This window comes from Marmota flaviventris, chromosome 8, assembly GCF_047511675.1.
Source record: "Marmota flaviventris isolate mMarFla1 chromosome 8, mMarFla1.hap1, whole genome shotgun sequence".
NCBI classification, from domain to species: domain Eukaryota; kingdom Metazoa; phylum Chordata; class Mammalia; order Rodentia; family Sciuridae; genus Marmota; species Marmota flaviventris.
This window is the reverse complement of record NC_092505.1, coordinates 99,778,502-99,922,680: the sequence shown is the minus strand read 5'-3', so window position 1 is coordinate 99,922,680 and position 144,179 is coordinate 99,778,502.

Below are 144,179 nucleotides of genomic sequence, written 5' to 3'. Positions count from 1 at the left end.
CGTTAAGTATATTCTTCATTAAAAGCAACCAGAGTTCTTTAAGAAGTAGTGAATTAAGCCAAGGACACTTAAAAATGAGTATTGCCTGAAAAATCTTGCACTGCCAATTCACTAATTTGAAAGATCCAACTGTTTACCATATCATTTAATGTGCCTTTATTTGTACATAATTAAATATATCCAAATGTAATATATTTTTAGAATTAAAACTGTCTTTACAATGGCTGTAACATCCATATCCTTAACTTTATATTGGTTATGTCTCAGTTTGAATAGCTTAAAATCATTTAAGACATTTCTCAGTTTTGTCGTTTACTGTTTAAGCTTGAAATGATCCTTCCAAATGTATTACTTGCTGCTTGCTAACAGGAGAGTTTTATTTTCCAAGTTTATCAATTTTTTGTAAAACCTTGCTAGGTCAAGCAGGATGCAGTGGTGTAAGCCTATAATTCCACCAGCTCTGGAGGCTGAGTTAGGAAGATCAAAAGTTCAAAGCCAGCCTAACCAACTTAGTGAGGCCCTGGGCAACTTGATGATAAACCTTCTCAAAAATAAAAAATAAAAAGGACTGGGGTTGCGGTTTACTGGTTAAGCACCCAGAGTTCAATCCTTAATATGCAAAACAAATAAACAAACAAAAACAATGACAAAAAACTTGCTAGGTCAAGGTTTTTTGCTTTTTCAAAATTTTCTCAAGAACAAAAATTAATTACATATAGTTTATATCTTATACATATTTATAGGCAAAATTTGTGCTGAATGAATCTTTTACTCTATCATGTGTAAAATTTTTGCCAAAAATGCTATGCCTAGTATATTATGGATTGTATCTTTCCAAATTTCATTGTTTTGTTGGTTGGATTGATTTTTGCCTGCCTGTTGTCTGCATCCTAAGTCAAAGAGACATGTTTTTGGTAATAATCTATTCAAGACCCTAAAATATCAGTGCTGTAAAACAGCAAAGTTCTCTTTCTCTTGTACTTCAATGGGGGTTCCTTGCTTATTGATGTAAGAATTAAAACCATATTAGAGATAAAGGTCCTAGGAGTATTTTTTTTATTGCTAGAATATGTCCCAAAGAATCAAAGTTTAGGCAGGAAGGAAATTGAATCCCCAGTGGTTTCAAAAAGGGGTGAAAAAATCACTGAGAAAACTGGTGACTAAATGGAACACCCCTATTCCTTATGTGAAGATTATTTCCTTCAGCTAGTAATTTGTGAAGAATCCTGAAATATTGCTGATTTAGTCAATATAACAATTCACTGAGCAATTGCATTCCATCTTCTATGAACCTTGCTTAAGCTTGATAATTCAAATTGCTGACATGAATAGAGAGATTCCAAGTGCAAAATGTGTATTCCAAATGGCATCATCAGTTTCCATTAAACATTGTTCATAAATGTTTTTACTACTAGGGTTTTTGAATCTCATTATTTAAAATCTAGTTATTCTTCCAAATTCTTCAAACTGTCTGCATTGTGCCAAGTAATATTCTGGATCCATTAAAGGTTAGTGAAGAAATTTATTGCCTCATATCTTATATTGCTGGTTAAAAACATGTAATTCTAATGAAAACATAAAGTGAAGAATATTCTAGTGTTTAAAGGTCAAAAGTTGATAAAAATGATGTACGTTTTTATTGTTAAGGAGATTTATATAAGCTAACAACATGGCAATGCTAGTCTGTTTTATTTCAGTCTTCTCTTGGTTCATATTTACTGAGAACTTACTAGGTGTAAAGTATTTTACATTTGTAAAGTTTTACACATACATATGCGTATATATTTCAAAATGTATTAGTTCCTTGGGCCCAGTGAGAGGTGAGTATATAAATATAGTATTCTAGGATCAGTAATTCATCACTATTGGAAATTTATATGAGTGTATATATAGCTCATATATATATATATATCATACATATTATACACACACACACATAATATATTACTAATTAAGATCCAGTAGAGGAGAATTTATAAACGTATGCACATGTGTCCCTCCAGTGAATCTTCACTGCGTAAAGCTCAAGTCATAGCATTCTGGTAACAGTTATCATACCTTTGGCAGCACCTTGTGAAATGCCCCCAACTTGTGATCCTGCAGTATTTTTCTCATGATTAGTCTAGAGCTATAAGTTTTCAGTAAGAACAAAACAAAAGTAAAACAACAAAAGTAAATCACCTTTCTCATCACCTTATAAACATTCTCAAATGACTCTTTATTTCTGAAAGTTCAAGTTCTAACATTTTGGTACAAGTGTCATGACAAAAATCATACTGAGCACTCATATTTTTATTCCTGTTTTTGACTTAGCTTTAGTTTACCCAGTATACTTAATGACTAGTAATTTCCAAAATAAAACATTCTCTAAGATGTCTCTTTGCTTTTGGTCATAACATTGCCTTTGCCAGTAATTTCTTGTCTTGAATATTTTAATGGCATGAAAATTAACCAAATATATCATAGCATGGTAAATGGTTAGACAATGTTGCACTGCATATATGTTCTAGTGTGTTAGAATTGCTGACAGTTCCTGGAACAATATTTTAAAAGATGTATATTAAGCTGGGCATGGTATCGCATGACTGTAATCCCAGCAGCTCGGGAGGCAGGAGGATCATGAGTTCAAAGTCAGCCTCAGAAACTTAGTGAGGCCTTAAGCAACTCAGCAAGACCTTATTTCTAAATAAAATATAAAAATTAAAAAGGGCTGGAGATGTTGCTCAGTGGTTAAGTGACCTTGGGTTCAATCCCCTATACAAAAAAAAAAAAAAATGTATGTTAACATAATGTCCATATTTGGGCAATATCAATTTTTATATGTTTGTGTTTAATATTCTACAATGTAAATATTTTATGTATAGTTAGGAAAATATTTTTATTTTCAATATTACAAAAAATAAAAATACTTCACTTGTGCAACTGGAGCAAACTCCTACTATTAATGTCTTAGCCTCAAACCCAAAACCACTTTCTTTCTGCAAGAAAATTTTCTTTCTCCTACACTCTGTCTATATCGTGCTTCATAAATATCTCACATTATCCGTCATCTATCCTGTTATATAATGTTTCTTGCCTACTCTTATATTAACCTATATAACCCTTGAGGTCAGATATCATGATATTTAAAATTCTTTTTATGTCCAACACCTAGTATATTAAGTATATTTGTGGAAATAATATGCAAATTAGTTAGAAATCAAGACTGAATTAAATGACTCAAGTCATGAGAAACAAGCAATTGCAATGAAATGAAAATATTTTAGTCTGACAAATGTAATCTAAGATGTAAATAATAAACTTGGCTTTTGAAAATCATTCTCTTAAAACATTTGCCAGATCGTGTTACTCGTCTCTTAAGAAACTTTAAAACACTCCCCTCTTTTATTTAAAAGAATATCAAATATTTCACTATCCCTTTAAATTTTTCTACAGTTTTGTCAAAATAATTAAAGAAACTATGTTATAGAAATATTAATATAGACTAATTTTTCTAAAAATGTGCTTTTTATTTTATAATAGTTGTAGATATATAGAAAAGTTGTATGGATTGTATGCAAAGTTTTCATATAATCTGTACACAGTTATGGCTATCATCCTACTTCATTATGACATATTTGCCACAACTAATCTTCTAATGTTGACATGCTGTTATTAAATGCACTCCATCTTGATTCAGATTATGTCAGTTTACCTTAATGTCTGCTTTTGTCTCCACAGTTCATCCAGGATATCACATTACCTTTAGCATTACATCTCTTTAGCCTCCCTAGGCTTTAAGAATTTTTCAGAATTTCCTTGTTCTTACTGTCTGATAATTCTAATGAATACTAGCCATATACCTTTGAGAGAGTCTCCAACTTGTGCTTGTCTAATATTTTTTCTCATGATTAGTTTAGGGATGTGAGTTTTTGGTGGGAAGACAATAAAAGTAAAATCTCATCCTTATCACCTCTTAATATGTCACTGTATTACAGGGCTAAGGTAGTACTTGCTAGATGTATCTACTCTTAAGTAACTTCCTTACTACCTTATTTGGAAAATTTTCACACAGTACAGCTCACTCTAAATGAATGGGAGTTAAATGGCCTCTTTCAAGGGAAAGTATCTACATATTCCCCTTAAGCAGAATCCTTCTGCATGGAGATTTGTCAACTCTCCCATGTATTAATTTATATCAATGTAGGATCTTAAAGATTTGCTTTATATTCTGTTTTTAAATCTTTCTCTTTCTTTCTCTCCTTCCTTTCTTCCTTCTGTCCTTCTTTCCCTCTCTTGCTTTCTTCCAATTCTGATCAGTGAGAGTATTTTCATGTTGGTTCAGTGCCCATTTGATGCACACTTAATCATTTCTTGACACTTTGTTTTTTCAGTGCAGCATATGAATTTTCTCATGGATTTAAAAATGTTAGAGTATTCCAGTATGTGCCAAAGGAAAACTTTCATAGGCAAGCAAATCCTTATTGTATTGGAGTCTATCATAGATGGAGCATAAAGAGAATTGGGGGTTATAGAGAAAGACTAATCTGGAAATGAAGATGGTAAAAATTTTAAATGCTAGACTTTTTAAATTTATTATAAAAATGGTGAGAGCACTTCATCGGGAAAATGAGAAAAATAACTTTACTTTTGAAAAACATTCTGTCACAGAAATTTACTTTAAACTGTACTTTTTAACTGTACTTTACAGTTAGAATAGGAAAAATTCAGAGGCAGGAGAAATTATATGTTTTAAATTTTTTGCAACTATCCTAACCTATAGCTGTGCTGACAAAGGCTAAAGAAAATTGCTAAAGCAAAATTGATTAAAGAAAATGCTAAGCAAAATTTCTTTCCTTCTTATTTATGTTCAATCACAAATAAATAGGAGAGATTAATAAACCTTGAATCTTGGTTTATCTTTTCTCTTGATCTAAGATTATTAATGACATATTAAATTAAGTATATGCCCATTCATTTGCTTCTGGAAATGCTGATAAATTTCTTCAAATTAACCCTATTAAAAGAAGTAATAGTATCTAAGTTACATTAGTTGCAAAGCATTGTATATCAGCTAAGAAGGAAATGTTGTGGAGATTCTAGATCTATGATTTGAAAGAGAATTGTAAAGTAAAAAGATAACCATAACATTTGACCCTCTTTTTTTCCCTCTATTCACTCTCAATTCTTAAGCAGCTACTGAGAGCATGAGGAGCTAAACCTGCTCTTGAGAGGGCTAAGGAGTTTGGGATTGGAGGCAAAACAGGAATTAGAGGATGCTTAAACTCCAGGCTTTGAAAATCCCTAGGAAGCACTAAACACTACTTGTCATGGTGAACTGGGTAAAATAAGCTTATGGAGACTAAAGCTTCAAATGTTCTGACTCTTGGTAGGATAGTTGTGTTTAGAATTGATCATGGCATTACATCAGATGGCTGCAAAAGCAAGTGTTAATTCTATCTAGGGAAAACAAGCATCAATATAAACCTTAAATTGTCATTAAGTCATCATTGCACTTTATGTAATGACTGTCTGACACTTACTAAACATGAGAAGATAATAAACAAATAGAATGTATGCTTAATAGAAATAAAAATTATAGACCTATATTGTGGAATGACCACATATGAACTTTAAAATATCCACAGTTTGTTATTACAAGTAATTTTACTAGAAACAGGTATCCATATAAGAATTAAAAAAAATTAGCAACAAAAGTAACAATTTGACACAATGAAAGTATAAGATGCAAATAGTCACAATTACAAAGATTTTCTTACACTTCTCTCAGTAGTTGATATAATGAACAGACAATAATTCATTTGACAACAACTGTAGAATAGATTTGTTTTAATGTACAAATAAACATGGTAGTGGGATGAAATTCAAAATTTAAAAATCAAAACAATTTTATAATGGTCCTATATTTCAAAAGTAATCTACACATTTCTAAAAGACTTATGGATAACATCAGAAATGTCAAAGACCCAAACAGAAAACAGAGAAGAATTAAAATATGATGTACCAAGATTTGTGTGGAACATACATGAAACTCTGCATACAAAAAGAAATATAAACCTAAGTGTATACATGAGGAATATACCCCCAGTGACTTAATGTTTCCAATTATGACATCTAATTTCATTTCCAGCATCTCCCAATAGTATTACCAGTTGGGGAACCAAGCTATACAAGGCTTTTGGGAACATTCCAGTTCAAATTACAAAATAAATAGATAGAGAAATAAAGTACAATAGAACATCAAAGCTGGCATACTTATACTATTAGATGTCAAAAATTACTTAGACTCTGCATAAATTGAAGCCAGTACTTTCACAAAAATAGAAAAATGCTAAAAGAATAGAATAAAATGCCTAGAAACTCCTCACGCAGGAATGCTGATTTTGCAAACTTAGAACTGCACATCAGTAGACAAAGATAAATAAATTTTTAAACTAATGACCCTATAATAATGCAAATTACTGTAGTTGTATTCCCACCCCAGAATGTATAGGAAAGTCAATTTCAATTTAGTTAAAAAGTGAATTCAGCAAGGCCATAAAATTCAAGGTCAACATTGAAAGTCAGTTTTCTTTCTTTCTTTTTTTAAGTTTTATTGATTTTATTTTTTAAATACATGACAGCAGAATGCATTACAATTATTATTACAAACATAGAGTACAATTTTTCATATCTTTGAATATAGAGTATATTCACACCAATTCATGCCTTTATACATGCACTTTGTTTTCTTCTCTTTTTTTGCATTACAATTTTTATTTTATTTCTACATACTAGTAATGGGGAATGGAATTTAAAAAAAATACTTACAAAAGAATCAAAATTACAATCATGTGAGCTCTGACATGGGGGTGGGGGCCATCTCAATGATCAAGTGCAGTGGGTTAAAAAGAAAGTAAGGATTTAAGGAAAATAAAGTGATGGGTGGGAATCTGGGTAGTTCAGGAGACACTAAGTTGAGGTATCTATGATCAAGGATGAGCCCAACCAGGAAGGATCCAAACATGGCTTTTCATAGCAGCAAGCACATGCCTTCTTCTTTTTTTTAATTAGTTGTGCATGACAATACCATGATCTTGACATATCATACATTTGAATCAAATGAGGTATAATTTCTCATTTTTCCAAGTGTACAGGTTGCAGAATCACATTGGTTATAAAGAGACATATATACATATAGCAATACTAGTGTCTATTTTATTTTGCTGCCCTTCCTATCTATCCCCCCTTCCTCTCCCCTCCCCTCCCATCTCTTCTCTCTACCCAATCTAATGTGACATATTTCTTTTTATTTTTCAACACATGCCTTCTTTTGCAGACTTTTGCTTGCAAGAAATCTTACAAACTTTTGAAACTGAGTTTAACTTAAAATAAAAGACTAAAACAACTGATGTTTGATGAATATCATTAACAAATGCTAATTGTAGCCTTACCTTGGTGTCCTCTGTTAAATTTTTTAGCATTTTTGAAATGACACTAATGATGACAAGTGCTATCAGATAATAATGTGAGCTCTTCGCTGGTGCATTATGCTGGTTATTCTATGTAGCTACCTAAGTAGCCCAGTTTTTCCAGCCACAAAAGTCTAAAAGAAAATGAAACTGAAAGTAAATAATGGGTTACTCCATTCACTATCTGAAATGTGGAAATGTCCCTAATGCCCTCAATTTGATAGTAAGAAAACCAATGTTAGTAATATAAATATACAAATATATATGTAATATGTAGAATCACTTAAATCAGATATACACATTTTTCTAAACTCACATTTCAAATAAATTCAAGTATAAATCTTGTTCAAGTTATATTAATACTGAGAAGTAATGCATTATATATAACTGGAAAATAAAGAATTTAAAAATACTGATTTGCATATTCTAAAATTCCTGGTTTTTATAATGCACAAATATCTGCTGTGCAAACAAAATTATTCTCTGTAAAGTAATGGACTCAGCATGACTTTTCATGACAACATTGTTTATTTTCTGAAATATAAAAGTTGCAATGAGAATACTGTCCTTTAATTAAATGGGACTTTTTGCAAGTTTCTTTCTAACCAACCTTTTAATTTTTATCAGAACGAAACTGATTATACAATTCTGTAATTAAAGTGTAGAAATGCATACCAATGATGGAAGTTGACTCTTCTGGGATTCATTGCCACTTCATAATTTCAAAACTTCAAGAAGTGAAATCAAGCATTTATAAAAAATATTAGGTTTGGATACCAGATTTGATGTGAGTTGTAAATTTCGAAAAAAGAAAACTAAAGATAAAACTTTAAAGAAACTAAGACTTTTTATAGAGAAATAAATTTCTGTTTCATTTAGGAGATATCTTAAATATAAAGTTATTAAAATGCTGAAAATTAAAAAAACTATATGAATTATGCCAACATTACCAAAAATATTGGCATAGATATGCTAATATGCTAAAATGCTTAATTAGATCAGTGTTCTTTTGATTAACAGCAGGGACAAGCTCTTGTCCAGTTTTCCTGTAGTCCAGCATGTACTTTCATGGGCTGTGGGTTTTGCTGATGGAAGCAATGTTAGTAATTACTGGCTCTGTTCTCTGATACACTCCCTTTCTTCCATACCTGTTTCATCAGCATCTGCGTTCTGCATCTCTCCTCCCTAAGGATTCTGCCTCATTGAGGAGTCATAGTAACCATCCAGAGAGTTAGAATTGTATACAAATATGGAGCCTGGGATAATAAAAGTGAGTCAAGTGTTTTCAAAATTAACTGTATAAATAGGGAAGGAAGGCCTTTAAAATTATTTGGACCTATTTTAAGCAGCTTCATAATATTAAATCAGGAAACTTCTTTTCCTGCCCTCTTTTCAGAACCCATGCAGCTTACAACACAACATTACAGATATGCTTACAGTAAATTTTCTTTAGTTCCAAGAGCTATTTTCAAATCTGGTTTCAATTAATTCAGTATTTCCTTATTAAGCATATTGAACTCTGTGTTTGTAATGATGCCAGGTTCAATGGCTAAGACTGCATATGATTTTTTTTTTTTTTTTTTTTGAAGAGGAGGATCTTTGACAGGCTGTTTGGAATACAGGCTAGTAATCTGACAGTTATAGAACAGTGTTGTGAGTGGTATATAGATTTACCCAACTGTATTAAAGAGGCTAGGGTAATAATGTTCTAATATTTTCAAAGGGTTTAGTCACCTGCACAACAAATAGAATGTCCACATTTGGGATCAGTTTAGCATATGGGCTGAGAGAAAAAGTACTGTGATTTCCTTTCCTCAAATTCCTGTTCTACAAAGAAAGAATAGATTATTGGATGAAGTTGGCCTCCAAGGCATATAATCTTGAGAAGTTTCTTTGGATTCTAACAGAGCCAAATCCAGAGACCCAGGAAATTTCTTCCCTTAAAACACATAATTATTGAAGTTAAAGACAGTGAATTTTGCCACATGGTTTTATGTAAGGTAAGTAAATGTTTTTAAAGAACTACACCAATGAGTAGAAGTTCAGAAGTTATGTTTCCAACTGAAAACTACAAGCCTGTGTTTTATGATCCTATAGCTTTCTTGGCAATTCTCTAAATTATACATTGAAATTGTCTGACTACAGAGTTTTTCTACCCATTGTACTATCAACTCAATAACGACTAGGACTATATATCTTATGTTCCTTGTGACTTCGAACCCAGTTATTAGTACATGGAGAATGAAGCAGAATCTTAATGCTTTAAATTGAAGTGAATTGCTGAAGGAAAAAAGCAAAACATTAAAAATGAATAAAAGCACATACAAACAGTCCAACTCATATTTGAAAGAAACACAATGTAGAAAATAATGTCAAATAATTTTATAGTATAACTACATTATTCAAATTAAGCAGATTATTATCTGTTATTTACCTTCTCTTATACATAAAGATTTGCTCAATGATTATATGTGAATGTATTTTAATTTATTTCAAAAGTCTTTGATGAGACATAGTTTGACTATGCAATCTATAACAAAAAGAAGGCTTCTTGGATGAAATTTGTTCTTAAAGATGCAAGCACAACCACTTCTATCATCATATTTGAGACACTTTTAGATTTCTTATCACATCTGAAGTATAATATGTGCTTTTATATTTTAATTGTAATATTGTGATCTAATTTTGTATTTATATACCATATGCTAGTTTCCGGGAGCTGTGGTGATATTTGTAATCAGAAGATTTGCATGCTCTTCTTAGATATAGCAATTCATTCTGACTAATGGTAAGCCAGTTTATTATTTTGAAACACAATTTATCTTCTTACAAAACACAAGCAAAACTATATCGCATGTTAAAGCCCTTTGAAAGTTTTCATTGTTTGAAATGAAGTATATTAAACTATACTTGGTTCTCAAATTAAATTATCATGCTGAATAGGTGGGGTAGATTTCCTCTCTGTTATCAGAAAGCACCTTATGAAGGATGGAATGCTAGGTAATTTTAAAAGTAGAGCAATCACATATACTTGTTGAAATTAAATATCTGATAAAACCAATCGTCTCTACCAACCAAAAAGTCTAATAAAATAAATATAGGCATTGGTAGATAAAATTTCATTTAGAGACATGAGAGAAAAAAACAATAACAAAATTACTACACAAAGGTATATGAATTTCATTCATGACCATATATACCTCAAGGCATTTTATTTTATTTTGATTTGTTTTGTTTGTAGTAGACTTTGCCACAAGGCTTTAGCACCCTCTTCTGGATTCAACTTTTCCCAGAAGTGGCTTCTTTTGTTCATTTATGTGTCCCATGAGTGACAATAAGCAATCATTCTGTAGCTACAGAACTAACAGCAATTCTAAGCTCTCTTATAAATAATAAAAAAACATTGAAAATATACCGAGGTTAGTTAAAAAAAACAAATCAATGCTGTAAAGGGATTCAGCAACAAAGTGATACTTATCACCAAGAAATATTCTTGATATCAAATAAAGAAGAAGGTGTTTAAGTTTGTAGAAAAAGCATTTACTACCCAGAATTAAATCAGTTTTATAACATGCGAGCTCCTTTAATGTGTCACAGGAAGAAAGAATAATGATTATATATTATAGGTAGGTAAATGTGGGGTTTTTAAAAATAATTATTTGAGTAAGGGTGAACCTAAGAACATGAAATTGTCTCCTGACCTATCACATCCATTATCTTTGGAATACGAGTCCAAGACAGTTATATGGCATAATAATAAATAGCCTCTTAAGTTAACAAATTTAAAAGTGTATTTTTCATCATCAAGATCACTAACGAGCAGTTATTGAACATTTAGTGGAAGCTTGGCTCTAATAGGTATTGACCTTGTAATGAATTCAATTTAAATACAGAATGCTTTTCCATAAGATAGACACTGTTTCCAGTCATGTAAAATGGAGTAGTTTTGTCTCACACTGTTGTTCTGTATAAAGTAGGATAAAAAAGTGTTTTAATTTTCAATCATTATATGTCTAAAGTGTATATAATCTGAGACATACTTATAAAAATAACATAGGAAACATCAAATCATACATATCTGAGGCAAGATAGAGAATTATACATATTGAAAAAAATGTAAGGATAAGGAATAAAGATAAGAATTTTATACAACAGTTCAGCAATTTATAAAATATTAAGGTCAGAATCATGAAATCACTTCAGATCTCAATCATAGCTGACCCAAAACTACACATCTAGGCACTTACATCATTGCATGGACCACCTGCATCTGGGAAATGCATACATGATTTTCCTGTTTCTATAACAAGATCACTTCTTCATGAACATCAGTGGCAGGACACACTTATTCAGGTTACCCTTACCATGTCTAACTATGATAACATCATGCATGTTGAAGAAGGTTCTGTTGTAGAGAAAATGTTCATCCTTGTCTTAGCTGTTCTATGAGCCACAGGGATGTCTTCAATTAAGTTAGTTGTTCATGCCATGATCACACACTGTGTTCAACCATCTACACAGCATACTAAAGACTAAAATAAGCAGGGGCAACATCTGTTGAATATTAGGTGCCAAGAACTGTGTTATAATTGTTAACTAGCATTTGCTGATTGAATAATGTAAATGTTCCGATTAGGTGGCATTTTTCACACTTTTTAAAAATTAGAGCGTGAGATAAAGAAAGTGAAAGATTCTTGCCAAAGGAAGTAAATAGTAGAATCTATAAATTCAGAATGCAAATTCAAGCTTTAGGATTCTCAATCTAGTATTGTTAAAGTCTCATAGAGTTTCAACTAATTTTGCAGTAATATTGAAATCACAGTGTCCCTGAATTTTATCTTCATTGTGACAAATCACCAGGACCTTTGTAGGTTGTAAAATTTGTTAACATTTTACATGTAATTATCATTGAGGCACTTTCGGAGATATAAAAATACATGCAAATGTCCTCAAGGACAATTTCTTAATCAATGTGTCCACAATCATATCTTTTATATGTTTCTTTTAAGTATTTGCCTATTCATTGTTTATTTGTTATTTTTGCTGAAATAATTTGTTCTATTTTGACCAAAATCTAATATTATTCACTTCTCTCTCATCATTTCACAGATAAAATTTGCAGCTTTACAAGATATCTATTATTAAAGAATTCAGATTAGGTTAAAGGTGTTATGTCTAGCAGTAAATAGACTATTGATGATCCATGATAGGGCAGAGGGGTGGGAGGGGAAGGGATGGAGCATGGTGTAATTAATGATGGTTGAATGTGATCATCATTATTATCCAAAGTACATGTATGAAGACACAAATTGGTGTGAATATACTAAGTATACAATCAGAGATATGAAAAATTGTGCTCTATATATGTAATAAGAATTATAATGCATTCCACTGTTATTTATAAATATTTTTTTAAAAAGGAATATACAAAATATCTACAGGTTTTACTCCTAATCAACTACTTATTAGAAGCAAGGAGCTGACTAATTCCATATATGACATGCTTGAAACTTTTTTTAAAAATAATGACTATAATAATGATAGCTATTTTCTTCAAATGTTACTAAAGTTGTGCAAGTAATAGATAACCTAAGTATTCAAATTTTCTGTTCAAGCACAGCAGAACTAACCTAGGAGACACAAGTGTGCCTTGGAGAGAGAAATTTATCACCTCTAACTCCAAGGTTAAAACTGCTAAAAATTAAAGGTAAAATCTCATCCTATAATTGACCGAATCACAATGAAAATAAAGCTTCCAGCTTTACTTTGTGTCCATTGTTCAAGTAAGAGGATTGTCTGGGAAAGTATAAGATCTTTTAAGTTCACAATATGATAAATGGAAAGACAGACCCAAATGAAACTTAGGAACTTGAGCACCTAAATTCTGAAGAGTTTTCTATACCCATAAAAGTAGTCTCCCAACTTTTAGAAGAAGTAGCATCCCACCTCCCAGTAGTATTGGTGTCTCCATACACAGTGCTATTGACCTTTCTGTCTCTAGCTGAAGCAAAAACCTAAGGAGATAATGAGATTACCTCTTCATCCATCAAGGAAACTGTAATGACTTTCTTTAAGGCAGTTCCCCATGCAATAAAATGCTGATTCTTTTTAAAGCCCTCAAAGCCCATCACCATCATCTCTCTTTGATTTTAGAGATAAGTAAACTCTATAAAGATATAATCAAGTTCAAGCAACCCCTTAAAGATTATATAAAATGTGTGATCCATAAAGAGGTGCTTCAAACCCCCAAACAAATTCTTGAGTCATTTTATGAATATAGAAGAAGTCCTGAAGACACAGATATGTAGGAATGAATACTGAAGGTGTGGAAGAAGCCTAAGTTTGGATCAGGGTGAATTTATTGACATAAGCTCACTAGCAGAGATTTTGTGTTTAGTGCTACAGTTTGAGGAGATTGAAAGAGTTCTGATGGTTTGTTTGATTGGTTGACTGAAAGATGAATTAAAATGGTGGCCCTATTTGAGCATGTCAGAAATGTTGAATATAACTTTGTTTAAAGGAGAAGGGGCTGGAGTTGTAGCTCAGTGGTAGAGCAGTTGCCTAGCATGCGTGAGGCACTGGGTTCAATCCTTAGCACAATATAAAAATAAATATATAAAAATAAAGATATTGTGTCCATCTATAGCTAAAAAATGTTTTTAAAAAATAAAGGAGAAGAAAAGATTCAAAGACTTAAATATAGTGGGTTGCTAGAATGGAGTGTTTCACTTAACGCCAAATCACCCAATATGGATTTTTTTCACTTAATATTTGTGCAATCTGATTTTTACATATTTCAATAATATGTAAAGAAATCAACTTTATGAGGGCAGCCCTGGCATCCTTTAGGAGCTCTGTGATCACTTCTATCTATGGGCCAGAACTTAGAAGTAGGAACTTCAGATACTGAATTGGGAAATGTAAATGCAATGGAAGGAAATAGTTCCTACAGTTTCAGGGACCAATTGGAAGCATTAAGTCACCAAAGACCAGATGAGTATGGTCTTTCAAAGGGAAGAATGTTGTGTCCTCAGAAGACAAAAGGGATAAAAAGGAAAGAAAGAACTTTCTGCAATCTTGAGCCTTTTTTTTTAATTGGTATTGTTCCCTTTCCTGAAGACTCAGCCCTCAAGATTTAATTACCTCCCAAAGACCACACCTTTCAATTTTGCTGTTATTGAGAATTAAGTTCTGATATGAATGTTAAAGGGATTACTATTATTGAAACAATAGCAAAAGTGGAAACTAGTTTCTTTTGAGAAAGATGCCAGTATACTACTGACAATTATATAGTTACTCTTTCTCCTAAGTTTTCTTAAAGAGACCTATGGCTGTATAACATTTTGGAGAACAAAACAAAACAGATCTTTCTAAGAATACAATAATCCAGTTTTAACTGACACTAATTATAGGATGCCAAAACATCATTGAAACCCAACAGTCAGACTAGTCAGACTAGTGGCTCCTTGAGGTCCATCTCTCTGGGTCTACTAGGTTTTGTAAACTCCTAATAATAAAAGGGATAATTATGAAATTACTTTTCTAGTTTAGAATGCATCATTGGAATAGATAACACTTATCAGCTGGAAGAATCACCATGTTGTTTTCATACTTCTGGGATAAGGACTATTGCATTGGAAAGGCCAAGTGAGGGCCAGTAAAACTGTCCTTTTATATCCAGGCAAAAAGTAAGTGAAAAATTATATGTAATCCCTGAAAGGATTTCAGAGATTAGAGCCACCTTTAAGTGTGAGGACAAGTGCATGGAGTACTGCATACATAGCATATATTAAGGGTGTCTGAGTGGCAGGCCATTTCCCTTGTGCTAGGCACGTGAGCAGCAGGTCGCTTATCCAGTAGCCCTGGGTGTGAGGCCATGTGTTGCAGTTCCTGTGTTTGCTCCATGGCCCACTCCTCGATTGGCGGCTGCCTGTAATCTGCTTAGCTACTGCCCAAGTATATATACATGGTAACTGCGCAATAAAATCAGACCTCCTTCCTGCTTGGTCTCCAGAGGTCTTGAATAGCGACTCCGCAGCCACACTCCCTTCTATCCTGTTCTGTGGACCTCCTCGCTGGACGATAGAGATCCCACATATTTAAGGACTTGAAAAAAGGAAGGGATGGCAATTTCCACAACATCCCCATTCAGCTCACCCATTTAAACTGTGTAAGAGAAAAATTTGTCTTGGAGAATGACCATGTATTATTATAAGCATAACCAGGTGATAATTCCAATTGCACCTGCTCTACCAGATGTATTTTTGTTACTTCAGTAAATTAACATATTCCCTGGTAAATGGTATGCAACTATATATTTATTAAGTGTCCTTTTCTCCATACCTGTCTGAAGGCCTTCAGTTTTCTTTCTGGAAAGACCAGTAATACACCTGCACCATCCTGTCTCAGGAGGATAGCAGTTTTCTAATGAGACATAATATGTACACAATGAACTTCATTACCTTTTTCTTCACCAAAATAGTATCCTTGTTCATTTCTTTGATGCTATTATGCTAGTTGAAGATAACTAATAGAAAACATTAACTACTCCAGACTTATTGGTTAGACATTTGTCTGTCAAGGGTTATAAATAAATCTGACTAAAATTAGAGTTTCTATTTCGCAAAATCTCTAAAGGCCCAGTTGTGTGGGCCATATGAAGGTACTTTATCCAAGATGAAGAATAATTTGTTGAAGGTCAACAGTAATAATAGTGATGATACTGATGATGATGATGATGGCAATAAAAATAGCAATAATCTTATTTTTAAGTGATTAAATGGTCTTATACATTTCTCAAAAGAAGATACACAAATATCCAACCAGCATATGAAAAAATGACTCAATATTACTGATTATCAGTAACATGCAAATCAAAACCAAAATGAGATATAACCTCACCTCAATTAAAGTAAGTACAATAAATAAAATTTGCAAGGATTCAGAGAAAGGGGATATCTCATGCCCTTTTGGTAAAAATGTAGATTAGTTCAGACATTATGAGAAACAGATTGAGGTTTTCTCAAACAACTAAAAGAACTACCATATTATCCAGCTACCTCATTACTGGCTACATATCCAAAGGAAATACAATCACTAAACCAAAGATATAACTTCACTTCCATTTATTGCAACAGTATTAACAATGGCCAGTCTGAAGAATAAACTGAGCTCTCCATGAGGAATGAGTGAATTAAGAAAATTTAATATGTATGCACACAAGATAATACTATTCAGTCATTAAAAAGAAAGAAATCCTGTCATTTGATTTATGAAAATGTGGTATTTGTCTTTCTTTAATTGATCTAGTTCACTTATAATATATATATATATATATATATATATATATATATATATATATATATATATGACATTAATTTTGTAGAAGTAGAGATTATAATAGTAGTCTCTAGATGTTAGGAAAGGTAGGTGATTAGTTGAATTATAGGGACCAAAATATACTTAATAAGAATAAGTTCTAGTGTTTTACAATGCAGTAGGGTGAATAGTTTACAACAACATGGTATATGTTTCATAAAGAACTAGAAGAGAAGCATTCAAAATTTTACAATACTAAGAAAATAAATGTGTAAGGAGATGAAATGTTAATTACCCTTATTTGGTCATTATACATTATATACATGTATCAAATTATGACAATGTACCCCAAAATAAGTAGGGTTATACAGCACTTAAAATAGAAATTAAAGAAATGAAAATTTGCAAAAAAAATGACATTTTACATTAGACCCCCTCCTACTAGAAAGAAAGTCATGTAACACCTAGTTATGTGATCCATGAAACCATAAGATTGGACATACATACCACCACTTTATTGTTAAATAGAAGAGATACATATTTGATTGGACCAGGAAGACACTGCGGGCATAAGCAAGCATAATAAAGAAGGGACCTGAATGCTCATGGTGCTCACTGCTACTGTAAATGAGTCCTAATAATGAAATTAATAGTTTTTCTCTTGTAAGAGGCTTGGACCATTCTCCTTTCCTAGTTAATTTTTTTTTAAATGGACCACATTTATTCTTTCCTCTGGTCAATCTGACTAAATTCCCATTTCCCATTCCTAAAACTATCCATAGCTAAATTTGTTATCTTGGTCACACAGATTTACAACCCACCAGGTATCCACTAGCACCAAGAACTGTAAAAACCTTGATTTTTGTTACAACTTGTGAAACTACAAACCCAGGACTCTCCCTTCTGAACCCTATCATGTAACCCATGATCATGCTTGCTGTGATAAGACATATTTGAAGCATATCCTCTGCCTTCTTGGTCAGTAACTTCTCAATTAAACTTTCTTCACCCCAAGTACTGTTGGGGTGTTTGTGGCACATCAGGCCCACAAATCTGATTTTGGAGTTTAGTGACACTACTAAACTCTCTTCTCCATTCATACTCTGCATATAGAGATTTATGGGATTTTCCTACAATAATTGCATAGAAGGAGACTTGGGTCTGTTCATAGATGATTCTACAAAATATACTGCCCAAAACCCACGTGGTCAGGTGGAGCACCTTTCTAAGTATCCTTAGGCACATAAAGGACAGTGCTGAAGATACATTCTGCTGTTGGGCGAGCCTCAAGCAGTGTACCTGGTCATTCTTTTGCTTGAAAGGAAAAAAGGGTCAAAGTCATGACTATATACTCATCCATGGGTTGTGGACAATAGTTTTGCTGGATGGTCAGGGACTAGAAGGAAACATTATTGGAAAATTGGTAATAAAGAAATGTAGAAGTACATAGCTAAGCCTCTATAATGGATAAAAATTTTATAGATACTTGTATTCCATATGAATGCTCACCAAATGATGAGTTCAACAGAGAATTTCTACAATTAAATGGATGGAGTAACACATTCTGAGAATTGTAGTCAACCTCTCTGCATACACTCTTGTCTTTTCCCAGTGGACTCATGGAAATGGTTGCAGGTCGGCAGGGATATAAATGATACAGGGACTCCTCAAGAAGAGCTTACACTTAACAAAAGTGACCTGCATTTGGCCTATATCAAGTGCCCAAACTGCCAGCAGCAGAGATCAATACTTTGACTTTGATATGGCAGTATTCCCAGGGATGATCAGATAGCTGTCTGGTGGTGGGTTGATGACATTGAGACCATGTCTATAATTGAAAGGATATTTTCTTGTTGTTATTTTTCTTACTGAAAGAGATACATACTATGGATATGTATTTGTCTCCGCTGCATGTAATTCTTCTAAAATGACCATCATTGGACTTAAAAACCCCTTATATACCATTGTGCTTGTGATAAATCATCATTAAGCTTTTATTTATTTATTTATTTATTACAACATTGCTTCTGATAAAATAACTCACTCTATAGGAAAAAAAAAGATGTGGTCATATTTATGGAATTTGCTTATTTTACTGTTTCCCACCATTCTGGAGCAGCTGAGTTAATAAAATGTAAAATGACTTTTAAGATTCAGTTCTTTCAAGGCTTGGGAAAGTTATTATGTATGAGATACAGAATATCCATTATGGCACTTCTTAAAATTGCCATGTCCTGTAAAGATCCAAGAGGAATTGCAACCCAATCCTGGCAGTTCTACTAATGGCTCAGAATGTTCAGGAATTCAGACATGTTCTAATTGTTCTGCCATGATTGAATACTATAGACTGCATAGTTATCACAGTTCCAGAAGCTGGGAGGTTCAGGATCAAAATATCAGCATCTGGCAAAGGCCTTCTTCTTGTACCCTCCCTTGGCAGAAGGAAGGAAGGTAAAAAAGCAATGAACATATTTCACATGGCAGAGGTACATAAGAGAGGAAACCCATTGGCCCAAGTCCTTTCTACAGGGGCATTAGCTATTCACTAGGGAACCAAGCACTTCTCATTACTCCCCACTTTCAACAATGTTGCATTAGAGATTAAATTTCCAACACATTAATTTTGGGTAAAACATTTATATCACAGCAGAAAGGTTTGTATCACCTCACCAGTTAAAATACTTCACCATGCTGAAATAAAGGAAATAGAAAATAAGTAGTAGAGGGAAGTAGTTATGTATACTTACTATGATCACATGCCTAATAACAAAAACTAGACTTGTCGTGAGCATTTCTTCCTTATTTTTTTAATCAATTTGTGCATATATATATATATATATATATATATATATATATATATCAATGTACCAATCTGTTCTCTCTCTCTCATATATATATATATATATATATATATATATATATATATATATATGCATTTGGCCTATATCAAGTGCCCAAACTGCCAGCAGCAGTTTTATATATATATATATATATATATATATATATATATATATATATATATATAAAATTATAAGTGTATAATTTAAATTATAAATATATAATTTAAAAATTATGAAAATAATTTTTAAATTATATATATATGCATATATATAAAGATAACAGATTGGTACATTGATATTTTTGTTCCTCTTATTTTTATAAATTGGATAAAATGAGATGTACTGCTTTTAATCATAGTATTTAAGCATTCTTAATTTTACATCACTTTGTTTACATAACCAGATAAAAAGGAAAATAGTAAACATAACTCAATGATGTTTAACTCTCTTCTGGGAAAGGAATCAGTTCATTTTCAGAATTATGCAAGATGATTATATCATACTAAGTGGAATTATGACTATGTTATTATCATTATTTTCATGTTTATTTCATTTTAGATTAAGAAGATGAATTTGGGTGTTAGGTTGATAAGGGGTGTACTTTCAATGATTAATTTTATGTGTCAAATTAACTGAGCCATGAACTGCACAAATTAAACCTTCTTATTGGATTATGTCTGTGAGGGTGTTACCAGATAAGACTAGCATTTGAATCAGTGGACTTAGCAAAATAGATTGGCCTTTGCCTTGTGGATATGCATCATTGAATTCATTAAGGGTCTGAATAGAATAAAAGATTGAGGAGGCAGAAGTTGCCCCCTGTTTCCTGCCTCACTGCTTGATCAGTGGCTTCTCAACTCCTCTTCTCCTACTCTTAGACTGGGATAATACTATTGGCTCTCCTTGTTCTTATGCCTTCATTCTTCAACTAAATTACCTGAGACTCCATCTTGCAGATGTTAATATTCTGAGATGTCTTAGCCTTCAAAATATGATGAGCCAATTTCTCATGATATATCTCCCTTGATGATAGATAGATAACTTCTGATTAAATGTGTTTTTCTGTAGATCCCTAACTAGGGCACTGCTAAAACAAACAACTATACATTTATTTACCCAGAACAACAAAGACTTATTACCTTAAGTTTTGGAGGTTAGATGTCTAAAATCAGTTTCACCAGGATTAAGTCAAGGCTGATTTTTCTTGAGACTCTATGAGCAGTATCTGTGTGGTGTCTCACGTTTTTCAAGTCTAGATGCTGTTCTCTTTATTTGGTTATTGACAACTTCTCTCTTCCTCTGCTTCCATTAATGGCCTTCTCCTCTCTTTAACCTTTTGCTTCTCTTTTAAATGAAACTTGCAATTACATTAGGCTCACATGAATGTATAAGATAACCTTGCTTATTCAAAGTATTTACCTTAATTACACAAGCAAAGTCTTTTTCACAAAATAAGGAAAAATTTTCATATTTTCCAGAGATTGGGACATAGCCATACTTGGTAGGTAATTATTCTATTACTAAAATAACATATATGAAAATAATTTTTAAATTATTAAGCGTAATACAAATTTTAAGTTTTATTATTTTTGTGTCAAGTGAACAAAAAAGAGCCTCTAATAATACCCATTAAAATGTAATTTATAGAGTTTTTTAGCCAAATATTATATGCATTTTTATGTGAACTTCATATAAATCTTATTAACATGTGTAAGACAATACTGTGATTTCAACAGAAAAAGGAAGACAAAGTAAGGTACTGTATGTTTTAATTAGAGAAATATTTAGGGCAAAAACTGAAATTACTAAACCCTAGTAAAATCTCTTCTTTATTGTTATGCAAATATTTATTCCTTTTAGGAAAAAATATTGCAAAAACAAAAACACTGAGAATTCTTTATTATACAACATCACAAGTTGTTCATACTGGGATACATTCATTTTTGCATACATGAGGGTAAATACAGAGACTGAAACATATAAGGGTTAATGAAACTGTGATAGGGAATAATAATGGACTGAGAATTATATTAAGCACATAAGCTTATTTGTAATTTTCTATATGTGTTTGGTTTATTTACTACTGATACATAATGTTTAGTGCAACTTAAAAATTAATATAAAAGAGAAATATTAATTCCTACTCATTAATAGTTTATTTTGTATTTCTGGCTGGGAATCTCCCTATATATTTATTTCCTGCTGGCAGCAAAATATAAAAAGTCAAAGTTAGAGTAAAACCTAGAGCAAGAAATAATTTATCCTTACTGGATATTCAGAGTCTAGCTGAGATTCTGTAGCATTAGTTGCCCCCTGCCCAGACAGTTATGAGGATTGGTTCCTTCAAAGATTCTCTGTATTCACTTGGGGTAATTGATTTATGTTGAAAATCAGACCAATGCAAATCTTAGCACTTTTATCACAGAACAAAATGTTCAGTGAACAAATTTCTCCACTTTACTTGTGATTTTCTCTGCAGGCAACAAAGAGCTATTTAAGGGTATGTTACATATTTCTTTCATGAATTTTTCTCTCCAATCTGCTGTATATCATATGGCTTTGTTTCCAGCAGTCCTCCTGTTCTAAGCACCTTTGGCATCTCCTCTTGTCATAGTTTAGTGTACCTTCTTATCTCTCTGATTTGGGACTTGAACATGAGACTTGCTTTGGCCAGTGGATTGTGAGTGTTTGTGGAATCCATGAGGGCCTTAAATGGGCTTTCATAGTTTGGTTTGCCCCTTATACTTTTCCTATTCTAGAAGTTAGCATGTGTGGGTAGCCTCTAATCAAAGAAGACAAAAGATGTAGTACATAAATTTGGGATCAAACTGAAGAATGGGTCCAAGATGAGTCTAATAACTGCTTAAAGCGAGCTATCTCTCCAAGCCCAAATGAGATTACCCTAGTCTCTCCTATCCATAAATCAGTGAATATGTAAATAAATCTTTGTTTTGACCACTGAATTTTGGATGATTTTTACACAGAAGGTTTTTTCTTCCTAAACTGACCGATAAAGGGCCTTGTCCAAATTAAACTCAAATTTCACCCAGACTGGATTAGCTGATTCCAATTTACATCACTTCTCCTCTTCCCACAGCCTTTGACCCTACATTGTGTTACAGGAAAGCTACATCTCCTTTGCTTTTAAGGTTCTCTTCCAAATGTAGATGAAAAGAGTTGACATTTAGAATTAATTTGCATGTTAACTATATTGAAAGAACTATTATTTAAATTATTTTTAACTTTCCATGAAAATCTGAAAATTACCTAAGTTGTTAATTAATTTGCAGTGTATAACTGCTTGGCATGCAATTTCTTGCCAAATATATTACTTTTCTATTATTGGTTGCTAAGTAAAGAGCACACTTTTAATTTAAAATGTCTTTTTTCCCTTAATCTTTTAAATTTTCTAAAGTTTATTTTCCTACTCCAAGAATTAGACAAGGGACAAATGATACACATTGATTGAACATGGATATGCCACACATTTATTTTACTATCTGTTAATACTTCTTCAGACTGTACATAGTGTAGAAAAGAGTTAATTTTGAAGTATCCAAACCATTTAAAGCCATACATTATTTTATTATATTGATTACAGATTTATAATGATTATCACAAGGCACTAGTTTTGAATCCCTTCACTTTTTAAAGTTCACAGATTATAATTGTCGACTATTTTTCTGCAAAGTGTTTTTTCTAATTGCTAGAGCAGAATACACCTGTGTTATGATGGGAGCTAGCAAACTAGCTAGCAGTCATATGCAAACCATCTGAAGCTGCATTTGTATTTTTGTCATGAAAAAAATAAGTTAACTCCCTCCGCCTATTGTAGCTATGAATTAGCCCTGTATTCTGAATATCTATATCTATATTCTGTATTTAATATCTGTCAAATGTTAATTTTAAGGCCATCAATCCTTAACTTTATTATTCATAGGAAGAATTCTCTAGACTACTTTGTTAAATTGTAATTACATAATTCATTCTCCTACTTGATTTCAGAAGATTCCAGGTAAAGGTATGGTCTAATGTTTAATTGTTCATTTCGGGTTTCACACAAAATCTCTGTGAAATGGTTGGATTATCACCTACCTAAAATCCCTCCCTCTAATCAAGCATGAGAAGCCAAAAACTATACACTGCACAGATGGGCAGTTAATTTCTTTCCCATTGAGCATGCAATGTGCTCCATGATGTTGCAGCAGCTGTGATGAGAATGGTGGATGTCCCCAATCTAAGCTTCATTTAGCTTCAGGAATTCTAAAAAGTTGCACTGTGTAGGAAATACAAAAAGAGTACTTTAAGCAATGGAGCTTAGCATCCTGAAGCAGTACTTCATTTTCAGCAACAGAAATTTTAGCAGTAATGTTGGTACTTGTGTATTTCTTTCTTTTGACAACTTTACCATCAACTTAGATTGTATTTCATCACTAAATATATACTGTCGACCTAGTCCTAGACACCATATGAAAATCAATATGATCTTGATGCAGGGAAAGTGAGAATTGTGCAGTAAATATTGTGCTTCAATTGTTCACCACTCAAGTTTTATTTTTACAGATACTGATAATACAACATTATAGTTGTATGGGACTTTTTATATTCAAAAGGATTTTCCTGTCAAATGTGAATAAAAATGTTTGTCCTACCTTCTTCACAGAGCTGATGATGTGATTACCTGACATAAAAGAAATAAAAATGCTTTCTAAAGTAAAGAGTGCTATAAGATATATGGAATTACCATTTCCATCATGTCTGAGAAGAAATTTAGTCAGTAAAATGTGCAGAGGTTTTGAAGTCAGACCTGGATTACAATTTTGCTTCCATTATTTACAATGCATGTAAAACTCCGGAATTTCCTTTCATTACATTGCATCTTAAGCTTTCCATATATAAAATCTGAATCATTATTTATTGGCCTAGAGGGGTAAAAATTTGTGTGTGTGTGTGTGTGTGCGCGCGCATACTTGAAAATTACAGGCATTTGTACATGGAAAATTCAGTGTTGTGTTAATATATAATAAAATTTTTAAAATATTAAGCATAAAAGCCATTCTTAAAAGTATTAATTATGTATATACTTATATGTTTAACATTTTGACAGTAGATTTTGAAATGTCATAATATATTTAATTACGAAGCAGAAATATAAAAACTAAAGAGTTTCACCACTCATTTGTCTTCCATCTCTAAGTGATTTGGCATTTTTGTCCAGGCAAAATGACCTCATGTTTGTTTCTAGAGGAATGAGAGCTGCTAGATTATGTGTCATAGACAATAATTCTTAATAAATCTCTTTAATGTTTTAGAGTATAGTATTCAAGAATGTGTCATGTTTTCCATCCTCAGGGAGAAAGAAAGTTATTTAGGTTTTAGGATAGCAAAATGTTGGAGCTGCCATCATAGTAGGTAATGTTGACATGCTGGGCTAAAATCTGGAATATGTGTCATTATGTTCCTTTTTGAGGTTTCCTTCAACATAGCCAGATTGCTAAGGAGCAATGCCTTTCATTTAATTTTTTGTTAGAACTCTTTTGCATTTTTCTTTCCATGTAATAGCATTATGGACTGGAAATAAAGTAATATTAAAGTTCATTTTGTAATGAAAGATGGTGATTAAGTTCTTGGCTTTCCTGACTTAGATTTAATGCCTTTTCTTACTTGCTCATTTCCATAACTCTCAAGAAAACATAGATTCAAGCTATCTCCGCTTTGAAGAAAATGCTACCATTTTTTAAATTTATTCTCTCTACCATACTTAATATTTTATTTTTTTATTACTCTCTTCTCCTTTTCCTGATGTTCCAGAATTAAAGGTTGATGAGCTAAACTCTGATGTGTAGAACATGTTAAGAACAATCATCACATTTCCTTCTTCCCTATTTTCTTAATAATTCAAGCTTTACATTTTGTTACTTCCTTTCTATATCGTGTAACTTATCTTTCACTTGAGTCTGTGTTTAATGCCTACTTCTTTTCCTGCCCCACTAGAATGTAAGTAACATGCCGTAGTGCTTTTATTTTTATTTTTCCTACTTCTCAATGCTGACAAATGACAGGTGCATAAAGATATATAATGTAAATATATCAGAAATAAAATACAAAACTTTGTTTTGCGATTTTTTGAAAACACTTTTAACTCAGATTTTGAACTTTGCATGCTTGTTTATAAGCTAAGCATAGTAAGCACCAGTATGGGACTAAGCCAAAATGCAGCTACTAATAAAATGCTTCAAAACCTTTGAGATTATTTCTTTGAGGATGCTCACAGCATATGCTGGCTAAGGGTAATTGGGCAAGATATCAGGATAATATGACATTGATATCTCTGCCTACTGTACATCAACCCATTATTTTAAACCAAAAGAAACCACTTGCTCTTTATCATAAAAGGAATTATCATTTTGTAAAACAAAAATTTAGAAAACCATGAAAAAAGTACACATGATTCTAAGACGAGAAAGAAAACACAGTAAAAAAACAAACAAACAAACAAAAAAAAAACAGTGATTGGCTCAAGTGGAGCAAGAAGGTGGCTGAGGTCCTCTGGAACTCTCTCCCCAGAGACACAGCAAGTTGAACAACTATTAGTACACCAGACTATGAACACAAGAGCGAAAGAAATCAGATGAGAAATCATAGTGACTGCTTTTAGTATAAGAAAATAAAAAGGCATATTAAAGAAGGAAGGAAACAGTTATCAGCATTACTGCTCTCTCCAAACTCCAAGCAACCTGGCATGGAGATGAGCCTCCTGCTTGGGGGAAGAGATAGAATTAAATCCATGCCTCAAATGCTCTGCTGGGCAGAGCCCCATGACCCCTACTGCAAGTTCAATATCTCTAGACTGAACCACTTCATCTGCTTTAGGCCAGGTGTTAAAGAGATATCCTCCATGCTGCCTCCTCCAACTTTAGGTGGCAGAGTGGGATCAAGACAGCATGCACCGGGGAACAAGGCATAAAATGTAACATATGACCTTATCTCAGAGCCAAGTATCAGATATGCTTCAGGGAGGCCAAGCATAAAAAGTGAACACCCTCTGCTAAGGGGCGGGGGGCGGGAAGCTAGACCATTTTTGGCAATAGTCAGAGACCTATGCATCTAAAATATTTACCCAAGTTTCAGTCACTTCAATTCCAGTCCTGGAGTTAGCCTGGAGAAATACCTGCCCTAAACCCCAAATTATGGAGATCCCTATGGCTGAGAATCAGGTGTGATCCAAATCAGTACTAGTATTAGTGGCCAAGAAATGGTCCTTATCACCCATCCTCCCAATTCAAGAATCACCATACTAGTGTTTACTGACTGGCCTCTACAATTGCCCCAGCACCAGGCACAGACCTGAATCACAGATGATGTCACATATTAATAAAAATCAAGAACGTTTAGGAGATCATGATTTTACCTAGTACTCAAAGTAAATGCTAGAAACTGAGAAAAAAGTGATAGGAAAACTCTCAGAGAATTAAAATAACTGTTTTACAAAATGTGGTGATCACTAAGAAAATGCCAAGAACTATTTCAATATTCTAACAGAGAATCTTAACAGAGATAGATACACAATAAAAACAAAGAAATTTTTCAACTGAAAAATACACTAAGCAAAATTAAAAATCTTATAGAAAATATACACTTGGAGGACAAAATAGAATGAAGAGGATTGGTAAAAGCCTATGGGAATTTTGAAATAACCTTAAAAGAACAAATATTTGCATTTTGGTTGTTCAAGAAGGACTTGGGGATGTCAAAGGGATATAAAGATTACTCAAAGAAATAACATCTCAATTCTACAGAAAGATTGAAATATTAAGGAACAGAAATGTCAAAGGTCACAAGTCAAATTTAACTCTACCTGAAGACATCTTATAATCAATCTTTTGAAAATTAAAGATAAAGAGAAGATTCTCCAGGCTTCAAGACAAAGGATACAAGTGATATATAAAGGAACACCAATTTTTCTGATAGCTCATATCTGAGCAAGTACATTATAAGCCAGGAGAGAATACATCAGCTGTTACAGTACTCAAGGGAAAGAAAGTATCAACCAAGAATACTATGCTTGAAAAGCTATCTTTTAGAAATGAAGGAGTGAAAAAGATTTTTTTTTCAAACAAACAAATGCTGGGAGAATATATCCAGACTTTTCTATAAGAAATGCTAAAGGAAGTTCGTTAAACTAAAAAAAAAGAGTTGTTAATGAAAAATAAAACAGGCAGTTAGAACATTTTCTGGTAAGATAATTATATGAACAAACTCAGAAGGCTATAATATTGTAAACATGGTGCATAAACCATTTATTCCTTTATTATGAAGATTTAAAAAACCAATTAAAATAATAGCTACATTAACAGATAAAACAATAGGCTATGTAGAAAGATGTAAAATAGGATATGAACACTTCAAATTTTGGGAAGGAATAGAATGCAACTGGAGTTTGCTTTTGAGAACATTTTCTCTTGTTCTTTCTTGTTCTTTTATTTGTATTTGTTATCATCCTTATGGTCATGTTATGTTGCTATCATTTCAGACTAGCTTTGTATAATTAAAAGATGTTTGTTGTAAGCCTCATGGTAATCACAACACACACAAAAAATCTATGATAGCAAACCAAAAATAATAAGCAAGAAATCAAAACACACTACTAGAATAATTTACCTAAACACCAAGGAATATTATGAGAGGAAGAAAGAAAGGAACTATCACAAAACTAGGAAACAAATTATATAACAGCTATAATAAAACTTTATATATCAATAATTACCTTGAATGTGAATGGATAAAATTCTCCAACATTGACTGAGACTGAGGATTTGACTCATTGATAGAGTGCTTTCCTATGATGTTCCAGACAGACCGTAGTTTAAATCCCTAGTAATATACATGCACACACACAAACACATACACACACACATGCACATGCAAGGTGCATTGAGTGACTGAATGGATTAAAATTTAAGGCTGAACTATATGGGGCTGACAAAAACTTCACTTCACCTCTAAAGACACATATATACAGAAAATTAAGGAATTGAATAAATATTGTATGGAAATGAAAGCCAAAAAATAGCAGTAGTAGCCATACTAATATTGAATAAGTAGACTTTATCTCAAAAGACATAAAAGGAAACAAGGTAGATCACTATAATTGATAAAGTGGCCATTATATAGTAATTAAACAAAAGCAAATAACAATTCTAAACATATGTGCACCCAATATTGGAGTATCTAACTATATGAAGTAAGTATTCATATTCCTATAGGGATAAATGAACTGGACAATAATATTTGAGGACTTAACACCCCATTTCTATCAGTAGACAGATCATCCAGATAGAAATTCAGAAAAAAAATCACAGTTAAATTGTACCCTAGACCAAATGGACCTAACAGATATCTATAGACCATTCATTCCATCCAACAGCTACAAATATACATTTTTCATTAGAAGTTGGAATATTTTCTCCAGAGTAAATCATTGGTAGTACACAAAACAAACCTCAGTATTTTTTTTTTAGTTGTTGATATACCTTTATTTATATGTGGTGCTGAAAATCAAACCCAGTGCCTCACACATGCCAGGCAAGTGTGCTACCACTGAGCCACACCACAGCCAAAATCTCAGTATATTTTAAAAAAATTAAAATCATATTGAAAAAAATCATATTGAATATGTTTTCTGACCAAAATGCACTAAAGCCAGAAATCAATACAAAGAAAACATTGGAAATTGTGAAAGGTGGAGATTAAACAATTTACTTTTGAAAAATCAATCAAGAAAAAAAATCAAGAAGAATTACAATTTCATAGGACAAGTTAACATAAATAAACAATATATGCCAAACTTTGGAATACAGAAAAAGGAGTGATAAGAGGAAAGTTTATAACAGTGAATTCCTACAAAAAGAAAGTAGAAGTATCTCTTTAAAGAACCCATCACAGCATCTGATGCGACTTGAGAAACAAGAAAAAAACTAAGACCAAAAGTATTAGACAGAAATAATAAACATCAGAGCAGAAATGAATGAAATGGACACTAAAAATCAGAGATGAAAACAGAAACATTACAGCAAACACCATGGAAATTCCAATGATAATTAAAGACTATTATGATAACTGTATAAAAGAATTTCACAATCTAGAGAAAATGAAAAAATTCCTAGATACATACATCTTACAAAGATTGAGTCATGATGAAAGAGAAAAACCTGAGTAGATCCATAACAAGTAATGGGACTGAATTAGAAATAAAGTCTTCTCTTTAAAAAAAGGCCAGGACCATCTGGCTTCACTGCTATTTTTATAAAATATTTTAAAATATAAGTAACACATATTTTCTAAATTATTTAAAAAGAAGAAAAAGCATAAAGGGGGTAGGAGAAAGAAGAGTGGGAAGAGGAATAAATTATTCCAAATACCTCCTATAAGAACCATATAACCCTGATGCTAAACCCAGATAAGGAAAAAAAAAAACAACAACAGAAAACAAAGAAAATCAAAATGAAAACCACTGAACAATATTGTAGATATCCTAGATGAATGCAGAATGCAAAAATAATCCACAAAATACTAGCAAACTGAATATAACAGCATATTAAAAGATTACTCAACGTGAGTAATTTACCTCAGCAATTTATTGAAGGCTTGCAAGGATGTTTCAGTATAGGCAAATCAATGAAAAATATATACCATATCAACAGAATAAAGGGAAAATACAAATTATCTTTTCACCTGATGCAGAAAGGGAATTAAATAAAATTCAACATTGTTTCATAACAAAAATTCAGAACAAATTAGGTATGCCAGAAACATTTCTCAAAACAATAAAAGATACTTATTTCAAGCCAACAGATAACATCATTAAATGGGGAAAAGTTGAAAGCTTTCCAAGATCTATGAAAAGCCAAAGATGCCAACTTTCACCACTTTTATTCAACCTAGTGCTGGAAGTCCTAGCCAACTATATTAAGCATTAGAAAGAAATAAATGGCATCCAAATTGGAAAAGAAGTCAAAATGTCACTAATTCCAAATTAAATTATCATATACATATAGAAAACACCAAAAGCACCACCAAAAATCTATTAGAAGTGATAAATAAATTCAGCAAAGTTTCAGGATGCAAGATCAACATACAAAAATGAGTAGCATTGTTATATGCTGAGATAATTATCTGAAATAGAAACCAAGAAAGCAATCCCATTTATACCTAAAAATAGTAGCAATAATAACATACCTAGGGAAAAATACCAAACAAAGTACTTCTATTATGAACATTATAAAATATTGATTAAACAAACTGAAGAAGACACACAAGTGGAAAGACATCTTTTGTTCATAGATTAGAAAAATCAATATTATTAATATTCATACTTAATGAAATGATTTACTGATTCAATGCAATTTCTAATAAAATACCAATGGTATTCATCACAGAACTACAAAAAATTCTGAATATGGAATAACAAAAAAATTAAATGGTAAATGCCATTTTAAGTAAAAGAAACAAAGCAGGAAGTATTATATTTTATGTATACAATATATACTAAAAAGCTGTAATAATGAAAACACCACGTTATTGGAATAAAAAGACACATAGATCAATGGAAGATAATACAGATACTAGAAGCGATCCCATGTGTCTACAGCAAGCAATTGTTGGAACAGATGTGCAATGAAGAAAGAGTCTCTTTAAAGCTGTTAAGAAAATTGGATATCAAAGACCTAAGAATTAGACCAGAAACCCTGCACGTATTAGAAAAAATGTAGGCCCAACGCTCCAACAAGTCAGCCAGGAAAATGATTTCCTCAAAAAGAATTCTAAGGTACAACAAGGAAAACCAAAAATCAATAAATGGTATGGCATCAAACTAGAAAGCTTCTTCACAGCGAAGGAAACAATCAAGAGCATGAAAAGAGAGCATGTTTCTAACAGCACATTTCACAATAGCTCAGCTATGGAGCCAACCTAGGTGACCTTCAACAGATGAAATAAAGAAATTGTGATATATATATACACAATAGAGTATTACTCGAACATAAAGAAGAATGACTTTTGATATTTGCCAGTAAATGGATATTCTGGAGATTATCATGGTAAATGAAATAAGCCAATACCTAAAAAAAAAAAAAAAAAAGGTAGACTGTTTTGCCTGATATGTGGAAGCTAACCCACAATAAAGGGTGGGGAGAATAGAAATTCAGTGGATTAGACAAAGGGAAATGAAGGAAAGGGAGGAAGGATAGGAAAAACAAAGACAGTGGAATGAATCTGACATAACTTTTCTGTGTTCATATATGAATACACTACAGTGAATTTCACCAACCTGTACATCCACAAGACTGGGATCCTAATTAGAATAAGATATATTCCATGCTTGCTTAATTATATCAAAATGGACTTTACTATCATGTATAACTAAAAAGAACCAATAAAATAAAAAAGAAGAAAACAAAATTGTATATTCAAACGGAAAAAGTTGCAGTTAGATCCTTACCTTCTTCCAATTACAAAGGCCAACTCAAAATGTTAATGCCTTAAGTAAAAGACCACAAACTAAGAAATACTAGAGGAAAACATGGGAAGAATTCTTTAGGATTTTAGTATGGGCATGGATTTTTTTTGGGCAAGACCCCCAAAGCATAGGAAACAAAAGAAAAAAAAATAGATTACTAAATTACATTAAACCAAATAACTTCTACACAGTGAAGGAATCAATAAGTATAGAGACAATCTTCAGAATGGTAGAAAATATTTGCAATGTTTACATCTGATAGGAAGAAAAAAGGAACAGGAAAAAACTCAATTGAAAAAATCAAACAAACAGAAAACAACAAAAACAAGTAATCCAATTTAAAATGGACAATATGGACGGGTGCAGTAGAACACACTTATATAATCTCAGTGGCTAGGGAGGAAGGGAGGATAAGGCAGGAGGATCGGAAGTTCAAAGCCAGCCTCAGCAAAAGCAAAGTGCTAAGCAAATCAGTGTGACTGTGTCTCTAAATAAAATAAAAAATAGGGCTGGGGATGTGACTCAGTGGTTGAGTGTCCCCGAGTTCAATCCCCAGTACCAAAAAAGAAGGAGTAAATGGGCTGGTGATGGGGCTCAGTTGAAGAGCACTTTAACAGCATATGCAAGGTCCTGTGTTCAACTGCCAGGACCACTAAAAATAAATAAATAACCAAAGGAGACATCACTTCACACTAGTAAGAATGGCTATGAATCAAAAAGACTAAAGACAACAAGTACTAGCAAGGATGTGGAGAAAAGTGAATCCTTTTACACTGTGGGAATGTAAATTAGTATGGACATTATGGAAAACAGTGCAGAGATTACTTAAAAGAATAGAATGACCTCATAACCGAGCAATCCCACTCCTTGTACTATATCTAAAGGAAATGAAAGCAATATATGGAAAAGACATCTACACTTCCAGATTCATTCACTATTTATAATAGGCAAGAAATGAAATCAACCTAAGCTTCAATCAACAGATGAATGGATAAAGAATATGTGGTACATGTCCAAATGGAATAATTTTTTTACCATAAAAATAGAAAGTTCTGTCTTTTGCAGCAATGTGGGATAGGAGACATAAAGTTAAGTTAAATAACTAAGGCCCGGAAAGACAAATACTGCATGATTTCATCACATGAAATCTAAAATGTGTTGATACAACAGAAGCTGAGGGTAGAACAGTAGTACCAGAAAAGACTGGAGAACAATGTACAGTTCAAAAACCTACAAGAAAGAAATATTAAAGTTTTCTTACAAAGAAAGGCTAAATGTTTAAAGAGATATGTTTAACATGGTTTAGATGCTATTTAATGTATACACATATTGAAAGTGACATGGAAACCCATGTCATCTGTAAAACTTTTACTTTTTTGTGTATCATTTAAAAATTAAGCAAAACATAGCAATATTTTGAAGTATTTTACCTAATTACATCTATATTTGCATTTATCAATATAGATTTATAATCTTTGCTAACGTAATTATTTATGTCAAAACTTGATGAACATTGTCTCCGTTTTTGACATATGTCATATGAATTATAAAGTTGTATAAAGTACCAGGTTGTCAAAATATTACATTTAGTCAATTCTCTAAAGTTGGTAATTTTTTTCCTGTAATTTCTCTTCTAATTTTCATAGTTTGTGCTCAATGCTTCTTAGAAATTATCTAATAAAAGCCCTTTGATCTTAAAGAAAAAGTAGTTCAACAAAGATTTAAATTAGCTAACTAAGCATCATATTTTAAGAATTTGAGCTCGAGTCTTTTTTTATTCCAGTTTTCTTATGAAATGTACATGGTCATGGAAAAAGTTTCATTAGTTATTTTCAGCCTTAAGTTATACTCTGGATTTCTGATGCTTAAAACAAACAAATAAACTAAAAGAATAGGTAGAATAATCAAAGAAACTTCTTAGCCACACATTCTTTCCAGTAAGAGCTAATTTTAATGCAGATGTATTAAAATGTATAAAATTAATTAGACATAAAATAGTTCAATTAAAAGAGACTACCATATTTTTAATACCTATTCTTTTTTAATATCTTTATTTTTATTTATTTATTTTTATGTGGTGTTGAGAATGGAACCCAGGGCCTCACACATATGAGGCACTGCATAATCATCACCAACACATAATCACCACATTGTTTCTTCAGTACAAAGCTGGTTTGTAACTTTTCATTGTGTAATGGTATAATTCTGTTCCACAAATCACTTAAAAGGTAAACAGAGAAGCTGTGCATTTACCAGTGACATATGGATGTGCATTTGTCTTCTTGCACACTATAAGTGAGTCCAGAATTCTTACCCCCTGTGTTTCAGAGTGCATTTCCAAAAACTTGTGTGGTTTGATCAGGGTATTGCAGTGCTAATGGTGAACACTTACATGAGAGACACTGAGGATAGGTGCATCAGATAACAAAACTAATAATAGTGCATGGAATGTTCAGACACAGAAGACTAAATATTGTTAAGTATATAGTTTGCAACACTGTAGTAAATTTTGTCATGTGTAATATATTGACTATAATGCACAAACTAATAGCAACGAATGAATTAACTTCTTTTCTTCAAACTGAAGGGCATAGGGGTAGAAAAGATGGTGGAATGCGATGGTCATCATTACCCTAAGTACATGTAAGAAGACACAAAGGATGTGACTCTAGTTTAGGTACAAACCAGAGATATGAAATATTGTGCTCTATATGTATAATATGAATTTTAATGCATTCTGTTGTCACATATAACAAATCAAAATTAACACAAAAGAATTATCATATTAAAGTAAGTTCAAAAGAAAGAAAGAAGGAAGGAAGGAAAGAAAAAAAGAGAAAGAAAGAAAGAGAGAGAGAGAGAGAGAGAAAGAGAGAGAAAGAAAGAAAGAAAGAAAGAAAGAAAGAAAGAAAGAAAGAAAGAAAGAAAGAAAGGAAGGAAGAAAGAAAGGAAGAAAGAAAGAAAGAAAGGTTAGACTGTCATGAAGAAATGATGTATTTTGGTTTGGACTATTCAATTATAACAAATATTCATGAATACTCATTTAATGCATCCTGATCTTGCACCAAAAATAGTTTAGTAATAAATGCTATTTAAGCAATAGCACAATTTTTAAAAATATATTTGACATAATGATCACAAACCACTTTTTTTTTGCAAAACAAATCGCATAACATCTACAATAAAATGTGATGTAGTACAGTACTCAGAAATAGTAGAGGGCTGGCTTCTGCACAGCTAAGTGAATTTGGCATCTGGAAATGAAAAGGAGTCACCATTGTAGGAGGAGTTAGGAGAATTGTGACCCTTGCATTCATCCTTTTTTATACTTTCTCTGTTTATTTTATCTAACAATGGTTTCAGTGTGACAGTAGAATGTTATTTGGAATTAATTAAAAACAATAGGGTGGGAAAAATGACCACTGTATTTTTAAATGGCTGCAGTTTTCCGTTTCAATATCAATATTAATAATAACATATATATATATATATATACATATATATATATATATATATATATATATATATATATATATATTTTAGTAAGGCATTGTGTGTGTGTTTATGTGAGTATCACAATTCGGTATGCATGTCTTTAAGTATATTACTGAAAACAACTCATACAGGTTTAAAATTGCTGATTTAGTTTTTAAAAAAAGTATTTTTCTTATTATCATAATTATATTTTAGTTTGCCAGATATTACTAGATAAGATTTAAAGGGAAGTGACACTAAAGTGTGATATTCAAGATAATATATTAAATAATAATAAAAAACAGTAGGTACCAAAGGTCTCCTATGTTTGTTATGTATGAAAATGCTTACAGTTTAACCCTAGTAGTTTTCTTAAATTTATAAAGAAAACCCCATAAATATGTTTATGATATGCCTTGATTTTTATGAGATTCCCCAAAAAACTTTCTTCTTCTTTTTCCTCTCTAGACCCTTGACCTTTTGAATTTGGCTCATTTCATTTAATGTAATCCAACCTTATCTGTGGAAGAGACTCTTCTTTCTCAGTTGAATTATCTTGACATTCTGACAGGGCTTTTTAAGTCAAACAGCTGTTGTGATGAATATCTGAATTTCACTGAAATTCAATGAGTCTTGAAAACCAATTAAATATTGGAAAATGAACTTTCCCCATTATGAGAACTTCATAATGGATTTTTTTTTAAATGGATCTAAAGTAGGACTAAGTCGTCTCTAAAAAAGAAAAGAGCCATATACTTAACTGGTTATTTTATTTATGCATTTGCCACAGATTCCACTTGACTTATTTGAACAGAATTAATATGCATCATAAATAATTGTGAAAAGTTCACATAATTTGTATGTTCAGAGAAATAAAGCAGTCTCATATGAAATGAAAGCAAGAGAGACCTATTTAGATTTTATACAAATCTTGGTACAATTTAAGTCAATCAGATTATTGCTTGCTGTTTTCACTTTGCCATCACTTTCTCAATTCACTTATTCTGCAAGGTCCTGTCAGAGAGTACAATATAAAAAGGAAACAAAAATGTATTTGAATAAAACCTCAGTTCATCAACAGTGTAGTGTGACACTTCATGTAAGCATGTACTTGAGGACTTCTGCCAATCTCTCAGTATCTTTTCATTGTAGTTGAGTATTTGAGTGGATTTTAAGTTCTTCTTTGGAAAAGGCATAAGTTTAAAATTTTTCCACATCTTAAATATGGTGTCTTATTTGGTCTGTTTAGCAAAATTCAATTATACAATTACTCTGCTCACTGAGTAGAGAACAAGGGCTAGCAAAAGCAAATACAAGGATTGTTAAAAGTGAGACAGAGGTGTTTTAACCTGCTTACAACTAAAAACAGTAGTAATTAACAAGTAAATAGGAATACCTCATACCACAAATCCTATCAACCCACTTTCCAAATACCTATTTTATGTGTTCCTTTCTTTTCATCTACTACCATGGATGCTTCTAGAATATATCATTTTCTATTTTCACTAAAAGTCTAGTCTTCTACTTATCTTCCATTTTTACCTATAACTGTCTATATACAATGTATACATTGTGTGTGCATGTGCTCGCATGTGTGCCTGTATTTCAGATCATATGCAACATTAGGCAAAGTGATTGACTTCACAGCAAGAAAAAAAGCAGAACCTATAGTGAATTCTATGATTTTGCCCCTGGAATACGTGAAATACTGCTAAGCAATAACATATAAATAACTGTTCTATAAAGCAATGTATTTGAACTATATCCACTTATATGCCATGTGACAAAGTTCAGTTTTTAAGTTATATATTTCTTGCTTTTTATGTACATCATATTCTGGAAAAGCCAATAATACAATGACCAAAAGTAAGATTTCATTATTTGCTAGAAGTGAAAGTCAAGAAGATGGTATCATTTAAAGAAGCTGCCTATGGGAGAATTTGAAGATTTGGGAATTAGTCTGTGTTCTGATTGTTTTGGTTGCTAAACATGTTTAAACTGTATGTAAAGGTTTGGGTAATGTAGCTCAATTGTAGAGTAGTTGCCTAGTCAGGGACCTGAGTTTGATTCCCAAAACAACAAATGAAAACCAAACAAAACTGTGCTTCTGAATTGCATATCAATAAACATTTATATTTTGTATTTGTTGATTTTTTAAAAATAATAGTAATTAATGCCAGATTTTCATTTGAACCAATACAATTTTATATTATCTTGTATACTTTAACTAGAATTAGAGTTGCTTCATAATTGAATGAGAAAAATACTATCATTTTTAAAGGACTGTCACCCTCTAAAATGTAAAGTGTCTTATATTTTATCCTTTTTTTGTATTTTCTTAATAATTTAGCAAATGAAGGGAGATTTGTTATTTATATTTATCAGAAAAGATTCAATTGATCTACTTGTTTCCATAAATACCTTCTTATTGTTAGGCATTCAATTTTGTTGGCATTCTCAAAGATTTTATGTAGCAGGCTGAGTGATTTGCAAATGATATATTCAAATTAGAATTTAAAGTAATTGCTAAATTGCTTTCTAATATAAATATAATGATCAAAAATTAAAATATCCTAATTGAGCGTTTCAAGTAAGCAATTCTAAAATAAGTCAAGGAGCTGTCTGAAAATTTGAAAGGATGTCTGAATAATGCTTTCCTAATTCAAGTATAATAAAATGTCCCATTTTAAAAAATATTGATGGTGCTCACATAATGCCTCTTTCCTGAACAATGATCCTCAGGTGTCACACATCTGAATTTAGATAGATATCTGACATGTTTATTCAGCCTTCTTGCAATCACAAGGAATCATGTGGCTTTTACTGATTTAATATGAAGGGAGTAGAATATCTCTGCAGTGAAGGGTGATTATTATATTTCTTTCATGGGCATGAAAGTCTCATAACTCATAGGCATCACAAAGCGTTTATGGAGTTTGTGAGTTATTAAGGTCAGTCATGGGAAAAAAGAAGATAATCACTTTTTACTAGAGAAATATTCAATTTATGTTATGAGAAAACTTTTTTATTGATTATCCATTCCAGAATGGAAAGTAGAAAAACACCACCTGGAAGTTTCTGTCCACCTGTCCATCACTCCCACCTGTCAGACCATACTCTGATGGTTTTAGTGACCAGTGATACACATAAACAAAATAGAGAGGAATAAAAATTCATTTTAATGTGTGTATGCTTTCTGATATTTAAATGTGAAAACTAAATGTTGTTTGCTTTATTTTCAGGGAATGAAACAAAACTACTGGCTGATGTGGTCCTCAACAGGGTGAAATAGATAATTTCTGCAATTTCTGAAAAGAAAGAAAGCAAAACAAATAATAACCAAATGTGGCAAAGGGATTCTTGACTGGAGGATATAAATGGCATATGTAATATATGCAATTGTAATATGTTTATGATTGGGCTGTAAGAAAATGTCAAAAAGGAGAGTTTCACAGGCACAAAAGGACGAACCACAAAATGTTAAATGCAGAACAGTGGTCATTTTACAGAAAAGCAGTGTTATTTAAGAAGACTGTTGTTTTTTTTTTTTTTTTTTAAAAAAAAAAAACATTTTAATCATTTTCATTTAAGATGATCTGTTTCTTTTATAAATAGCCTGAGAAATTCAGTGTGTTCTAATATGAAATTTATTTTGAGATTTTTTATTTATAGATTTACCAAACAAAATTCAGAAACTGTCAATTCAATCTAAAAGTCAAATAGGATGAAAGAATAAAAGAATATTAAATTATCTGAATATCAAAGATTGATCAATTGTATTAAGTTACCTTTTGTAAACAGCAAGAAATCTGTGTGGGCTATGGTATTGTAGGGCAACTACAGAAAACAAAATATACTAGATATTTCAAAAAACTAGAAGAAAGGATGTTGAAACTTTTCTCCCTGGAAAAAATGGTAAATGCTTGAAGAGATAGATATATAACCTGTTTTGAAAATTATGTAATGTGTACATATCGCAAAATAGACATTTTCCCATTAATCTATATTTTTATGTTCCAGCTAAAAATAAAATTTAAGATAAAATAAAATATGTGGTGTATGTGAGAGGGGGTGTGTAAATGTGAGTGTGTGTGTGTGTGTGTGTGTGTGTGAGTGAGTGTGTATGTGCACCCTCCACCCACTTACAATGTTAAGAACTATTAAAAATTATAATAGGAAACCATGATATAGGAAAATATTTAAGTAATCTCAGAAGTCACTGTCCATCACAACTTCTCTTGCAATTATTCAAAACAATCATTATCTTTGAAGACGATTATTTGTTCTTTACTTTTATTCAGTTGTTGATTGTTGATTTATTCAGCTTTTATTTCTTCATTTCTGAGAAAGATTGTCATTGGGAAAACACCTCTCACTTAACTTATTCCCTGAAAGTAGTTTTATTCTTTATTAACATATCAGTAACACTAATTGTATTTCCTTAAATAGTTGAATACAAAGATCATTTCTTCATGTTTTCCTTTCTGCAGTAAAAAGACACAAGGTCAAGATTTTCTTATTTTACTTATTTTGAAGTCCTCTCACCATTCTGGTTTCTCTACTTGTCATGTAATTCAGTTTTACTTATGATGTTATTTTAAAATTGAGGTTTCTGTATGGCATGGACATAAAATAGATGTGAAATTCAAAGCAATGTTTCAAATTGCAATATACAGATTGTCAAAAGAAATTGTTAAGTTTATTTTAGGACTCTTGAAGACTTTTAAATACATGACATCATGTGTAAAACATTAAAACTCAAGACTAATAGGAGCAGTTTGTGAAGACTTAATTTGTTGAAAGTAGATGAATTTGTTTTAATTCTGCACCCTGTGGCTGCATGGACAGGGAGAAAGGAAGTTAGTGCATGAATCTTGAACTAAACCAAGGAAAGTCGTGCAACTGAAAAAAAATAAAAACACAATCTCATGAAACAAGAAATCCCTTTACCAAGTAAAAAGAACAGTTGGTAAGAATTGCTCAGTTTAGGGAATCTGTATATTAAGAAGTTCATGACCTTTGAATAAATGAAAAGTAAAACTTGGATATATCATAATACAGAAGAATGAAAATAGACCCTTATCTTTTAGCAGTAACAAAAGTAAACTGAAGATTGATTAAAGACTTAAGACTAAAAAATATTATACTCCTAGAAGATAACAGGAAAATACATTAAGACCCTGAAATGAGCAAGGACTTTTTGGACAAGACCATAAAATCACAGGAAACAAAGCAAGAATAGATAAATGGAATTACATCAAACTGAAAAGCTTCTACACTGCAAAGGAAACAATCAACAGAATGAAGGAACAAGTGACAGAATGGGTAAAAACATTTCCAAATCATACATCTTACAAGAAGACAATATTAAGGATAAAGAACTATAGAAATTCAAGAGCAAAAATGTTGATGATGTAAATAATAACAGTACACCAATTAAAAATTGGCACTACACCTAAACAGACATTTCTCAGAAGAAGATATATAAATGACCAAAAGAAATTTGAAAGAAATCCTCAATATCATAAATAAACAAAGCAATACATATCAAAAGACTAAAAATAACAAATGCTGGTAAGAATGTGAAGAAGAATGCCCTTGCACATTGATATTCAGGAGGTTGAGGCAGGAGGATTGAGAGTTCAAAACCAGCCTCAGCAAAAGTGAGGCAATAAGCAACTCAGTGAGGCCTTGTTTTTAAATAAAATATAAAATAGGGCTGGGGATGTAACTCAAAGGTCAAGTATCCCCAAATTCAATCCCCGGTTCCCCCCCCAAAAAAAAGAATGTAAGTTAGTATACCTATTATAGAAAATGGTATGAAGCTGCCTCAAAAACTTGAAAATAAAACTGTCACATGATTCATCAACTCTACTACTGGGTATACAGCCAAAGAAAATGAAATTAGTTTTTGAATTGACATCCTATGTTCATTGAAGCACTATTCACAATAGCCAAGAAATGTGAACAGCTTGAGTGCCTATCAACTGATGAAATGCTGGTAAAAATGTGAAGAAGAGATGGATAAAGTAAAGGTGATGCATTTATACAATAAAATACTATGAAGAAATTTTTTTAAAAAAATTATTTTTTTTAAAAAGAAAATTTTAAAAATGAAATCCCATCTTTTTCCATAAGAAATTGAAGACAATTGTGTTAAGTAAAATAACTCAGGCATAAAAAGACAAATGCCGGGATAATCTCATGTTCATGTGCAATTTAAAGAAGTTTCTCATCAAAGTTGAGAGTAAAATAGTGGTTATCAGAGGCTGGGGATAACATAAGAGGGAAAGATCAGAAAATTTTCATCAATGAGTCCCAAGTTATAGTTAGGTAGAAACAAGAAGTTCTGCATGTTTTGCACAGGAAGGTAACAATAGGAAACAATAATGTACTGGACATTTCAAAAACCTAGAAAACAGATTTTGAAAGTTTTCAGTATAGCTACACTATAATTCTTTGAGGAGATAGATATGTTTAACTGGATTTAAACATTATGTACACTTGTATTGAAATGTAATATTGTACTCCATTAATAAGCACAACATTTTTATTTATGATTCATATAAAAATAAATTATAACCAAGAATAGTGGCTATGCCTGACTCCCAGTGGCACAGGAGGATGAGGCAAGAGGATTGCAATTTCAAAGCCAGCCTTAGCAGCTTAGTGAGGCCCTAAGCAACTCAGCAAGACACTGTCTCAAAATAAAATAGATTTTTGAAAAAAATGGCTGGGGATGTGGCTCAGAGGTGAGTGCCCCTAGGTTCAATCTCTGGTACCAAAAATAATAAATAAATAAATAATTTAAAAATTAATATTTGGGGAGACAGATATGTTAAGTGATTTAAGTTTTATATGATGTAAACATGCATAAGACATTACCACATTCATATGTATGAATTTTATATTTTTATGTATCAGTTAAAACTAAATTTAGAGACCCAAGCCAGAGTTCCCAGCACAGGACTGTTCCCGCCAACCTGCGCAGCTTCCTAGGTCAAGGTTAGAGCCAGGTCCTCCCTGAAGACAGGCAGATCCATGCCAGAGATCAGGCCTAGCCCACCTCCATCTTGGAACACTGCAGCCATTGCCATAACCCATAACCCCACACAGTAGCCTCCACCTTGGGACAACAGATAGGGCCTGGAAGCAGGTGCATTGCTGAACAGGCAACTACCTTTCCAGCCCCATCTTCAAAAGTGGATGCAGTCATCTTGGGACACTACCACTGCTACCTTGAGTTACCTCTGCTATTGCCACCACCACCTTTAGTTGTAGTAGCATTGATTGTGGGACACCAGCAGGGAACTAGAAGCCTAACACCAAGGTGAGGTAGAGGTAATCTTCGGGGGCAGTACAAGATTATAGGGTAAAAATTGTAATACCTCAAATCTGCACTGCAAGAAAGAAAAACACATAGAAAACATGAAAAAAAAAAAAACAAGGAAGAAAAGTGCCCTAAACAAACCAAAATACTGCAATAATAGAATCCATGAACAGCACAGTTAATGAAATGTCAGAGAAGGAGTTCAGAATGTACATAAATGAAATAAAATATAAATTAAAGAATGACCTAAGTGAGCAATTACAGGCAATAGTTGATCACACCAACAAAGAGATATGGGAGCAAATACAGGTAGCAAAATATTACTTCAAGAAAAAGACAGAGATTCTAAAAATAAAAAGAAAAGAAATCCTTGAAATTAAGGAAACAATAACTGAAATTAAAAAAAAAAACTTAATAGAAAGCATCACCAACAGACTAGATCACTTGGAAGACAGAATGTTAGATAATGAAAACAAAGTATATAGTTTTGAAAATAAAGTTGACCACACAGTGAAGATGGGGGTAAGAAACCATAAACAGAACATCTAAGTATTATGGGATAGCATCAGAAGAGCAAATCAAAGATTTACTGGGATAGAGGAAGGCACAGAGATTCAAACCAAAGAAATGCACAGTCTCTTAAATGAAATAATAACAGGAAATTTCCCAAACATGAAGAATGAAATGAAAAATCAAATCCAAGAGGCTTATAGGATACCAAATATACAAATTAACAACAGACCTACACCAAGTCACATTAAAATAAAAATGCCTAGCACACAGATTAAGGATAGAATATTAAAGGCCAAGAGAGATAAATCAGATAACATATAGGGGGAGGCCAATTTAGATTTCAGCAGATTTTTTTAACCCAGACCTTCAAAGCCAGGAGATACTGGAGCACATATACCAAGCTCTGAAAGAAAATAGATGCCAACCAAAAATCATATCCAGCAAGATTAAGTTTCATATTTGATGACAAAATAAAATACTTTCATAATAAACAAATGTTAAAAGAATTTACAGTGAGAAAGCCTGCACTACAGAACATTTTCTGCAAAATATTTTGGAAGGAAGAAATGAAAATCAATAAAATAAGCAAATGGAGGAACTACACTAAAAGAAAAGCCAATCAAAAGAGAAACCAAGTTAAGTTAAATACCAAAAATAAATCAAAATTTCCAGTAATACAAATCATATTTCAATAATAATCCTGAATGTGAATGGCCTAAACTCATCAATTAAAAGATGTAGACAAACAGATTGGATTTAAAAAAAAAAAAAAAAAAGACCCAACGGTATGCTGTGTTCAAGAGACTCACTCACAGGAAAAGGCATCCACAGATTGAAGGTTAAAGAGTGGGAAACAATGTACCACTCCCATGGACCACATAAACAAGCAAGGGTTTCCATTCTCATATTAGATAAGGTGGACTTCAAATTGAAGCTACTGAAAAGGGATAAAGAAGAACATTTCATACTGCTTAAGGGATTCATACATCAACAAGACTTAATCATAAATATCTATGCCCCAAACAATGGGGCATGTAGGGATGTAAAAGAAACCCTTCTCATATACAAGAACCAAATAGACACAACATAATAATACTGGGTGACTTTAATACACTTCTCCCACCACTGGATAGATCTTCCAAACAAAAACTAAACAAAAAAACTATAGAACTCAATAATTTAATTAATAATAATTCTATATATGTCTGTTAAGTTAAACTTAACAGACATATATAGAATATTCCATCCAGCAATGAATGAATATACTATCTTCTTAGAATCACATGGATCCTTTTCCCAAATGGACCATTATGCCGCAAAGCTAGCCTTAGGAAAAAAAAAATTAGAGATGCTATCCTGCATTTTATCAGACCATAATAAAATTAAATTAGAAATCAATGATAAAATAAAAAAATAGAAGCTACTCCAACACCTAGAGACAAAACAATACACTATCGAATGACCCATGGATAAGAGAAGACATGAGGGATGAGATAAAATAAAATTCTTGGAGGTAAATGAAAAATCCAATACAGCTTACCAAAATCTGTGAAATACTATGAAGGCAGTGCTAACAGGAAAGTTCATTCCACGGAGTTAATTCATTAATAGAAGAAAAATTCAACAAATAAATAACCTGACATTTCAGCTGAAAGCCCTAGAAAAAGAGAAACAAAAAAACACCAAAAGTAGTAGAAGATAGGAAATAATTAAAATCAGGGCAGAAATCAATAAAATTGATACAAAAGAAACAATTCAGGGGCTGGGGATGTGGCTCAAGGGGTAGCACGCTCGCCTGGCATGCGTGCAACCCGGGTTCAATCCTCAGCACCACATACAAAGATGTTGTGTCCGCCGAAAACTAAAAAATAAATATTAAAAAATTCTCTCTCTCTCTCTCTCTCTCTCTCTCTCTCTCTCTCTCTCTCTCTCTCTCTTAAAAAAAAAAGCAAAAAAAAAAAAAAAAAGAGAAACAATTCAAAAAATTGACAAAACGAAAAACTGGTTCTTTGAAAAGAATAAATAAAGTTGACAAATCCTTATCCACTAAATAAAAAGAAGGAAAGGGAAAACTCAAATTACTAAAATTTGTGATGAAAAAGGAAATATTATGACAGATTCTATTGAAATACAGAAGACCATTAGAAAATATTTTGAAAATTTATACTCCACTAAAATAGAAAATCTCAAGGACATCATCCAATTCTAGAGGCATATGATCAACCCAAACTGAGCCAAGATGACATATACAACTTAAGCAGATCAATTTCAAGCAAGGAAATAGAAGAGACAATCAAAAGCCTACCAACCAAGAAAAGCCTGGGACTAAAGGATTCATAGCTGAGTTGTACATTACCTACAAGGAAGAATTAATACCAATATTCCTCAAAATTTTCCATGAAATAGAAAAGGAGGGAACCCTTCCAAACTCATTCTATGAAGCTACTATCATCCTGATACCAAAACCAAGCAGAGCCACATCAAGGAAAGAAAATTTTAGATCAATATCCCTGAAGAACACTGAAGCACAAGTTCTCAATAAAATTCTGGCAAATAGTATACAAAAACATATTTTAAAAAAATGTGCACCATGATCAAGTGGGATTCATTCCAGGGATGTAATTTTGGTTCAACATGCAGAAATCAATAAATATAATTCATCACATCAATAGACTTAAAGATAAGAAATATATGATTGTATGATTGTATGAACTGATGCAGAGAAAGCACTTGACAAAATGCAGCACACTTTCATGTTCAAAACACTAGAAAAACTCGAGATAGGAGAAATATAGCTCAGTATTGTAAAAGCTATCTATGCTAAACCCAAGGCCAACATTATAATACATGGCAAAACAAATTGGAAGCATTCTCTCTGAAAACTGGAACAAGACAAGGATGCCCTCTTTCACTACTTCTATTCAACATAGTCCTTGAAACTCTAGCCAAAGCAATTTTACAGACAAAAGACATTAAAGGGATACCAATAGGAAAAGAAGAACTCAAACTATAATTATTTGCTGACAACATGATTCTATACTTAGAAGATCCAAAAAATCCTCCAGAAAATATCTAGAATTAATAAATGAATTCAGCAAAGTAGCAGGATATAAAATCAATACCCATAAATCAAATGCTTTTCTATCCATCAGTAATGAATCCTCTGAAAGATAAATTAGGAAAACTACTCTATGCAAAATAGCCTCAAAAAAAAAAAAGAACTTCGGAATCAACTTAACAAAAGAGGTGAAAGACCTCTACAATGAAGACTACCGAGAACTAAAGAAAGAAATTAAAGAAGATCTTAAAAGTTGAAAAGATCTCTCATGCTCTTGGGTAGGCAAAATTAATATTGTAAAAATGGCCATACTACCTAAACTGCTATGCAGATTTAATGAGATTCCAATTACAATCTTAACATCACCTTATAGAAATAGAAAAAGCAATCATGAAATTCATTAGAGATAAGAGACCCAGAATAGCCAAAGCAATCTTAAGCAAGAAGAATGAAACAGGAGGCATTACAATACCAGAACTTAATCTACACTTCAAAGCTATAGTAACAAAAAATGGCATGGATTGGCACCAAAATAGACATAAAAACCAATCATATAGAATAGAAGGTAAAAGAGAAACTCACATAAATACAGTTATCTCCTGCTAGACAAAAGCTCTGAAAACATACATTGAAGAAAAGATAGCCTCTTCAACAAATGGTGCTGAAAGAACTGGAAATCTATATGCAGCAAAATGAAACTAAACCCCTATTTCTCACCATGCATAAAACTCAACTCAAAGTGCATCAAGGACCTAGGAATTAGACCAGAGACCCTGTGCCTAATACAGGAAAAAGTAGGCCCATATCTTCATCACGTCGGATTAGGCCCTAACTTTCTTAACAAGACTCCTAAAGCACAGGAAATAAAATCAAGAATAAATAAAAGGGATGGATTCAAACTAAAAAGTTTCTTCCCAGCAAAAGAAATAGTCGATGAGGTGAAGAGAGAGCCTACATTTGGGGAGCAAATTTTTGTCACAAGCACATCAGATAGAGCACTAATCTCCAGGATATATAAAAAACTCAAAAAACTTAACACCAAAAAAAACAAACAACCCCATCAACAAATAGGCTATGGTGCCGGAGTCCAGCTGGGCTGCCTAAGTCCGGCTGGGCAAAATAACTGAGAGGTGACAAGCAACTTGAAGGTTGAAGCAGCAACTACTTTATTGCGCGTGAACTCAGCAGGAACTGAGAACTCAAAGTAGCTGGCACCCAAGGTAGCAGGAGCCGCCTCTCTGCCGGACCACAGAAGTATATATACCCAACTAATTATACACAGCTTAACTTAATTAACATTAACTAGATACAGCAGTCAACCAATAAGGAATCCTCATCATCTTAATGGCTCTCTGGCGTTGCTTCACAAACCACTCCTTCAGGCAAAGTGCCAGGCGTCATCTTGACTTGGTTGTGGCCCTCAACACTAAGGAGCTGAGCAGACACTTTTCTGTGGATGATATATAATTGATCAACAAATATTTGAAAATATATTCAACATTTCCAGTAATCAGAGAAATGCAATTCGAATCTACTCTATGATTTTTATCTCATGCCGGTCAGAATGGCAGTTATCAAGAATACAAATAACAATAAGTGTTGGCGAGGATGTGGGGAAAGGGCACACTTGTACATTCCTGGTGGGACTGCAAATTGGTGCAACCACACTGGAAAGCAGCATGGAGATTCCTTAGAAATCTTGGAATGGAACCACCATTTGTCCCAGCAATTACATTCCTTGGTCCTTACTCCAAGGACTTAAAATCAGCATAGTATAGTAATGCAGCCACATCAATGTTTACAGCATCTAAATTCACAATAGCTAAACCATGGATGCAACATAGATGCTCTTCAATAGATGAGTGGATAAAGAAACTGTGATATACATACACAATGGAATATTGTTCAGCATTAAAAGAGAATTAAATTATAGCATTTCCAGGTAAATGAATGGAGGTGGAGAATATCATGCTAAGAGAAACCAATCCCAAAACACCAAAGGCTGAATGCTCTCTCTGATAAGTGTATGCTGATCCATAATTGGGGGCAGGGTATGGGAGAAATGGGGGAACTTTTATTGGGAAAAGGGAGGAAGTGAAGGGGAGGGAGTATGGGGGCAGGAAAGATGATGGAATTTGATGGACATTATTACCCTAGGTACATGTATGACTGCATATACGGTGTGAGGCTAGATCATGTACAGTCAGAGAAATGAAAAGTTGTGTAGCAATTGTGTACAATGAATCATAATGCATTCTGCTGTCATATATACCTAATTAATATAAATAAGTAAATTCATAAAAAACTTTATCATAAGCCATCTACCTTAGATTCACCAGTTTTTTTCTTACCCTGCCTCATTTGACAAATTTGATCAAGAATCTATTTTTTTCTTAATATGCATTCATAAGTATTTTTCCATTTTGTTTCCTGTTTATTTATTTTTGTATCATATAGTTTAAAACTTAGTTTCTTAAAGGATTGATATCTCAATTTACTTATAAACTTTTGTATTCTAAATAAAAAACAATAAAAATTTGTTTTAATAGACCCTAAGAATCCCATTAAGGAATACCACTAAAGACAATTTAAGCATCTGACTTTCTGCACACACGAGCCCAATTCTGAAGATACTAGGTTAACCAATTATTTTGCCTTTTTTTTTTTAAATTTTTTATTTTTGGCTGTTCAAAACATTACATAGTTCTTGATATATCATATTTCACAATTTGATTCAAGTGGGTTATGAGCTCCCATTTTTACCCCATATACAGATTGCAGAATCACATCAGTTGCACATCCATTGATTTACATATTGCCATACTAGTGTCTGTTGTATTCTGCTGCCTTTCCTATCCTCTACTATCCCCCCTCCCCTCCCCTCCCCTCCCCTCCCCTCCCCTCTTCTCTCTCTGCCCCCTCTACTGACATTCGTTTGTCCCCCTTGTATTATTTTTCCCCTTCCCCTCACTTCCTCTTGTATGTACTTTTGTATAACTCTGAGGGTCTCCTTCCATTTCCATGCATTTTCCCTTCTCTCTCCCTTTCCCTCCCACCTCTCATCCCTGTTTAATGTTAATCTTCTTCTCCTGCTCTTCGACCCTGCTCTGTTCTTAGTTACTCTCCTTATATCAAAGAAGACATTTGGCATTTGTTTTTTAGGGATTGGCTAGCTTCACTTAGCATAATCTGCTCTAATGCCATCCATTTCCCTGTAAATTCTATGATTTTGTCATTTTTTAATGCAGAGTAATACTCCATTGTGTATAAATGCCACATTTTTTTTATCCATTCATCCATTGAAGGGCATCTAGGTTGGTTCCACAGTCTAGCTATTGTGAATTGTGCTGCTATGAACATGGATGTAGCAGTGTCCCTGTAGCATGCTCTTTTTAGGTCTTTAGGGAATAGACTGAGAAGGGGAATATCTGGGTCAAATGGTGGCTCCATTCCCAGCTTTCCAAGAAATCTCCATACTGCTTTCCAACTTGGCTGCACCAATTTGCAGTCCCACCAGCAATGTACAAGTGTACCCTTTTCCCCACATCCTCGCCAGCACTTGTTGTTGTTTGACTTCATAATGGCTGCCAATCTAACTGGAGTGAGATGGTATCTTAGGGTGGTTTTGATTTGCATTTCTCTGACTGCTAGAGATGGTGAGCATTTTTTCATGTACTTGTTGATTGATTGTATGTCCTCCTCTGAGAAGTGTCTGTTCAGGTCCTTGGCCCATTTGTTGATTGGGTTGTTTGTTCTCTTATTGTCTAATTTTTTGAGTTCTTTGTATACTCTGGATATTAGGGCTCTATCTGAAGTGTGAGGAGTAAAGATTTGTTCCCAGGATGTAGGCTCTCTATTTACCTCTCTTATTGTATCTTTTGCTGAGAAAAAACTTTTTAGTTTGAGTAAGTCCCATTTGTTGATTCTAGTTATTAACTTTTGTGCTATGGGTGTCCTATTGAGGAATTTGGAGCCCGACCCCACAGTATGTAGATTGTAGCCAACTTTTTCTTCTATCAGACGGCGTGTCTCTGATTTGATATCAAGCTCCTTGATCCATTTTGAATTAACTTTTGTGCATGGCAAGAGAAAGGGATTCAGTTTCATTTTGTTGCATATGGATTTCCAGTTTTCCCAGCACCATTTGTTGAAGATGCTATCCTTCCTCCATTGCATGCTTTTAGCCCCTTTATCAAATATAAGGTAGTTGTAGTTTTGTGGATTGGTTTCTGTGTCCTCTATTCTGTACCATTGGTCCACCCGCCTGTTTTGGTACCAGTACCATGCTGTTTTTGTTACTATTGCTCTGTAGTATAGTTTGAAGTCTGGTATCTCTATACCGCCTGATTCACACTTCCTGCTTAGCATTGTTTTTGCTATTCTGGGTCGTTTATTTTTCCATATGAATTTCATGATTGCTTTCTCTATTTCTACAAGAAATGCCGTTGGGATTTTGATTGGCATTGCATTAAACCTATAGAGAACTTTTGGTAATATCGCCATTTTGATGATGTTGGTTCTGCCTATCCATGAACAGGGTATATTTTTCCATCTTCTAAGATCTTCTTCTATTTCTCTCTTTAGGGTTCTGTAGTTTTCATTGTATAAGTCTTTCACCTCTTTTGTTAGGTTGATTCCCAAGTATTTTATTTTTTTTGAAGATATTGTGAATGGAGTGGTTGTCCTCATTTCCATTTCAGAGGATTTGTCGCTGATATACAGGAATGCCTTTGATTTATGTGTGTTGATTTTATATCCTGCCACTTTGCTGAATTCATTTATTAGCTCTAATAGTTTCTTTGTAGACCCTTTTGGGTCTGCTAGGTATAGAATCATGTCATCTGCAAATAGTGATAATTTAAGTTCTTCTTTTCCTATTTTGATGCCTTTAATTTCTTTCGTCTGTCTAATTGCTCTGGCCAGTGTTTCGAGAACTATGTTGAACAGAAGTGGTGAGAGAGGGCATCCCTGTCTTGTTCCAGATTTTAGAGGGAATGCCTTCAATTTTTCTCCATTCAGAATGATGCTAGCCTGAGGCTTAGCATAGATTGCTTTTACAATATTGAGGTATGTTCCTGTTATCCCTAGTTTTTCTAGAGTTTTGAACATAAAGGGATGCTGTACTTTGTCGAATGCTTTTTCCGCATCTATCGAGATGATCATATGGTTCTTATTTTTAAGTCTATTGATGTGGTGAATAACATTTATTGATTTCCGTATATTGAACCAGCCTTGCATCCCAGGGATGAATCCTACTTGATCATGGTGCACAATTTTTTGGATATGTTTTTGTATCCGAGTGGCCAGAATTTTATTGAGGATTTTTGCACCTAGGTTCATTAGAGATATTGGTCTGTAGTTTTCTTTCTTTGAAGTGTCTTTGTCTGGTTTAGGTATCAGGGTGATGTTGGCCTCGTAGAATGAATTTGGAAGTTCTCCCTCTTTTTCTATTTCCCGAAGTAGCTTGAAAAGTATTGGTATTAGTTCCTCTTTAAAGGTTTTGTAAAACTCTGCTGTATACCCATCCGGTCCTGGGCTTTTCTTAGTTGGTAGTCTTTTGATGGTTTCTTCTATTTCCTCAATTGATATTGGTCTGTTTAGGTTGTCTATATCCTCCTGACTCAATCTGGGCAGATCATATGACTTAAGAAATTTATCGATGCCTTCACTATCTTGTAATTTATTGGAGTATAAGGATTCAAAATAATTTTTGACTATCTTCTGTATTTCTGAAGTGTCTGTTGTGATATTGCCTCTTTCATCCCGTATGTTAGTAATTTGAGTTCTCTCTCTTCTTCTCTTCGCTAGCATGGCTAAGGGTCTGTTGATTTTGTTTATTTTTTCAAAGAACCAACTTTTAGTTTTGTCAATTTTTTCAATTGTTTCTTTTGTTTCGATTTCATTAATTTCAGCTCTGATTTTAATTATTTCTTGCCTTCTACTTATTTTGCTGTTGTTTTGCTCTTCTTTTTCTAGGATTTTGAGATGAAGTATGAGATCATTTATTTGTTGTTTTTTTCTTTTTTTAAGGAATGAACTCCAAGCAATGAATTTTCCTCTTAGAACTGCTTTCAATGTGTCCCATAGATTCCGATATGTTGTGTCTGTGTTTTCATTAATCTCTAAGAATTTTTTAATTTCCTCCTTGATGTCTTCTATAACCCATTGATCATTCAGTAACCTATTGTTCATTCTCCAAGTGATGTATTCTTTTTCCTTCCTTCTTTTATCGTTGATTTTCAGTTCCATTCCATTATGATCAGATAGGATGCATGGTATTATCTCTACTCCTTTATATTGTCTAAGAGTTTCCCGGTGACATAATATATGATCTATTTTTGAGAAGGATCCATGTGCTGCTGAGAAAAAAGTGTAACTGCTTGATGTTGGGTGGTATATTCTATATATGTCAATTAAGTCTAGGTTATTAATTGTGTTATTGAGTTCTATAGTTTCCTTATTCAACTTTTGTTTGGAAGATCTTTCCAGTGGCGAGAGAGGTGTGTTGAAGTCTCCCATGATTATTGTATGGTGGTCTATTAGACTCTTGAACTTGAGAAGGGTTTGTTTGATGAACATAGCTGCACCATTGTTTGGGGCATATATATTTATGATTGTTATGTCTTGTTGGTGTATGGTTCCCTTAAGCAGTATGTAGTGTCCCTCTTTATCCCTTTTGATTAACTTTGGCTTGAAATCTATTTTATTTGATATGAGTATGGACACTCCTGCTTGTTTCCGAAGTCCATATGAGTGATATGATTTTTCCCAACCTTTCACCTTCAGCCTATGTATGTCTTTTCCTATCAAATGCATCTCCTGTAGGCAGCATATTGTTGGGTCTTGTTTTGTGATCCATTCTACTAGCCTGTGTCTCTTGATTGGTGAGTTTAAACCATTAACATTTAGGGTTATTATTGAGATATGGGTTGTTCTTCCAGCCATATTTGTTTATTTCTGTTACTAAACATGGTTTGTTTTCCTCTTTGATTATCTTTCCCCCCTTTACTGTCCTACCTCCCACTGTTGGTTTTCATTGTTATTTTCCATTTCCTCTTCCTGTAATGTTTTGCCAAGGATGTTTTGAAGAGATGGTTTTCTAGCTGCAAATTCTTTTAACTTTTGTTTATCGTGGAAGGTTTTAATTTCATCTTCCATCCTGAAGCTTAATTTCGCTGGAAACACAATTCTTGGTTGGAACCCATTTTCCTTCAGTGTTTGAAATATGTTATTCCAGGATCTTCTAGCTTTCAGAGTCTGTGTTGAAAGATCAGCTGTTATCCTGATTGGCTTACCCCTAAATGTGATCTGCTTCCTTTCTCTTGTAGCTTTTAAAATTCTCTCCTTATTCTGTATGTTGGGCATCTTCATTATAATGTGTCTAGGTGTGGGTCTCTTATGATTTTGCACATTCGGCGTCCTGTAGGCTTCTAGGATTTGGGGTTCTGTCTCATTCTTCAAGTCTGGGAAGTTTTCTCGTATTATTTCATTGAATAGATTGCTCATTCCTTTGGTTTGAAACTCTGTCCCTTCCTGTATCCCAATGACTCTTAAATTTGGTCTCTTGATGTTATCCCATATTTCTTGGATGTTCTGCTCATGGTTTCTTAACAGTCTTGCTGAGCTGTCTATGTTCTTTTCAAGTTGAAATACTTTATCTTCATTGTCTGATGTTCTGTCTTCTAAGTGTTCTACTCTGCTGGTAGTATTCTCAATTGAGTTTTTAAGTTGGCTGATTGCTTCCTGCATTTCTAGGATTTCTGTTTGTTTGTTTTTTATAACCTCTATTTCCCTGTATAGTTGATCTTTTGCTTCTTGGATTTGTTTATGTAATTCATTGTTGAAGTGATCTTTCATTGTCTGATTTTGCTGTCTGATGTCTTCCTTGAGACTCCAGATCATCTGAATCATGTATATCCTGAATTCTTTATCTGACATTCCATCTGCTGCAGCTATTACCTCTTCTAACGTTGAGTTGACCTGCATTGCTTGTGGTCCTTTCTTTCCTTGTCTCTTCATACTGTTCGTGTTCCTTTCTACTTGGTGAAACTCTTGTGCTATTGAATTTTCCCCCTATATATTTATATTGGTCTTGTACAGTTGCAAAGTCTGCCTCGCAGGCGCAGGCGGCAGCTCTGCCCCTCCTCCAATTGGGGCAATGTGCCTACCACGCCGGGAGGCCGCTGGGCCTGCTCTGCCGGTCGGTAGCAGGTCCGCCGACCTTGCAGGCGCAGGCGGCGGCTCTGTCCCTCTGCGGGCCGCTAGGCTTGTTCTGTCGGTGGTCGCAGTTCTGCCTACTTTGCAGGGGCAGGCAGCAGCACTGTCCCTCTGCAGGCCTCTGGGGCTATACTGCCAGTGGGTCGCAGGTCTGCCTACCTTGCAGGCGCGGGGGGGGGGGGCGGCTCTACCCTTCCTCAGGCCACTGGGCCTGTTCTGTCTGTCGGTTGCAGGTCTGGCCTGTTCTGATGGTGGTCACAGTTCCGTCTACCTGGCAGGCGCGGGGAGTGGGGGGCGGCTCTGCCCCTCAGCAGGCCGCTGGGCCTGCTCTGTGCGTGGTCACAGTTCCCTCTACCTTGCTGGCGCAGGGGGAGGGGGCGGCTCTGCCTCTCAGCAGGCCACTGCTCCTCTTCTGCTGGTGGGTCACAGGCCCGCCTACCTTGCAGGAATGATTGGAAGCTCTGTCCCGCCTTGGGCCACTGGGCCTTTTCTGTTGGTGGTCACCGTTCCACCTACCTGGCAGGCGCGGGGGGTGGGGGGCGGCTCTGCCCCTCAGCAGGCCGCTGGGCCTGCTCTGTGTGTGGTCACCGTTCCCTCTACCTTGCCGGTGCAGGGGGAGGGGGCAGCTCTGCCTCTCAGCAGGCCGCTGCTCCTCTTCTGCCAGTGGGTCGCAGGCCCGCCTACCTTGAAGGAGTGATTGGAATCTCTGTCTCGCCGCAGGCCACTTGGCCTTTTCTGTCGGTGGTCACAGTTCCCCTACCTGGCAGGCGCGGGGGGTGCGGGGCGGCTCTGCCCCTCAGCAGGCCGCTGGGCCTGCTCTGTGGGTGGTCACAGTTCCCTCTACTTTGCCGGCGCAGTGGGAGGGGGCGGCTCAGCCTCTCAGCAGGCCGCTGCTCCTCTTCTGCCGGTGGGTCGCAGGCCCGCCTACCTTGCAGGAGTGATTGGAAGCTCTGTCCCGCCGCGTGCCACTGGGCCTTTTCTGTCGGTGGTCACCGTTCCACCTACCTGGCAGGCGCGGGGGGTGTGGGGCGGCTCTGCCCCTCAGCAGGCCGCTGGGCCTGCTCTGTGCTTGGTCACAGTTCCCTCTACCTTGCCGGTGCAGGGGGAGGGGGCGGCTCTGCCTCTCAGCAGGCCGCTGCTCCTCTTCTACTGGTGGGTCGCAGGCCCGCCTACTTTGCAGGAGTGATTGGAAGCTCTGTCCCGCCTCGGGCCACTGGGCCTTTTCTGTCGGTGGTCACAGTTCCCCTACCTGGCAGGCGCGGGGGGTGGGGGCCGGCTCTGCCCCTCAGCAGGCCGCTGGGCCTGCTCTGTGGGTGGTCACAGTTCCCTGTACTTTGCCAGCGCAGGGGGAGGGGGCGGCTCAGCCTCTCAGCAGGCCGCTGCTCCTCTTCTGCCAGTGGGTCGCAGGCCCGCCTACCTTGCAGGAGTGATTGGAAGCTCTGTCCCGCCGCGGGCCACTGGGCCTTTTCTGTTTGTGGTCACCGTTCCACCTACCTGGCAGGCGCGGGGAGTGGGGGGCGGCTCTGCCCCTCAGCAGGCCGCTGGGCCTGCTCTGTGCGTGGTCACAGTTCCCTCTACCTTGCTGGCGCAGGGGGAGGGGGCGGCTCTGCCTCTCAGCAGGCCACTGCTCCTCTTCTGCTGGTGGGTCACAGGCCCGCCTACCTTGCAGGAATGATTGGAAGCTCTGTCCCGCCTTGGGCCACTGGGCCTTTTCTGTTGGTGGTCACCGTTCCACCTACCTGGCAGGCGCGGGGGGTGGGGGGCGGCTCTGCCCCTCAGCAGGCCGCTGGGCCTGCTCTGTGCGTGGTCACAGTTCCCTCTACCTTCTTATTTTGCCTTTTTAATTTCTTTTTATGTGTATTAAATTGCAAAGTGAAGCAGACCCATACTCCATACTCATTTCTAAGGTATATTTTAAGTTCATTTATCTGAATGGCTTTGAAGACTGAAAATTTATAGCTATTAACAGGTATTTATTATTTGCTACTATGGCCCCAATAGAAAGGTATTTGCATTAAGTATCTATGTATTTGAGCTTACATTGGCCACTGTCCAAAGTTTTGTAAGTGGCATTAAAATGAATTATGTACCAGTACAAGAATTGCTATGTATCCTATCACAATATGTCTAGGACAGTGGCTGAATTGTGACAAGACCTAGAATAGCTAGAAGCAGATTTACCTCATGGTTATCAAAGAAGTGCTGATCATCATGTAAGAAAACACATTCCATACTGTCCAAAATGGAATTCCCAAAAGTTAAAAATTTCTAATGTCTAAACTTCTACAAGTCCCAGTTTAAAACATTAAAATCAGGATTATTGTATAGGGGTGCCAATATGAACTTGAAACTCAGATATGTGAGTTTGTAGGTAGGTCTGTGTAAATCTATGTGAGCCTAGCAAGCACTTAAGTGACCCTAACTAACCCATGGAAAATTAAAAACTGAGAGCATTTAGCCCAGTAGAAAACAAACTGTAGAGGCTAGAGAGGACCAGGTCTAGAACAAATCAGCCTGCCTAGGCCCCACCACCACCCCAGACCTCAGTGCCCCAAACCTCTAGACCTTACACTAGCCCATTGCTCACCTAATGTATCTGAGGCTTTACCACAGGCATGCAGCCCAGCTTGCCAGGCCTCCACTTTGCCAATAGGCCTGCCTGGCCCTGACCATAGCTTTATCACCAGTCTGCAAGTCCCATGGCCTGACCATGACCCACCTGGCTCAGGAGAGCTAGGCCCACCAGACATAACCAGCCACTCCACCAACCAGCTGCAGCCCAACCTACCTGGTCCACCAATTTACCACCGGGCCTACCTGACTCAGTCCATAGCTTCCTTAACAGTCTGTAAGGCCCATTACCTGGTCCTAGCCTCAAACAGCTAGGTCCATCAGACATAACCAGTCACTTCACTACCCAGCCATAGCATGGCTTGTCTGGGACACTGCTTTGCAACATGGCCCACCTGTCCTGGGCCATCTAGGCTTGCCTGACAAGCTGCTACACCACCTGGTCCAGTCAGAGGCTTTTTTGCTCAGCTGCAGCCCAGCTTTCCTGATATGCCCCAGCCAGCAGCTTTACCACTTGGCCTGCAGCCCAGCCTACCCAAACCAATCACCCAAGAAGGGAAGTTAGGAAGCCTTAAATCCCAAACTTCAATTTGGTGAGCCACACAATAAAAAGGAAGGACTCTACGGACCACAGCCCATACTTTAGCACTCAGTGCATATCTCAAAAAGAAATAAAAAGATAATCACTTAGAGATAGACAGTGAATACATATGTTCACTGAATGTTTTATTGACCATAGTGGAAATGACTCCTTAATTTATTAACTTTTCACCAAGATTTTAACTGTTTTTTTTTTCCTGTTGTTGTTTCATTTTGCTTTGCTTTTAGTTTTCAGTTTTTTATATTTGGTTTTTGTTTTATTTGAATAGGTACTGATTGATTCAAGGACTCCAATAGATAAACACATACACATTTATTTTTCCTCATTTCTAGCCTTTTTTTAAGGTGTTATTTTTCCTTGCTTTCGAAAATTAGGGGTTTTGATTAGCATATTTTGAACTTGTTTTGTGTAGGATTATTGTTGTTTTATTTCCCTTGTCTCCTTCTCTTTTTATTCTATGGCTCAGAGACAAATTCAATTTTCCTTCTCTATATTCTTTTATTTTTTCTTCCTCTTTCTTTTTTTATTTATTTAAAAAATGACAGTGGAATGCATTACAATTCTTATTACATGTATACAGCACAATTTTTCATACCTCTGGTTTATATAAAGTATGTTGACACCAATTCGTGTCTTCATACATGTACTTTGGATGATGATGTCGATCACCTTCCACTATCCTTGCTAGTCACCTGCCCCCCATTTCCCTCCCCACCCCTCTGCAGATTTAATGCAATTCTGATCAAAATCCCAATGGCATTCCTCATACAAATAGAAAAAGAAATCATGAAATTCATCTGGAAAAATAAGAGACATAGAATAGCTAAAGCAAACCTTAGCAGGAAGAGTGAAGCAAGTGGCATCACTATACCAGAACTTAAAGTATAATACAGAACAATAGTAACAAAAATAGCATTGTATTGGCACCAAAACAGATTGGTAGACCAATGGTACAAAACAGAGGCCACAGAGACTAACCCACAAAATTACAATGATCTTTTTATTAGACAAAGGTGCCAAAAACATGCATTGGAGAAAAAATAGCCTCTTCAACAAATGGTTCTGGGAAAACTGGAAATCCATATGCAACAAAATGAAATTAAACCTCTATCTCTCACCATTCACAAAACTCAACTAAAGTGGATCAAGGACCCAGGAATTAAACCAGAGACTCTGCATCTAATAGAAGAAAAAGTAGGCCCTAATCTTCATCATATGGGATCAGACCTCAACTTCCTTAATAAAATTCATATAGTGCAAAAATTAAAACCAAGAATAAATAAATGGGATGGACTCAAACTAAAAAGTTTCTTCTCAGCAAAAGAAATAATCTGTGAGATGAACAGAGAACCTACATCCTGGGAGCAAATTTTTTTGCCTCTCACACATCACATAGAACACTAAACTCTAGGGTATATAAAGAACACAAAAATCTAAACCCCAAAAAAACAAATAACCCAATCAATAAATGGGCCAGAGACCTGAACAGACACTTCTCAGAAGAGGATACACAACAATCAACAAATATATGAAAAAATGCTCATCATCTCTAGCAAATTAGAGAAATGCAAATTAAAACTACTCTAAGATTTCATCTCACTCCAGTCAGAATGGCAAGTATTATGAAAACAAACAACAATAAGTATTGGTGAGAATGTGGGGGAAAAGGTACACTCATACATTGCTGGAAGGATTGCAAATTGGAGCAGCCAACATGGAAAGCAGTATGGAGATTCTGTGGAAATCTGGGAACGAAACCACCATTTGACTCAGCTATCTCTCTCCTCAGTTTACACTCAAAAGATTTAAAAATAGCATACTACAGGGACACAGCCACTTCAATGTTTATAGCAGCACAATTCCCAAAAGCTAAACTAGTGCACTTTCTTTTTAACAGCATATACTGAGGTACCACTGTATCTGCCCCATTCACCTTTCAAAATTACAAACACTTTTCTACCATTCTAACTGTTCTTCCTTTCACATACTTAACTATACCCTTAACACATCTTAATAATAATTGATGTATATAATATCTACCCCTAGCACCAATGTTACAGCAATAATTAATATGGAGGAAGTCATAGACAACACTTCTTGTTTGATTTTTATGCCAGACATAGTTCATAATTATATACTCTTTTTATTGATAAAAATTGCTGATCTTACTATTTCTGCATATTGTATCAAACAAATGCTGTAGACATCAAAATAGGAACTAAGAACCTAGTCTACCTACTGAGATTTATTTTTGCATAGATTGTTTCTATCATAGTTCCCCTCAATCTATGAGGTAGTGGCATAGAAGAACACTAAAAAATTGTGAGATAGAAACTCTACAGTTTCATATCCATCCAGATAGATGGATAGACAAACAAACAGTATGAAAAAGCAAATAAACAAACTGTCAAAAACAGAATAGTTTAACAACAAAATTCACTAACACCACAGTGGATCAGTGGATGAAACCTCAAAATGAAATTCATAAAGTTCATTGTTAAACAGATCTATGAGGTAAAAGATAACAGAGAAATAAAATCACATAAAAATATAAGAACTGAAAGACAACTTCAATAAGGAGATAGAGATCCTGAGGAATAATCAGTCATAAGTACTCTAAATGAAATCAAATTAAAAATTCAATGGAAAATATAACCAACAGACTAGACCACTTGGAATAGTTTCACAAAATGAAGACAAATATATATAATCTCAAAAATAAATTGACCACAGAGAAAAGATGTTAAGTTACCATGAACAGAACTTCCAAAAATATAGAATAACATATAAAGACCAAACATGAGATTTATTGGGATACATGCTCAGAGATACAAAGCAAAGGAATGAACAATCTTTTCAATAAAAGAATATCTGAAAATTTCCAAAACCTTAAGAATAAAATGGAAAATATAATAGAGGATTCATACAGGACAGAAAATATTCAAAATTACAACAGAACCACACCACATCACATAATTTTGAAAACTTTACAAGGGTAGTATTTTAAAGGTTGTCAGACAAAAATTACCAGTCACATTTAGAAGGAAAACAATCAAAACTTCAGTTGATTTCTCAACTCAGACACTCAAAGCTAGGAGTTCTTGGAATAATATACAATAAGCTCTAAAAGAAAATGGATGTCAATCAAGAATACTATACCCAGCAAAACTGAGCTTCTGAATTGGCAATGAAATTAAAATTTTCCATGATAAATAAATACTAAAAGAATTCACAATCAGAAATTTGGCACTATAAGACAAACTCAGTAACATATTTTGTCAAAGAAATAAAAAACAAAAATGAAGACTAGGAAAGGGAGAAACTACACTAGAAGAATGGTCAATCAAAGGGGAAACTAATCCAACTTAAAATCCAGAAATAAATCAAAATGACAGAGACTAAAAATCATTTAGCAATAATAACACTTAATGTAAATGGCCTAAACTCATCAAAATACATAGATTGTGTTTTTGATTAAAAAAGAAAACCAACAATATACTGTCTCCAAGGTACTCACCTCATACGCAAAGACATTCACATACTGAAGGTAAAAGGATTGTAAATACTTATAATTCACATGGATCTCCTAAACAAGCAGAGATTCTATCCTTATTCTGATAAAGTGAACTTCAAGTCAAAATCATAAGGAACAAAGAAGGCTATCTTGAACTGACTGAAGCAACTGTACATCAACAAGACATAACAATCCTAAATATTTATGCTCCAAGCAATGGAGCATCTAGGTACATCAAACAAACCCTTCACAATTTTAAGAATAAAATAGATTACAATATAATAATACTGAGTGGCATTAACATGTCTCTGTTACCACTTGATAGATCTTCCAAATAAAAACTAAATAATGAAACTATAGAACTATAAAATAAAATTAAAAATTTAGACTTAACAGACATATAGAATATTCCATCCATCAATGACTTAATACCCTTTCTTCTCAGGAGCACATGGATTCTTCTCTAAAATAGACCATATCTTAGGCCAAAAAACAACCCTGAGCAAAATAAAAATGGAGGTAATACCTTTTATTCCATCAGATCCTAATGGAATAAAATTAGAAATCAGTAATAAAATAAAAAAATAAAAGCTACTTTAACACCTGGAGACTAAATAATATGCTATCAAATGAACAATGGAAAGCTGAAAAAAAAATCAGGGATGAAATTAAAAAAAAAATACTTAGAGGTAAATGAAAATAATGGCTCAACACATTAAAACATATCAAAATCTCTGGGACACTCTGAAGGCAGTTTTAAAGGAAAATTTATTGCATTGAGCTCATTCACTAAAAGAATAGAAAGTCACCAAATGAATAACATCACATTACATTTCAAAGCCCTAGAAAAAGAAGAACAAATCAACACCAAAAGCAGTAGAAGACAGGACATAATTAAAATCAGAGTACAAATCAATGAAATTGAAACAACAACAAACAATTCAAAAAAATCAATGAAACAAAAAGTTGGTTTGTTGAAAATAAATAAAATTGATAAACCCCTAACCAAACTAATGAAGAGGAAGTAAGAAAACTCAAATTACTAAAATTTTTGATGAACAAGAGAATATCATGAAGTACTTTGGATTAGACAAAGGGTAATGAAAGGAAATGACAGATAATGGGAATAGAAAATATAAAAGAATGAATTGGATATTATTTTCCTATGATCATGTATAAATACACAACCATCATAATGCCATATCATGTACAATCAGAAGAATGGAGAGTTGTACTCCATGTATATAAAATATATCAAAATACATTCTACTGTCATGTATTACTAAAAATAACAAAAAAAGAATAAGGAATTATCACAATAGACACTACTGAAATACAGACAATAATCAGAAATAACTTTGAAGATCTATACTTCAGTAAAATAGAAAATAATGAATAAATCAACAAATTTCTAGAGACTTATGATCTCCCCAATTGAATAAGAAAGATATAGAAAAATTAAATAGATCAATTTCAAACAAAAAATAGAAGATGCCTTCAAAACCATACCAACAATGAAAAGCCCAGGACCAGACATACATTTAGCTGAGTTTTTCCAAACCTTCAAAGAATAACTTGTATCAATCCTTCAGAAGTTATTACATGAAACAGAAGAGGGAACCCTTCCAAACACATTCTTTGAAACTAGTACCACCCTGATACCAAAACTAGACAAAGACACACAAAAATCTTCAGATTCCTGACTGTGATGAACACAGATGCAAAAATTTTTGATAAAATACCATCAAATCAAATATAAAAAAATACTTTAAAAGTATAGTTGCACAATGGTGAAGTGTGGCTTATCCCAGGAATCCAAGTTTGGTTCAACATATAGAAATCAATAAATGTAATTCATCCCATCAAGAGACTTAAAGATTAGAATCACATGATTATCTCAATAGATGCAGAAAATACAATTGACAAAATTCATCAGCATTCATGCTCAAACACTACAAAAACTAGCTATAATAGAAACATTCCTTAACATTGTAAAAGCTATTTATACAAGTCAAAGGCCAGCATAATTCTAAGTGGAGAAAAATTGAAAGCATTCCCTTTAAAAACTGGAACAAGAAAAGAATGGCCTCTTTCACCTCTTCTATTGAATCTAGTCCTTGAAATTTTAGCCAAGGCAATTAGACAAAAGACAGAATTTAAAGTGATAGGAAGAGGAAAAGAAGAACTTAAACTACCACTATTTTCCAATGACATAATTCTATATTTAGAAGATCCAAAAAACTCTTCCAGAAAGCTTCTAAAATTCATAAACAAATTCAGCCAAGTAGCAGGATATAAAATTAATATCCACAAATGCATTTCTATACATCAGTGCTGAATCAACTAAAAGAGAAATTAGAAAAACTATCCCACTTACAATACTGTATGGGCTCTCTCTCGTCCAGCAAGGAGGTCCACGGAACAGTGTAGAGCAGAGTGTGGCTGCAGAGTCACTATTCAAGGCCTCTGGAGACCAAGCAAGAAGCAGGTCTGATTTTATTGTGCAGTTATCATGTATATATATATTAAGGCAGTAGCTAAACAGATTACAGGAAGCCACCAATTCAATTTCTGGCAAACTGTCCTTGCAGTGACCAATCAAGAAGAGGGCTGTGGAGCAAGCATAAGGACAGCAACACATGGCCTCATGCCCAGGGCTGTGCCTACAGGGTAAGCGGTTTGCAACTCACACACCTAGCATGTGTAGGGGGGAGTGGTTTGCCACTCAGATACCCTTAACGTATATCCTGTATGCAGTACTCCATGCACTTGACTTGTCCCCACACAATACCTTAAAAAAAAAAAAAAAAAAAAAAAACTACTGGGGTTTCAATCTAATGCAAGAGGTGAAAATCATCTACAATAAAAACTACAGAACACTAAGGAAAGAAATTGAAGAAAACCTTAGAAGATGGAAATATCTCCCAAGTTCTTGAATAGGCAGAATTATATCATCAAGATGGCCAAACTACTAAAAGCTCTATGCATGTTTATTTCAATTCCTATTAAAATTCCAATGACATTCTTCATAGAAATATAAAGCAGTCAAGAAAATCATTTGGAAAAATAAGAGGCCCAGAATAGCGAAAGTAATCCTTAGTGAGAAAAATGAAGCAGGAGGCATCCCAACACCAGGCCTTAAATTATTTTACAGAGCTGTAGTATCAAAAATGTCATGGTATTGGCAGAAAAAGACACGAAGATGAATGTAACAAAACAAAAGACACAGAGATAAACCCACATAAATGCAGTTATCTCATACTAGGAAAGTCCCCATAAGCACACATTGGAGAAAATACAAGCCTCTTCAAAAAGTGGTGCCGGGAAAACTGGAAGTTTATAGCAGAATAATATTGACCCCTGTCTCTCCCCCTACACAAAACTCAACTCAAAGTAGATCAAGGACCTAGGAATTAGACCAGAAACCTGTGCCTACTAGAAGATCACATAAGCCCAACTCTTCATCATTTTGAGTTAGAAAACAATTTCCTTAATAAGTGTTCTAAAGCACAAGAAGTAAAATCAAGAATCAATAAATGGGGTGGTACCAAATTAAGAAGCTTCTTCACAGCAAAGGAAACAATCAAGAATGTAAACAGACATCCTACAGATTGGGAGGAAATCTTTGCCACCTGTACCTCATATGTAAATAGAGCATAAATCTTTAGGATATAGAAAGAGCTTGAAAAACTTAATACCAAAAAAGCCCAAATAACCCAATCAACAAATGGGCAAAGGAACCTAAAAAGCACTTCACAGAAGAAATACAAATGGTCAACAAATATATAAAAAAAAAAAAGTTCAACATCTCTAGCAATTAGAGAAATTTAAATTAAAACGACACTGATATTTCATCTTAGTCCAGTAGAATGGCAATTATCAAGAATACAAGTAACAAAACATGTTGGCAAGGATGTGGGGAATATGGCACACTCATACTTTGCTTTAAGAACTGCAAATTGGTGCACCCACTATAGAAAGCAGTATGGAAATTCCTCAGACAACTTGAAATAGAACCACCATTTGATACAGTTATCCCACTCCTCAGTATATACTTTAAGGATTTAAAATCAGCATACTACAGTGATGCAGCCACACCATTGTTTCTAGCAGCTCAATCACAATAGCCAAGCTATGGAACTAACCTAGGTGTCCTTCAACAGAGAACTGGATGAAGAAAATGTGGTACTTACACAAAATGTAATATTACTTAGCCATAAAGAAGAATGAAATTATCCATTTTCTGGTAAATGGATGGAACTGGAGACTATTGTGCTATGTGATATAAGCCAGCCCTCCAAAATCAAAGGTAGAATGTTCCCTTTGATAGGTAGATGCTAACACATAATAAAGGGGGGTGTGCAGGAAGAATAGAAGTTCATTGGATTAGATGAAGAGAAATAAAGGAAAGGGAAAGATGGGAATAGAAAAGACGGTAGACTGAATCGGACATGCATTTCTATGTTCATATATTAATGCACAACTAATGAAACTCCACATCATGTACAATTGAAACAATGAGAAGTTACACTCCATGCATGTATAAAATGTCAAAATACACTCTACTGTCATACATATCTAAAAAGAACTAATTAAAAAAAAGAATAAAAACCACAATTGGAGGAAATAGTATTCTTCCCACAACGTAGCCCCAAATTCTGACACAGACTGTGTAGGAAGGTAAATAATATCCTACCAATGGAACTTCGCTCTAGCTTCTCTTTTCAAGAAGCAAACTTTCTACTTTATTCTTTATATACGAATTATTTCCAGATTATTCTCACTAGGGGAAATAGAGAGAATTTTGAGCAGTTCTTCTTCCATCTCAGACAGATATTTAAGATAAGTAGAGGCAGATAGACAAAAAGCCCACAAACAAGATTCTTAAATTATGACTATGCTCCTGTGACAGGTATGTTCTCTGATGAAACATATCATTCCATATGCATTATTTAAATACAAAATGTAGTCACATTCAACTCATTTATTTTTTATTCAGTTTATGCAGTTGTTTTGTTTTTGTAGTTTAATCTATACCTATCCACTAATTTGAATGAGAGTCATTTTACTTAAAATTCTTTTCTTTATTGCTTATACCCTATCTTTAAAATAATAGAGAGTAAGTTGCTTTTTAATGACTATAAAATATTACCAATTTTAACGTTTTTCAAGACCCTTCTACATATTTCAATTATGGTATTACACAATCATAATCTAACCTTATGTGGATACTGCAAATAAACATTGGTGTCTTTTATTTATTTATTTCATTTTTTTTTGCCTTTGGTGTAGTTAGAAAATGATAGTATTATTTAAATAATTTTAACACATTTTCCAGTTTATTCTCCAGATTTCAACACTATTTAAACAATATTATGTACCTAATAATTACAATTATACCATATGAGAAATATAAATATGTTTGTGCCAATTTTCACATCAGGAATATGGAGAATAGCTTAGAGAGCATAAAAATAAGGTATGAGCTACCAGCATTAGATTATAATTTCAACAATTCTAAGAAAAAATGAAAATAATCTCATTTACATGAATAGCAATTAGAAGGGTAAAGAGGTCAATAACCTTCCAAGTAAACATCATCTCCTTGTCTTAAAGAGCAATTTACACTTTAGACTCAGTGGTACATTTTACGTGTTGTAAGTGTTGGTTCACTTCTTTAAAAAATACTTCTATTTAACCTAAATTTAAAATATTTTGAACAGTATTTTTTAATCTATAAAAGTATGCTGCTAAGAGATAACTGCTGCAGTGCTTCCATTTATGAGTTAAGAAGCAAAATTTCTGAAATGTGGTCTTCATAGAATGGAAACCACATTTGAAGATGTGTGAAGTGCAGAAGGAAAGTAAAGGAGAAGGAGCCAATTGGAGAGCAAAATCCAGGAGGAGGATGAAAAAATTACCATCTTTATTTCTTCTCACCACAAGGACTGCAGTTGTGAATTCTTTGCAAAAACATTGCCAAACCGGTTGGGAAGAAAAGTTTGAGCAGGACATTCCCAAAGAGAAAATAGTATGTTAACAAAGCACTTAATTTCTTTGAGATATTTACATAGAATATTAAAGTCTTCTCCTAACAGGGAAAGAGGGATGGAGCCAAGTATTTGTAAAGGTCTCTAATTGAAAAATCCTAAAATAATCTTGAACTAAATCTTATGGTGCTAAATATTCCCTTCAGAGCTATAATTGTAGAGGAGTATTTCCAAGTGAGTTCTTTATACTTGGCTTAGACCAAAGTTACATTTAGCCATGATTTATAGCACTTAGATTTGGTACTAGAAAGAGAACGAGGCATTTGTATTGTATTAAATTATTCTTGATCATGTATTTGTTCATAAAAATGTATGTAAAGTCAGTGATTAGTAATTATCATTTCTACTAATTAAATATGTTTATTGGGAAATAAATAAAAATGCATCATGTTAAATATTCTGTCTTTTCCTTTCATACTAGCAGAAAAACTTAATATTTGACCCAGTAATGTTTTTTTCACTTTATTTCCCTTAATTCTAGATGTCCAAAAGGACTCAAAGCTAATTAAAAATAAATGTTATGAATGAACCATCTACAAGAAAAAACTTAAAATAATGATAAATTTCACAAAGTGAAGATAATAATGAAAAAATAACCAACAGAAAATTAACATAAATATTATAGATTTTTAAACATTCTCAAGTCCATGATAACCAAACGGTGTCCTTTATGCTTTTAAATCCCAGAAGTCTTAAGAAAACATCTCACATTTAACTAAACTGTGACTCATTTTTCTTATCTTAAACACTGGTAGAAGAGTGAGACCTATATATATTGCACTGTATTATGCATGAGTATGTTAGATATAGCATTATATATGTTATTATATATAGCATTTTATATGTTAGATAATATGTTATATCTAATATACTTTTTGTGTGTAAACTTTATATATATATAAAGCACTTAGAACAGATTGCCACAAAACAAATTACTGAAAAATGTATGGAACATCAGAGGTGTTGACTGCTATATCTGATCCTTAATATATTTATTTTTGTATAAATGTGCATAGTGGAATATTTTCCAGTGAAATAAATATCCCCTTAGAATTAATAAAATTAATGCAACTAACAATATCAACACTATCTTTAACAGAACTAATAAAATAAAACAAACCCAAGGAAAGCACTGGAATCCAGAAACAAAGAAAAAAACTTATAATTACATATGAAGAATCACAGGAGAACCAAACATTATTTTCTGAGATATAATCTTTTAAATTTCCTAAATGCACAAAAGTATGATCTCTCACATTAGAAACAGGCAAAATAGATGCCTTTTCAGTACTTGTGAATTTTCTGATGAAATATGTGGTTTCAATACTCAAATTACTACTATATAAGGTGATAGTCACAATTTACCATACAAAGTAGTATTTGCTAATCACAAGTTCAGTTTCATAGACAACCCACATTAAATTTACATGTGCTCTGTTAAATGCAGGACTTGAATGAGAGTAAGATTTCTGCTAATTAAAATGCCATTTGTTTTCTTGAATAACCTTTCTTTCTTTTTTTAAATTTAATTTATGTTCTTTGACTTTTAAAACTGTGTTTGTCCATTAAAAAAGGACTTTCAGGAGCTGTTCATATTTACATTTCAGGAGCTCTGTATAGATGACATTTCCTAAGTAATTTAGCTTCTATTTTGATCCATGTTCTCGTCTCCTGAATCTTAATGGCATTCATTTTCCAAAATTTGGTTCTTGGGATATTCTCTTCCCTCCTTTCCAAAATTACTCATTCCCACTATCTAAGCAATTATCTTCACATTGATGCTTCCAGAGTTTAAATCTACACCTTTTGTTCCAAATGATTCATCAACTGCATTACTTGGCTTTCTTCTTGGTGATAAAATCATCACTTAAATCTAAATATGTTAGAATCAAAAATTATTTCTCAAATAAAACTTCTATTCCCTGTTTCTATTTCTGTTGATTGCATACTCTTTCTCCCAATTACCTCACTTTGAAAGTACAAAATTATTTTTTCTCATTTTTCTTTGCTTGACAAAATCTGAAAAATATATCATGCATCCCTTTTGCTTTCTTCATGTTCACCTCTTGTTTTACCTTGAAATTTTTTTCTCCCCTTTTAGAAAATCTTTCTGCCCCAAAGTATTTTTTTCCTATGCTCAGTTCTTATCAATACATCCTATTTGGTATTTCCAGAATATTGTTGCTAAACTATCTATTTAATTTTAACTGGTTCCTCAAAACTGCTCCTTCTTATAAATGCTAAAACCTCACAGTATTTGGATGATGCCTTCTATATTCTCTCCATCACAGTCTTAGTTGGACTCACTCACTCCTGATCATGTGTCCACAGGGGTATTGTTGACTTAGATTGGAATTAGTGTTCAATATCTGCCTTCTAATACCTTCTCTTTAGTACTTAACACTTGTTGGCTATATGGAATAGTTTGTCTCTAACCTGTACTTGTGATTTGTTCACTGTTGCATAGTATGTTGAAAATAGAGTATTGAGTTAGGAAAACACTTTGACAAAAATCAGTATGGACATTTTACTTTGCAGATATGAATCCTGGACTTTTCTCATTCAACTTTTGAAAGATTCTTGAAAGAAAGATAAGTGTTGTCTCTTCTCCATATTCTGTCCCTAACTCCTCACACACACCTAGTTCAGTGCTGAGAATCAACTCTGAAATCCAAGCAAATGTCATGGCCTGCTAAATTCTATCTGAACAATTAAGTCATAAACTTCCTGATGGCATAACTTTTCTGCTTTCATAATTACTCTATATATTTGAATATATACATTTGAATATTAAGACTATATTAGGTACTAATTTCTTCTTGACTTCATGCAATTAATTCTTGTATTTATACAAACAAATATATATATGTGTGTATATATATATATATATATATATATATATATATATATATTGTATCTATGATGAACATAAATACTGTCGCATGTAGTGATGTGTAACTAGATCATCTACATGGCCAATAAGTGGTGAAGCCATATTTTTATTATTGTTCAGACACTAGAGTTACCCAACTGATTTCCATGTTGTACCTCCTCTTATGTGTGGCTAAATAATAGCCATACTTCAGCTAAGTTGACCATGTAGCAGTATTCATTTGTCACTCCCAAAATAATTTCCTTGGACAAATTCCATGATGGAATCAATTCTCATGTGAATTTCAAGACATAAAGCATTTATTGAGCAAATATTTTAAGTGCCTTCCCTGAGCCAGACACTGAGCTGGCACTAAGAAATGAAAGGATTCTCTGATGTTGGTTTTCCAGGCATGTTGGCACTTTTCCTTCTCTAATACAAGGCACAAGAGGAGAATTGACAGCTTGTTTCTTGAAGTCAGGTACATTCACCAAGCAGATTCTGACACAAAAGCGTTGTAAGCATATACAACTATATCAGCAGAATTTTAATGCAAGTAGGTAAGCCCATATGCTTGGAAAACATAAGGATCCTTCTCTACTAAAAAAATAAAAGATTTTTTTCATTTTTGATGACATAAATTTTAATAAGACACTCATACATTGTTTTATGGCTTAATTTTAATGTGCAAAACTTCTGGTATAATTTGCATATTAATTTGTATCAGTCATTGCATCTGCTACCTGGTTCATTTCCACAGTTTTTATGAATGTCAGTATAGTATCCTCTTTGATGTATGTAGTCTGCTTGACTAGATTGCACTGATTGAGAGATTAGAATATGTCAGTGTTGCTACTTCTTTTCTTTTTTGATGTTTTACTCAAATCCCATACCAAGTACCAACAAGGTACACTAGTAATTTAAAATAATAGCCATCAGTTACATGGTGTTTACTCTGTGCCAAGTATTGTTCTATAAAATCCAAACCTATAACTTTTTTAAATGGCATGAAATCCTATGAAACGTGCTATATTACTTCTAATTTATAGATGGGATTAAATAGTTGGTGCAAGATCACACAGCTAGGATATAGTAGTGCTAATGTTTGAACATGATCACCCATGTAGTGCTCCATCTTAAGCGTATGTCAAAAGTGAGACTAGGTATATTTTGTCTCTTCATGTTTTTTTCTACAGCATGACTTTTGAAATCCATCCTAAATATACTGAGATGAAATGGCTCGCTGAAGTTTGTGTTTTCATCATGGAAAAACAAATATGTAAATTCTTTAAAATGAACTAGAAGAAGGATCTCAATTATCAATGAGTGTCATAGTAAAGATTTAGTGTGAATATATTTCTAAAAACAGGTTTTGTAACATTGCATTGTGAAGATAGGGAGACTGAGGGAAATCTGAGCATACATAGGCATATTTGTCTTCTTAGCACTTTTTCTTATGGTCAGTTTGGCTTCTCTAATCATATTCATTGCTAAATTTCTTATCTAGTTCTATACATTTTCTCATGCAAAGACTCTGTTTGCCCTCTGTTAACTGCAAAAGATATATTGCTGATTTATTTTTTAACATAAAAGACACAGTTGAGCATTAAGTCAGAAATTAGAATTCATATTTTCAGTGAGCAAATGTTTAACCTAAAACATAAAATATAATAGGATTTTCTAGATGAAAGTACAGTGAAAAGAGTGGTAGGCATTTCCAGGTGGGGAAACAGAATGTTTGAATATACACAGATGAGAAATAAGTTCTTATATTTGGAGGGTGCAGTTTGAAGGGGAAGTGGAAATACATGAAACTGAAAACATTGGCATGAACACTGGATCCTGTAAGTTTCTTTTTGGGGTTTGGAACATAACTCTAAATACAATGAGAAGCTATTGAAGGTATTCAAAAGGAGAGCAATGCAGGCATGTATACTATAATGATTATTCCAGACTCATCTTTGGAAATGTGAATTTAAAAGATTGATATGGAGGATCTTCTAGAAATTTGCATTAAATGATGATGAGCTATTTGGAGTGAAGAGTGATGGAAAAATTTTAGAGAATGCCAGAAGACAGTAAAACTTGGTGATACATTATATCTGTAAGGGAGAGGAAGAAGTCATAGCATTTCAATGTGGTAACTGAGGATAACGGCAACATTCATGAAGCAGAAAATTCTGAATGGAATGTAAAATGATTTTTTTTTAATCCAAGGTGCTTGTGGAGATGTCCATTAGATGATGTGGTAAGCTGTGATGGAAAGTGGTGGGTAGAGCTATAAATTTCTGAATACTTCCTGTATGTATTGCTAGTAAATATCACTACCAGTGAAGAGTGTGAAAGACAGTGTGAAAACCCCGAAGAAAAGTTTCAAAACAAAAGAAAATAAATGGGGTGTTTTCGAAAATAGTGGAAAAGAAGCAGCCACAGGATGTATTAAAGAACACATGTCCAGAAGAATAGCAAACAAGGAAAGTGTCTTAGAAATCAAGCACATTTCCCTTAGAGAAAATGAAAACTAAGAAACTTGATCGATTTAGTAAGGTAATCAGATTTGTTTTTTCTAGTTCATATCAACTTACATAGGAGGAATCCAAATGAATTCTTGGTCATGTTTTTTAAAAAGAAGACATGAGAGTGTGGTTGGGTTTCATTCAGTTGGCTACTGTTTTGTGACTTGCTGTAGTAACAACAAAATCAACTCTAGCGCCCCTTTACAAATGAAGATATGTTTTCAGTACAACTGTGAAACATGCACCAAAATTCTGGTGAACTAACTGAGAAAATAGTTATGAAGAATATCTAAAGAAGTTAATTTTCCTCTTTTCTTTGGATGTGTCAATGTGTATACTTTCTTCCAAACATGGGCTCAAAGATTGCACTTCATTGGCTGAGCATCACCACTTAAAAGAAGCTTTCCTTGAACTCCGGAGCTTGTCTAAACTTCCAACTTAAAACCTCCCAAGAACTGTTTCTATACTCCTTTAAAACTATCTCCATCTTTTTCTTTGAGCTTTTAACTTAAAAGTCATGGAGCCTCAATAAATGTGGAACTCAATTATCATTATAGGGATTCTAAAATTCAGACTGGATATTTCTTTCTTCTACTTTATATGGAGTAAAAATTATTTGTTTTTCTGAATAGAAATTTTCTATGAACAACAACCACAAAGCAGAAACAAAATTGAAAAAAAATGAGAACTTTCTTCACATGCAGGATTAAGGGGCAAAAAAAGACAGACCACATAGGCACTGTCTGGTGCTTGACTGGTGCTCCTTAGTGTAGTGAGGAATCTTTGGAGAATTGCTCCTCTTGGAGCTGAAATTATTCCCCTATCTGCAACTCATGAATTTTCTCCCTTTGATTCAAGAGTTCAGAATTATTCTTGTGAATTTCTCCTCAGAGAAGGATCTGACAGCTCTAAGAGTTATTTATCTCTTGCTTTTCTGTGTAAAAGATTTTCTTTGTAGTTGAAAGTTGTCAGAGCTCCAAGATAGAGATGACTACTGTTATCTTCCTACATTCCTATAGTGTCCCTGTCTTTTTTCTAAAACACTCACTTGTTCGTTCATTTAATTTTTTAAATAACTGTCCTATGAATCTTTTATTTCTAATAAGGAGAAAAAAATAAGAATTTTAGTTAAAGTTTCAGAGATTACAATTTTTTTATTATTAATAAACTCTAATTAATATAATAGAGTAATATATATTGCCAATCTTACAAATCAAAAGACCATTGCTACTCTGCAACAGATAGCCATTGCTTGTTATATTCTTAGCTTTTGGCCACAGTAGGGAAATTACTTAATTAGAACCTCATTTGAAATGTATATAATTTTAGCTTGGCCTACTGGCACATGCCTGTAATCACAGTGGCTTAGGAGGCTGAGGCAGGAGGATCACAATTTCAAAGCCAGCCTCAGCAACTTAGCAAGGCCCTAAACAACTTAGTGAGACCCTGTCTCTAAATGGAAAAATTAAAAATAAGGGCTAGGGATATGGCTCAGTTGTTAAGTACCCCTAGGTTTAATCCCTAGTACCAAAAAAAAATCTATAATTTTAGAATTATATCACTCAATAGTATTTATATTGATACTGAGGTCTCAATAATAAATACATACCAATTTAAAGTTATAATAATAAAATTTTTTTCAGTAAAACTTGACTCATATTTACCCAGGGGGACCTAATACCAGGAAACCTATCTAGAGGAGTTGGGAAAAAATAACTGAAACTAATTTGTATTTTTAATATTAAGATTATAAGTCTTTTTTTTAACTATCAATTTTTTCTATTTTTAAAATTTGTTCTTTTTTTGTTATACATGGTAGTAGAATCTATTTTGATATATTTTTGCAAGCAAGCATTGAATTCATCTTATTCCAATTAGGATTCCAGTCTTTTTGAGATAATTTTAGTTTCATGTACAACCATAAGAATCAAATCAGAGATACCAAAACCCAGTCTTCCCAACTCTAGCTTCCACAATGATAACCTCTTGTACAACAATAAAACAATATCATAGTCAAGAAATTGACTTTGATGCAGCCCTATCAAATTTACTCAATTACACCAGGTTTATGTGCTTTCATTCTAGTGTTTATTTTTATGTTGCACACATATAATTCTGTGTAATTTCTGAGTAATTTTTCATGTTTATAAACTCATGGAATCAGTACCACCATTAGATACACCATAATTCTATCACAGGTTCCTTAAACCACCCTTTTGCGGAAACCGTCACCTATCTTGTTCCTGATGTTTCTAGCCAGCTCTCAAATGGATTTGATTCCAAATTCTCCTGCTTCTATCTCCCCTTTTTTTCTTTTTTATTTCTTTTTCATTTTATCTCCCCTCCTTCCATCCCTCCCTCCCTCCTTCATTCTAAAATTAAAAGGCTATATTAATATTAGTTATGAAGGAATAAAGACTATTGTTTTGCCTGTGTGTCCCATTTTAGCTCTTTGTTTTTATCCACAATCGTCTTGATGAATGCCTGATATTTACAATTCATATTTCATTGAACTACGTTGAAATTATGAATACAGAATTAGGAATAGTGTCATATTCTGTTTTAACACTTGAGGAAATCTTCATTTCTTCTATCATATCCCAAAATGAAGGTAGGAGAGAGTTGCTGATTAGGAAGTTAGGAACTATCCTAAGGCAGTAAAGAAACAAAATCATAGATGCCACAATGAAATAAGTACTCATAGACATTTCTTATGATAGAATATTAATTTAAACACTTCAGAAAACATTCTGGTCATACCTGTTTAAAGATTATAATTTGCTTCACTATTTTCAATTTGAAAAGTATGAGAAAATTTGAAAAAAATGAAGTATGATTACATATTTTTCCTGTCATTTCCAAATATGATTGACATGTGGAAACTAACTCCTAAGGGGAAGCAAATAGGTAAATTATGGAATGTGTATTTGAAGCAAGTATATAATAATAAAGCAGTGTTAGTTTAGAATTTGTAATAATAAAACAGTTTAGTTTTTAATATAATGTGAAAAAATAAGTGATCAAATTTTTCTGTATTTCAAAATTACATACACAGAGTATGGAAAAAATAGAAGATTATATTAGAAACTTGAGTAATGTTTGTTTTTCCTGTCCAAAAAGTTTAAACTAGTTTTCTCTTTAATTAATGTTTACCAAGATGGCACACAATTAAGGAACACAGCAAATTGTGCTAAAAAAATATAAGAACTAACAAAATAAATAAATAAATAAGCAATCTCCTATATGTGATTCTCTGCTTTCCATCAGCATACCATACCTTAGAAGAAATCAGCTTTAACTATTATACTTCTAGGATTTCCTAATGTTTCTACTAAGAATGTACACAAATTGAGCCAATTCATCAACTTTAGATCAATGTCGAATTATAGTAGATGATAATTTTTACTCCTTTACATCACTTCTTCTAGAAATTGTATTAATACTTGTTATAGGTTCATTGTAAATATTGTATATGTTATGACTTTATTTTTGCCTAGATGTTCAATGCTGTCTTTTTAAAAAATATGGTACTACTACATATTTTTTTTTATTTTTGGCAGTACTGGGGATTAAACACAGGGTATCACCTATGGTAAGCAAGTGCTCTACCACTGAGCTATTGCCCCACTTCTTTTTGTTTTTCTTTGGAAACAGTCTTGCTAAATTGCCTACGTGGACCTTGAACTTGAGATCCTTTTTCCTCAGCCTCTTGAATAGCCGGGAACACAGGTGTGTGACACTGGGTCTGGTTATTTTATGTTCTTATAAATAATTTATCACTGACAATTCAAGCATACCACAATTAAATTTTCTTTCTTGTTTAACTTTTTATTGCCTTTGTCACTAATAATTCTCTTAATTTTCTTTAAATTCATAAATACAGTATTTCTTAATATCTAATAACATGGCAAAATCTGCCATAATATCTAATTTCATTTATTCAAAGTTATTTAGAAAATTTGTCCATCACGTTGGCTATTTTATCAAACACTGGACCCTTTTGAATTTGTTGCAATTTGGAATGTGTTCTACATGGTTGTGTTTTTCTGTTATTCTGATACTTCCTTTGAAAATCTGTTTAATTTTCTAATTTTATTTGATAACTTTTTTTCTGATTTCTTTTCATTACAGCATTTAAATAATCTACTATAAATATTGTGTATGTATGTATTTCTCATTCTCTTCTATATATCTCTGTACTGTCCTTTTCTTCTATCCTTATTTCTTATGAAATTAATAATGCCCCTTTGGAGTTGCATTTTCTCTCTTTGTAAGTCTTCAAGTTTGGGCTTTTTGCCCTTCATTAGGTAAGCTGTTCACAAGTATCTGGTGATTCTTCTTATGAATTATATTGGAATGAAGCCCTTAAGAGCTGATGGAAAGTCTTCATGGAAGCTTTTACTCAACCAACCCTCATCTGCCAAAGACACTGTAAACTTAATGGCTTGTTTATATTGCTGAGCCAAATCAGCATAATTGCTTCAAAATAAACGTGAGTTTTCAAAACATTGGCAGGAGAAGGAGTCTGGACAGGAATTAAGCTGTGTGATTGCTTCTCCTATCCACTTTTCTTTTCCTGGAAGGCCAACTACAGTAGATGCCATAATAGTAATCTAAAATTGAATTTGTGATCTTAATTTCTAAAGCACTGTGAATGGATTTGTGAATACTTAGGTTTTAAGATGTTTCAATAATAGGGTTCTATAATCAAGAAGGATTATGGTCTTTCTCTGGAACAAGTAATATCTCTAGGTCAATTAAGCATTTCCAGAGAGTGATTCACAATCAAATGCCTGTGGAATAAGCACAGGACACCTATGGTCTGGACTATGTGGAGATACATAATAGTATGGGATAAAATATAGATACAGCCTTTTTCTGGAGCAGGATTCTCAATTCTACTGACTAGATAAAATGGTGTTTTGATTCCAATTTCTATTTAAATGAATACTCATCTAATTTTCCTATTTTTTTTTTTTGCCTTCTTCTCTGCGTGACTTTTCTTACTTGACTTTCCACTTTCTAAGACTCTGAAGAGCTACATGACTTTTTCCTCCAAGTTTACCTCTCATTTCTACAAAACCACTTGCTATTCTTTCAGTTACTTTGAGTCTTCATAAGTGGTAATGTAGGCTTCCAACTTTCCTATTTTCATCAAAGTTTCTACTTGTGGTTCTTTATAGTTTAGTGGCTTTTTAACCAGACATTATTATGCTAGTGTATATACGATTACATGACAGCTGTCACTCTATATCATGGACAACCAGAAGAATGAGAAGATATACTCAATTTATGTATGATGTGTCAAAATGCATCCCACTGTCATGTATAAATAATTAGAACAAATTTTAGAAAAGAAGATGGAGTATTATGTACTGTCATCAATATCATAATATAGGAATTTATTTTAAAATCAATTTGAAATCTTTGGAAGAATTGTAGACTGTTAATTCTAAGATATAAAGAAGTTTAGGCCATTGGAATAGTCAAAACTGCTTCTTCCAAGAGTCCAAAATTATAAGAAGGAATGTTCAACTGAGAGGACTAGAGAGGGGAACCAAAAATGATATTAAAAAAACAAAGATCAAAGGAAAATATAGATCAGAGGGCCTATGGATCCAATATAAGAACTCTTTTACTTTTGATACTAATATCTGTATTGGAAGTAGTGGAGATCTGACGGAAATCTAAGGAGTATTTCTCTGTTTATTCAGATATAAAAGGAAAAGAATATATGCACACAAAGAATTATAAAGTTTATATGCTTAGGTGACTATAATGGTTAATCTTGTGTATCAAGTGGCTCTGTCATGGTACAGAGCTTTAGGTCAAACTCCAGTGTAGATATTGCTGGGTATGAATTCTTTAGTTGAGATTAACACTTAAATCAGTAAATTTAATTGATTACCCTTAATAATATGTGTGTACCTCATCTAATCACTTGAAGGCCTTAAGAGAAAAGACCAAGGTCACATGAAGAAAAAGAAATCCTGCCTTCAGGCTGCAATCTGAACACTTACCTGGGTCTCCAGCCTGCTAGGCTGTCCTGAGTTTCCAGCACCCACAATTATCTGGGACAAATGGTAAAATGAACCTTTCTGATTATAATATGTACATGTTAGTTTCTCTGGAGAAATGAAACAAGTACAGCAACTATTGCCTCATTTATAAGAGGCTTCCAAACATTTTTCACTAAATTAGGGAAACCAGGGTTTCTGTGGAAATCAGTCTTCTACTCCAGATCCTGTTGTGGTTTCAGTAGAAGTTAATGTAAATGGATAACTGCCCTTGCATTCTCTCCAGATCCCTAGACCTTTAGAGAGCACAGACTGACAAAGGCACACAAACTGCAGTGTCTGTTTCTGGGCTGACAGGGCCCAGATGGTTCTGATGTTGGAGTTTGTCACTTGGTAACAGGAACTGACCAAAATGCAAAGGAATAAATGTCAATTCAAATCAATGGGAATTGGCTTGGAAAGGGGAAGAAGTGTGCGTGTGAGATCAAAAACAAGACAGAGGATAAATTCTTCTCTACTACGACCTCTTTCTCCATAGGCTATTCTCAGCCACAATCTTTACTGGGGTCACTTTGAAGATGTCCTTTGAGACTGAGCAGTTAACTGAGCTTGTTTGGACACTGGGATCTATTCAGAAGAACATCCCTTTGCACTTGTTTTTCTTCCTTCCCCAATTCATTTCTCTTCAACTGATTTCAGCTTCCTTGGAATTTTACTACTCCAAAAATTGTTAGGACATATACTTTTGTCTTGGAGAAACTCACAATTTTGCCTTTTATTAAGAAATAAGATATAACTGTGCCACATCAGGAGAAATGTGAAACATTAAATGTATAAACTTAAAGTACAGCAGGTGGTCGTGCTTGAATAAATATAAGTTCAATAATAAATTGAGTCTCATTTATTATTATGAAATGTTAAACAAAGAACTTGTATGAGCTATAATTTTGTTGAACTGAAAATATCAATTAATGTGTACATTTGGGGTGGTAATAAACTATAAAGTTATTCAAAACTGAACAGATTTCAACAGTTTTCTTTTACATGTTATGCTGTATTTTGGTATTCTACTAGAGAGTTAAGTATGAAAGTGCTGGGCTGAGGAGGTGGCTCAAGCGGTAATGCGCTCGCCTGGCATGCGCGGGGTGCTGGGTTCAATCTTCAGAACCACATAAAAATAAAATAAAGATGTTGTGTCCACCGAAAACTAAAAAATAAATATTAAAAAATTCTCTCTCTCTCTCTCTCTCTCTTAAAAAAATATGAAAGTGCAGTTCAAACTTCATTGTCTTTCTCATTCTGAAAAATATAGATTTTTTTTTTGTATTTTTCCCATGAGTGTTAATATTTAAAAAAAATGTTTTTAACTTACTGGCATTCACAATATTAGAAGCTAACTAATTTGGTGCTTTTTTTTTCAAGATACAGAATAATAGTCATTTGATGTGTAAAGTAATTTCAGTTTTCAGATCCATGCTCATAAATACATGAATAAGTATTATTTAGATTAGTGTAAGATTATGTGGAAAAAAAATTTCATTTTATTGATTAGTCAGTTTGAGTCTTAAACCTCTGATTGTATATTGTATGGGTATTCCCAAACTTAACCCATCACCAGATTATCCCTTTAGATTCCAAAAGTCATGGTATCCACTTATCTAAACTGCTTTTCAAAATCATCTTGAATCTGTTATAGTTTTACAAAGTCCTTTTTCTAAGACCTCTTTTTTTCTATCTTTAATCCAAATTGAAGTTCCCTCCATTAGTTTTTATGTTCAATTCTTCCCTGTTTATAAGCAAAAATGTCCCTATTTTAAAACGCACTTGCTGAGCACACGGGGGAAGTGGACAGAGAGGGATTAAAAATGAAACTGGGATCTGATTTTGGAATTTGAGGACCAGGAGGAAATCTTAGGACTGTGAGATATTTTACTCTAACGTAATTATGTATCATATGCCAAAACAAAATTATTCTATATCCATATTTGTTATGGAAAGATAATTTTATATTAAATATAATTAGCATTCACTCTTCTAGCTCCTCACTCTTTCTTATTTTTATGGGTCTTTTTGTTTTTATTTGTTGTTTGTCTGAACGATGTGCTGCCTTAATGTGATCCTTTTTGTTCAATAAAAAATATTTCCAAAGACTTCATTAAAAATATAATTATGCAGAATGTCTTTTGAGTTTTGGAAAAGCAATATGTTATCAAGTACAGAAAGAGAAAAGACATTGTCAGAGTTTCATTCCAGACAATGTTGACTAACAGGTAGAAACCTTTGATTTTTTTTCCCTGTAAATAGTAGAAGTAGGCACACTTTAGGTTTTGAGAATAATGTAATATAATTAGATCTGAATTTGGGAATACTAAGCTAATATCTGTTCAGTGGACTACAGTCCACAGCATGGTGATGGCCTGACCAAATGAGAAGTTAAAGAAAAAATCCAGGAAGTAGGAGTAGAAGTAGAAGCAAGAGATAGGTAGGTCCTATAAGACATGACAATCCACTTCCTTTGTGTGGAAATCAGTACAGTGTTTGGAGAACCAGTCTACTCCCATGGCTGTGTTTATTAACAAAAATTATAAAATTGATGCTGTTTGGTTTTGGGGTTTTCTATGGGACTGACAATGGTTTCTTGGTACTTTGGTGATAAGATCTCTTATTTCTCCCCAATACTGACCTTTTGACACATATGCTAAACTCAGTCCAAAACGAAGAGAAAATCACATTTGTTGTGTTTTATTTGACATGTCTGTGCAATTTATTAAGTACTAATAATGAGTTTCTCATGAACTGCAGGGCTCTTAGGCATCCTCTTATAGGTAAAGTGATTTTAGAGAATACAAGGAGCCCTTAATATTTCCCCTTAAAATCAAATTACATTGGTGACTGCCTATCATAACTATGTCTATCACCAGGAATACAAAAAAAGCAATAAAATGGAAAATAAGAAATCTCGAGTTTCAAGACATTAAAAATTGAAATTGAATTTTGGGAAGTTCGATTCACTTCTTTAGGCCTAAATAGTCCTGATCAGAAAAATATGTATCCTTAATTTCTTACTACTTTGAAATTATACATTTAGATCCCTTTTTGCTTTTAAAAGTTTAAATTTTGAAAAATGGGTGCATGCTAGCAGTCCCAGGTACTCAAGAAGATAAGACCAAATTTAAGGCTAGCCTGGGCAGCTTAGCAAGACCCTATCTCTAAACAGATTTTTTTTTAAAAAAAGAAGAAAGGCTAGAAGAAAGAAATTACTTCCAAGAGTTGGGACTGTAATCCAAGAATTAGGAATGTAGACCGCAAAGTAAAAAGAAGTATTGATACCAAGAACACAAATATAAATTGTGTGTTAAAAGGGAGAAACTTGACATTTTACAAAATTAAGAGCAGCCAGTTTCATTGACCCAACTCCAGGGCAGGATTAGAACTTTACATATGATTTAATTAATATTTGAACAAAAAATTTAAAGTACAGACAATGTCAATTTTCATACCCTAGGGGTCATTTTTCATCATGCTACCTTTTACCTAGCAATAAAATAGTTACTTGGGAAATAATGAATCCTACTTAAAAATATATTGCAGATTACCCATTTATTTATTTGTAACCTGCTCCTTCTTGTTGTACTGTGAGTTCCATAAAATGAGAGGAGTACTCTCTGGTTTCCTTTCTACCAATGGTGCCCAGACCACAATCTGGAACTTGGGTAGCACTTGATATTTGCTGTTGACTATCACAGAAATGGACACATGGTAATATACATTCAAATGGTTTAATTATTTAAAGCTCGTAACTTTTGGGAAATCGTTATTGCAGATATATCAGCTATTTGTAAATTTAAAGTGGAATGCTTATTTTAATTGAACTATTAAAATATAAAACTTATATTCATTGTAAGGTACAACTACTAAAATAAAATGAGAGGATACCTGCAGTGTTCACAGAGGACTAAGGTATATTCATAAATAAAACCAGAATGATTTTTTAAGAGTTTCTGTTGATGTGCATCATGGAAGGTAGGAAGATTGTATTCCTACAACATGCTGGCTACTTGTGTTACAAAAGCTGTAATGTGAGGATCTCTTACATTCAGTTATTTTTTTTAAAGTTTGGATTTAAAAATCCTATTTTGCCTAACTCCTAGAGATTGTAATACGTCATTGTTTCAATATGACATGACAGAAAGGTAGAAAAGCAATACAATATGTAATTGAAACTTTTCACTTTAAAATGAGATGGAAGAATTTTATTCAAATATTCATTAGCAAAAATAATTTGTAAATGTTAAGTCTAATGAAGATAATATCTATAGATGGTGGGGGGTGCTGAAAGCACTTGATTCAATGGTAACTTCAAAGGATTATTTTGCAGCTGAACTTGGTATTTGTACTTTCAGACAAATTTCTCCTTGACTTTACAGTGAAATTTAGAAAGCATTTTATTTCATTCATGTTTATCAACCAAAGTACAGATTTATTTAATAAAAAGGAGCATATAAAACAATGTCATTTCTACTAAAATTCTTTTGAACTTTTTCTTATTATTGACAGATAAACAAGGTAGAACACGCCCTTGGAATGCTTTGGTGAGGTTACTATCATGCTCAATTCATTGTTCTTTAGAATTATGATGCTTTTTCCATTTATTTCTACAAATGTTCCAAATCTTTTGGGAAAAAACATATTTAAAAGAATAAAACTAGGGCTGGGGCTGTGGCTCAAGTGGTAGCGCGCTCGCCTGTCATGCGTGCGGCCCGGGTTCGATACTCAGCACCACATACAAACAAAGATGTTGTGTCCGCCGAGAACTAAAAAAATAAATAAATATTTAAAAAAAAAAAAAAAAAGAATAAAACTAAGTGAGTAAGTTCCCCAGATATTTTTTTTTTTTACTTTCCTCCTTCTCTCTACCATTTCAGTTTGTTTATTTTTTTATGTGTTATTTAGGATTAAACTCAGGTTCTCCTGGGTGCTAGGCAAATGCTATACCACTGAGCCACACCTAGACAACAAAAGCCAAAAGTTAAAACAATCAAAATACATGTTATTAAAGGGTAGCAACAGTTTACATGTTTTAATCATATTGAATATTAGAAAAGTTACTTATATCTTTCCAGAATCCTAGAATTGTAGATTTTACTTTGTTTAAAGAACAGCTTTCCCTCAGCATACAAGAAAATAGATTAAAATTATGAAATGGTTAATATAATTTAACATAAAATGTTTTTATGATTTTTATTACATATATTTCCAAACTAACAAAAATTACATTTATACTTAGCATATAATCTATAACTGTGACTGGTGCATAATTAGGAATGAATTATCCTTCTAATTGATGGTCTACTAAGTGAACAAATCTTAGATCACGGTAGCTAAATTCATAAAATTTTCTTGATTCTCAAGTAACAATTTGAGAATCTTTAACTTCTACATTCTACAATATATTTCTATTAAATATTATATATAATTTGCATCATCTGAACTCTACAGTACTTTCTGAAAATACAATAAATGTTTAGTGTAACAACTGGCATAAAAAGAAAAATATTAAACAATTTCTTCATATACAGCTCATAATTGCTTGAAACAAATTCCATTTAAATCATATCATTATTATACAATCTAAATATACAAACCAACTGAGATTCTATTTATTTTTAGTGACATTCAAAAGAATACAAAGGTAAAAATATCCACAAGCACTTTTTTTTAAAGAGTGTGCTTTATGGATTTATAGCTGTATACATAAGAAAATAAGAATAACTGTAAATTCTAACAGTATCTTCAATGCTAGCTCTATTTAGTGAGTCAAGTGGAGGAAGCCATGAGAAAGTGGAAATGATTAATAAAAAAACAAAGATAAGGTGTTTGAGATATAAACTCAGGATTAAAGGCTTCAATACTGAAAATTTTGGCTAATTTGACTCAGTGTAGCAAAGATGTGTGTGCAACATTTCAAGTGAATATACTATGATTCTTCTCTATAGAATATCTTTTGAATTAGTTTTTTAAGCTAAACATGCCAGAATCTGAGAGATAGTATTGTTTGTACCCAGATTAATAAAATAATTGTAGGAATTTAGTGCAGTGGTTATTATAGGTAAAATGCCTTTTACTAGCACACATAAGACACTGATAACTTTGAATCATCAAACATTTATTAAGCATCATCAAATTCCAGGGTAGAAATTTGAATAATGCATAGCCTCTGCCCTTGAGGATATCACAGTCTCCAGAAAACTTGGTCTTGTAAACTTAATCAGAGCAACAGTATATGTGTTATTAAAATAAAGGATGTGTCACCTTAGAAGATGGAAAGACTTTTTAAATATAAGATCTAAAACATAAGGTAAGATATTGATAACATATTGATAAATTTTATCAAGTTGTCTTTAAAATTGTATGGGTTATTAAATGATAATATTTAAAGTGAAAAAATGTAGCCAATGACTTGGAGAAAATGCATAGAATAACAAATATTTTAGTAAAAGAAAGATTTTTTAATATTTTATAAATATTAAGGAAAAAGGGGAGAATCCAGTTTTAAAAGAAAACAAGGAAAAAACTAACGGGAAAATTACAGAACAAACAATACCAATAGCCAAAAACATATGAAAAGATGCTTAATCACATTAAAATTAAGAGGAAAATAAATTAAGAGCATAATGGAATACCATGTCACATTCATTAGGTTAGGGGCAAAAAACACAAAGGATTTAGCAATACTAAATGATGAAAAAAGTGTATTGATACAGGAATTTTTATGCAGTAATTATTGGGTATCTTTGGTATACTACCTTGGAAAATAATTTGACAATATTTAACAATTATGGTAAACATATACATGTCCTAAATTTTAGCAATTGCACTTCTGGGTATTTAAAATAACAACAGTATGTATCACAATTAGAATATTAGATGTATCAAAAGTTTTGTCACTTTAAAAAATATAGAAATTATATATATATATCTATATATATCTATATATATCTATATCTATATATATATATATATATATATATATATATATATCAGAATAATGAACACACTGTGCATATTCCATGTAAGGATACCAAAAGTTTCCTCATGAATATACACCACAAATATGTTGAACCATCCTTCCAAAAGAGCCTGTTGTAGAAAAAATGACACATAAAGACACACACACACACACAGTGTATACATTTATATGTACATATGTAATGCATGTATACATATAATAATATATAAGTGTATATGTGTGCATGAGTACACATACGTAACAGAAATAATATTACAGTTGATCTTTAAAACATGTACATCATACATATCATTCCATTATTTATAAATTGTTAGGGATTCACAAATACAGTAAAGGTATAAAGGTAAAAAATATAAAAATAAATACCAATATTAATGTAGTGGCCACCCTGATAATGATTTCAATTGTATTGCTAATATTTTGTTTTGTCAATGGTTAGCTCATTATTTAGACATTTTGATATCAGAAATAATGCACTTTACATGGTAACACAGGGAAATATAAAATAAATTTGAAAAAGCAACAGAAGGCATCACACACTGTGATTGGGATACATATTTTAAAGAATAAGCAACAATTTTTATTTTATAGAGTGAAAGGAAAGGGATAGAAAGCATTGAAAAAATGAGGGGAGAGAATAGTACTAAGATGAAGAAGTATTAAAGAATATAAAATGATTATAAATTAATGATTAAAAACTTCATTGTGTCATTTACGTAAAGGACCTAGAGAGGCAACAATTGCTAACAGAACCTGAAGAAGAATGTTGAAACATATTGACAAGGGTACTAGGTTGAAGGCTTAACCCCTAGTGGATTAAAATCTTTAAAGTTTCATAGAATATAGTCCCAGGATTATATTTGCTATTTGATCTGTCTGAAGAATAACATCTAGTGGAGACCTGATAGGAAAGGTAACTCAGCAAGAAAATTACAAAGACATGTTTTTTATATGAGATCATATGGGAAAATGAAAGCTAATATTTTAAGATTAGTTCCAGGATGCTTACAAACTCTATATAAAGGAGACTATAAATTTGATGGCACAATTGGCAGCAATTCTTGTCATCCACTTAATGTACAGGGACAACATAATTTAGCAATTAACATAACAGCTCTGAAGCCAGAATTCCTGAGATTGAATTCCATCTTCGCAGATTACTATGAAAAAAATCAGAAGCACATTATTTCTGTGTTCTGATTCATTTATCTATATAACTGGGTGATAGCATTATCTACAATTTTATGAGAATTAAATGAATTAATGCATGTAAAGTGTCTAATTAGCCATAATCTACATGTCTGTTTTTATTTTAATATCTGTAGGAGACATAGTTTCATAGATATTCTTTTCAGACCTCAGAAAGATTATTCTATTTTTGTTTCTTGCTAGGATGATGAATATCAAAAGCCCTTGCCTACAGAATCTATAGAATAAGATTTTCCTACACTCAAGTAGAAGCCTTTTACATCTGGGCTGTTAAAATATATATATATATATATATATATATATATATATATATATATATATATATATATGAGTTCCTTTAGTGAATGGGAAGAAGACTTAAGAGAGATAGGGAAAAAGGGAGGGCAAGATAGAGTAGTAGAGAGGGTGGCTATGATGAATGCAGGACACATGCTTATATGGAAAGGTGACAGTCAAACCCATTAATTTCTGTGATATTTTAATAATAATTAAAAAGTGACCTACAGGAAAGAGATAGACCTTTCAGTGTGATGTTTTTCTTCTTACACTTTTGTTTTGCATTCTTATTAAGCAATTATTTTGAGTATGTGTATACCATTTGATTTATCATTTCAAATGTATGTATTGTTTTTTTTTTTTTTTTTGGAAATGCTGGGGATTAACCCAGGGCCTTGTGTATGCTAGGCAAATGCTCACCACTGAGTTATACCCCCAGACCTTCCCATGTATGTTTTAAGAAACTTGCTATTTTACAACAATTTGTACAAGAATTAAAATTGTCCACCCAATTGTATATTTATAAAAACTTTACAGAAAAGTACATATGTAGCTTCCTTGAATTTTATTAGCCTATATTATCATCATACCATTGTCAAAACTGTGAATTGTTAACTACACTCAAGACTTTCTTTGAATTTCAGTAGGTTTTTTATATATGTCTTCTTTCTACACTAGCTTTCCATCCAGCTTATTATATTGCATTGAGTTGTCACATGACTCCTCTTTGGTAATTAATCAGTCTTTTCTTGCTGTGACCTTGAACGTTTTGAGGACTCATGGAATATATTTACTTTTGTGTCTGGCTTATTTTATTTAGCACAGTGTTTTCAAGGTTCATCCATATTGTATGTGTGTTGGAATCTCATCCCTTCTTTTGCACAATAGTATTTCATTGTGTATATATAACACCATATACAGCTGATCTGCATGTATCGTGTTGTTTATCTGTTGATGGGAACTTGGATTATTTCCAAATCTTGGGTTATTATGAAGAATTCTGAAATGAATATTGGTATTCACATATCTGATCTTTTTATTTTCAATATCTTCATTCTTTATTTAAGAGTTGAAATTCTGGGTCATACGGTAATCCTGTGCTTAGAATTTCCAATTGTTTTCAAAATAGGTGGCTATACAATTTTTCATTCCTGCAGCAAAGTACACAGGTTCCAATTTATTCACATCCTTGCCAACACTTGCTCTTTTAAATTGTTCTGATATTTTTACTAAACCAGTGTTTTGTTTGTTCACACTCTATTCTACTAAATTAAAGCTTGTAATTACTTTAAAACATTTTTTATTCACTGTATTTGCTTGATTTTTCCAGAGAAACAGAACCAATTGGAAACTATTTATTTAATTATTAATACATAAATACCATATGCACATTCACAAAAAGAGAGAGAGAGGGAGATGAGGAGAAGGAGGAGGAGGGGGGAGAGAGAGAGAGAGAGAGAAAGAGAGAGAGAGTGGGTGTGATTGATTGAATATAAGGAATTGGCTCCCATGATTGTGAAAGCTGGCAAGTCCTAAATCTGTAAAATGGATAGTAGAATGGAGATCAAGGGAAAAATTGATGTTGCCATTAGACTTTGAAGACAGTTTGCAATCAGAATTCTCTTTTCTTGGGAGACAGAGGTCTTCTTTCTATTAAGGTCTTTAAGTTATTGGATGAAGTGCACTTACATAATAGAATTTTTTTTCTTTATTCAAAGTCAGCTACTTTAAATCTCAATCTCACATAAAAGAATGATCCTACTGAAACATATAGAATAATGCTTGGTTAATATCTGTATCTCACAGACTAGCCAAGATGACACATAAAATTAACCATCACATTTACTAGTTCAATTTTTGGACTATGTAATTATAACTTAACCTACGTAAATTTCTTTATTGGGATAATATATAGTCAGTTGCTCTTATGTTTTTCAAAAAATAAAAATGTGGTTCTTAGCTGGGATTGACTTTGAAACCAAATATAGATTTTTATTGGAGTGTTTTAATCAGACCAATTTATCATCTGAAAAATCACATTTTCACCTATAATTTCTATGAACTTTGATTTGTTAAAATAAAGGTGGTATTTTTACAACATATTTTAGTTTGTAGCATTTTTAATGAAGTTACATAATCATTTGGTTTTCAACAATAACTCAACAGTCAATCAAAACAAAGTGTACTGTTCTGGTTTTGCCCAATTGCTAATATTATGAGTTAATTTTAGTGTATTTTTGTATTTATTTTTTCCCAATATTTGTGAATTAGTTAAATTTAGAAGAAATAGATATGTAGTATCCATTTGCAAGATTGCACACCAATGTAAGAAGAGGTGTTTTATTTGACACAATACAGGATATTCTTCATTTATCTATCCAAGAGTTCTTCATCTTTTTTTTCCTGCTCTGTGTTCTAGAAGTCTAAATAGTATTGACTGTATCAATGACCTCCCCTGTACCATAAAAGATATCAAGGTTGGGGGGAGAGAAGTTCAAGGCTTATATCATCCACATCATGACTTATCTCCAACCATTGGTCACCATTGATTTGCTGTGTCTCTTATGAAGTCTGCAACTCTTGGGCTTTCCATATGTACCCTTTTCATACAGTTAGTCCTTCCTTTTTAGAAAAAAAAAAAAAAAACATTACTTTCTCAGATCAGAAGCTGTAAATATTTCATATTTGTTTCTAGTTCTGGGAAATAGTAACATCCTATGCAGCTCAAAACAACCATCAAATTAATTCTTAATTATTAATCAAATTCTTAATCAAATTCTTCTTAATTATTGCATTTTAGTGAGTCATTAGTTCCTGCTAAAACACTGGAATTATTCCAAAGGATTTAAATATTTATAGGCCATTATTTAATGTTAAGTGATAAATAAGCTGCATGTGAGTATATATTTAAGGTCTTCACCTAAATCAATACATATTTTAATCTTTGTGCTGAGAAGTTTATTACAGCATCCCAGAATTGTTCTGCACTTTTTACTAATTTACCTGCAAAATATAAAACCCTGGTCAAGGTAAAAAACTAAATAATAATCTTGCTTGGAGATAGGTCTATGGAGATTGGATATGGTCTGCATTAGCCAGTTTGCATTTTTATAATAATAGTGAGGGTGATGATTTACACCTAGTCTCCTTTCAGCCTGATCACTAGAGCAATTTACATTCAATTGAATAGGTAACCATCAGAAGTCCAAGCTGAGCCCCTATTTTGTGCTTTTTGGTTTGAGGTGCTTTAAGCACATATTGTCTTAATTGGGGAGGCAAAGTGTGTATAGTACAGCCCCAGACAGGGAGGAAAATTGGAACTCTTATCTTGCTTCTCTGAACATCTAGCTATAATGCAGCCTTTGTCCATGATTCATAATGTGGTTGATAAATTGTATTATTTTTCTGCAGTAAAGTACAGATTTATACACATTATTATTCTGAGTCATGTTTAGTAATCAAATCCTTCTCTATGTCACTCTTAACTTTGCCTTACGTAGTCTGAGTAATTGGAAAGCCTCATTTTATTATTGACATGTGGCATAGTTTGGACTCAGTGTGTTGTTCAACTTTACATCACTGTGACCAATATAGCCAACAAGAATAATTTCGAGGAAAAAAAAATTTATTTTGCCTCATGGTTTCAGTGGTTCAGTCCATGGTCGGCCACCTCTATAGTTCTGGGCCTGAGGTGAGGCAGAACAAGGCACAAGGGTATGGCAGAGAAAAGAAGATCAATTCATGACAGCCAGGAAGCAGACGACTGGGAGAGAGAGCAGCATGCCATAGACAAAATATTAATCCTAAAGGTCACATACTCAGTGACCAACTTCTTCCAGCCACACCTTACCTGCTTAGAGTTACCATTATCCTCTCAGGGGTTGCCTGAATGAAGTCTAACCCAGTTGCCACCACTTAAGTAAATTAACTGACTGATCAGATTATAACTCTCAAAATTTAATTCTTTCACATTTGAACATTCTTGCATTATCCCCCACAAAATATTTTGGGGGACACCTCATATCCAAACCATAATATTCTGTGCCTTTCCTCCAAAAGCTCATGTCTATCTCATGATGAAAAACACATTCGGTTCATCTTCAAAGTTTTAACAGGTCCAGAATTTCCCAAAGTCCAAATCAAAAACTCCTCTGAAATTCAAGGCAAAACCTTGACTCTGAATTCCTATAGAGATCTAAAGCTACATATATCCAATATATAATGGCACAGAGGAAATATTTCTATTCAAAAAGGTAGAAACAAGGGCATAGAATGAAGGGATAGAACCAAAGCAAGACCAAAATCCAGTTGATCAAACAAGTTCTGTAGCTCCATGTCCAGCATCTGGAGCACACAGCATTGTCATGCTTTCTCCAAAGGGCTTATTTAACTCCATCCCTATGACCTTGCTGGTTGTAGCCCACATAACCTTTCTCTTGGCTTGTTTCTGCTTGATTTCTTCAGCTTTCTTCAGCGGATACTCCACATGAGTGGCATCCCTTAATCTCAGGTGTCTTTACTGCAGCTTCCAATTTATTCTCACATCTTCATGTATTGTCCTCTCAGGGGCTGCATGAATGAAGTCTTACCCTGCTAAACTTTGCCTGGCCTCCCAGGTTTTAATTTGAAATCTCAGTCTATGCCACCATGACCCCTTAAATCCAGCTTGCTGTATTCCTGAAGAAAATAGCACTGTGTGGATGGTGCTAAGGTCTGCTGCCATCTTGAATTTCAGCCAGGCCTCCTGAGACCATGGCTGCAGTGACCTCTGACTACCTGGATCACAAGTATGGTGAAACTATTTCCTAGGTACCCCTGGGCAAGCAGGGTGCCACCATGGTCTCTTCTCAAAAGGAATTTTTACTTTTATGACCTAGAGCCTGTGATGGAGGTGGGTAGTCTTGCCATTCTTGAGAAGCCCTCATCCTTCCTTTTGTCTCTTTCTGAAATATTTAACATCTCTTTAGTGACTATAATCTTTTCATAAATCACAATTTTCTTGGTTCCAATTTTGCAGGCAAATTTCTTGACAAATTGCAATTTTTCAAATATTTCCACTCTGTTTTCTGCTCCTGGTTATCACAGTAAATTTGACTACACGTTGCCAGCAAGCAATATCCTTGCCACTGCCTGAATTCTGTGCCGCCTTGAAATTTCCTCTGTTAGATTTATTAGTCAATCACCTTTAAATACAATTTTACAGAAAGTCTCAGGACATGGGAAAAATGTATACAACTTCTTTGCCTGAATGTGACAAGAATTTTCTCTAGTCCAATTTCTATTACTGTCCTCCTCCTCCTCTTTAACCTCATGAGCTTAAACTTTACGATCTGCGTCCTTCTGGTTTTCTGGGCTCCCACAAGAATTGACCTTTAAGCTCTGCTTACAACCTTTTAATTTTTACAGTATATATCTCCAAACTTTTTCAAACTCCTTTATATCAGTTACAAATGCTTTCAAACCAACTTTGCTATTGTGAGAAAGAGGTCCCAATAACATTCTGCATGTCTTGAGTCTGTGAAACTTGATGGAAATGAAGATGACTGCTGATGCCAATGTGAAGTGATAACTGAAACCAAAATGCTTGTGATCCTTCCCCAGCAAATCTCCTAGTAGATTACTGCCTGTGACCTCAGACCATAGACCATAGAAACTACTATGGAATCAGGGTGACATCTTTTGATTGGGGAATCATGTAATTGGGTTAATGTATATGATTATTGATTGAATAACACTTTTCCACCCTATAATAAAATGAAGCTCATGTGATAAAGTTTTCAGTAATAGGAAATTAAATTTACATTTGCAAAACCTAAGGTTCTGGTCTTTGATTGGTATCAAATCAAAATATTGATATTTTCCCCAAGCCACATAGAATATATTAAATGAACAATCTCCAGAGAATTTCATCCAGTAATAGATACTTAACAAATATTTATTTAATATGTAATAGAAAATAAATAATATGTTGAAAAAAATATAAATGTTGAAAATAGCATGATTATCAAATACTCACTAATAAATGTATTATCATTTATCTAATAAATTTTCTGAACTGTGATTTTGAAGAACATAGACCCATATCTGTTTAAATCATGGACAGACCTAGTATTAGAAATGTAGGCTAGTTTGAAAAAAGTGAAGGATTGAAAGAAGATAAGTAGGCACGTTTGACTGTGGTAAGGGAGAAGGGAGAACTGAGGAGGAAAAAAGTGTTTCAGCTTAAAATAAATGTATTGTCAAACAGCTCTTAAGAGAAATGCCCCTGCTGCCTCATCCATAACTGAAAATATATTTTGTGCCTGTGTGTGTGTGTTACAATGAAACTTTAATAATAAAAAAGTTCAATATCTCTAGCAGTTAGAGAAATGCAGATCAAAACTGCACTGAGATTTCATCTCACTTCAATCAGAGTGGCAATTATCAAGAATACAAACAACAATAAATGTTGGCAAGGATGTGGGGAAAAAGTTGTACTCATACATTGCTGGCTGCAAATTGGTGCAATCACTCTGGAAAGCAGTATGGAGATTCCTCAGAAAACTTGGAATTGAATCACTATTTGACCCAGTTATCTATCCCACTCCTCAGTTTATACCCAAAGGACCTAAAATCAGCATATTACAGTGACACAGTCTCATCAATGTTTATAGCAGCTCAATTCACAATAGCTGAACTGTGGAAACAACTTAGATGCTCTTTGATAGATGAATGGATAAAGAAAATGTGGTATATATATACAATAGAATATTACTTAACCTTAAATAAGAATGAAATTATGGCATTTGCCAGTAAGTGGATGGAGCTGGAGAATATTATGCTAAGCAAAATGAGCCATCCCAAAGAACCAAGGGTGAATAGTTTCTCTGATAAGAAGATACTAATTCACAATAAGGGGGGCAGCTAGAGAAGAATAGAGGTACTTTGGATTAGATAGTGGGGAGTGAAGGAAGGGTAGGAGGCATGGGGTTAGAAAGAGTAGTAGAATTAATTGAACATTATTATCCTGTGTGCATACATGATTACATGATTGGTGTAAACTGTATATCATACACAACTAGGAGAATGAGAAATTATACTCCATTTATGTGTGATGTGTCAAAATGCATTTTACTGCCATGTATAACTAATTAAAACAACAAAAAAAGAAAATTCATAAGATTAAAAGAAGATTTTAAAATTTACTTTGCTTTTAGCCAAAAATCATGCGCTCAATTTTTCTATGATCAAATAAACTATTTTAAATTGTACTAGAAAATGTCAAATTTGAGAACTCATGTAAGTAGTGGGCAATTAGTGCCATTTACACAAGCCATTATTGACTAGCTCATGCTAAGGACCATACCAAGAAGTATGTGCTAATATTAACAGCATAAAAAAATACAACCATAAAAGAAGACAGATCATGTTTTTGTCCTTTTCTTAGTGATGAGGAAATTGAATGTGATAAAGTTACCATTTTAACATTCATCCAGTTTTAAAGTATAATGGTATTCTATAGTAAGACATATGTTGTTTATACAAATGTCTGTATTAATTGTGCTATGAAAACTCTGAAATGGGAATATTTATTGACTTTCACTAAATAGGGTGAGAAGTGAATCTATGTAGCAAAAGTGTTATTTCCATCCAATGCATACTCACTTTTCCTCCTTCTATGAGAAAACTGACTCGTTTGTGTCTATTTTCCTCTAGATCTGAACTCATGGATGAGTTCTGGACAGTGTGATTTCATTCTGGCAAACCCACTGTTTCTTGCCAGTAACTGACTTACAGGCCTGCAAAAGATAATCAATTAAATATAAGGACACATAGATAAAGGATTCCTGGAAAGAAGCTTTCTCACTATGAAAATACAGTCTGAGGAAGACAGGCTGGTGTATCCCATCTGTGAATGAGAAAGCTTGGTCCAAGTTGTCACTGTAGCAATGAGGAAGTCCAGGCTCAGGATGCAGCAAACATAGTATGGATGAAGAAAAACTGGGGAAATCACATAGCTATTTGAGTGAAGATTCTGTCTTTGGATCAACGAACCATCTACTTTTTGTTTAGGCCTCTGGTTCTCTATATGATTGTTTGTGTCTGTTTGTATGTATGTTTTAAGCAAATTTGAATTTTTATTTATTTTGTTTATTCAATCAATTTAGCAGTAGTAGATTCATGTTAATTAACTTAGTGATAGTAGATTCACTCTCAAATGATAATAAAATAATGCTCTGAATTTCCTCCATGCAGATGAAAAGGAAGGAGGATTTTCACAGGAGGAATAGAAAATAAAATAAATATGTCCAGTGGTCTGAGACCAAAGAACATCAGTATGATTGAAGCAGAAACTAAAATATCAGGAAACATGTTTTTCTCCAAATAATTGCAAATAAATTAGCAAACCTCAAAGTTATTCTATTATAATAAAATAATATATATTTAGTTAGAAACTATATACATATACTTTCTTATATGAAGTTTAGTGATAGAAGTGAGAAACTAAATTTCAACAGTAGTAGTTAATGAAAATTAAACATAAACATATAACTAGAAATAGCATCAAATATTTTTAAGAATCCATGTTTCCAAGGATAGATTTTAAGTATATTAAATTACATGCATTTAATGAGAGAGCAAAACAGGACTCAAGAGGAGAGATACTGTGGAAAAAATAAAATAATTTCATGAATTAATATTCAAACAATAGTGTATATTTATCAACATTGACTTTCTACAATAATAATATTGTAAAATAATTTTTAGATTTTTTTAAATTGCAAAAATTCATTGTTAATAACACTCAGTAGGCCATAACATTTTCTTTGAAATTGTTTGGGTTACTATATATAACTATTAGCTTTCTGGTGCTAGAATGAAATACTTTGATACTGAGTAATTAAAAAAAAAGAAGGTTTATACATATCCCAGTATTGTGGAGTGAAATTCAAACAGCATTATACCAGCTCTAGCAAGGATTTCTCTTGCTACATACCTCATGGCAGACTGCGTCATGCTGGCCACTACATATGCTTGAAGGAGAGATGGTGTCAAATAGGAAGCCAAAGCCAGGGGAGAGGCATTTTTTGTAACTCACTATTGTGAGGACTGCTTCAGGATCTTATAAAAACTACCTTAATCACTCTGAGGTCTGCACCCTCATGACCTCCCATTAGCTCCGCCTCTTAAAGACCACACCATTTCAACACTCACACACTAAGAACCAAGACTTCAACACATGAAAATGTGGATGACATATAGAAGCCATATCCAAATCATAGCAATATTTATTATGAATATAACCAAAGTATACATATAAGCAGATTATATATATATATATATATATATATATATATATATATATATATATATATATATAATATTTATATAATATATATATTATAATATATATATATAATATATATAATATTTATATATATATATATATATATATATATATATATATATATAATAAAACATGTATTTTATTTAATTCTAATTATACATATCAACTCTAGTATATTTAGAGGGAAGAAAGGAATGAGTGTGAGGTCGAGGTGTGATTGTGGTGTCACTGCCTTATCTTGTAACAAACACAAACCTTAAGCATATGTTATTTATGGAAAGCAAATCTAGGCTCCATCTGTTTGCAGATTTTAGTGTAATGTTTCTCAACTTGTTGTTATTGCTAAAAATCTTTATTCTTTGCTCTCATGGGCCTATATCCATGTGATGAAATTTCACTAAATTTTAAAGAAATTTCTTATAAGATTTACCAGATTACCCAAGTCAAAATGTATTGCTTTCTATCACATCTATAAAGTCCTGTATATGTAGCAGTATGATTAGCATTGGTCTGAAATCTGGCTATTTGTTCAAGGATCTCCTCATTTGTGTCTTTTTAGTGCTCATTGCTCTACATGAGTCACAAATGCTTACAATGTATGAGTGGGGCTAGTTTCAAAAATTGTTTTTCACCATGGTAAAAGAAAATGATAAGCAATTATAATCACATTTCAGATGGAATGCAAAAGTACTTAGAATAAAAATTGAACTAAGTTAGGATTAGGTAGCATACCATAGTTATTTAAATAGCATGGCTTTGGAGTCATAAGCGTTTGCATTATGATCTGACTCACTAAATAGTGGGCCTGTGATATGGACCAAGCTATTGCCCTTGAACTGCAGTATCCTCTATATTGTTATATGGGGATAATATTACATAACTTTCACAGATGGTGAGAATTATAATTGTGAACACCTAGAATACCATCTCTCCTGACTAAATACTAAAAATTGGTGATTTTTATGAGTGTTAATAGCAATATTACCAATCATTTATGGAATGCCTAGAATCAATCATTCATAAACTCAAAATGTTGGATTAAGAAAATGATTTTATATGTCATGTATGTATGGAATTTGCAATATTTTAAAACTGTGAACCTAAATTAATTAGCATCCTAAAAGACCTTATGATAATATTTGTCAGATATTAGATTCTCCCAGCAAAATACAGTCAATGACATGCTTTCTGGCTGTCCACAGGTAACAGAAAATTTTGTTTAAAATATATATTGTTGAGAGCCACAGCCGAAGGGGCCCCAGCAAACTTCCAGCTGCCAGCAAACTTCCAGCTGCCAGCTGATGATTGGCTCACAGAAGCCCCAGCAAACTTCTAGCTGCCAACTGATTGGCTCCTCTGCAGTGATGCTCATTGGGTTGTTTCCCCGCCCTTTCAGACCACGAATCTACTCATTGGGGGACTTTTTTTGGCTCCGCCCACACGACCCAGCCAATCGGCCTTAAGAGCAGGAGGAGTGGGGGAGGTTGAGAGGCTTGTGGGAAGCCGGTGGTGGCACTTGGGCTCTGAAGGTTTTCCTGAAGAGCTGTGTGGTGTGGCATGTGTGTTCTAAAAATAAAGTTCGTTTTTTGATAATGGAGTACCCTCTATGGTGGTTTGAGAATGGCATTCATTAGCCCAATGTCTCCCTCTACGGCATCATGGGCAAATACCCAGTCTTCTACTCCTTTGATACCTAGTTTTGTTAAACCCTCCTCCTATGGGGCAATTCCTTTTAAAGTGTCCTGTTTGTTCACAATTGTAGCATGTTTTTGGCCTGGCATCTAAAACCTGTTGTACTGCAGCTGCCACGATTTGCCCTTGTTCATTAATGTCTCTACATAATTTAATATATGTGTTTAAATCTTCATGTTTCCATAGTCTAATGACTTCTCTGCACCAATGATTCGCTTGATCATAAGCCAGTTGTTTTATTAATGACATTGCTTGTTCTGTATTCCCCAAATCTCTGGTAGCTGTTTGAATAAGCCTATCTACAAATTCAGCATAAGGTTCATTAGCTTCTTGTGTTACCTTAGATAATTGACCTTGTAAACGTCCATGTCCTTGTAAAGTCTTCCATGCCCTAACCGCATCTACAGCAATTTGTAAGTATACGCCAGGATCATATGCTATTTGTTGCTGCTCATCCTCATAAGGTCCCTTTCCTAACAACATATCTAGATTTCTCTGAGGATAACCAGCTGCTGCATTTTGCCTAGGCGACTCCTTGCAAAATTCCTCATTGGCAACCTTCCATAACAGGTATTGTCCTCCATTTAGCACAGCTTTACACATATTAGCCCAATCTGCTGGTGTCATGTTCAAGTTGGTAATGGATTTGACCATGCTTACAGTGAAGGGGGCTTGAGGACCATAGGTTGTTACAGCCTCTTTTAGCTGCTTCACTTTTTTGAAATTTAAAGCATGGTGAATTTGCTGCCCTCCTGCCTGCTCAAATACAGGGCATGTTAATATTTGCGATCCTGTCTCAGGATCCCAACTATCAACTGCAGGGGTTGGGGGCCTCCCAGCATATGGAGGTGGTGCTGTTGGTTGGACACTTACGCCCTCTGATGATAGAAAGGTGTTAGTAGCAGTCTCCTGTTGTAACTTTTCCCCTGATGGCTTTTTCTGCTCTAAACTTTCTTCCTCTGACTAACTTGAGAGACCTTCTCTTTTACTTGAATCAATATGTCTTCTCCTTCCTCTACCATTGTCTGAACTGAAGGCTTTGGACTAAGCAAATAAGATACGAATGTCCACAATGGCAATGTGCCAACTGGCAGAGTCCTTGGGCTTTTCTTTTCTATTCTTTTTAAATCTTCACCATGATGGTTCCATTGTGATATATTTAACAACTCCTCCTTAAAAATCCATGGACTACATTTTTGTATTGTATCAATGTATGCCCTGACTGATCTTCATTTTACTGGGATGCCTCCTTCCTCTAACAATTTACTTAACACTCTTTCAGTTTGTTTTTTTTTACTAATTTCTGATCCCATATTAGACTTTGCATAGTGGAAAGCAAAGACAAAACAGTAGAGGAAGGGGAAATCCTACCAGCATCTTCAAGGGATACTATAGCATTAACTACATATTGACTATCGGAAAATAAATTAAATACAGAATCTTTAAACATCACAAAAGCTTGTAATACTGCATTAAGCTCTACCTTTTGAGCTGATTGTTTGGGTACTAAAAATGTAAAAATTTTATCAGGTGTAACTATTGCTGCTGTACCATTATTTTACCCATAAGTGAATATATTTGGAGCATTCATGATAGGTGTTTTCTTGTCATTTTTGGAAAAATTACAGGATGTAATGACCAAAAAGACAATAAATGATTAGATGGTAATTTATTATCAAATGAAACATTAGATTTGCACATGATTATTGCCCAAGTATTTAGCTCATTAGCTAACTCATTAATTTGATCCCAGTTTGGCTATTCTTACATCTGTGACAGAACCAGGATGCTTTTTTCAATATCTATTTTATTATTACCATTTCCCACATCATGAAGTTCTATTTTGTTTTTTGAGCTCATACAGACCTAGGTTAATGTTTTGCTGATCAGTTCTATTTTTTGACGATAGAGTTTTTAAACATTGCAATGGAGATTTCACCTATAAAAAGTTATAAGGCCTTTACTATTATGTTATGTGTTGTATGTATTATATTATGTGTGCACACTTCTGTTTTGTGTTGTATGTTTGTATGTACGTATGTCCATATATCATAAATGATGAGCACTCATGAAAAAGTGGATCCAAATTTTTTTTTTTATTCATGTGATTTAAATGGTTTAATTTAAATTGGGTGAACAGTTGTTGAGGATTGTTTTAATATGCGAACAAAAAAGGAGGTTAACAGATCTATTTGTTTACTTTCACCTTTCCTTTTCATTATATTTAATAATTCTGTTCAAGATAATGTAAATTGTTAAGAAAATTGTTTTCTTTTAGTGCCTTCTGGAATGTTACATAATTTTTTCTTTAGCCATTATTGCCAGAATTCCTATCTTCAACCCAGTGCCTGTGAAGACAAAGATAAAACCAATCTACAGCTTCTGCAAGAGCCATCACTGAACTGCTAGCAGAACTTGCCTGGACTATGTATCACTTGTATGCATTGTGAACTCACTTGTATGCATTGTGAACTATCTGTTGGTGCAGGATTGTGGTTATGTTGGGGTATTTTTGCTGATGGTGTCAATGGTGGTACAATTTTTACAAAAGGAGCTGTCAATTGGCTTGGTGTACCCTCCTCCCTTCAGCTAAAATTTGGAGGCCAACAGAGGTGAGGCAAAGAACCTCACCCCCGCTGGTACAAAGACCTATCCACAGGTGTGGCTGTATGCTGGAATGGTAGTCAATGATGGGTAAGATCCAATTGTAATGGTACCAACCTAAGACAGGAGGCTGACGCCTTGAGGTCAGCTCATCCAATGATGGGTAAGAACCATATGTAGTATTGGACAACCTAAGGCAGGCACGGTCCCTAAGCCACATGCTTGTTGTTTAAACAGAGAGGGGGAGATGTTGAGAGCCACAGCTGAAGGGGCCCCAGCAAACTTCCAGCTGCCAGCTGATCATTGGCTCACAGCAGCCCCAGCAAACTTCTAGCTGCCAACTGATTGGCTCCTCTGCGGTGATGCTCATTGGGTTGTTTCCCCGCCCTTTCAGACCACGAAGCTGCTCATTGGGGGACTTTTTTGGCTCCGCCCACGCGACCTAGCCAATCAGCCTCAAGAGCAGGAGGAGTGGGGGAGGTTGAGAGGCTTGTGGGAAGCCAGTAGTGGCAGTTGGGCTCTGAAGGTTTTCCTGAAGAGCTGTGTGGTATGGCATGTGTGTTCTAAAAATAAAGTTTGTTTCTTTTGACAAGTGGCTCCTGAATTGTGCCCAGCCAGACTGCAGCAATATATTATAGCTGACAGAAAAAAATATGCTATTAATCAACAAAATAATCTTGTTTCTATTAATTTAATCAACAAAACTAAAATACTTAATTGTTCTGTAAACATTTAAGAGTTGCTTTTTATAACTTGGCATGCAATTTCATAGATATCCCAAACTGCAGAGACATGAATAAACATGTATACCTATTTGTGTTCTAACTTATTTGACATAAATATATATTTGTGTTGGGTGTGTGTATGTGAATAAGAGTCAGAGGGAGTGAATGGTTACGTGTATTAGGTAGAAGTAAATTTTAAAGGGTGATGACATAAGATTCAGAAGAAATAGCAGAGAATACATCAAAAGTTTATTACCCCCCAAAAAAGTACATTATTTCAATTCAAAATTTCTGCTTTGCTCTAAGATTTATATTTTAGTGGGAATGTTATAAAAATTTCCCATAGTTGTAGCAATAAAAATGTACAGTATACTTACATTAGAACAGGAAAAGAACTACTATGATTTTTAGAAATCATTTTTAAAACAATCGTTTTCTAAGAACTCCTTTTGTGCTGTCACAATGGAGTTAGAATTCATGCTCTTACATTCAATTCCTCAGAAGCATAAATCCTTTTAAATGCAAGTGGATACTAAAAATAGTCTCTGACCAGCAAGGATTAATCAGACTCTGCTCATGTTATCAGTTATTTATATACCATTTTCCTAACTGAGCATTCCTACTGCCATAATGACCTGAATGCCTGCAGTGCTCAGCTGCTGAGGCAAAGCTTACAAGCTGATTTTATTGCTTTAGACACATTGAGCAACAGAAGAGCCCATCAGCACAGGAACATTAGGATGCCAGAAGTATATTCCAATCATTTGCAATACGAAATCACCATACAGTTTGAGTATCTATCAAATCCTGTGTCTTTCTTTCCTTAAAGCAGTCTATAACACCCAATAAACTACCTGAGCAGTGATGAATTCATTCTTCTAATGGAATTTCAAATGATATCTGATTTGATGTTTAAGTTAAGTGGTTACCACTCCCCACTAATGGTTTTATAGTTAACATCTTTGCTTCTTTAGCACTACCTAAATTTAGGGTATATTGAATTATGTTTTGTTGATGTAAGAATTACAACATTCATATACATGATATAGAATAATACTTTAATATTTTGGACTGAGTCCCAGACCTTCCATAGAGTATTTTTATTCTTATACCATAGAAACTGAATTTGTGTTCCCCATGAGTCATTGATTCAGACAGTCATAAATATGCACACACACATATATATGTAGATATGATTGTCATATATATACATTTGCAAAGATGAAATAATTGTCTCTATTTCATAGATTCTAAAGTTTTAGCCTCTTCAAAATCTCATATATGCCAATTTATTCTCACTGTAGGAGATGATTTCATATTGTGATATTCTAATCTTATGCATAATATAACATATCCCTAATACTACACCATACTAGTAAGTTGATAGAATTAGATATAGTCATTAAAAATGTATGCTTACAAGCACTTATTTTCATGTCACATTTTATTTTCTTGCAACATAAAACCTCAGATTGATAAAAACGCTAAAACTCTTATTCATTGTCACAGTCTCTTTGTAGAGGATGATACTATAATGAAATTTTAAAGATATTTTAAATCAAATAAAACACATCTTATGTTTAACTCCACATCTATGGCTTTTATAAGAATAAAAAAAGCTTTCAAATATATGACAGAGTAATTGAAAAGCAAATAAATCAAAAAGTAAATTTTTAAAATGTCATCATTCTTCCATTGCTTTATTCTGTGGTAAAATTAAGCATATCTATATATTTAATTCATGAAATTAGTCTATGTTCATAAATATTTTTAAGATAATGTTGGAATTGTCAGTGTGACTATCATCATAACCCAATTAATTTATCAATACAAATGTAGACTAAATATCGCTCCTATCTAAAATGTTAAGCATTTCATTGCAGGAAATTACTGATAAACCATTGAAGGATAGACTTTCTGGTTTATGTGAATGTTTATTCCCCAGAAAAGGAGTTCAGCCCAAATAAATATATTAAACATAAATTTGAGAGGCTCTGCATGATATACACTGCAAAATCTTTTATGACATGAATTGAACTTTCAGGCCATCTGTTATGGTTTAGACTTGGTGTCCATGCAAGAAGGTTTAGAGAAGAAATGATTGGGATATCACCCAAACCTAATCAGTTAATTAATCCCTGATGGAATTAATTGAGTGGTAACTGGAAGACAGATGGGGTATTGGAAGTGGTTCATTGAGAGCTGGCTATAGGATATATATTTTGTACCTGGAGCGTGGTTTCCCCTTCTCTGCCTCTGATCACAATGTGGGCTACTTCCCTCTGCCATGCTTTTCTTCCTCACCTCCAGCTCCCAAGGAATGGAGCTGTCTATCTAAGGATTGAGACCTCTGAAACCTTAAGACCCCACATAAACTTTTCCTCCTTTAAAATTGTCTTGGTCTGGTCTTTTAGTCACAGTGGTGAAAAAGCTGACTAAAATGCCATCTAACAGAATTCACGTGTTACAGGATTTACTTAATATATTTTACTGAATTCATACTAAATTATAAACAGATGCTGGGAAGCAGAGAAAATACTTTGGTACATAACATTTGTGTTTCTTCTGAGCCTGTTGAATCAGTTAGACTCAACGTATTTTTAGTCTACTCTTCAACTCTACCAGATATCATGCAAATAAACTTGTTTGGTCTTTAAATGCTTTCTGTGACTTCTGCATCGGATTTTAATCCTTTTCTAATGTGGAAAACAAAAGTTTACATACTTTGAATGACTAAATATTCTTTTTTCATGTTTTCCTTTCCTCCAAGAAAGCTAAATGAAATTGTTGCTTATTTTTTTGTTGGTTTGGTTGGGATTGGTTGGGGATGTGTTTCACTTCCTACCTGTTATTTTTGGTGTTCATATTTATGCCTTTTCTCCTACTTAGGAGTAAAACCTTTTATGGGAGAATTTTTTTTATAGCCTTTGCCAATGTCAGCTATACAAGTTAAGTCTATAGAGAAAATCAAACAATGTTAACTTGTGGATAATATTTGACTCAATAGGAAAACAACACCTGAGAAAAATAAACTGATATTTAAGCTTGTGCCAAATAAATACTTAAATTCATAAATTAAAAAATTGATAACCTTAAATAAAATTTTAAAATGGTAATGTAGTAAAACTCTTCAAAGCTCTTTATTCACCTTGTAAAATGTTAATATCTAGATAGTTAGTAAAAATAATTTATTGCTTTTATGTACTATATGATTTGTTAAATATTTTGTAATGGATATTGCAGAATATTGCATCCCAAAACCAAGTACTGCAAGATGAAAGCCAGTTACTCTTATAGGTACTTCATTAGGTCACTTAAATTATGTGAGGCTGTGTTACAGGCTATCTGATACAGATGGAAAATCTAAATGGAAAAGGGCACTTCTGAAAAGTATACTTACAGAAAATAATATTTTGGCACAAAATGAAGCAGGGATAATTTACACAAATTTTATGTAACAAGGAATTCCTGTGAAAATGATCTACCCAAGATGATGGCTTCTAAGTATAAACTAATTCTTATTTATGTTTAATATACATACCTGGTTGTATGATCAGGGATTAAAAAAAAAGTAAATGTTCATTCAGAAAAATTCCACAGTCCTTTTGAATTACTAAGGTAAATCTAGCATCACTTAGTTGGGTTTGTTGTTGTTGTTGTTTGTTTGTAGCCAAACTTTGGGGTTATATGTCCATTAGAAAAGTTTATGTCATTACTGCATAAATTATAATTACTTGTCCATGGTACCATAGCTTCACTTTTTGGTAAATGTTTTTAGTAAAAGTAGTGTCTTAACTGTGTTGGTTTGGTTAATTGCTCTAGTTTTGTCTGTTGGTTGGTTTTTCATTTATTTTTCATCAATTAAATCTAGTAATCTAAAAACTCCACAGAATAATTTTTCAAATGTGATTTTTTTTTTATTCTGTGCTCTGCATCAATGGAGAGAGTGAACTTCCTTAGAACTCATTTCTGAGAACACTGGAATAAGTTTTTGTAGAGAAAATAAGCAATGAGAACTTCTATTCTCTTAGGAGTCAAGAAACTTGTTCATAATTTGTTCTTTAATTATTCTTATTTTTTTAGCTTATTTACTGTATAAGTCAGCACTATATTGAGGCAAGCCAGTGTTTTGATATAACATATAATTTGAAAAGTAATTTGTTGTAGTCTTACTGAAGTAAAATGTTTGCTGGTTAATTTTCCTATTATATTTGATGATGAAATTTATAATGAAATTATCTTACCTTAATATTCTAACATTTTCCTATTTACCTTATAGGAGAAGGACAATTAGGTAAATTAATGTGTCTGATATTACATCAAAGAGGATTCATTATAAGACATTCCTTTCATAATCCTGCCCAGACTAGAAAACTATATATGAAGAATAATTTATTTCTACATAATATGTAAATATATGTTATAATATTGGAATTCATAATATTAAATAAACATTTAAATATTAAAGCATGTTTAATATTTCTTTGAAACTTTAATAAGATTGAACTAATTTTAAAATAATGAAAAATAAATTTAAATACTATTTGGATTTATCACCTTAAGTGATGAAATCATTTCCTATGGAGAGATGGAAGTGAAAGCATGATTTAGACATAGAGAGTTTGGCAGAGAAAATGAATTATGGGTGAAGGATTCAGAAATTAGTAAAATTGAAAGTCCAAAGAATAAAATTCATAATAAACTCTAATGTGATATTTAATTAAATGTTCAGTTCAGATGATGTGACCACTGTGGTTGACATTTAAATGCTTGCTCTCATTATCAATTTTTGTCAGGTTGGCCAGAACTTTTCAATGTTTCTCTTTGGAAGTTCTTGGTTCATCATGAAGAACAGACCTTTAATATTCTGTCACTGTAGAAAATGCAAGCTGTTAGTTGAATCAGTAACAGTGTAGCTATTATTACAAAGGGTTTGAATTTTTTTTAACAAAAGTCAAGTGTATTATTATATGCAAAACCTTTAATGGTAAAAATTGTTGAAACAACTATATAATTTACAGAAAATATAAAAAATAGGATTTCCTCTATGGAGATATTTATGTATGATATTTTGCCATCAGTATTTGGTTAGTCACAGGTAATGTAGAGACAAGGGAATTATACAAAATATTCAAGGTCAGAGAAGGTCTAAAAAGTGAATAAAAGCTGGGCGCAGTGGTGCATGTCTGTAATCCTAGCAGCTTGGGAGGCTGAGGCAGGAGCATCATAAGTTCAAAACCTGCATCAGCAAAATCAAGGTGCTACGCAACTCAAATCCTGTCTCTAAATAAAAAACAAAATAGGGCAGGGGATGTGGCTTGGTGGCCAAATGCCCCTGAGTTCAATCCCCAGTACTAAAAATAAAATAAAATAAAAAATAAATAAAATTTGAAATTGGAAATAATATACATAATATTAAATATAAGTTAAACAGCCCAATTAACACAGCAAAAAAACGTCAAATTGGGTTAAAAAAAAAAACAATGCATTGCTGTACATTGATTATGGCATCAATATTTTGCCTATGTAGAAAATGTTGTGTTTAAGCTTATAAGTACCTTTGTTCAGATTACTTTGTATAATTATGATTTGTCACTCATTATATTCTTAAAATTAAAGCCAGGATGGGATGGTGTGCACCTATAATACCAGTGACTCTAGAGGATGAGGCAGGAGGATGGCAAGTTTCAAGCCAACCTCAGCAATTTAGTCAAACTATTTTTCAAAATTAAAAAAATAATAATAAATTAATAAATAAAAGGGCTGAAAATATAACTCAGTGGTTCAATTCCCAGTGCTACAAAAAAAGAAATAAAACTCTATAGCTCACTCTAGCCTTGCTTATTTAAAAAATAAAAGCTATAGGGCTTTATCAAAGTTTGATAGGACTAGGGCTGTAACTCAGAGGTATGGCACTTGCCTAGCATGTGCAAGGTCCTGGGATCCATCCCAAACACCAACACTCCACCACCTCCATAGACACACACAAAATAATTACTGCTTTAAGAATGATTGTGCCCTGTCCAAATTACATTTTGCCAATTTTATAGCGAATACTAGAGTTGCTTAGCATCATATCCTTGTTCCTTGTTCTAATTCTGTAGAGCTTCTGAATTTGGAATTCCAATTCTGGTACAATGTACAAGAAACTTAGACATCATTACTCTCATCCATGCAACATGGGGAAAAAAATCAAAGAAACTGAAAATCCACAACTTATATCCATCAAAGAATTGTGTTCATAAGGAAAAACCCTGCCCTGAAAAGTGAAAAACATGCAGGACTGAGAATTTCAGATTAACAGGAGCAGAAGCCCTCTTCTGGAACCAGTACTGGTAAGGATACTTCAACTTTAATTGGCCTTTCTGGAAGTTTAGTGTAGAAAAAGTTGAGGGTTCAAAAACCAACACTGGAAAAAAAAAAAAAGAAAAAAAAGAAAAAAAAACAACACTGGGCTTAGGAGCATGGGGTGAGAGAAGGGAAGTGGCACATTTTTAAACCTGATGAGTTATCTCACCCAGGTTCTCAGTGTGAAAAGCAAAGAAAACTACTCTTTTATGTCTGGAAATATAATCATTTTAATATGCACTCAGGAATTTCTATTCTGTCCTTAAAGAAAAGAACCTAATGTGTTTACCAGAGTATAACTGATCTGCATTAGGAAAATAACCAACTCCAGCCCTGCCAAGTTTTTGAAGTGGGGGAAGGAATAGCTAATTTCAACTCTATCTATCCTTTGATGTGGGTGAAGGCATATGAATAATCACAGCTCTAGAGTTTCCCTGTCTTTCCTATGTCACCTAAGGTGTAAAAACTCAAAAGCTAAGAAGAATCTTTGAATGTCAAGCCAGGGACACAAGCTCACTAAAAGTCTGATGTTTAATCACACATTATAGAATGTATCTCTTCCTACCAAAACTTACCAGCACATCAAATTAGGCACCTGCCTTATAATGTTGAACTACCACTAAAATAACTATAAAACTAATATCTTTTTTTAAGAAACAGTCTCTAGAAAGCCTAATGAAAAAGGAGAGATCAAAATGAGGAAAATACAAATAATACAGATATCCTAATTCATGGATAGGTAGATATAAATCTTATTAAAAACCTAGTTATCTGTTATTTTATTCAATATATCATGTCTGACTTTCAAGAAAAAGATTATAGGTCATATTGTCTTAGTCCTTTTAGATGCTGTAACAAAATACCACAGACTGGACAGATTATAAACAACAGAAACTTATTTTTTCAGGTTTAGAGGCTAGACCATCCAAGATCAACATACTGGAAGATTTTTCATCTGGTGAAGACCTGTTTCCTACTGAAATAGAATATTAGCCTTCATTGTATTGTCACATGGGGGAAGAGATGAACATGCTCTCTTGGTCCTATTTTATAAGGGCCCTAATCTCATAATTTAAGAACTCTCCCAAATCCTCTCCTCCTAATACCATAACATCGAGAATTAGGTTTCAACATCCCACAACCAGTGTGGCCAAACTAGCAGGTTTTGGTAAGGGCTGATGGTAGATTGGAATAAGACTCACACAGATCTTGAAATAAACAGATGGGATTGGGTGGAATGCTGCTCTCTGGTGGAGAAGCAGCAATCTTTATTATACACATGCAACCTTTATTATATATGTCTCATTAATCAGATTAAAGACTATGCAGGCATTATTCTTTGTATTCATGAAAGTTACAGTTAGTAGCAACATTATGCAGCTGTCTCCTCAGTTACATTCTACAGTTGCAATGTGCTGTTAGAAGCATTGTGTAGCTCTCAAAAAAGTCCATTGTTTAAAGTTACTATTATGGGGGCAGGTTCAGGAGCAGCAGAACTGGTGAAACTTTGGGGTTGTCTTAGCAAGAAAGTCCCTTCATTCCCAGGAGCTGTATGCCTGACAGCAAAGTCTAGGCTGATAAGACTAGTGCAGAACTTCCCTATGGAGAGCATTGTCATAGCAACTGGGCATCCTGAACCTTTGCACAGAACCTTTCCCAGGCACCAAGCATGCCACAGCCATGAAGTCATCAGGGACCTGATCTTAGCCACTGGTCTCCCAATCACTGTCACAGCTCTCCATACTAACATATTACTTTTTGGATGAGACAAACTTTCAGGATGTAAAAGATGTTAAAAGGCAAAAGATAATTTCAAGGAACAATCCAGTGTCAGAATCTACTCAAATATGGAAGATTTAGTACTACCAGAGAAGGAATTTAAAATAATTATGATTAATTTGCTCTGGGATGAATTTTTAAACAGTGAACAACATGCAGGAACATTTGGATAATATGAACATTGGGAAGAAAACTGAGTCTCAAAAAAATGCTAAAGTTAAAAACAATATCAAGGAAGAATGCCTTTGGTGGGCTCTTTATGAGGTAGAATATATCTGAGGAAAGTAAGATCTTAAAGATACATCAATAGAAGATTTTTAACTAAAAAGCAAAGGAAAGTGGAAGAAAAAAATATTGAAACAAATTATTCAAGAATTGTGGGATGCTGGTGAGACCTGGACATTTTCCATTGTTCCTTAACATTGAGAACTCAGATATAAATACTTAAATTTATGGTCAACTGATTTTAACAAGAATACCAAGACAATTATTTGAGGCAAAATGTCTTCTCAGCAAAAGATATAGGAACATAAGGCTGTCCTCATGCAAAAGAGTACACTGGGATCTATACTTCACATTAAGTGAATGAATTCAAAATATTAAAGACATAAAAGGTAAATATGAAACTATAAAACTCTTAGAAGAAAACAAAGGCAGAAATTTTGTGAATATTAATTAGGGAAAAATTAAAATATGACCACAAAAGTACAAGCAAAAACATAGATAAATTGGAAATAATCAAAAATTTAAAATTGTGATTTGAAGGACACCAACAGGAAAAATAAAATCACCACAGAATGGTTTGAAACTGTTTGTAAATACCAACTAAAAGAAACATGTACCTAGAGCATATATATATGTGTGTGTGTATATATATATATATATATATATATATATATATATATATATATATATTATATATAATAAAAAAATTATAAAACGGACCAGGAATCTGAATAAATATTCTCCAAACACATTCAAGTGGCCAATAAGTATGATAAGATATCCAAAATTATTAGTAGGAAAATAAAAATCAAATGCATAGCACATCACCTCATCAGACTGACTAGTATGCCTGCATTAAAAAGAGTGATTATCACAATTATTGGCAAGGATTTGAAGAAATTGAAATCTTTATACACTGATAATGGAAAGTAAAATACTCCTCAACACTTTGAAAAATGCTCTGGCAACACCTGAAAACACTAAAAATAATTATTATGTGATTCACAATTCTATTTCTAGGTATATACTCCAAAGGAATTAATTTTTATTTTTTAGAGAGAGAGAGAGAATCTTTTTTGTAGATGGACACAACACAATGCCTTTATTTTTATGTGATGCTGAGAATTGAACCCGGATCCCGCCATTGCTAAGCAAGCGCTCTACCGCTGAGCCACAATCCCAGCCCAAGAAATGAAAATTTACATACACATAACAAGTTGTACACAAATGTTGACCTTAACATTGTTCATAATAGCCCAAAGTTGAAACCTAAATGTCTATCAGCTGGTGAATAGATAACCAAAGAAATATGTATATCTATATATTGAAAATTATTGGGAAATAAAAGGGAATAAAGTACTGATTAATGCTTAAACATGGATATACCTTGAAAAGAGTATTTACCTGAAAGAAGCAGTCCCAGAGTCCCCCTATGACATATTTATGCTTATATCAGATGTCCAGAAGAGGACAATAAACAAAAACATCATGTGGATTAGTGGCTTCTGGTGGTTGAGATGTGGATTGGTAGATTGTGTGTCGGTGGCTAGGTAGTACAGGGTTTTGTTTTGTTTGTTAATTTGTTCATTGATGACTATGTTCCAAAACTGACTATGGTGATGTTTACATAAGCCAATATATTGTGTATCCAAATGAGTGAATTGGCCCATGTTAATTGTATCTCAAACTATTAAATAACAGATAATTGAACAGATAGATAAGGAAAGCCATGTGATCAACATTCAAAAATTGTTGAAAAATCTTTTAAGGAAATCCAACATCCATTCCTTATAAAACATCTCAGCAAATTAGAAATAAAAGAAATCTGTGCCAACCAGATAAAGGATTGAAAAACCTACAATTATCATCATACTTGGCGATAAAACACTGAATGCTTTCTATGTAATGTGAGGAATAAAAATCAAGATATTAATTTCTAACATTTTATTTAATAACATGTTACTGGAAGTTTTAATCAGAGAACATAACAACAAAAAAAGAGTAAAATATATCTGTATTTGAAAACAAGAAAAAAACATTCACAGATAGTATACATACTTAAATAGAAAATCTTTTGTAACTTTCAGAAGAGCTATAATACTATTAAGTTAAGAAAATATTCATATACACGACTAATATCTTAAACTCTATTATATATTCTATGTAATAGTATCAAACAACTAAAATTTTAAACCAACGTTACAATATATGGTAGCATTGTACAATATGAAATACTTAGGGTTAAGTATAATTATATGAAAGGTTATATATTAATATAAACAATTGTTAAAATGTGTCCTTACTAAATGGAGAGATAAAACTTTGTGGATCAAAAGACTCAATATTATTATGATATCAATTATCTCCTAATTGATTTCTAGATTTGACACAGTGCCTATCAGAATGCTTCCATGTGTTTTTTTTTTTTTTCCTACACATTATAAATGTTTTTCTAAAATCCGCATGGAAACTCAAAAGCCTAAAATAGCCAAAATAGCATTGGAAAAGGAAAAAGTTAGAAGAATTACATATCTCACTTCAAGAATTATTATAAAGCTGCAAAGGAGATGATTTAATTATTAACATCAGGAGAGACAATAACAAAAGAGGAAAGGAAATCCAGAGCTAACTCAGGCATATTTATTGAATTGTTTTAGATAAAATTCAAAAACAATCAACCCAGAGCAGAAACTTAATTTGATGTTTTACTTTCAACAAATGGTGCTGAAAGAATTCAATATACTTATATAAACAATGAATAACCCCAATATACACACTGCATCATATACAAAAATAAATGGATCATAGTCATATATTTATAACTGGAAAGTACAGAACTTCAACAATAAAAGTGAGAAAATACCTGTTACATTGAGCAACAGATTTCTTAGACATGGCACTAAAAGAATGATTTAGAATACAAAAGAAGAAGAAAATTGCAAATTGGACTTTATCAACTAAGGACACTTTTAATTTTATATGATTCTAATAGGATAAAAAGACATAGTTCACAAACTGGTAGAAGATAAGTCAAAGTCACATATCTAATAAAGGATTTTGATTTACAGCATAAAAATATATGAAAATTCAATAATAAGTAACAAAAAGCTTTATGAAACTATGATGAAAATATTTAAGTATATATTCTAATAATATGATACTAGAATATCAAACTACATGTAAAGACACATTAGTCATCAGGATACTACAAAGTCAAACCTCAATGAGGTAACCCTACAAGCCAAAAATAAAAGTGAAATGACCATGCAAAGTATTTGTTATTAGGAAATTAAAATGCTCATTCAATGGTCATATTAATATAAAATTATATAAACACCAGGAATAACAGGCATTTTCTTCAAAAGTCAATCATTTATCTACCATAATCTCTAGCCATTCTATTTCTAGATATTCATCATAAAACAATAAAAGCTTAGAGCTATACAAATATTTGTAGAAACTTCTTTTTCCCTAATACACCTATACTGAGAACAACACAAATATCCATAAATAGGTGAATGAATCAACTAAGAAATGTGATGAATTATTTGCCAATATACAAGAATAGATGGTACAACAGCATGAGTGAATCACAAAATAATTATGCTTTCTAAAAGAATCTAAATTAAAAGAATGAACTGTAAAATTCCATTTCTATAAAGTCTTACAAAATATATTTTCAATAACAAAAAACAGAACACTGCTCATATAAGGATGAGTAAGGACAGGGAAGAAGAATTAGAATAAGGTCTCAGGAAACTTTGGGGGATGGTGAGTATATTCACTGTCTTGATTAAAATGATAGTTCACAGGTATACACATATGGGTAAACATCAAACTTCACACTTTATGCATGTGGAATTTACAGTGTGTCTTTTATCTCAATAAATCTGTTGCAAGGTCAGTGTGATTTATTTCAAAAGAAGCTAGTCTGAGGCAATTCATTAGAACAGATGTATTTCTAAGAATTAATTTGAACTGTTGGCCAATTCATGGCATAATGATGAGACAATTAAATTTGGACATTGAAGAAACTCGTGAACAAATAAATTATAATAAAATATGGAAATAATAGAAAGATGCTGCTGAAAAACAATACACCCAGCAACTTAACATAATTGAAAACACCTGATAATATTTAGTATATATATGGTATTCTTTTTTTTCTTTTTTTGTTATTAGTTGCTCAATAAGCTTAATATATGACAAGAAGATTTCAATTCAGAGAAGAATGGAAAGATTGTTCAAAAATGATGTTTGGAAAACTAAGTCAATTTAGAAGCTCAGTGTAATCACAAATTTTAATTAATTAAGACCCAGTAAGTAAGTCTAGTAAAAAGTAACTTATATCAAATATGTGGAGTATACACAGAATTAATAAAAAACAGGAAAAAAGGGCAATACTACATAAAAATGAGGTAATATTAGTGGAAAAACAAAGAGCTGAATTTAAAATGCCAACACAAAAATAAATAATTGTAATAAATAAGTGCAAATACTATATTCATACATCCATATTTATTTTTCATTCATATAAAATATACATATATGTATGTTTTAATATGTATAACTTCCTAGAAAATATGTAAATATACATGTTTTTGTACACATGTACATAAAAGTATGCATGCATAAATATTTATACTTGTGCCTGTCTGTTTTTAGGCTGTTTTATACTTATATATAAGTTTATGTGCATTTAATATTCATACATATATGTATATTTGTTTATATACACATATAGGAATACATACACATTTTTAAAAATACTCATATAATTTTTTTTGTTATAGGCAGTGTGGTTTCAGTTTGCAGTATTTTAATAATTACTTTCAACACCTAAAATTTCTACATATTTATGGGTACTTTGTGATGTTTCTGTGCATGTAAATAATGTATAATGTTCAAATTAAGGTAAGCATATGTATCTCCATAAATACTAATTGTGAAACATTCAAAATCCTTTCTTCTAGCTTTTCATGAAATATACAATATACAATGCAGTGTTTTTTTAATCTATAGATATGTTATATAACAGAATACCTGAACTTACTTCATGTATCTACTGAAACTTACTGCTGTCTGGCCAACCTTCCCCTCCCTCCCCACCTCCATCTCTTCACAGACTCTCTCAGCTTAACTGATATCAACTTCTTCTGATTGTACATAGCAATGGGATCCTATGATCTGTCTTGCTGTGCCTGATATTTTTTTTCACTTATAATGTCTTTCACTTTCAAACAAAATTCTGTCTTTTGTTTGTTGTAAAAGACAAGATTTTTTACTTTTATGCCAAATAATATTGCATTATGTATGCTTACTGAATTTTCTTCATTTTTATCAGTTGATGGACATGTAGGTTGATTCCATATCTTTATTATTATGAATAAGTTTTCAATAAATATGTGAGTGCAGGTGTCTGTCAACATACTGATTTTATTTCCTTTGGATAAACATACCCAAGAGTGGTATTTCTGTGTCAGTTGGTAGCTCTGTTTCTAGTGTTTTGAGAAAACTCCATATTGTTTTCCATTATGCCTATACTAATTTACATTCCCAACAGTGTATGAGAAATTTTCTTCCACATCCTCACCAGCATTTGCTATTTTTTAATTTTTTTGATAATACTCATTTCTGAAGCGATGTAATATCTCATTGCATTTTCTATTAGATCATTATAATTATACACTGTAATAGTGTTCATCCTGAGAAAATCATATATGCATGAAACATGAATTCAGTTCACGATCCGACCTTTTCCCTCTCATTGTCTTTTCTATCCCCAGTTCTTCTTCCTCTAATCTGCTATAATTCCTTACACTCATTAATTTATTAATATTTGATTGGGGGCTAGGGCTATGGCTCAGTAGTAGAGCGCTTGCCTAGCACATGCAAGGCCCTGGATTTGATCCTCAGCACCACATAAAAATAAATAAATTTAAGTCTACCATGCGGCCTGCGCAATGGTTTCATTAATGAGGTTCTTGGCATAAAGTTAGTTAGAAGAGATCGAAATAAAACACACAGACTCAGTTACCTTATTTCTATTGCCAGGTCCGAAACGGCTCCCCTCTCTGGCTCCAACCTCTAACCGCCCAGCAAGGCAGCAAGGATTACTCAGGGCTAGCAGGAGAGAGAGAGAGTGAACACGCCAGGGAGTAGCCTTTTATTGGGGAACAAGAAATTCAGGGGATAATTCCATCCAATGAAGGTTGAGGGGGGACTGCACTCCAAGGTCAGGGTCAGTGATTGGGCCCCCGGGGTCAGTGGTCAGTCACACCCCCACACGGACGGGTTCTCTCATCAGGAAAGAGCCGGGAAAATTCCGACACAGCCAGAAGCCTCAGACCCTTAATGGGAGTCGCCCAGTCACATGTCAGGATGGCTTCCCACATTTAAGGTATTGTGTCCATTAAAAACTAAAGGATAAATATTAAGAAAAAATATTTGGTTCTTTTTACTTAAATTTGAAATTTGCTGTGGTATATTTATATGTGCATATACATGATTTTTAAAGAATTCATTCTTCATTGTCTTCCCTTACCCATCTCCTCACTCCACCTCTTCATCTCCTTCTTCTACACTTCTGATCTTCTGTTCTATATTTTTGGTATTCTATCCTTTTCTCCTCCTTTCCTTTATTTTATTCTAGCTTCCACATATGAAGGAAACATTTGACCTTTAATTTTCTGAATCTGGCTTATTTTACTTAGCATAACATTTATTCATTTCCCTCCATTTACCAGAAAATGCCATAATTTTATTCTTCCTCCTGGCTGGGTAGAACTTCATTTTGTATATACAACACAATTCCTTAATCCATTTATCTATTGATGGACATCTGGGTTGTTATTGTGAGTCATACTACTATAAATCCTGTGGTGGCTATATCATTATAGAATTTTGATTTTAGCTCTTTTGGGAAAATATTTTCTCCTTGTAGTTTGATTTGTATTTCCCTAATGATTAGTGATGTTGAACATTTAAATATGCTTTCTGATCTTTTTTATGTCTTTTTTGAGAAAGATATTTGTATATTATTTGAGAAATGGAACAAAAATATGTTTTTATTGGTAGAACTTACACAATGACTTAGGCATGAGAGCTTCTCACCTTCAAGTCCATACATAGCAACTCAAGTATACACCAAATTTCTTTCTTAGCACTGCATACAAGTAAATAAAATGAATAAAAAATAAATCTCCATTGACAACTAAAAAAAATTAAAAATAATTTAAATAAATGAATTTAGCCATGTCTTGAACCTTGAAATCCCTGGTTTTTCCCGTGATAGAAACTAGTAAATTACATTTTATTATAGTTTAAGGATATTTTTCTCATTTGAAATGAATGGTCTGACTGATGTAAATGTTATGTTTGAAAGAAGAACTCGTAAAATTCAAAAAGTGAGTATCATCTCGATGGAATAATAAAGAGAGAACACACACACTCAAATATATACATTCCTCTATTAGTCAGCTGAAAAATTAGTTAATTCGTCAATTCTAATTTGTTATTGAAGATCTTCAATTTAAGACTACTTGAAGAAAATCTCTGCTTTCCTATATTTTTAGTAAATGTTCTTGATTAAGTCAAAGTTTGATAATCTTCAGGTGATCTAAGAATAATTTGTATGTTGTTTTAATAATGACGAAAAAGATTCATTATGAAAATGCCAATGTTTATTCGTAAAACAGCATAATCAAGGATAGGCTGATTTTGCATATAAGAATGAATTAAAGTAAATCTGTTAACAGAATTGTTACTAATAAGTCCATATGCTGACATGCTGAGTATTATATAATAATTACATATATAAACATATTCAAAAAACAAACAATATGTAAAGGCAGAAGTGATTATCACTTTGTACCAAAAAAAAGGGAAATTAGTGTGGGACATATAATATTAGGTCTATGGCATGAAATCTCAAAAAGATGGCAACAAATGACTCTCCAAAGCTATTCCACTGATATTAGTGTTAGTATAAAGAAAAAAGAAATCCAAGTTGTCTTGATGTGATTCAAAAAGATAGTAAGAATAATTGATTGCTTTTAAAAGCAAGAGATTGGATTTTTCTCTTAAAAGCAAGTGGCATTATATTTTATTTAATTTTTATATTAAGGCATTTTAAAAATTGTGAGTTCCTAAAGAGCAGATTCAGTGTATTACTTTATTCAATATTCAGTGTCTGGAACAGTGATTCAAAGAGATGGCAGGTCAACTTTAAGCGTAGGATTGAAGTCCAAGATGCTCTCAAATACTGTGATAGAAGTAAAATATATCTTGAGATATTAGATATTATCTTTGTCTGATGAACTTTGTGTTTTCTCTCAGCTCTTGGCCTCCCTGTTTACCCTCCTCTCTGAACTGGGATGAGACTGCAGACACAAGCTTCTCCTTTGTATGCTGGATCACAGTTAAATTATGCCAAGGAAGGAATCTCAAGAAAGGCCTTTCTTCTTCTGTCGTTGTTACTTTCACCAATGCACTAAGTCTTCATCCTGCCAGGGACTCTTGATTTCAATAGCCACATAAGGTTCCACTTTGCAATGTTCTCCCTCATCATGGCCCATCAAAGATTCCATGGTCAGCCTGCTAGTACTCATCTCCCAAGGTTAGGGACCCAGGACTACAGACACTTTCCTCTGTTCCACAAAGTTTTAATAATCCTAATCTTTTCACTTCACCAGTCCTTGGTGTGGTAGCTATTTCTGTAGCTACTACTTCTATGATATCACAATATCTTTTGGGCTTATTTGGCCTTGTGTTTTTCTGTTTCTAATGCTATGGCAAATAATACATTTCATTAAATGTTCTCTATTAAAATAATAATGACAATAAGATTATTGAATTCAAATAACATCTCTTTCCTGCATAAGTTGACTGTTGTAATATCCAAACAGGTTGCCAATATTTGAATTTATCTGAACTTATGCATTGGTAACCAGACACCGTTGGAGGAATGGACTAACCAGGTTAGTGCTTCTCTCTTGCTTTGCTTCTACAGAACTATGGGAAAGGGAAGGTGATGCAAGGCTCACCAAGTGGAGAGGTAAAGGCCCCCAGAAGAATTGAAAGAAGTATGTCTTCATTTCCAAAGCTTTCACCTGCCTTATGAATCCGAAGAGAAGATTGACTTGTTTCCTATTTACTTTTTGTTATTATTGTTGCATTTTTTGTATTTTGGACCAATTTATTCTACTGTATAAAGAAGGAATTTGACTAGAACACCATAATGATTTTTCCCCCCAACCATTTATTTCCAGGAGTCTGTGAATATATGTAATTTTTTAGTACAAATGCCAAAATTTGTGATCTCCATTAGTTTAATTTTTTTTGCCACTAAAAGGGAAAGCTATTTTATAGATTCCTGGATCTGAATATATATGAATAAATTTAAAGTATGCAAGATTCAATAAATAGACTAAAATTTATAGGTACAAATACCAAAAGAAATAATTGGAACACATATTACCTGTCAGTCACATAGCCTTCTTTACCTTGTAAAATTTAGATGACAACAAAATATAAGGAAATAATAATGTTAAGGAGTAATTTTAAATCTGAGGGACTCTGTATTTTGATATGATTACATATTTATGTTCATAAATTATAGTTATAATTTCTTTTTTATATATGTTTTTTGATACTTTAGAGGCCTTAATAACTGTTTAGCTGCCTTACAATACAGTCATATTGTTAATATAAGATAATATTTCTATTAGTATGATCTGGGAAACACTGTTTACTTAGGTAATTTAATATTATAATATTTTGGTTATTAAGTTGAAGCATTTTCTACTCTAATAATTAAGGGATTTAAAAAAACTTATTTTCTGAAGATCTTATTATTTAATTGTTTAAAAATGTATTTAACAAAGATGTAGGTATTTTAATAAAACAGATTATGGCAGTTTAAGGAAAATGAGGGAAACAAGCCATATACAAACCATACCTATCTGAATGATACATGGAGTACATATATAGATGAAGTGATAGGGATGCAGGGATACCCTTTTACTAAATGGATGTAACTTGTTTCACAAAGCAATAAGGTAAATAACCATTAAGATAGTCTTATCTCTGCATAAATGGGATTTTGCAAATGTTTTACTCCCCAGATAAATTTTAAGTTTCTTGAAGATAGAAACCGTAATTCCAAATTTGCATGTGTTTAGGAGGGTAATGATCATATACAGATATCTTGCAGATGTAATTCTCATATATTCATTTCTTTTTGTTTTGGTGCTGAGTGGAATTACAGTTCATATAATACATATAGTGTGTTTGTCCTATTTTGTCTAATGTGGGTGCAGAGTTTAGTAGATTGGTAACTGCCATGCTGGGTCCTTCATGAAGCAGAACCATAGAGAAAATTGAACATGAAAGGGATTTAAGGAGGGAAAGGCTTAGGAACCATAAAGAGATAAGGGAACATAAGTTGGCAGGGAGAACTTGTATTTCAGTGCAGATATGAAAGTCATTAAAAGAGAAAGGAAAGGAGGGAAAGATGATAATAGGAAGCAATTGGTGACAGTCACAATTCCACTTTACCTGTGCATTGCCTGTGCCCTGGCTGGGAGAAGCCAAGAGTAAATATGGCTGCAGTGGATACAAAGCTTTGGAAACAGGAGGCTATGGTCTAAGTAAACCTTACTAAACAGTCTCTCACTTGGTGAGAGAGATAAGTGGCACACTTCAATAGCTGATTTCTTTATGACCTTTGCCCTGTAACCTGTACCTGCCTATAAATATGGCTCCAGATTTTCTGACAGCCTCTTTTCTGAGGCAAAACTGAGAGAAGCTAGTTACAAAAACTTCTCTATTAGTAGATCTTAAGGCAGCAATAGGCAATCATCTCCCTTCTTCATGATTCATTCTAAATTGCCCTTATTCTCAGACTTTACTCTGCAGATCTTTACTGATTTTCTTGCAATGAAACCCAAAGTTTTATTTAAGAGTTATCTAGGGCTTAGATAATTTTACACTTCTCAAGGCCAGGGAAGCTTTATGTGTGTAGTCATTGTAAAAATTAGGCAAGAGAGAATCATGTGGTACATATGCAAATCACTATGGCTCTATATTTTTCAGTCCCATTTTGTGTCAAAACAGTTACTCTTGCTAAGATGGTGATTCATCTTCTCAGCCACTGGTCTTTGGATCTAAAGAGTTCAAAGTGCTCAGATGGCAGCTCTATTCTGAATTTCATTTGGGTTATTGTCATGTATCCTGGCAAGAGTTTGCCCTTTATGGAAAGCAGAACTCTTAACCACTCAGAGCCCAGAGTTCCAGTTCTGTGAGTGAGGCTACTTCCTCTCATTTTATTTACCAGAACCAAATATCTTTCCTATTGGGTTGGACACTAAGTTTAGTGTGTGTGTTATATATTAGATGATGGGAAACTCACGTTTTTGAGTATTTCCTCTGAGCTAGCACTTTATATCTCTCATAGGACATCCCAATGATTTATCATGATGGATGCTTCCTGGTAGTGTCCTGTAATGTGATCAGTAGGTCACAAGGTTATGTTCCCACTCTACACCTCTATTACTCTGAAGTGTGTCTCCTGCTTGTGCATTAAGTTCTATGAGATTCTATGACTATGGATTAGACACTGAGCAAATAATCATTTCATGGTGCTCAATGAGGCCATATTAATAAAGGAAATCCAACCTCAGACAAGGTATATCCCCTTGTGACAATAAAATAACAGCTCGCTCAGTGTACAACAGACAGAGAGAGATCATCTTTAAACCAAATAAATGGTTTTACTTCTCAAAGAATAGTGATATATGTGTAGGACACTGTTAGGGTCAGTTATTGATGAAATAAACACTCACATGAAGTAGTAGATAAACTGACCTTAGAACTTGGAGTCTGTGCTTTTGGGACCAACTATAGCCTCTCTTTTTGCCTCTGTGGCCAGTTCATTCATGTGCCTAATAATCCAGGATAGCTAATGACAAGAGTTGACTAGGATCAATCAGTCAATTAATTTTGTATAATTGGTTTTTCAGTGCATCTTGTAAAGTTGTACTTTCTTGTGGGCATTAACATATAATACAAAAATTGTGCAGATTTTTAATCTAATCTCATATGTTCATTTACATGATTCTGTTCCAGACCTCTTTGTGCTAGATATTCAACTCATTCCCATTTCTGAATCTGATTAGCAGTCCAGGTTATCAACCACCACTCAGAATTCTATATCTATTATTACCTTTAAGCACTTCATTTTCCACACCAATGGTGTGACCAACACACTACTTAAAACTTTATTTATTTTTAAGATTTTTAACTCAGCATTATCTTTCCAGGTAACCCCACAAAGTGATTGTAATAAGCTGCTATTAATTTTTACCTGACATACATCCACTGAAGTAACCCAACATAAATCTAGTTCAAGATTTTCCTATCTTATTGAGCTAGTTAACCCATGATATCCTATCATCTTGGTTCTCACATTGAGTCTGGCTACAAACTTCATACTGGATTCTTTTCTACCAAAATATAACATTTGCCAATTAGGTAACCCACATAATTTTAGAAAAGTTAAGCTGTATAATAGAACCTTCCCTGTTTTCAGCCCCACTGAAACCAGGCAAATTTTCTTATCACAGAGAATCTGAACAATAGCAACATTCTCAGTTATAGAATGGGTTACCTCCAAAATGCACATATGTTTGCTGTACATTTGGAATAAATATCAACTTTCTTCCAAAATGAAAACCAATTTCTCTCTAATGGACCTCTAAACATTTTGCAGAAATTATTGATCCTTCTGTCTTAAAAAGTTTTTCTGATACCCTCTTGAGTACATACACCTTCCCAAAGCTTCATGGTATCACTGATGTAATGAATCTATGTGCTATTTCATGGGTCTACAAGAAATCTGATAGCACTTTGGATTATATTATGACAGAGAGGAGGAGAGTTCATATAGACCTGGGGTAAAACCCAATAATATTGCTGTGATTCAGGTGAATGTGAAATAGTTTGCATTTTCTTTCTTGATTGGGGTAAAAATACGTGTATTTGTCAAATCAGTTGTAGCACCCATGGAAGTTGAGGCTGGATTCATTTGTAGCAACAATACATATGACCAACATTGCAGCTGCAACTGGGGCCACTACTTGTATGAGTTACTCTGGTCTCCAAAAACTATCTGATTTTATCAGGGAGCACACATGTAGTTATAATTGAAATCTCCACTCCTGCATCTTCTAGAACTTCAAATATTTCACAATTTCTTGCTGTTACCTATTCTTGCTCTCTCCTCCCTCAGGAAATGCATTTTCTATATTGCCTAGGATAAGACAATTTCAGAAACTTTCATTTGGTCTTTCCCTCTATTATAATTCTATCAGTCAGACTAAAGACCCAAAGTAGAGATGAGTTGGACTACTAAGTACCTATTATAACACTTGGACAGGGAAAGTAAAGATGGCATTTATCTAGGAGTTAATTTAAGATCCAACCCCTGAAATTTTCTACTCAAACACAGGGATCTTAGTGGCATTTCAGGTTTTCATGTTCAACTATCAATTATAACCCTATGTCTAATAGCTCTCATGTATCTGAATGTCACACAATGTGTTTATTCATTAGTTCTTTCCTTCCTCAAAGGGCAATGGGCACTTGAATAAATGCTCATAGTCCTTTTGAGGAAGAAAAAGACTAATGAATAAACACGTGGCTTATGTCAGTGGGTCATGATGTGAAAATTGACCTAGGTCTGAGAAACAAGAGAAAGATCAAACATTTTTATTGAGGAAATCACCCTCAGGTTCCTGCTGTTCTGTTCATGCTTTCTTAGTTTTATGGATGCTGAAGAGCATCTGTACTCCCTGCTTATCTTTTATGCTCTAGCAGTACCACATTCTACTAGGTAACTCATCAGTACATATCAGTAAAGATCCTTTGCTGCTCCTCTGACCTGTCTAAACTTTATAGCAATGTGTGACTCCCTGGCAGCAGGTGGTTAAGCAACATCAGGCCTCTGTCAATGTGAGCATTGTTTGCTACTAGCAAATAGGCTCTGTGGTGACGTTTTCCACCATCATCTCTGGTCTGTGGAAGAAAGCCTTGTCTTAGTAATATCCAGCCGTCTTTCACCAGGGAAGTTAATAAACCTTTGGTTAAAGGTGAGTCCTCTGAGCTTTCCAGAGAACATCTCTTTGTGGGTCATCAAGTGACACATTATATAATAATTTTATTCACATGCTCCCAAGTCTTCTCATTTTTTTTTTTTAATCATTTGCGATGATAACTCTGGCAAGCAACTTCATTCAGTATGAGCCATCTCTTTAGCCAAGGATTTTTTTTTTTTTGGCTCTAGATTTATCTGTGTGATTGACAAGTAAAAATACATAAGGTGTACAATTTCATCATTTGACATACATATTCACTATGATATAATCAACATAATCAGGCTAATTAACATATATACAAACTCACATCATTACCATTTTCTTATTTTCTTTTTAATAGTGATATTACCAAGGCTTCCCCTCTTAGTAAAGTTCAACTGTATTATAGGTGTTTTTTTAAAACTAGAGTCACATTATTATATGTAAAATCTCCAGAGCTTTATTCATTTTGTATAATGAAAATTTTGAATCCCTTTACTGATAGGTTCTGTTTCCTTCTCCTCCACAGTCCCTTCTACTCTACATGTGAGTTTGATAACTTTGACACATAAGAGACATGATATGATAGTTTTCAACATTAAGAAACACATCCTGTTATTTGTGACAACATATGTCAAACTATAGGCCATTATGCTAAATAAAATAAGCCAGACAGAGAAAGAGAAGTGTTACACGATCTCTGGGTTCTAAAAAGCAATCATCATAGCTAGTTGGCATGGTACTTTGGGCTCCAAGCCAGGGCACTAAATCTTTATCCAGTAAAACTGACCATAAGTCACCAGATGCAAGGGCACACACCTGTAATCCCAGCAGTTCAGGAGGCTAAGGCAGGAGGATCTCAAGTTCAAAGTCAGCCTCAGCAAAGGTGAGGCACTAAGCAACTCAGTGAGACCCTGTCTCTAAATAAAATCCAATTTAGGACTGGGGATGTGGTTCAGTGGTTGAGTGCCCCTGAGTTCAATCCCTGGTACCTAAATAAATAAATAAATAAATAAATAAATTAATTAATTAATTAAATGACCATAAGTCAATTATATATCATTTCTTTGGTTCACATTCAGGTTCATTGAAATAGAGCAGTAGAGAGCAGGTGATCTTGGTTAACAATTCTAAAAACTAACAATGTCAGAGCCAAAGGTGCTTTACTGAGAGAAAGTTAAAGAGTTACTTAATACAACAGTATTGCTATGGACAAAATCCAGTATTAGGAGTACTCCCTTGGATCCTGTTATATGCTAAAAATTTTGCTGCTCTTTTGGGTTATAATTTCTTTCCTTCTATATCAGATTTAATTTGTTGTCAGACTGTTTATATGGAACTATAATTGCAGGCTTGAACAGCTCTTGAGGGTCTATTTTCTAGATTTAAGGGTAAATCTTCTGGAGTGTCTTCCCAAACAAGGGGAATGCTAGTTCATTGTCGGGTGGATGGGCTACTTCTGCAGGCTTTGAGTTTTCAGAGGAATCTGAGGGTTCTAGTGAGTAGGGAAACCCACCCTTATATCTCATTCCTTGATTCTGCACTGTAGGTCAAAGACATTCATTGGCTGGGGGTAAAGATCAGATTGGGATGTGTCTCTGAAGATCCCATATAGGTTAAAATAAAATACAAGTTTGTTTTTTGGCTAAGGAGCACTGTGATGGTTTGAATGTGATGTTTCCCCCAAAAGCTCATGTGTGAAACAATGCAAGAAGGTTCAAAGGAGAAATAATTTGGTTGTGAGACTCTTAACCCAATCAGTAAATTAATTCCCTGATAGGGATTAACCAAGTGGTAACTGAAGTGGTAGAGTATGGCTAGAAGAGGTGGGAATTGGGGGCATAACTTCAGGGTATATATTTGTGTCTGGCAAGTGGAGAGCACCTCTCCCTCTCTCACACACACACCACACACCTCTTGGAGATGGACAAGACTGACTCCAACATCATGCAGGATCTCACCTTGCTGGGCACATGCTCCTACAATGAATGCAAGATAAATTTCAGACCACATCTAATCAGATAACTGCAACAATTGATGAAACTGGTAATCACATCAGTGATTGGGGAAAAACCCTCCAGACCTCATAACTCAGGTTAGGGGGGAACAGTGTGAAAACAGAAATAAGGTACTTGTCACACAAAAGAGTGAGTTAAAGTTTCCTAGTAATTTACACTGAAGTCTGGAACACATTTTTCTTAAGTTTAGAATGCTTTCTTACATCTAATTACTATGTGTAGAAAGGTCTTATAATATAATAATATAAGGCACATTGTTATCTCACACTATGGAGTTAGTTTATAGAGTGATTTTTTTCTCCCAGTTTCTTGAATATAGTATCTTCATCTCTTAGACCTAAAAACTAAAACATGGAATATGTAGTACACCACATTAATAGTGAAGGAAAAAAAAATCAACACAATTATTTGATGCAGAAAAAGCATTTGACAAAATCTAATAACTTTTCATGAATTAAAAAGAAACACACAGGAGACCCAGCCCAGACTCCCCACACCAGCCCAAGCAGGAGACAGGCTCACAATAGGCCCAGGTCCACACCTCCATCTGTGGGGCAGACACCCACCAGAGCCTAGCCTCTGGCACAGGAATGCTCCTTCTGACCAGCAGACTACTGCTGGAGAATCTGTTCACACTGAATTGCACAGGACCCAGGTCCAGGAATCAGTAGCATACATTGAGGGACACCAGCAGGGTCTGGAAGCCCAACATCAAGGTGAAGTAAGACATCCTGCATGGATAATACAGGAATATAGGGAAGAAATTGTAATATCTCAGATCCACACTGCAAGAAAGGAAGACACATAGACAACATGAAAAAACAAGGTAGGAAAGTGCCCCAAACAAACCAGGATACTATAATAATAGAACCCATAGACAGCAAAGTTGATGAAATGTCAGAGAAGGAGTTCATAATTAAAATGATCTGTGAATTAAATAATAACCTAAATGAGCAAATACAAGCAAAAAATCAACACTCCAACAAAGAGATAAGAGAGCAAACACAGGTAGCAAAAGATTACTTCAAGAGAGAGAGAGACTCTGAAAAAAAAATAGTCATAAATCCTTGAAATGAAGAATACAATAAATCAAATAAAAAACTCAATAGAAATTATAACCAACAAACTAGATCACTTGAAAGAAAGAATGTCAGATAATGAAGACAAAGTATACAATAAAGTTGATCACACAGTGAAGATAGTAAGAAACCATAAACAGAATATCCAAGAATTATGGGACAACATCAAAAGACTATAGGCCATTATGCTAAAAGTTTTTGGGATAGAGAAAGGCAAAGGAAGGCAAAGCTTCAAACCAAAGGAATGCACAATCTCCTCAATGAGATAATATCAGAAAATTTCCCAAGCATGAAAAAGAAACACACAAACGCACGCAACAAAGATTAAAGGAAAGTTCATCAACCTGATAAAGGGCATTTTTTAAATGTCTAATGTCATGTTTATTAAAAGTTACTGCCACAGAAATTGGGCAAGAAAAAATAATTTTAAAGCAGCCATTTGAGAAAGAAAAAGAAACATAATTGCAAGATCTACATATAAAAATCCCTAAGCCAGTATAGCATTGAACTCCTCTAACAACTTGGGAGGCTATGTGTGAGGCTGAGATAGGAGGATCAAAGTTGGAAGGCAGCCTAGTCAATTTAGTGTCACCATGTCTTAAAAAAAGGGAATGGAATGTAGCTCAGGGGTAGAATGCTTGCCTACCATGCATAAGGCCCTGGCTTTGATTTCATCCTGAGTCAATCCTATATATATATATATGTATATGTATATATATATATATATATATATATATATATATATATATATATATATACACTCACACACACAACACACAGGCACAGAAAATCGTAAAAATACACACATGTGCAAAGACACAATTAGAACTTATAATAAACAGTTTTCTATTCTAGTTTGAGGTTCACTTGGTATTATCCTGGGTGGTCAGTTTTCTCTCCTCTCATATGCAGCCCTTTCCAGGAAGCCAGCCAGGTCAGGTGCTGTGATTATAACTCTTGCCACATTTTAAGGATGACAGAAATGCTGAGAGTCTTGCCCAAGGTCAAAGAGTCCATCAGTGTTGAGCTTAGGTCTCCAGAAAGCAATGCTTTTCTCTTCTAGGAGGCATTTGTCCCAGCCCCGCAGAGCCTCTCCTATACTCCCAGGAAACACACATCTCTAAACCTAGAACAGACAGGCAGGGCAGCCATAAAAACCAACAAAAAATATTTTTATAAGTATTAAACAGAGGGTCATGGCACTCCCAACAGGGGAGTGAGTGAGGGCTCAGGCCCAAGAGGCCTCTATTTGGGGCTCACAACCTGGCATCACTGAGTGGGATAGGGCCTCCTGTTGCAGCATTGAGCTGATGAAAAGATAAAAACAGAGTCAGTACATGGGGGCTCTCCCTAACCTCCACCCCACAGCTCAGAGTAAATTCCCTAGGCCCCTAGAAGCAGGACAAAGGAGATAGCTGACACCACAAGTTAGTAAAAGGGCACGTTGGAGGACACTGTGGGTTACCCACCCCACTACACTCCTAATGTTCCACTGTATATGTTTCACATGGAACTTCAAGTAAAAATTTCCAATTAAAAAAAGAATCTCTTGTAAGTCATTATAGACTATTAGTCTACTCTCAGTCCTCATTAATAGTTGAAGAAACTAAGGCCCAGAAAAGGTAAGGGACTGGCCCAACACCAACCGGCTAGTTAGCAATGCAGTCTTTTCTCTTTGTTTATCCAGGGACACCTGGGTGTGCTATGAAGCCCTGTGACCTGGACCCTGATCCCACCAGGTCCATAATCCTGCTTCTTAATCTCAGGGCCAGCCCTACCTCAGGGGCTTCCCCCAACACATGTACACACCACAGAAACCCCTCTCCTAATGCACAACTATACTTCTCACTTCCTAGATAATTTCAGCCTTGCCTCTCTTTGCAGGGCCCTGCCCATGTGTGTCAAAATTCAGTATGAGAGTTGGGCCCAAGTCTGTGGGATGGTGTGCTGGAGAGTATCTTTGTGATTGCAGGGTCTTCTCCTACTCTGTCCCCTCTTCCTTCAAAAAAAAAAAAAAATCTTCTGACATGTACCTGGGGAGTGACAGGCCAAAGCAAAGAGATGACAAACCAACTTGGCCTGGTCTCCATGACAACCCTCACTGCTCAGCTTGGAAAGCACAGAGCCTAGGGTTCTCATCCAAGAGTCTCATCCAGGCTGTGCCCCCCCTCTACCTCATTTTTTGAAGCAAGAACATAGAAAGGCAAAAAGAGGGAAGTTCCCAGAGGCTCCCAGAGTGCCCTGGAGAAAACCTCAAAGGAAAGGAACAGTGAATATCAGGGCCTAGGAGCTAGGAACAGTGAATATCAGGGCCTAGGACCCAGCTTCACCCCACCATACCAGCCCCAGGGTTCACCACTTGAACCTCTAGTTGACAAAGTCAGTTGGGTCCCAGTGGTGCACAGAGGGTAACATAACAGTTCCTGGAACAGCCCTGGTCAAAGGGGTTGTCACCCTGAAGGAATTGGTCCTCAAGGGAGATAGAGATGGAAAAAGAAGGTAAGAACGAGCAGGATTGGGCAAGGCAATCTCCCAGTGACTATCCCTAAATTGGTGAGATAATCCAGGGCTCAACCCAGACCTGGAGTAAGACTTCAAGTTCAGGAAAGGCAAAGAGTAACCCAGGGCCTTTTGCCTTTCTGGGATCCTAGAAAGAGTGACCTCCCTCAACCCATTTGAGAGTGGCTTTCCCCAGACACTGCTAACACTGCACCCACCTCTCCAGCCTTCTCAGGCCTCCTTCATCACTTTGTACCTCCCTATATAGTATCCTTTCTCTGTCTCCATTGGCCACATATGTCCTCCCACCACATCCTTCCAGATACCTTTTAATATCTTCCTTGAGCTGCTCAACTTCTCTGAAGACAGTGTCACCAACCTGCTCCCACTACACTTTCCTACCTCTTATATTTTCTTAAACATGTGCCTTCATTGAATTTCACTATCTGGGAAAGCAGTGGCAGTGGAATGCCCAATCATATTTTCTTAGTCAAAAATCACATGGCCCAGGAAATTCTAGGCTGAAGGTCTTCAGTACACAAAGCAGTAAAGGTTAAGTTCAAAAATTAAGTCCTAGGGCTGTGGTTGTGGCTCAGAGGTACAGTGCTTGCCTAGCACATCCGAGGTGCTGGGTTTGATCCTCAGCACAACATAAAAATAAATAAATAAAATAAATGTATTGTGTCCAATTACAACTAAAAAAAAAAAAAAAAAAGGCAAGTCCTCTCTGGACACTGACTGGCTTTTCCTCTCCCTTATTGAAATTTCTTCTTCCCCTACTCCATCCATCTGCCTCACCTCCTCCTCATCACAGACCAGGTTGAGCCTCACCCCATCTTCAAAAGCTTTAGCTAGCAAATATTCTGGCACAATGGCAACTGGCCAAGTAGCACCACTATCCACCCCCTACTCTCCCATGGCCCACACATGAAGATTTGCTCTTCAGAAGGAACAAGGATTTATATCAGGACAGCTCTAGAATATTCGACCATGTCCAATTAGCAACATGAGCCATTGTGTTCTATGAGGCTCTGCCTCCTTTAATGTGTTTACAGAACTTCAAAAACTAGCATCCGGCCAGGTGCAGTGGCATACACTTCTAACCCCAGTGACTTGGGAAGCTGAAGCAAGAGGATTGCAAGTTCAAGGCCATCCTCAGCATCTTAGCAAGGCCCTCAGGAATTTAGTGAGATACTAACTCAAAACAATATATAACAAGGATTGGGGAAGCAACTTCAGTGGTAAAGCACCCCTGGGTTCAATCCCTAGTACCAGAAAAAAGTAATGGCAGATCATTAAAAAAAAATGCAGAATATGTTTATAAAGTATATAAAATGTTGATTGTACATAAGGTATAGAAAAATCATTAAAGTAATGATAATATTTTTTTAAGAACTGAGCAGTAAATTTGAATACTTTCCTCTCCCCACATGGAACCCTATCAGACACAAATAGAATCCCACATCTCTGAAGCACCCAGACCAGCTTCTCTCACTGGCTCTACTCCTGGGGCTCTTGCTCCAATTCTGTGTCTCAAATGCCCTCACACTCCCCAGGACCAAAATAAGGTGGCATCTTTCTCTTGCCACATCTTCTGCCCAACTTCCTGCTGCCTCTCCTTACCCTTATCTCAGGGGATCAGAGAAAAAGTCTTCTTTCTGTTTCTTTCTGTTTTCTATCCACAAATGTTGATTATTTTCTTTCTTGTTTACTTATTCATTCAGATTTCAATTCTTAGTGTGATAGGGATTGAAGATCCCAGGGCCTTGCCCATGCTAAGCACAGGCTCTATCACTCAGATACTCCCCAGAAAGAAATATTCCAAGGAATCAAAAATACCTCAGTCAAGCTGGGCATGGTGGTGCAGGCCTGAAATCACAGCAACTAGGGAGACTGAGGAAGGAGGATGGCAATTTTGAGCCTAGCCTCAGCAAGTTAGCAAGGCCCTGTTTCAAAATAAATAATAGAAGGGAACTGGAGATGCAATAGTGTTAAAGTGCCCCTGGGTTCAATTCCTAGTAAAAATAAATAAATAAATAAATAAATAAAGTCCAGTCACTGCACTGGGGGTTGAAAGCACACTGCAAAGGGCTTGGCCAGACTCTTTTCAGGTAGTGAGGCCAGCAGCAGCACAAGGCCCAGAGCACTGTGCAGAGTGGCCAGGGTAGTGCAGAGAGAAGATATCATGGAAAAAGTGTAGGCAACCCAGCCCACAGCACCCAGATACATGCAAAGGAGAAGCCCAGAGTGTTAAGTGCTAAGACATGGAACAGGGCTATTTCAGCTACTTCTGATTTAGAGGAGGTGTCCAGTCCAGAAAGTGTTGTCTGAAGAATGTCTGCTGGCTTTGGCTATTCATGACAGCTTCATTCTGACATTAAGGGCTGAGGCTAGACTGAGTTGGGCCAGGAAGTAAAGGGTGGAGCTAGTGAACAGGGTCAACTCTTTCATGGAATAAGTTCAGAGGGTACAACAGCTGGAGTGGAGATATGGGACATTAAGGCCAGGGCTTTCTTGGCTTTTAAGATGAAGAAAAAATGTGTAAATGACCATGGGAAGGGATGGTAGTAATACTAACAGCAGCATATAGGGCACTTTCTGATACTAGCCATTGTTCTATTTGTCCTTTTTGAATTAACTCATGCTCCCCTCTTTTACAGATAGGAAAACTGAGTGACCAGGTGGCTAAGTAGCATACCCAAGGTCTCCCTGCTGGTATGTTGTACAGCTGTGATTTAGACTTCTGTGGTCTGGCTCCAGAGTCCTTGCCACCAACCACCAAGCAAGTGACTCCAGGAGAAGTTGCAGTCAGGGAAGAGAATAGGGAGGGAATGAAATTTGGAACATGTAATCTGAGCCTGAAATGTGTGTAGTAAGTAATGGAAAGGAGCCCTGTCTGGTGAATCCCAGAGGGCAGAACACATTTAGGTCCCTTGAGATTGGGGATCCTGGACTTGAAGGGCCTGGTTCTGAGCAGAGGAGGAAGGGCAATGGCCTATGGCCTGACTTGGGGCTGGAAGAACCAAAGGATGGAGGGAGCGAAAAGGCTGCCAGGCAAACTCAATGATGGAGTGAAGCTGGAGAGAGAAGACAGGCAGACCACAGGGCTGAGGAATAAGGGCCAAGCACAGGAGTCACAGGTGGGAGGGGCACCAGATATGGCAGTGGTGGGGTGGTGACTAAAAGGAAGGGAGGTGATGAGCAGAGAGGCTCCTCTGTCTGTTCAGCTGTCTCAAGGTCTGCAGCTTCCCCCTCCTCCATTGATGCTGCCCACCAGTCTTCCTGAAAGAGCCTTATTCAAGTGAATGTCATACTAAAGGAATCCCATGGCAGAGATGCCCACTCCTATCATTCCTATTCAACACTGAAAAGAAAAGTTAATAAAGATGCATAGATTTGAATGAAGGTAATGAAACTGTTCTTCATGGATAACATGATTTCCCATGTAGAAATGAACAACAACAGTCAGCAATAGAGAACCACTGATTCAATCCCCAGTTATGAAAAAAAACAATACTAAGAATTTCTGATTCTTTGGAAGATACTATAAAGTAATATAAAATAACAAGCTACTGATTGCAAGTAAAGCTCTACAAGACATAGATCTGAATACAGTACAGAGAAATCTGAAAATCACTAATTGTAGTCTGAAAAGTGTGAATTTTACTGTGTGTAAATTATTCCTTAAGAAACAATATTTTTAAAATATTCCTACGATGGCTCCCAGGTTTTTACTTCATCCACACGAAATTCCACTCTTGATTTCTAGGCTTTTTTAATCTTGACCCCCATGGAGATAACTTCATTGCCCATGCCACCTTCTGCTCAAATTAGAGCCATATCCTTATAATTACATTAACATCCTACATTCTGATTTATGTACCATATGCAAAGATGTGCCTCTCTCACAGGCAATGCAGTCCTGCCCTCTGCCTCTCCACAATCACACCTAGGACATGTAGAGTGGCATACAATGTGGGCCTCACAAACTGTCCATTTCTTCCAGTCTGCTACACGACTCAGGACTGACTGACTCAGTGTTCCTGGGTGTCTGCTGGATTTTATTCTGATTGCAGGTGGCTTATCAACATTAGTGCAAGATGTACTTACCATCCCTCAAATAACCCGCAGCCTAGCACACAGTAGGTTTTTGAGGAAGTGCAGCCAGGAGCTAGCTACAAAGGGAGGAGAGATATGAGCTGCATCTTAAGAGGTGGGTCCAGAAGGACTAATGTACCATCAGGGCAATGGAGAAAGCACAGAAATTGCCTGGTGGCAGAGAGGCAAGATGCCTTCATACAGTCAGGTATCCTGGCACAGGCACTGGGCCCTGCTTATGGGGCCTTCATGGGGGAATCTGGCAGTGCTCACCACTATAGCCTGGTCAGCAGGCCCAAGATGAGTGGAAACAGGGTGCCAGTGGCAGGTACAGCCACTGTGAAGCTGTGCATAGGCTAAGAAGCCAAGCCTGAGGACAGTTCCTCACTGGCCCCACCCCTGAGCCACTCAGCCTTCCATATGGCCCCACCCACCTACTCGACTTCCCTGTACTGGTATTAGTCCAGTACACCCCAGGTACACCTCACTCCATTGTCCTCCTGCCTGTCCCTTTTGTACCTTCATTACTCCTCTCCCTGGCCCTGTTATATTATCAGTTCCACAGTGCATCCTACCCCACCTATCTCCCTGACACCACTCACCTTCCATGCATCTTGACAGGTCCTCCCAAGGGGTTATTCCCTCTAGCCCTGCTCACATCAGCCCTGACCTCAGTTACCCCTTTGCTTGACTCTTTGCCCCTCCCTCCCAACAACTCTGCAGTTCCCAGTGTGGACACTTGGGACTCTGTGGATATGCCATGGCTTTGTTGATGGAGAACAGCATCTCTCTGGTGTGCACAAGGAAGGTGACACACATCAACAGCAAGGCAGCACCCAGGTACAGGCAAAGGGACATGAGCAGCATCAGGAACAGCTGGAGTTCTTAATAAGTACCCCCTGGGTAGCTCCCTTCCTGCCTTGCTGGGCAATTATGGAAAACAGGATAGGACCCTGGTCAGCTCCCTTCCCACCTTTTGTCCACATCTGCAGGATGGTAGGAAGGGGACAGAAGAAGAAAGGTAACTTGAAATATAACAAAGATGCAGGACACCCCCACTCACTTGGGCACCAGCTCTGGACCTTGTGTTCTCCAGCAGTCCCTCTCTCTTGTTGCCCCACCATCCCCTTTCCCTCTGCCATACTGTCCTGCCATGATGTTCTGTCTCACCTCCAGCTTCCAGGAATCAGCCCACCTTCTATGGCAGGAGACCTCTGGAACTGCAAGCCCTCAAATAAACTTTTCCTACTAAAATTCTGGTCAGATCTCTTTGTTATAGCAGTGAAAAATCTGACTAAAACAAGCACTGATCATTATGTACCTTAAAAGTTAATATGTCCACTAAAATGAACAGAGAACACATATTTAAAAGATTCATGTAAAAAAATCAGAATTGGTAAATTTAACTTCTAGATTATATGCTTAGAGAAGCAATTTCTCTTCTCCATTTAGATGATGGTGATTCTCCCAAACAACTTATTATTTTTTCTGTTGACTTCTACTTAAAGAAAAAATAGAATTTAGAGTAGAAATTTAATTCTCCAAAGAAGATTCTAAGTCCAGATTAATAGATGAAGTGAAATAATGCTTTCATTTTTACATTACTTTCATAGTGTTTTTCATAGTGATTTGTTTTTATCTAACAATGATATTTTTAATTTATTGCAAATAATTTTGTATAAGCTAGTTTGTCATTTTATTATAAAAATTAGGGGTATTTAAAGCAGAATACCTATTTTTATTTTGTATGCCAATATTTTTAAGAAATTGATTTTTATAATTTCTCTGTGTATATGTGTGTGTGTGTGTGTGTGTGTGTGTGTGTGAGAGAGAGAGAGAGAGAGAGAGAGAGAGAGAGAGAGAGAGATTGATTCTGGAGATCTACCCAGGGCTTTGAGCACACTCGGTAAGCAGTACTCTACCATTAATCCCAAATCATCATGCCTAATGTTTTTTCTTTGGGGAACAAAAGTTCCCATTTTTTCCATTTGTTAAAGAAATGCCTATTGGCTTATTTCTGAATTATCTATAATATTTATTGACAAAATACATCAATTATTTATATAATTGTTTGGCATTTTTAAAAATAACAAATTTGTAGTATATTTAACAGAGTAGACTATAATATAATGGTCATTTTAAATTAACTTCATTAAAAATAAAGATAAAATTTACAGATTTCAAAACTGATTGTTTCTTTAAGTAAAGCATTATAAAATAAAAAAATAGCCAGGAGTGAACTGTCACACCTGTAATCCCATACATTCAGGAGCTTGAGGCAGGAGGATTGCAAGTTCAAGGCCAGCCTGGGCAATTTAGTAAGATCCTGCCTCAAAACAAAATTTAAAAAAGGGTGAAGATATGACAAGGAGGTAGAGTTTACCTGAATTCAATCCTCATTTAAAAATACAAAAAAAAAAATACATAACAGAAAATATGTAGAAAAAACAAACCAACCAGAAAACTTGGATTAATAGAGCTCCACCAATTCACCAATTTGATCCATTACTTTGGGAATTTTGGATTTCATTAAATCATTCTGTCACTATAATGGTGTATTAAATGGTAGTGGAGAATAACTGAATTTTATTTATCAGATGAACATGTATTAATATTTTTCCATTTGCATGGAATGCTTAATTTTAACAGACTAACCTTATGTCTATCACAAAATTTGACTGTTCATTGGAAAACCAGACATTTATAAACTAAACAATAACAATTTCCTCAAATATCAATTATGAAAAAAACTTTGTACTTAAATTCAGTGACACATAAAATAAAACCCCTATTATCCTCATATAGTTAACAATATTTGTTTGTGTTAGATGATTTCTATTATATCAATCCATTCTGACAAAAGTGAAAAACAACCTTTTTATAAATTCATCTTCAGAATTATTTCAATATAATATAGGGTTCATTTTTTCATCCTATGTTAGAATAATTCTGTAATTTAAGGTTATAATAATAGATTGTGATAAAAATAAGAATGCATATTTTTAAAAAATTAATTTTATGATAATTATACATGTGAAAACAGAATCTGTTTCACAGTTAGATTGTCCAGCTAATCCCAGGTCGAAAATCATAAACAATGATAATTTTTATCATTACAAAAATAAAATACATGACATTTTTAACTTCTCAGAACTAAATTATTTGCAGATAGTCTCATTTAAAAATAGATTTTTATTTCTAAGTACATTAGCTCTCTGTGCAAAAGTTTCATAGCCATTGGCTAATCATAAAATTGATAGAAAATAAAATGATGAAACAAAAATAAGTAATAAACCATTAAAAATGAACACAGCAAATTCATTAAACAAAAATGACTTTTATATACCTGTAATTCAAAAGGATTTCTGAATTTTGTAGAGAAAAAGGTCATGAGAGGAAAGTTTTAGCATTTAACCGGTTCTCACTTTTGGAAATGATGCTGAACACCAACACCCAACACCAGTTTTGTTTTGTTTTGTTTTTAGTGCTGGGGAGAGTGAATAACAGCTCTTTAGGTGAAAAACTATCACCGAATTTCTGAAAAATATTTCTATCTGTAGAATTATATAAAGAAATAGTCATAGAAAGCCATAGTGTTATGCTAAAATTCATGTCATTTTTATGTACTGTTTTTACATTTTTTTTCTTCTACAAATATTAGATAAATGTTGAGAGGGATGATATCAGTGTGTAAAATCACAAGAATTTGCCTTTTGTTAAGCCTTACTAATCTTCTCTTGTAACCTCATGTCTTGAAACACTTTTATTTCTTTATATATCAGTAGGGCAATTTTTGTTTAATAAAGAAGCCAGAATGTTACAGTGAATTATTTGTTTAAGGATAAGGAAAAACTCATTGATAGTCCAGAATGACATCTAGAAGGGTACATTAAATTGTGTTCATTTGGTCCTAAGCTTTCTTCTAACCATCCTAGAACTAGAGGTAATTTACTTGATTCCCATGAAACATATGTAATATGTTCTTAAGTCACACAGACACAGACATATAAAAGAGTAATGCTTAAAATGAAGTGCGAGTTAAGATATGAGGAATAAAGTTAAATGACAAAAATCAATGAAGTAAAGTAAGTCAACAAATTAGAGGAAAGGCCAACATGAGGAAAGACCAAGAAAAAAGAGATTGAACTTGATAGAAATTTCAAACAGTAAAAGCGTAAAAAAAAAGACAAGGCAAAGGAGATTGACCTTGATAGAAAGTTCAAAAAGTAAGTACATTTTTAAAAGGACAATATGATTTAATTTTACCTTCTGCATGCTATACAGATTCTGAGTGATTTCCATATCCTACAACTTCTAAGATAACAATTTCACTGAAACAGTGGAAATAGATCTAAAAGCACTTTCAGTAATGTGACCATTAGATGGAAATATAAAGTAAACATGATTAACACAGCGGAACCATTTGGAAATAGTTAATATGGGACAAGGTTATTTATTTTCAAAATGTAATGAAATACAGCTAAAATATATCACAGTGTTGTTAAAATTTTAAACTCATTGATAGAATACTAGTATATCAGACACAGATGAAGAAAGAGGCTGGGTAGGGTGGTGCATGCCTGTAATCCCAGCAGCTCTGGAAGTTGAGGCAGGAGGATCCAAGTTCAAAGTGAGCCTCAGCAAAAGTGAGGTGCTAAGAAACTCAGTGAGACCATGTTGTTAAATAAAATACAAAATAGGGCTGAGGATGTGGCTCAATGGTCAGTTGCCCCTTAGTTCAATCCCTGGTACCCCACCCCCCCAAAAAAAAGAAGGAAAAAAAGAAAGATAAAATAATTACATAGGATGCAATCCAGAGAGAAAGATTGAAAATACAAAATAAGGTTAAATAATATGTAGCTTAGTATGAAATGGCTAAACATCTATGTCATCAGATTTAAACAGGGATATGAAGACAGTAAGACATGGGAAATGCTCAATAAGATAATGGTTAAAATTTTTCCGTGCTTGTAAAATGACATGAGGGTTTCAGAGTATCACAAGGATCCAAGCATCCTGCTAGTATCTAGTAACAGAGGGAAGCATGTACATCCATATTGTAGAAAGAGTGATCATTTGCACAATTCTTTCCTGTCTCCTGCTCACTCATTTGAGACACAGCCCCACTTTTCTCGGCTCTGGGCAATGCTTTCTATCATTGCTGCTTCCAATAAAGGCTATTTAGAGCTATTGAAATTTATGATCTCTTATTTGGATATGGTCAGGGTTCACTGGTCTTCCAATCTATCCTTTTTTTTTTCTTCTTAGTTCTGCAAATACTAATTTCTTAGTAAAATCTTCTGTGTGGTCTTAGTTATGCAGTCCAATTCACAGACTCCAGTTCAAGATCTGCTCACTCTTACATTCACTAATCTTGGAAGTTCAACTGATTCCTGAACAACTAGCTATGTTTTACTTTCCTCACAAGAAACTCTGGACCCTAACATGCTGCGAAGGATTTGAAGAAAGTCTCTATCTACATGTGCCCTGTTTGCATTATCTGCAAACCCCAAATTCATCTATATTAGTGAGGATACTCTGCATTGCAACAGGAAACACAGCCCAAGTCTCCTTGTTTTGTCTCTACTCTAATTTTGCTTGTGCTTTAATTTCTCACAAGCTCTTTTTCAGATCACCCAAGCTCTAAGCAGGCAGAGCTCTATGATTTAGTCTTACTGTGAGGAAGGCTGAAAGAAAGGAAAAATCTGATTTTTAAAAGAAAAATGAGGAATGTGGCAAATATTTTTTCCATGAGAAAAAAAGTTATTGAGTTAATTCTTCTTTTTTTCATTCTCATTTTATTGCTTAAGTTACAAAACCTACTTTTATTTGGAAGCATGCCTAAATTTTTAATTATCAGTGATTCATGAAGATTCTATATCAAAATTATCCCCTTATAAACTATGCTCACTAATGTAAAATAAATTGAGACAATGTTTTAGAAAGAAAAAATGAATTTTAATTAATGCAAACATTTTATTATAAAATCATTATATTTGATTGGACTCAGTAAGTGATAATCTTAGATTTTTAATATTTTCACTAATTCTTAAAATACTATCTTTTCATTGGACCTAAGATTTAATGATAATTCATTATTGGATTCAAACTGACTTGTTTTCTTAAAGCGACGGAATTCTAAAATTACTTAGTGTAAGATATAAAATGAATCACAATGTCAGCATATTGAAAACTTTTTGTTTTCTATGTTCACACAAATTTTTTTGGATTAAGAATTACTTTATCTAGAAAAATAATTTTATCTTCTGTGCAATAAATTTTAAATAGGTATGTGAATTGTTTAATAAACTTCAGATAAAGTAGTGGAAGACAAGTTTGCTTTTTCAATAGAGTAATTTTTGTACTTAAATGTTTTCCTTTTGTTTCTTAGATATATCAAACCTAAGAATCTCTACAGTTTTCTTATGGTTGGAGTAAGACACCTGACTTCAAGATTGGCAAAATTACTATTTTGCATTCAGTATTTCTATTCACTCTCACCTGCCCAAGAAACTGCTGTTAATGATGAAGGCATTTGTTTCTAACACAGATTATTGAGGTTATTAACTGGATCCCAAAATTATTATTTTGCTTTCTGATTCAATTATGTGCACTCACTGTGATGATTTATATGCACTAACAAAGCCCCTCATTTTATAATAAATGCATGTATTTCTAAGTTATATTTCTATTACATATATATTTTAGTAGAATATCATACACATAGCTGTAGTTTTAAATGACTGCTTTTGCTATTTGTATTCTTAATTCTATTTCTTAGGCACAGATACTTTTACAGGCCCAGAAAACCAATTTGCTTGGTCTCCCTTGCATGTGGTTATGGCCTTAGTCGAAAGACCAAGCCTTGGTCCCTGAAGCATGGAGAGAAGTGATGATGGCCACTTTCAGGAATATTCTAACAAAGCTTGCCTCATCATCTCAATTTCTATCCCTTGTTAATTAGTGGACAACTCTCAGGAAAATCTTGAAAGCCAAATATAAAAGAAATATGATCATCACCTGAGTCACTGAAGGTATGCAACTATGAAGCAGAGTATCAAAATCTAAATACCAACAACTGGAACTTAGTAAAAACCTAAGAAAGATTATATTGGATCAAACTCCTAACAGTTTGGAGGTATATGGTATGGGAAATTATGTTACCCTAAGTAATCCAAATTCTACATAATATTTACCTTATGTGTATCTACATTCCTTACTATTTTGTAATTTCAGTGGATCTTATTTAGAATTTGTCACTGAAAATAATGAATAAATTCTTATGAGACTTTCAGCAAACTTAAAACCAAACCAATAATTTGAAAAGTAATGACATGTCGTTTGTATTATGCCATTCTCTAAGAAGGGATAGGAAAAAGTTGATTATAAATATAACCATTGTTAAAGCAATAGACTTAGCAACAGTTTTTTTTTTCTCCTACTTTGAATAAATGGGTTAGAATAGAAGAAAATAAGAAGAGAAACATGTACTGAGCATATATAGTGTGTCTGATATTTTTCAATAATTATTCCATTCTCATAAAACTCCATTTATAAAGAAACTGAGGTTTACAGACATTAAATGAATTGTAAATGGATGTGCTGGTATTAGAATTATACTGAGGTCCTGATGATAGTATTATCATGCTATCTCCTGAAAATACAAAAGTTAAGGATGTTTTGTGAAATTTAAATTGTGCCCTTTGTTGTTTCCTTTATTATCCCTTTTTTCTTATTCTAACAATCATAAGAATCATAGGAATTTTTCTTGTAATATTCATAAAGTCTCTCTTTTTAAAATATTTTGCTAATTTCTGCAAAGCTTGGCTGTTCTTAGTTGTTGAGTGCTGTCATTCAGCTTAGAAACTGTTTCAGCATCATTTAGGCAAGCATGTGGGTTTGCTTTTTTGTTTCTTTTTCTTTCTTTCTTGCATAAAATGAGGAATTTTCAGCTCATTTTGTGGATTGATTCATTTCATGGGAATTAAAATTTGCATTATTCAAATTTTTCTACATCTAGCACAAGTACCTGGGAATATACAATTGATATATACTGTAGGTCGGGGAATACATTTTCAGTGATCATTTTTAGTTTTATTTAATATGCACATAAGTAATATATTCTATGCACAGAACAATATCCTAGGGGAAATAGACTAAAGAGAGTATTACTATTCAGTTTTAATATATAATTCAAATTTAACACTTAAATTTGAGACAGCATCTATGTCTATAGTTATTGCCCATATACAAGAGAAAGGACATTAATAACTATTGATTTGACAGTAAATCTGAAATTCAAATAGGAACCCTGAGGACCTTGGTTTTAGAGGCTGTCCTTGTCTTCCTACCCACCCTCTTCCTATTACCATTTTGAAATATTAGGTCATTCAATAAATAAGGTAAAAGCTTATAAGTTGGAAACCAATCCATATTAATGACTGCAGTTGCATATTGGAATCCATTTGAACTGAGGACTCCTTGGTGTTGACACTCCTCTACAAAGCTTATAGCCTGGCTGCTGAATTTTCAACGAGGTCATCCTTCATCTGCATCTGTTTCAGATTCTCTGTCATAATTAGAAAATGAAGAGAGAAGAGCAGGCTCAGCAAAATGAACAAACTAATTAAAAAGCAAACATAGAAATGATTTTCCCCATTCAAGTTAAATCACCAAATTCCTTTAGAAAGTGCAACTATTTGAATAAAAGCAAGAAAGTATAAACCAGCACATTTTTAAAAGTTAGCAAGTAGCTTCTAATTTTCTTTGACTATTTTAGAGAAGGTCAGGTTATCTCACTCTCATCAAGCATTTTCTTCTTATATATTCAAGCATAAACAAAAGTTATTACACTTTCCATAGAAATGGCAACTACTTAAATAAGAATTTTTTCATTGACTCACTTTGATCAAATACTATTTCAAAATAATACAGTAAATATGAATGAGGAGGTTTAGAATGTGCATGAAGAGACTAGAAGCTCAAATAGAAACTTTTATCAATCAAATAAATCAAAGAATATGTATTGAACTTCAGTTTTTAAGAATAACTCTTTAATATGTAGATATAAATCTCCTTTTATTTCAGGAAAGTTTCCTTCTATTAGCTAAATAGAATCCTGATTTCGGATCTATCTTGATGTCTTGAGTTGAATTTACTTTGTCAAGATCCCAAATATGCATATTGGGTCTCTTTATGCTCTGTATCTGCTGTTCTCCTTAATATCATAATTTTCCTTTAAAAATTTTATTATGATTATTTTATTTTTCATTTCTTGAATTCACTTACAGCTTGTTGCAATGTGTATTTTGTTCTTACATATTTTTCTATTGACTTCTGTTTCTATAAAAGCTTTCAAAAATTCTTCCTGCTTTTAGTCCTCATTTATTAAGCCTCTTCTGTAGCTTATTCAACTCTAAGCAATACTACCTCTCAGTTTTTCCTTCCTTTGAGAATATATTGTTTATTTTAATACATTTAAAATATTAGGTGAGGTTGATTCCCAAGTATTTTATTTTATTTTTTGAGGATATTGTGAATGGGGTGGTTTTCCTCATTTCCATTTCAGAAGATTTGTCGTTGATATACAGGAATGCCTTTGATTTATGCGTGTTGATTTTATATCCTGCCACTTTGCTGAATTCATTTATTAGCTCTAGTAGTTTCTTTGTAGACCCTTTTGGGTCTTCTAGGTATAAAATCATATCATCCGCAAATACTGATAATTTAAGTTCTTCTTTTCCTATCTTAATGCTTTTAATTTCTTTTGTCTGTCTAATTGCTCTGGCCAGTATTCTGAGAACTGTATTGAATAGAAGTGGTGAGAGAGGGCATCCCTGTCTTGTTCCAGATTTTAGAGGGAATGCCTTCAGTTTTATTAGAGCAGATTACGCTAAGTGAAGCTAGCCAATCCCTAAAAAAACAAATGCCAAATGTCTTCTTTGATATAATGAGAGCAACTAAGAACAGAGCAGGGAGGAAGAGCAGGAGGAAAAGATTAACATTAAACAGAGACATGAGGTGGGAGGGAAAGGGAGAGAAAAGGGAAATTGCATGGAAATGGAAGGAGACACTCATTGTTATACAAAATTACATATAAGAGGTTGTGAGGGGAATGGGAAAAAAAAAACAAGGAGAGAAATGAATTACAGTAGATGGGGTAGAGAGAGAAAATGGGAGGGGAGGGGAGGGGAGATAGTAGAGGATAGGAAAGGTAGCAGAATACAACAGTCACTAGTATGGCAATATGTAAAAACGTGGATGTGCAACTGATGTGAT